At 40.7% G+C, this 144179-nt stretch overlaps 1 protein-coding gene across 1 annotated transcript; it reads left to right on the top strand.

The window, feature by feature from the left end:
• Positions 1–61719: 61719 nt before the first annotated feature.
• On the top strand, positions 61720–128026 carry LOC126175255 (eukaryotic translation initiation factor 3 subunit L). Its single transcript, XM_049921897.1, is given in 13 exon segments — positions 61720–61861; positions 70568–70749; positions 73734–73818; positions 73931–74060; positions 94355–94380; positions 94382–94430; positions 94433–94581; positions 94686–94856; positions 100187–100357; positions 100465–100611; positions 112792–112952; positions 126870–127074; positions 127837–128026. Coding segments are annotated over 13 exon segments (1641 nt in total). The 5' UTR covers positions 61720–61831; the 3' UTR covers positions 127972–128026.
• Positions 128027–144179: the final 16153 nt, after the last annotated feature.

The raw sequence follows: 144179 nt of genomic DNA, 5'->3' as shown, positions 1-144179 counted from the left end.
CACAGTATTACAGAATACACAGTATTACAGAATACGTCCATCACCTACCACACTTTAACTAAGATTGTATCAGACTGCGCAGAGACACAGACTGTGCCACGACAAGACCAAAGATTGTTTAACAGTAAGGTAACTTGCTCCCTCTCTGACGTCCACATCGATAACATAGAAAAATCAAAATCACATGACCACCTTACAAAGTATCTCACCAGTGAAAAGCTTGTCTGCATTCGAAACGGGAACTATAAGTCAGGTTATCAACTAACAGCATTAGTACCCTTGGTTTGGACAATATTGACTGGAATGTACCTTCCGAAATTTGAAAGGAGGCGGGGATAAAATACAAATAGCGTAAGCGTATCTACAAGTTGTACTGAAACCGACTGTAACTGACGAAGGACATGAAATAAAGGAAGCAATTGAGAAGTTAGTGGGGTTGTAGCCTATCCCAAATGATTTTCAATTTGTACAATAAGCGAGCAGTAAAGGAAACCAAGGGGTTGTTTAGAAAGGTAATTAACGTTCAGGGAGCAGAAGTAAAAGCTTTTGAGATTTGCCAGTAACATCGCAGTCCTGTCGCAGTCGGGAAAGAACTTGCAAGATCAGAAGAACTGAATGGATAGTGTCTTGACAAGAGATTATAAGATGAAAAATGAACAAAAGTACAATAACGTAATGAAATATAGGGGGAATTAAATCAGTCATTGCTGTAGGAATTAGGATATGGGGCACCAAAAGTAGCAGATAAATTTTGCTACTTACACCGCGAAATAATCGACAATTCCTGAAGTAGAATAAAACGCAGGCTCGCAACAGCAAGAAATCCGTTTCTGAAAAGGAGAAACTCGTTAACATAATGCTGAAGATTTTACGGGTGGGAGGTACTGAATAGATTAGGAGAGAAAAGAAATTTATGGCAAATTTTGAGTAAAAAAAGGGGATCGGTTGACAGGACAAGTCCTGAGGCATCAAGGAGTCGTAAGTTTGGTAATGGGAAATAAAAATTGCAGAGGTAGATCAAAGTTCGACTATAGCTACCACTAGGTAGGTTGCAGTTGTTATGCAGATTTCTGGCAAATCACTGACATAATCAGAAAAACATATTCGTATTTTTGTCGAGACTGCTCTGCGTTTAGAGGCCAGAGGAGCAGGAGTCGGTTATGCGTTCGCTGTAGGGGCGCCAGAACGCTTGTGAGGCGGGCGTCGGGTGGCGTCTGCAGCGGCGCACTTTCTCTGCTCGCCGGCGGGCGGGCGGCGCATCGGTATTCTGTCGGGCTTTGGGAAGCGTGCTGTAGCACTGGGATACACTTGTGTGTCGGTATTAGCTCACCTCAGCTGGCCCGAGCCGTCTCGGCTCACGAGCTGTAACGCGCAAGCGGCCGGAATCCGTGACCACTGATCCCTTTCAAAAGCAGCACTGCCGCTAAACTTCTAACCGACTGTGGAGTAGGGCATGATGGAACGTGTGCCACGTTTCTCACTCATTACCTTTTCGCTCGTGATCTGTAGCAACAGGAGAGCTACTATCTGAGGCAGATTTTTTTTTTTTATTGGTATTTGGTGTGCCTCACATGCAGACAGAACTGTATTACTTAAGTGGTAAATCTAGCGATTATGAATTATTGTGCAAAGAAACACAAAGCGCATACAGTTGATAAATAGTCATAATAACACAATATGATTCCTGGCAACAAATAGGTTGTTGCTAAGGTTGGTAGCGTTTTTGTTCTGCATGTTGGTGTTCCGGTTGCATTGGGTTTATTTATCGATTGTCATTTTTAATTTGCACACTACTGACCATTAAAATTGCTACACCAAGAAGAAATGCTGATGACAACCGGGTATTCGTTGGACAAATATACTATGCTAGAACTGACATGTGATTACATTTTCACGCAATTTGGGTGCATGGATCCTGAGAAATCAGTACCCAGAACAACCACCTCTGACCGTAATAACGGCCTCGATACGCCTGGGTATTGAGTCAAACAGAGGTTGGATGGCGTGAACAGGTACAGCTGCCCATGCAGCTTCAACACGATGCCACAGTTCATCAAGAGTAGTGACTGGCGTATTGTGACGAGCCAGTTGCTCGGCCACCATTGACCAGACGTTTTCAATTGGTGAGAGATCTGGAGAATGTGCTGGCCAGGGCGGCAGTCGAACATTTTCTGTATCCAGAAAGGCCCGTACGGAGCTGCAACATGGGGTCGTCACGGGTTGTAACACATCCGAAATGTAACGTCCACTGGTTACCCCATACCATCACGCCAGGTGATACGCCAGTATGGCGATGACGAATGCACGCTTCCAATGTGCGTTCACCGCGATGTCGCCATGCTGGTGCAAACGTCGTCGAACTGTTCGTGCAGATGGTTGTTGTCTTGCAAACGTCCCCATCTGTTGACTCATGGATCGAGGGACGTGGCTGCACGGGTCGTTACAGCCATGCGTATAAGTTGCCTGTCGTCTCGACTGCTAGTGATACGAGGCCGTTGGGATCCAGCACGGCGTTCCGTATTACCCTCCCGAACCCACCGATTCCATATTCATCTAACAGTCATTGGATCTCGACCAACGTGAGCAGCAATGTTGCGATACGATAAACCGCAATCGCGATAGGCTACAATCCGACCTTTATCAAAGTCGGAAACGTGATGGTACGCACTTCTCCTCCTTACACGAGGCATCACAACAACGTTTCACCAAGCAACGCCGGTCAACTGCTGTTTATGTATGAGAAATCGGTTGGAAACTTTCCTCATGTCAGCACGTTATAGGTGTCGCCACCGGCGCCAAGCTTGTGTGAATCGTCTGAAAAGCTAATCATTTGCATATCACAGCATCTTCTTCCTGTCGTTTAAATTTCGCATCTGTAGCACGTCATCTTCGTGGTATAGCAATTTTAATGGCCAGTAGTGTAGTGCACTGTTGATGTTTGTCCGTTGGAGATAGTGAGTGGAGCTGCGGACGCTCGAAAATGAAGTGCCCCGTGGAGAAATCGTAACATTTATGACACATTCTTCTGATGGAGTTCAGTAGAGGTGTGACAGCAGCGGAGGCAGCCAGAAACATTTGCACCGCGCGCGTGGATAATGCCACTAGACAGAGCGCGGCAAGAAAATGATTTTCTCGTTTGAAGTGGATCGTTTTGTCCCTAGTGACTCTCCACGTCCAGGATACCCTTCGGGTTTTGATCAAGGTCGTTTAAACCCGTTAATCCACAATCATCGACGTCAGCGTATTCGAAAACTGGCAAATGTGATCATCTCACCATAGTGTGACATTTGCATGCAAAGGGTAAGGTTCAAAAATCGAGCGTGTTGGTGCCGCATGCTCTAAACCAAAATCATAAAAGTCAGCGGGTGTCCATATGTGCATCTCTGGTTGCTCGTCATCAACCGCCTCGTGAAGAACACCGGCCATTTTTATCCCGTATCGTTACTGGTGACGAGAAACAGTTTCTTTATGCTAAAAAAAGGAAAATAAAGGAATAGTTGGGCCCAAACAAACCACCAACTTCCCGCACAAAGACCTGTACACATCCAAAAAAGATGATGTTATGTACCTGGTGGACCAGCGACGGTGTGATATACCACAAATTGCTCCCCCCGTGGCGTAATCATCACTGCTGACATTGGTTGTCGACAACTGAGACGTCTTGTAGGCGCAACCCAAGAACTACGACCAGGAAAAACTGCGTGAAGTGATGGTACTCCAGGATACCGACCGCCTGTATTCTGCTAGGCGGACCAAAAACACTGCAGAAGAGGTGAGCTGGGAAGTCATTCCGCACCCACATTACTCACCTCATATTGTGCCCTCAGATTTTCACCTTTTCCACTTTCTGTCGGACAACCTTCAAGGGACTTCCTCTTCGGATGAAAATGCGTTCCGAACATGGCTTGACAAGTTCTTCGCCTCAAGACCACGTGTCTTCTACAGTCGGTGAATCGAAATGTTACCCAAGTGTTGGCAGACTGCTGTAAAACGTGAAGAAGAAAGTATAACTGATTATTAAAGTCTATTTTATCTGTATCTGTTGTGTTAATTAAAACTTACTGAAAAGTGCTACGAACTTACGCACCAACCCAAGAGATTATTATACTGGAACATAAATGGAGAGTAATAAGAAATATACTGTTTTGAAATGAAATTCTTACATACTCTTACGATGGGTTCCGTAACGTAAATATTAAGCGTTATAAGCAGATAACCTTAGGTAACAGAAGAAGTGCTCCAATTAACCGACGAAAGGAGGAAGTACAAAAACGTAATTTAAACCCTTCAGGAACGAAATAAATAGGAAGTTTAGGCCAGCCAAGGCGAAACGGCTGTAGGAAATACATCAAGAAATCGAAAAAGAAATAGTCTTGGGGAGGACTGACTCAGCACATAGAAAAGTCAACACAACCTTAGGTAAAATTAAAATCAATGGCGGCAACATTAAGAGTGCAGTAGGAACTCCACTCTTACACCCGGTGAAGAGATCAGGTACGTGGAGAGAGTAGATTGAAAGTCTATGTGCAGGGAAGGACTTGTCCGATGCCGTGGTAGAAGAAGAAAATTTAATTTGACGGACATGAAAGACATATGGGATCCAGTATTAGAGGCAGAATTCAAGAAAGGCCGAAGGGATAAACAACATTCCATTAGAATTTCTAAAATCGTTGGAGGAATTGGCAAATAAATGACTATTCAAGCTGGTGAGTAGAATCTATGAGACTGTTGACGTACCATTGTTGTTGCTGTGGTCTTCAGTCCTGAGACTGGTTTGATGCAACTCTCCATGCTACTCTATCCTGTGCAAGCCTCTTCATCTCCCAGTACCTACTGCAGCCTACATCCTTCTGAATCTGCTTAGTGTATTCATCTCTTGGTTTCCCTCTACGATTTTTACCCTCCACGCTGCCTTCCAATACTAAATTGGTGATCCCTCGATGTCTCAGAACATGTCCTACCAACCGATCCCTTCTTCTAGTCAAGTTGTGACACAAGCTCCTCTTCACCCCAATTCTATTCAATACCTACTGCAGCCTACATACCTAATACCAATTCTATTCAATACCCCCCCATGAACCATGGAACTTGCCGTTGGTGGGGAGGCTTGCGTGCCTCAGCGATACAGATGGCCGTACCGTAGGTGCAACCACAACGGAGGGGTATCTGTTGAGAGGCCAGACAAACATGTGGTTCCTGAAGAGGGGCAGCAGCCTTTTCAGTAGTTGCAGGGGCAACAGTCTGGATGATTGACTGATCTGGCCTTGTAACATTAACCAAAACGGCCTTGCTGTGCTGGTACTGCGAACGGCTGAAAGCAAGGGGAAACTACAGCCGTAATTTTTCCCGAGGACATGCAGCTCTACTGTATGATTAAATGATGATGGCGTCCTCTTGGGTAAAATATTCCGGAGGTAAAATAGTCCCCCATTCGGATCTCCGGGCGGGGACTACTCAAGAGGACGTCGTTATCAGGAGAAAGAAAACTGGCGTTCTACGGATCGGAGCGTGGAATGTCAGATCACTTAATCGGGCAGGTAGGTTAGAAAATTTAAAAAGGGAGATGGATAGGTTAAAGTTAGATATAGTGGGAATTAGTGAAGTTCGGTGGCAGGAGGAACAAGACTTTTGGTCAGGTGATTACAGGGTTATAAATACAAAATCAAATAGGGGTAATGCAGGAGTAGGTTTAATAATGAATAAAAAAATAGGAGTGCGGGTTAGCTACTACAAACAGCATAGTGAACGCATTATTGTGGCCAAGATAGACACAAAGCCCATGCCTACTACAGTAGTACAAGTTTATATGCCAACTAGCTCTGCAGATGATGAAGAAATAGATGAAATGTATGACGAGATAAAAGAAATTATTCAGGTAGTGAAGGGAGACGAAAATTTAATAGTGATGGGTGACTGGAATTCGTCAGTAGGAAAAGGGAGAGAAGGAAACATAGTAGGTGAATATGGATTGGGGGGAAGGAATGAAAGAGGAAGCCGCCTTGTAGAATTTTGCACAGAGCATAACTTAATCATAGCTAACACTTGGTTCAAGAATCATGAAAGGAGGCTGTATACATGGAAGAAGCCTGGAGATACTGACAGGTTTCAGATAGATTATATAATGGTAAGACAGAGATTTAGGAACCAAGTATTAAATTGTAAGACATTTCCTGGGGCAGATGTAGATTCTGACCACAATCTATTGGTTATGAACTGCAGATTGAAACTGAAGAAACTGCAAAAAGGTGGGAATTTAAGGAGATGGGACCTGGATAAAGTGAAAGAACCAGAGGTTGTACAGAGTTTCAGGGAGAGCATTAGGGAACAATTGACAGGAATGGGGGAAAGAAATACAGTAGAAGAAGAATGAGTAGCTCTGAGGGATGTAGTGGTGAAGGCAGCAGACGATCAAGTAGGTAAAAAGACGCGGGCTAATAGAAATCCTTGGGTAACAGAAGAAATATTGAATTTAATTGATGAAAGGAGAAAATATAAAAATGCAGTAAATGAAGCAGGCAAAAAGGAATATAAACGTCTCAAAAATGAAATCGACAGGAAGTGCAAAATGGCTAAGCAGGGATGGCTAGAGGACAAATGTAAGGATGTAGAGGCTTGTCTCACTAGGGGTAAGATAGATACTGCCTACAGGAAAATTAAAGAGACCTTTGGAGAGAAGAGAACCACTTGTATGAATATCAAGAGCTCAGACGGCAACCCAGTTCTAAGCAAAGAAGGGAAAGCAGAAAGGTGGAAGGAGTATATAGAGGGTTTATACAAGGGCGATGTACTTGAGGACAATATTATGGAAATGGAAGAGGATGTAGATGAAGATGAAATGGGAGATAAGATACTGCGTGAAGAGTTTGACAGAGCACTAAAAGACCTGAGTCAAAACAAGGCCCCGGGAGTAGACAACATTCCATTAGAACTACTGATGGCCTCAGGAGAGCCAGTCATGACAAAACTCTACCATCTGGTGAGCAAGATGTATGAGACAGTCGAAATACCCTCAGACTTTAAGAAGAATATAATAATTCCAATCCCAAAGAAAGCAGGTGTTGACAGATGTGAAAGTTACCGAACTATCAGTTTAATAAGCCACAGCTGCAAAATACTAACGCGAATTCTTTACAGACGAATGGAAAAACTGGTAGAAGTCGACCTCGGGGAGGATCAGTTTGGATTCCGTAGAAATGTTGGAACACGTGAGGCAATACTGACCTTACGACTTATCTTGGAAGAAAGATTAAGAAAAGGCAAACCTACGTTCCTAGCATTTGTAGACTTAGAGAAAGCTTTTGACAATGTTGAGTGGAATACTCTCTTTCAAATTCTGAAGGTGTCAGGGGTAAAATACAGGGAGCGAAAGGCTATTTACAATTTGTACAGAAACCAGATGGCAGTTATAAGAGTCGAGGGGCATGAAAGGGAAGCAGTGGTTGGGAAAGGAGTGAGACAGGGTTGTAGCCTCTCCCCGATGTTATTCAATCTGTATATTGAGCAAGCAGTAAAGGAAACAAAAGAAAAATTCGGAGTAGGTATTAAAATTCATGGAGAAGAAGTAAAAACTTTGAGGTTCGCCGATGACATTGTAATTCTGTCAGAGAAAGCAAAGGACTTGGAAGAGCAGTTGAACGGAATGGACAGTGTCTTGAAAGGAGGATATAAGATGAACATCAACAAAAGCAAAACGAGGATAATGGAATGTAGTCAAATTAAGTCGGGTGATGCTGAGGGAATTAGATTAGGAAATGAGACACTTAAAGTAGTAAAGGAGTTTTGCTATTTAGGGAGTAAAATAACCGATGATGGTCGAAGTAGAGAGGATATAAAATGTAGACTGGCAATGGCAAGGAAAGCGTTTCTCAAGAAGAGAAATTTGTTAACATCGAATATAGATTTAGGTGTCAGGAAGTCGTTTCTGAAAGTATTTGTATGGAGTGTAGCCATGTATGGAAGTGAGACATGGACGATAACTAGTTTGGACAAGAAGAGAATAGAAGCTTTCGAAATGTGGTGCTACAGAAGAATGCTGAAGATAAGGTGGGTAGATCACGTAACTAATGAGGAGGTATTGAATAGGACTGGGGAGAAGAGAAGTTTGTGGCACAACTTGACTAGAAGAAGGGATCGGTTGGTAGGACATGTTCTGAGGCATCGAGGGATCACAAATTTAGCATTGGAGGGCAGCGTGGAGGGTAAAAATCGTAGAGGGAGACCAAGAGATCAATACACTAAGCAGGTTCAGAAGGATGTAGGTTGCAGTAGGTACTGGGAGATGAAGAAGCTTGCACAGGATAGAGTGGCATGGAGAGCTGCATCAGACCAGTCTCAGGACTGAAGACCACAACATCAACAACACCTACTCATTAGTTATGTGATCTACCCATCTAATCTTCAGCATTCTTGTGTAGCACCACATTTCGAAAGCTTCTATTCTCTTCTTGTCCAAACTATTTATAGTCCACGTTTCACTTCCATACATGGCTACAGTCCATACAAATACTTTCAGAAACGACTTCCTGACATTTAAGTGTTAGCTATGATTAAGTTATGCTCTGCGCAAAATTCTACCAGGTAGCTTCCTCTTTCATTTCTTAGCCCCACTCTATATTCACCTACTATGTTTCCTTCTCTACCTTTTCCTACTCTTGAATTCCAGTCACCTATGACTATTAAATTGTCGTCTCCCTTCACTACCTGAATAATTTCTTTTATCTCATCATACATTTCATCAATTTCTTCGGTATCTGCAGAGCTAGTTGTCATATAAACTTGTACTACTATAGTAGTACCATTAGACTTTTGTAAAAATATCATTCACACATTTCTGATGGGAGAAAGGGCAGATAAATGAGAGAACTATCGCACGATAGCAACCAGTCTGCTGCCAGGGATAATAAACCGAAAAATGGAAAAAAAGAAAACTCAGAATCTGTTAGACAACGATCATTCTGGCTATAGGAAAGCGAAAGGCACTAGAGAAGCAGTCCTTACGTTGCGATCTATAATCAAAGCAAGAATGAATAAAAATTAGGCACTTTCGTGGGATATGTCGACCTAGAAAAAGCGCTCGACAACGTAAAATGGTGAAGGATATTCGAAATTCTAAGAAAAATAGGAGTAATCTATAGGGTAAGACCGGTACTATACAATATGTACAACAAGCAACAGGGAACGATAATATCTGAAGACAAAGGACGAAGTGCTCGGATTAGAACGGACATAAACAGTGATGCAGTCTTTCACGCCTACTGTTCAATCTGTACATCGAAGAAACAATGGCGGACATAAAAGAAAAGTTTAAGAGTGGGATTAAAATTCAGGGTGAAAGGATATCAATGATAAGATTCGCTGATGACATTGCTATCCTCAGAGAAAGTACGGAAGAATTACGGGATCTTTTGAATGGCATGAACAGTCTCATGAGCACAGAATACGGAATGAGGATAAACCTGAAAAAAAAAAAAAAAAAGCAATGAGAAATAGCAGATATGTGAATAGCGAGAAGCTAAATGTCCAAATTGGTGATTACGAAGTAGATGAATTCAATCATGGACACTGCGGAAGTTGGAACAGAAAAGAATGGGAGAAAAAAAATGGTTCAAATGGCTCTGAGCACTATGCGACTTAACTTCTGAGGTCATCAGTCGCCTAGAACTTAGAACTAATTAAACCTAACTAACCTAAGGACATCACACACATCCATTCCCGAGGCAGGATTGGAACCTGCGACCGTAGCGGTCGCTCTGCTCCAGACTACAGCGACTAGAACCGCACGGCCACTCCGGCTGGCAAAGAATGGGAGAGTTTGAGATATGGTGCTACAGAAGAATGTTGAAAATTGGGTGGACTGAAAAGATAATGAATGACATTCTCCACAGAATCGGTGAAAACAGGAACGTATGGAAAATACTGAAAAGAAGGGACAGGATGATAACAGGAAATAACCTCCATGGTACTAGAGGGAGCGGTGGAGGAAAAAAAGAGTACGACAGAACAGAGGTTGAAATATACCCAACAAATAAAGTTAAGTAAAATGAGCCCTCGGTCACAAATTTTAAGTCTTTTTACCAGGTTTCAACACTTCTATGAGTGCCTTCATCAGAAATTAAGTATTCAAACTGGCATATAACATAATTACAAATTTATGGTAAAAATTGTTATGTAAAAGTGTAAGTTCTGACTAACAGTACAAGTAAGAAACGGTACTTACGTGCCGGCCGGTGTGGCCGAGCGGTTCTAGGCGCTACAGTCTGGAACCGCGCGACCGCTACGGTCGCAGGTTCGAATCCTGCCTCGGGCATGGATGTGTGTGATATCCTTAGGTTAGTTAGGTTTAAGTAGTTCTAAGGTCTGGGGGACTGATGACCTCAGAAGTTAAGTCCCATAGTGCTCAAAGCCATTTGAGTACTTACATGTCACATATAAGGTAAATATCGAGCCAGAAAGGCTTTAGTCACAAACTTTTTTAAAAAATAATACTTGAAAGGCGAGCCACTATGGGCTGCTCATGCCTATAAAGCCACAGGTAGCAATAGACTGAGGCGCCCGCGTTAGCAAGCGCGGGTAATTGAACTTTACATCAAGAGTGCCATCTAGTAGCCGTAAATATGAGTAGGCTACTTAAAATTTAAAATATAGACATCTGAATGTTAAAATGAACAGTATTTAGTACATTAACTAACAGGCAAAGTTTTGTTTGACAACAGCAGACTTTTTGCTTATGTAAATGCATAGAAATACAGTTTTAAGACTGAAGACTGATTAACAGTAGAAAAAGAAGCAGTACTTACACGACACGTAGAAAATAAATATATTAATATTATATATAATTATTTTAAACGTGACATGTAAGTACCGTTCTTTCTTGTAGCCGACGTCTTTGACCGAGTGGTTCTGGGCGCTACAGTCTGGAACCGCTCGACTGCTACGGTCTAAGGTTCGAATCCTGCCTCGGGCATGGATGTGTGTGCTGTCCTTAGGTTAGTTAGGTTTAAGCATTTCTAACTTCTAGGGGAATGATGACCTCAGATGTTAAGTCCCATAGCGCTCAGAGCCATTTGAACCACCTTTCTTGTACTGTTAGTCAGTACCGTCACTTTTATATAACAATTTTACCATAAATTTGTACTTATGTCATAGACCAATTTGAATTTCTGATGAAGGCACTCATAGAAGTGTTGAAACCTGTAAAAAATACTTAAAATTTGTGACCTGGGGTTTATTTTACTTAACTTTAATTTATAAATGGTCACTGAACTAAACAGTCATGTTTAAAACTGCAACAAATAAAGAATTGAGGACGTACAAAACGTTGTGTTTGGTGCGCAGGCATGTGGGGTACCTCTGATGAACTTCTGCATTTGAATCTCTGTAAGACTAAATTAAACTACTGTAAGATTTATGTGCAGTGGAAATTAAATGCGAATGAGAAGATATTTGGCTCTGTGTAGTGAAACTGAAGACGACATGCTGTATTTTATTTCTACGACTATTCTTCTTACTCTTCACATAGAAAAATAAATTACTAAAGGTGATCAAGGAGTGTTGTCCACGTAACAAAGAAAATTCAGTTTCACGACAGATTTATTTCCAAAAGACATGAATGACAATGAAGATAGCTCAACATAACACTTCAACTATATTTATGCTCATGTTTATAAAATGAAGTATACTGATGTACAGTTGACAAAGCTGAAGAGAGGGTAACAAATCTACTGTAATTCTGATTTTAAAAAAGGATAATACGCTGTGATTATAATTATACGATTGACAGTAATTGTGAATTGTTGACTAGAGCAAACTATCACAATGAATTTAAATCGGACAGCTATTGCTGTTGCTGTGAGCACACAGTGCAGTGATTGAAATTGTGCTGGTGCTGCAAAATGCTCACCAAACGCATGTAGATATCTCGAATGCAGTGGACAACACTCGTTTGCGTCGGGTTGAACAGTGGAACTTCGTCTCCTCCTCTCATTCGAATCGATCTTCGCTCTCAGACTCCACGGCTCAAGCTCAAACCGAGTACTCTCCTCCACGGGAAAAGACCGAATCCACTTCTCTGCTCCATGGTGCCCGATCGAATACCGGCTCCTCACAATCATAGAAGCCCACGAAACGCGTGGAATACGCACCAAAAAGCTAAAAACCACCAGTCGAAAAATGGTAATGTTCTCCCGTGCCAATCGCATATCATCCCTAGTACAGTACAGCCTCCATCCATAAGACGGGGAAAAAAACTCCTCCAATTCTAACACATCTCGAGGCATCGAACAGGCGCCCACTTTTACAGTTTCTGACGTTGGTTGGTTGGTTGATTCGAGGGCATGGACCAAACAGCAAGGTCATCGGTCCCATCGGATTGAGGAAGGATGGGGAAGAAAGTCGGCCGTGTCCTTTCAGAGGAACCATTCAGGCATTTGCCTGAAGCGATTTAGGCAAATCACAGAAATGTAAATCAGGATGGCCGTACGCGGATTTGAACCGTCGTTGTCCCGAATGCGAATTCAGTGTGCTAACCAATGTGCCACCTCGTTCGGTACCTACATGAGGACCCTTTCAAAAAAGAACGAATGCACTTCTCGCCCGAGAATAGTTCTCAAAACCTCCGTCTGTCGCAACTCAACAAATCAGTGATAAAAAGCTGTGCATGTCGCCTGCTCCAGGCTCGTTGCTTCCCATGTCCCCTGGACCCCCTATGGCTTAGGCCGTGTCCTCTGAATCGGCTTTCGTTGTGCGAAAGCTCCGGCCATAGTCTCCCACTGTCGATATCTGCTTTCGCAACCCGCCTACTCCTCTGGAATGGCGCCAATAAACCTTTCCTGCCACAGCTGTGGGTATCCAATAAAACAAACGCTCAACTCCACCACTTCTAATAATTTCATGCAGCTATTCAGCATTATACTCATTGTCAATCCTCTTTAATAGTGTCATTGCCCATAGAGCCTTTCTAACCTGATGAAAGAACCCCAGTTGAGTGTGTCTGCTTTACTGAATAAATAATGTGGAAGAATAGTGGATCCAAAGGACTTACCGTATTTTCATCGTAGGGTGCAAGTGCTACTCTGAGATGAAGAGTTTAGCGGAGGAGACGAGTTCGTGGTGAACTGCAGCCGATCAGTTAGAAGACTGATAACTCAAAAAAATACAAAAAAAAAAGATGGGGATAGCACTATTGGCGAACACTCCACGGTATGGTGCAGAAGCTCTCCTTGGGAACAGACTATTATATCTGCGGATTAGAATCTCTTAAAAAGTTCGTTGCGATTCTTCTAAAAGCTTTATTTTTTATATGAGAAAAGTACTGGTACTATTCATAAATGGTTCAAATGGCTCTGAGCACCATGGGACTCAACTTCTAAGGTCATCAGTCCCCTAGAACTTAGAACTACTTAAACCTAACTAACCTAAGGACATCACACACATCCATGCCCGAGGCAGGATTCGAACCTACGACCGTAGCGGTCGCGCGATTCCAGACTGTAGCGCCTAGAACCTCTCGGCCACCCAGGCCGGCTGGTACTATTCATAAAAACGTTTTCATTTTCCTTAGACACTTGTTTAAAGTAACTTGCTGGTTGCAATACGGTTCACACGAAAAGAACAGAAAATTTAAATCACTTGGTTATGTAAAGCTGCTTGTACAAGTTAGGAAGTTCTATCGCCTATCTTGTGGAGGTGACTGGAGAAGTTGGCGTGATGAAAATACAGCCTTAGGATGGACATTGGGTGCCGTCTATCTCCATGTTCACTCAAGCCCGTAAATGATGCTCTTCTGGGTAAGAGAATAGGATGCAGAGTATAGTACTGGTGTCGTCTGTGCAAAAGGTTGGCAAGTTCAGTCAGCGAGTAAATAAGCCAGTATAGATGGACAGGTCCCAGGTTCAGTGAAAATTATACCCAAAAATTTCACTTGCTCTACATACATTGACGAACCAAAATATTATAAGCGCCTGATTAACAGCGTGTTGGTCCACTTTCGCAACGCAATACAGCAGTGATTCTGCGTGGTTTGCATTCGACAAGTCTCTGGTACGTTTCCGAATTTATGTGGCACCAACATCTACGCACAGGTCACGTAATTCCTGTAAATTACGAGGCTGTGTTCTGTGCGCGCATAGCTAGCTGCAGATGTGTTCCATCGGATCAGATCAGACGAATATGGTGGCCAAGACATCAACGTGACTTCACTGCCGTGCTACTCAAACCACTGAGCCACGATTCTGGCCTTGTGACACGAACAGTTATCCTGCTGGAAGATGCCAGTGCCGTTTGGGACTACATCAAACACGAATGGATGCAGATTGTCCGCAATAACGTTCACATAGTCCACAGCTGTAGTGGTGCCTTCGTTCTACCACAGGTCCCATCGAAGTCCAGGTGAATATCCCCATTACCACCACTGGCCAGAGCCCGTGGCGCGGTGCATGTTTTGAGCAGCCTTTCTCCTGAATGTTGACATATCTGGAAATGACCTTCGACTTGGTAGAACAAAAAACGTACTTCATCCAACTAGGCGACACGTTTCCATAAAACCACGCCCTGTCTGGAAGAAGCCGGCCGGAGTGGCCGAGCAGTTCTAGGCGCTACAGTCTGAAACCGCGCGACCGCTACGGTCGCAGGTTCGAATCCTGCCTCGGGCATGGATGTGTGTGATGTCCTTAGGTTAGTTAGGTTTAAGTAGTTCTAAGTTCTAGGGGACTGATGACCTCAGCAGTTAAATCCCATAGTGCTCAGAGCCATTTGAACCATTTGTCTCGAAGATTCAATGACCGTTGTAATCGTGACGACGATGTCGTTTGAACAACATGGGAACATGCAGTGGTCGTCTGCTGCGCTGCCCCATGATCAACAATATGCGCTGAACGGTGTGCTAATTCCAGTATTTTTACTCTGTCATCAGATCTGCCACAGATCGCCATCTAGTCTGCTTTAAAGTGTGTGAAAGCCGCCAAGTGTCACGTTTTGTGATGAGGCGTGGACGCCCAACACCTTATTGCCTTCTAACGGTTTTACCATCCTTCAGTCATTCTCGATAAATGCTCACGAAGTAGCACGCAATCTGCCGTTCCGCCGTTTCCGAGATGCTCGTTCCCATGCCATAATATCCTGTCCTTTAACATTAAATAGCAAACACTGTCTTAATGTTCCGCAAAATTATATTTATTTGCTTGCAAACTGGTTTTCGCCTTCTTTCGACATCGCCAGATGACCAAACGTCGTATCAATTGATGGTGTCGTAAGAAGCGTAAATCCTGTCCGGAACCAAATAAAGACAATTTTGTATAACATTAGGAAAATGTTTCGAAGTTAAGCGTTGTCGCCGGCCGGAGTGGCCGAGCGGTTCTATGCGCTACAGTCTGGAACCGCGCGACCGCTATGGTCGCAGACTCGAATCCTGCCTCGGGCATGGATGTGTGTGGTGTCCTTAGGTTAGTTGGGTTTCAGTAGTTTTAAGTTCTAGGGGACTGATGACCTCAGCAGTTAAGTCTCATAGTGCTCAGAGCCATTTGAACCATTTTTGAACCAACACATTTTGACCGCTGCCCACTACCAGGCTGGACGTCGCCTGGTGGTGTTGTGGGCACGTAATGTGACAGGGTGAACTAAAACCTGCGCACTCTGATGCCATAGCGTGATTTCTTGCATACTAACAGTACAAAAATGTGTGACAACGAAATTTTTACCTCATGCATAATTCGGCAGAAAATAGATGTTAAAGAAAGCAGTTTGGCGGTACTGCCTGGTATCTGTACTGCCACAAGTGCAATGGGAAGAAGTTTGCGTTAGATTACTGGAGTCAGACAGTTCGATACCTGGCCTAGGTACGAATTTCTTAAATTTTCTAGTTTTTGGGTGTGTAGTGTGGTATGTGGCTCCTTAATCGTTATACTGCAATTACAGCAAGTCTAATACAAAATACACGCCTTTCTTTAATATAACAGAAATGAGAGTACAATTATTTTTTATTATTTCCACCTTTAGCCTTTTAATATGTACTCTGTTCTCCTCAACTCACTACACTACATGTGTTCCTCTCTGTTAACAGTATTTTCCTCGTTATACTACCTCCCCTGCCCCCTTCCACCCATAAATACAACTCCACCTCACATCCTTCTTGGTTTGTCCTGCTTATTTTATCTTATGCACCTCCCTTGTAACTATGCAGAGCACATAGCCACATCGTTTATATTGTTTCACGCTACTTCATCAACTACATTCTGACTCCGTTTCCTGCCATTGCTCTTGTCAATTAGTACCAACAATCAAAGTGACTACTTCTATTTTCGTTTCATTTCTTTAGGACATTACGTCATCAGTAGGTCTAGCAACGTCTTTCACGGTTAATTACCAGCATGTTACGTTAATGTACTCCATCGATGAGTGGTAGCGCCCTTCCACGCTGCTCTTGAGACTGTGGATGCAACTATGCCGTGAAGAGTTTAGGGAAGCATGATTCAGCGAGCCCTAAAAGTTTGGAGATCAGGAATTTCACTTTGAGCGTCTACTCTGAGAACTATGTAATTTTAGTGACAGTCATGCTATCTCTGACAATACGCTCTACGGCAAAAGAAAAGACGCACCACAGGGCTTCAAAATAGCATATAAGCCTGGGCAAACCCTTCTATCACACCTAAGCCAGCCAGCTACCAAGAGAGACAAATTCCAACAATCAGGAATAGACAAACTTGAATGTCAAAGTTGTGATGCAGTATACATAGGCATGACACGCAGGAATTTTCAAACAAGATACAAAGAACATATCAGATGTTGGAAGTATGAAACAAACCATTCCACATTTTCAGAGCATTTAAAACACTACAACCATCATCCTACAAACATGGAACAAGAAATGAAAATAATGAGAATAAGCAACCATGACAAACATCTTATACAAATGCAAGAAAACTTCCACATCCAGAAAGCCATAGCAGAAAACAAACATGTGATAAATGAACAAACACACATCAGCACAGGCTCCCTACTACACTTAGTAAAGAAAATGATAACATAAAACAAAAAATAATAATAAAAAAAAGAAAGAAAAAGGAAAGAGAACTCTTCCCCACATCATCTGGAGACACACACACACACACACACACACACACACACACACACACACAGGGGGAAAAAAAGAAAAATACACACACACACACACACAGCACAAAACAATATATATCACACCAAAAAACACTCACTCACACACACACACACACACACATACACAAACGCACACACAAATGCATGCACGAACAGACCACAGATACTTCAATAGTTACACTCATAAGTTTCGCAATAACATTCGATCTTTGGCAAAAACATTTGACAGTCGTCAACAGAAACCAAAACATTGCTTTAAAACAAGCGTTCTGTGCTTAGTGTTGTGGAATGGCGAAAAAAACCGCAAATTGGCGTTCATAAGAAGAAGAACAACACCAAAAATGCAACAGGAGCGTAATATGTAGGAAATTGTCGACGCAACCTGTAAGTACAGTTCAAAACATTACTACTTAATAGGAAATACCAACCACAAGAACTGTTTATAACCTATAGGCACAATGACAAAAATGTAAATAAAATAGCTAACATATGTACATATTCCAGGCCACTGATGATGCCTTGCAGAAAATAAAGGCGAAACGCGTATGGCACTAAAATTGTGTTTTATTCAGTTGCTGTCAGACGGTCCATAAGTAAAAATTATTAATATACCGTTCAAAAAATTGTTCAAATGGCTCTGAGCACTATGGGACTTAACTTCTAAGGTCATCAGTCCCCTAGAACTTAGAACTACTTAAATCTAACTAACCTAAGGATATCACACACATCCATGCCCGAGGCAGGATTCGAAACTGCGACCGCTGCGGTCGCGCAGTTCCAGACTGTAGCGCCTTGAACCGCTTGGCCACCCCGGCCGGCATCAACGGTTCTCTGCACATGTTGGGCACCGGTTCTCTTTTTTAATACACTAGGTTTATGCTAAAACTAAGATCCTTTCTTCCAAATATTCCTATTGTAATTCCCTGAGACTCGCTGTTACACACAAGTGTGGGTTGTACTGCTCCGTAAAGAACAAAGCAGCGCATCTCTGAATTTGTTCAATGCCTGGAATCATACCTACATCAAAATGGGTACAACTGTTGGAGCAATAACCTAGAATTTATCGCTCTAGCGTCTTATACACGATTTCCTACACAGATGAACGACACTGTCCTAGAGCCTCAATCTAAATTCTTCGCTTTCGCTGGTACTGTTCTCACACATTTTCCGCATTTAACATTTGTCTATAGTATTACTCAAAGATATTAAAACTATTCGACATGTTCTATCACTTTACTGCTGATCTTGTAATTAGATTATTTATCTTTGTTGTGGTCATTTGTCTGCATTTCCTCGCAATTGAAATGAGTTTCTATTCAGTACATCAAATGAAATCTCTGTTTTCGTATATCGTATAGCGTAGAGCCAGTACACAAGGAATGGAGATAAGCAAAACGTGGATCTCGCGCTGGTGGTGTAAGCGACATTCCTTCGCTTCCTTTGAGGCAAAGCTCATCTACTAAGACGTCTCACTTGTAAATGAGTAATAGGAATAAGAAAGAAGTTATTAAAGGGTTCTGGATGATACGCGACTCTCTGAACCAGTTGGTCGATTTGCTTGTCTTCCACCCTCTCTGTTCGTAAGTTTTAGGTTAAACTGTTTTTAATTTTTTTCCTACGTAGGGTGAGTCAGCTAACACAGGACACCCCAAATAAGTCCAGAATGAATACAGTATAAAATAAGTCGTTTTCATCCACTTCTTTCAATCAGTGGATCTTCTGACTGTTCTGATGCAGCCCGCCACGAATTCCTCTACTGCGCCAATCTTTTCATCTCAGAGTAGCAGTTGCAACCTACACCCTCAGTTGCTTCCTGGATGTATTCCAATCTCTGTCTCACTCCATAGATTTTATCCTCTACAGCTCCCTCTAGTACCATGGAAGTTATTCCCTGATTTCTTAACAGATGTCCTATCGTCCTGTCCCTTCTTCTTGTTGCCAAGTTACACAGATCAACCTGAACATTATGATAGCAGCGTCTCAAGGCCAGGAATGAATGCTTGTCAGACACACTCACGCTGCAGTTAGTATCAGCGGGCGTGCTGTCCGTGTTTAGAATGGGGAAGGTGCGCGATCTACTTAAGTTCGACCAATGCAGATTGTGATGGTCCAGAGACTTGGCACCAGCATTTTGGAAACTGCACGACTTTTCGGGTGTTCGAGGAGTGCTTGGAGAGTGTCTTCAACATGTGGCGAAACCAAGGCGAAACCGCGTCCAGACGTTGTGGATTTGGGCAGCCACCACTCATTACAGATGTCGGACGTCGTAGGCTGGGCAGACTGGAACACAGGACAGCCAGCGAACTGTGGAGGAGCGAACGTCAGATTTTAATGTTGGGCAGAGTACAAGTGTGCCTGAACTTATTGTCCACCAAATACTCTTAACGATAGGCCTCCATAGCCGGCAACCCATGCATGTGTCAATGTTAGCTCCACGACATCGGCAACTACGTCTGAAATGGGCAGGTGACCATCGACACTGGACGTTGGTGCAAGGGCAGGGCGCTGCATGATCTGATGAATCCCGATACCTTCTTTATCACGCGAATGGAAGGGCTCGAATCAGCCAGCTTCCAGAGGAACAGCTCCTTGACACCTGCACTGCGGGAGGGAGACAAACTGGCGGTGGCTCAATTACAAATGGTTCAAATGGCTCTGAGCACTATGCGACTTAACGTCTGAGGTCATCAGTCGCCTAGAACTTAGAATTAATTAAACCTAACTAACCTAAAGACATCACACACATCCATGGCCGAGGCAGGATTCGAACCTGCGACCATAGCGGTCGCTCGGTTCCAGACTGCAGCGCCTAGAACCACACTGCCACTCCGGCCGGCAGACTCAATTACAATCTGAGAAACATTCACGTGGGCATCCAAGGGTCCAATGGAGCTCGTGCAAGGCACCATGACAGTCAAGGTGTATCGTACATTGGTTGCAGACCCATTCATGACGAACATGTTTGCCGACGGCAGTGGCATTTTTCAACAAGATAATGCGCCATCTCACATGGCTGGGAGTGTGATGAGTGGTTCGAGAAACACAGTGGGGAGTTCCAGTTGATGTGCTGTCCTCCAACTCACCAGATCTGAACCCAGTCGAACACAACTGAGATGTAGTTGATAGTGGCGTCTGAAGTCACCACCCCCCTCCCCGTAATTTACTTGTATGTGCAGATGTGGTGCCAACTTCCTCCCGTGACCTACCAGAGCCACATGTAATCCCCGTTATCCGCGCCGAAGGTCGGCATACGTCTATTACATAGGTTGTCACAATGTTCTGGCTGATCAATGTATAGCGGACAATATGGCCAATTTCCTGACTTTCGCAAGTAATTTTTATCGTTCGTAGTCGTCGAATTACGACATCGAATTTACTTTTTTCTAATGGAACTATATACATTTTCTGTGGCGTTTGAGAGATGCTTCTAAGAGAACTTTAGCGACATAACGTGTATGGGACTTGATCAAATAGTATCAAGATAACAGCGATATAAACCAATGTTCATCAAGAGGTTCCTCAAACGTCTGACCTGTAATACCAAATGTAAACAAACCCGTAACTCATGTACGATTCGTATGTTTATTATCGCGGCTGTGATATCAAGTGCTAGAAACGTTGACATCGGCCATTACTGCAGGCTATAAAGTGATTCTGGAGAAACAACACTGCACATTGAATGCCATCTGGAGCTAACGGCAGCATAGGCCATGTCATAAGGCACTTCACACTTCCGGGAATACAGACCATGAGTGCTTGGCAAGATCTGGACACTCTACAGCATTCAAACGCACCGCTGCTCTAACAGTTTGCCGACATTCGCCATAAACAATATTCACATTTTGACTCTCGTTAACACTGTGAATGCCTTAACAGCTGTAGGAGCAAGTTATCTAATTGCTACAACAGCAGGACACACTGACGGGCTTGAAGCGCACAGGTAAACACAAGAACCATACCTGTATTATGTGCTTACTTACACTTGGTATAACAGGGCGGACGTTTTTGGAACCTGTACTGCTGACGGCGAGACAATGGCTTGCTGCAATGTTATCTTCATACTATTTGCCTACGTTCCATACATATGACGTCGATGAAGTTCTCTTAGAAGCTTCTTTCAAATGTTCCATTAAAAAAGAAGTCGGTGTCACAATTCGGTGAGTATAAATGATAAAAATTACTTGCGAACGTCAGGAATTTCACCATGTTGTTCGCTATAACTCAGAGAAAACAGCACAATAGTTACCCAGGAATTAAAATAACGACGCAGTGTGTTTCATGTGCAAATGAAACAAGAAACTGACGCAAATTTCATGTGGAGAAAGTATCGGATCAGGGACTGATCTTCCACATTCGGGAACGCATACGGCAGCTATCACAGGATATGAAGTCGTCCAGATAATCTTCATAGTCCGAAACACAAGTCACGAAAGCCGCAAGAAATTGTACGTCTCTGAGGACGGCCCTGTCGTCATTTGAGTGGTTGAAAATGATATGCGACGAAGATGACACTTTTCTGTGCTTCAAGTGACAATATTTACTCTGAAATGTAGTAGTGAACAGACACAACAGTGTTCGAGGAGCAAACGCTTATTCCCTTAAGATGTTGCAGAAAAGAGGTCGACTCACTCGGACTTCCTGTGAGGATGTTATAAAATCTGCTGTGTTATTTGGTCCTTTCCTCACTCCAAATTCTATTCAAAAATGGCTCTGAGCACCATGGGACTTAACTTCTGACGTCATCAGTCCCCTAGAACGTAGAATTACTTAAACCTAACTAACCTAAGAACATCACACACATCCATGCACGAGGCAGGATTCGAACCTGCGACCGGAACGGTCGCTCGTTTCCAGACTGCAGCGCCTAGAACCGCTCGGCCACACTGGCAACTTATACGTGCAGCACACTGAACACGGCTGTTGTCATCCTGCAAGATGGAGTGTGCACGACATACTCATAATAGCGATGTAGAAGACACGGTAACACTTGGTCCCCGATAATTTAGAAGTAAATGTCCTAGATTATGTTCACGGCGACTTGAGTGAGTGAGGCTCAAGTAAAGACATGAAAATACATCCCCGAAACATCACAGATCTAATGCTGATCTGAACTACACCCTCCACACACTGTGAGTTAAACACGTCATTGGGCCGAGGATGCACTTGACACCTTGCAGCTACTGTCAACTTCCTATGTTTGACCCACTGAAGACATGCAACCTGAGATATTCTTACAGTGGTTTATGTCGCAGTCTCTTCATAGAGATACTATGGAACAGAGGCTTACGTAGTCGTCTGGCACGCATATCACACATAGGGGAGGAAATCACCACGGTAAGTGGAACTAAATGTTTAACAGTACTTCACCAAAATATACTATCCATAAAGAATAAAATTCAGCAACTAGAATAAGAATTGCAAATACAAGACAGTACCATTGTATGTATCATTGAACATTGGTGTAAGGAAAATGAAATAGTATATTTTCTATTAACATCATATGACCTGGCCTGTTCCTATAGAAGAAATTTTATGAAAGGTGGGGGTTCACGTATTTATGTGAAAAATGGTATTTCATTTAAAATCAGAAAGAACCTTGTAGCACTAAGTGAAGACAAACATTTTGAATTATCAGCTGTTTAAATAACAAAAAAGAGCTTGTCAAAAAGTTAATTGTATTTTGTTTGTATAGATTCTCTAGTGGTAATATGGACTTTTTTTTTTCAAAACTCAGTCAGACCTTGGACAAGGTACCTAGTCCAAAAATGAACATTGGCATATGTGAGATTTAGATATCTACACAATGAAATCAGATGATGTTTAGTACATACTAGAATATCTTCTTCAGCTATGACATAACGCCACTTGCAAACTATCCATTTAGAGTGACTAAACAATCTTCCTCAGTAATAGACCATGCAGCAACAGACAGAGAAAGAAATCAATGCAGGTTACTTGTTCAAAATCTAGGCCTATCAGACTATCTCCATCAGATATAAAAAGTTAATAATTATGTAGAGAAGTCAGCTAAATTGAAAACATACAAAAAGGTATTCTCAGAATCAAACCTATGTCAATTCTCATTCCAGCTAAAACATGAAAGGTGGTAGAAGTGTATGCAGAAACAAATGTAAACAAAATGTTTAAAAGATCCATGATAATATTTAAACTAAAATTTGAGGAAGAATTTCCCAAAACATTGCATTCCATTGGGAATTCAAAAAAAGTATATGGGTAAACAGAGGTATCAAAAAATTGTCTGAAACTCTAAAGTATCTTAAGTCCATCAAAAATAACCAGATTGACCAAGCTTTTTCTAAATTTTACAAAAATTACAGGAGAACTTATAGAAAATCGAAGAACTTATAGAAAAGCTGGTAGCTGCAAAAAGACTTGCAAACAGTACAACATTACTGAAGACAGATAACAAAAGCAAGGCAATTTTGAACATAATCAGAGCGAAGACAGCAAATATTGGACCAAAATACCTAGAAATACAGATTAAAAGCAAATATGTTCAAATCAGCAACCCAAAGGAACTAGAAAACTTTGCGAACGAATATTTCGCCGACATTGCTAAGGAACTGCAAGAGAATTTTCTGGACATATACATTCTACGCCACCAGAACTAGCCACCACACTTAATGGTGCTCTTTCCAACAACAGATAAAGAGTTGTCACAGGTAATACACAGGTTAAACAATAAAAAATCCGCAGGGTTAGATGAGATACTAAGCAGTGTCTTTAAGAAACATATAAACAAAATAAAAACACATTAACAGTAGTAATTAATGAATCTTTCAGATCTGGCTGCTTTCCTGAATACCTGAAACAAGCAAAAGTAATACCAACAGTAAAAAATGGTGACCCAGAAAATGTAGAAAAATACAGACCAGTTTCTTTATTATCTTGCATTTCCAAAACAATAGAGACAATAAGGAAAAATAGACTAATGAAGTACATAAATAAGTAGAACTTTCTACACAATGAACAATTTGGTTTCAAGCCCAAACGAAGTACACATTAAGCTGCAGCACAGTTTACTAAAGTTGTACTTAAAGCACTAGACAAGGGTGAAAATGTAACAGGCATTTTTTTGGGTCTATCAAAGGCATTCGACACAGCTGACCTCAGAATTTTACTACACAAATCAGAAATATTAGGAATAAGGGGTATGGCACAGAGTTGGTTTAAGTCATACTAGGAAAACCGCTTGCAAAGAGTTGAAATCTCACATAATTCTAAAAGACTAGTAGTAAAACACTTATCAGATATAACATATTAACAACAGGCATCCCCCAGGGAAGTGTATTGCGCACTGTCCTCTTCCTTATACATATAAATGATTTCCCACAGAGTGTCAGGTATGGAGAAAAAATACTATTTGACGATGGCAGCACCATAGTGATTACAGACAAAAATCGAACTCAGCAGAAAAATCCAATGAAGCTCTCAGAGACATCTTCAACTGGTCATTAAAGAACAGAGTAACTTCAAATGTGGAAAAGACAAACTGTATACACTTCTGACTAAATTAAAAAAAACCAAGAACACTATATCGAAAGTAAACAATGACGTACTAGATTGTGTAACTAATACCAAATTCTTGGGGATGAATGTAGACTGTCAGTTTAAATGGACAGAACATGTGAGAATTTTGGCAAAGAAGCTATCCTCAGCATGTTATGACCTGTGCAGCGTGCAGTGTGCAGCGCTTCATGCCTCAGGGTAGCATACTTTGAATATATCCAGTCAATCCTCAGGTATGGAATAATGTTTTGGGGAATAAGTGCTGGGAACATATAGACTATCCTCAAGATACAGAAAAGAGTTGTACAAATAGTAACAAACAGTTCTAACAGGGTACATAGTAAAGAATTATTCAAAAAGTTAGAAACTCTGACAGTTCCTTGTGACAAATACATATATCATAACATGATGTACATAAGAAAAAAATTTAATCTTTATGGCACAAAAAGCACAATACGTGACCATGGATCCAAATCCAAACAGTGTTTACGTCTAAACAGAAGAAACCAGTCAAAAACTCAAAACAGTGTATTATGCTATGGAACAAAATTGTACAATAGACTGCCACAAGAAATTAATGGTGTGAATGATCCCCACACCTTTAGCCAAAACTTGAAAAGATATTTACTAAATACTAGCTGTTACACTGAATGGATATTTAAAATAATTATAGATAGTAAATTAATATTCATAAATATTGTACAATGCAACAATGTATGATTGTTGTTGTTGTGGTCTTCAGTCCTGAGACTGGTTTGATGCAGCTCTCCATGCTACTCTATCCTGTGCAAGCTACTTCATCTCCCAGTACCTACTGCACCCTACATCCTTCTGAATCTGCTTAGTGTATTCATCTCTTGGTCTCCCCCTACGATTTTTACCCTCCACGCTGCCCTCCAATACTAAATTGGTGATCCCTTGATGCCTCAGAACGTGTCCTACCAACCGATCCCTTCTTCTGGTCAAGTTGTGCCACAAACTTCTCTTCGCCCCAATCCTATTCAATACTTCCTCATTAGTTATGTGATCTACCCATCTAATCTTCAGCATTCTTCTGTAGCACCACATTTCGAAAGCTTCCATTCTCTTCTTGTCCAAACTATTTACCGTCCAGGTTTCACTTCCATACATGGCTACACTCCATACAAATACTTTCAGAAATGACTTCCTGACACTTAAATCTATACTTGATGTTAACAAATTTCTCTTCTTCAGAAACGCTTTCCTTGCCATTGCCAGTCTACATTTTATATCCTCTCTACTTCGACCATCATCAGTTATTTTGCTCCCCAAATAGCAAAACTCCTTTACTACTTTAAGTGTTTCATTTCCTAATCTAATACCCACAACATCACCCGACTTAATTCGACTACATTCCATTATCCTCGTTTTGCTTTTGTTGATGTTCATCTTATATCCTGCCTTCAAGACACCATCCATTCCGTTCAACTGCTCTTCCAAGTCCTTTGCTGTCTCTGACAGAATTACAATGTCATCGCCGGACCTCAAAGTTTTTATTTCTTCTCCATGGATTTTAATACCTACTCCGAATTTTTCTTTTGTTTCCTTTACTGCTTGCTCAATATACAGATTGAATAACATCGGGGAGAGGCTACAACCCTGTCTTACTCCCTTCCCAACCACTGCTTCCCTTTCATGTCCCTCGACTCTTATAACTGCCATCTGGTTTCTGTACAAATTGTAAAAAGCCTTTCGCTCCCTGTATTTTACCCCTGCCACCTTTAGAATTTGAAAGAGAGTATTCCACTCAACATTGTCAAAAGCTTTCTCTAAGTCTACAAATGCTAGGAACGTAGGTTTGCCTTTCCTTAATCTTTCTTCTAAGATAAGTCGTAAGGTCAGTATTGCCTCACGTGTTCCAGTATTTCTACGCAATCCAAACTGATCTTCCCCGAGGTCGGCTTCTACTAGTTTTTCCATTCGTCTGTAAAGAATTCGTGTTAGTATTTTGCAGCTGTGGCTTATTAAACTGATTGTTCGGTAATTTTCACATCTGTCAACACCTGCTTTCTTTGGGATTGGAATTATTATATTCTTCTTGAAGTCTGAGGGTATTTCGCCTGTTTCATACATCTTGCTCACCAGATGGTAGAGTTTTGTCAGGACTGGCTCTCGCAAGGCCGTCAGTAGTTCTAATGGAATGTTGTCTACTCCGGGGCCCTTGTTTCGACTCAGGTCTTTCAGTGCTCCGTCAAACTCTTCACGCAGTATCGTGTCTCCCATTTCATCTTCACCTACATCCTCTTCCATTTCCATAATATTGTCCTTAAGAACATCGCCCTTGTATAGACCCTCTATATACTCCTTCCACCTTTCTGCTTTCCCTTCTTTGCTTAGAACTGGGTTTTCATCTGAGCTCTTGATGTTCATACAAGTGGTTCTCTTATCTCCAAAGGTCTCTTTAATTTTCCTGTAGGCAGTATCTATCTTACCCCTAGTGAGATAAGCCTCTACATCCTTACATTTGTCCTCCAGCCATCCCTGCTTAGCCATTTTGCACTTCCTGTCGATCTCATTTTTGAGACGTTTGTATTCCTTTTTGCCTGCTTCATTTACTGCATTTTTATATTTTCTCCTTTCATCAATTAAATTCAATATTTCTTCTGTTACCCAAGGATTTCTACTAGCCCTCGTCTTTTTACCTACTTGATCCTCTGCTGCCTTCACTACTTCATCCCTCAAAGCTACCCATTCTTCTTCTACTGTATTTCTTTCCCCCATTCCAGTCAATTGTTCCCTTATGCTCTCCCTGAAACTCTGTACAACCTCTGGTTCTTTCAGTTTATCCAGGTCCCATCTCCTTAAATTCCCACCTTTTTGCAGTTTCTTCAGTTTTAGTCTACAGGTCATAACCAACAGATTGTGGTCAGAGTCCACATCTGCCCCCGGAAATGTCTTACAATTTAAAACCTGGTTCCTAAATCCCTGTCTTACCATTACATAATCTATCTGATACCTTTTAGTATCTCCAGGGTTCTTCCATGTATACAACCTTCTATCATGATTCTTAAACCAAGTGTTAGCTATGATTAAGTTGTGCTCTGTGCAAAATTCTACCAGGCGGCTTCCTCTTTCATTTCTTAGCCCCAATCCATATTCACCTACTACGTTTCCTTCTCTCCCTTTTCCTACACTCGAATTCCAGTCACCCATGACTATTAAATTTTCGTCACCCTTCACTATCTGAATAATTTCTTTTATCTCATCATACATTTCTTCAATTTCTTCGTCATCTGCAGAGCTAGTTGGCATATAAACTTGTACTACTGTAGTAGGTGTGGGCTTTGTATCTATCTTGGCCACAATAATGCGTTCACTACGCTGTTTGTAGTAGCTTACCCGGACTCCTTTTTTTATTCATTATTAAACCTACTCCTGCATTATCCCTATTTGATTTTGTATTTAGAACCCTGTATTCACCTGACCAAAAGTCTTGTTCCTCCTGCCACCGAACTTCACTAATCCCCACTATATCTAACTTTAACCTATCCATTTCCCTTTTTAAATTTTCTAACCTACCTGTCCGATTAAGGGATCTGACATTCCACGCTCCGATCCGTAGAACGCCAGTTTTCCTTCTCCTGATAACGACGTCCTCCTGAGTAGTCCCCGCCCGGAGATCCGAATGGGGGACTATTTTACCTCCGGAATATTTTACCCAAGAGGACGCCATCATAATTTAATCATACAGTAAAGCTGCATGTCCTCGGGAAAAATTGGCTGTAGTTTCTCCTTGTTTTCAGCCGTTCGCAGTACCACAACAGCAAGGCCGTTTTGGTTAGTGTTACAGGGCCAGATCAGTCAATCATCCAGACTGTTGCCCCTGCAACTACTGAAAAGGCCGCTGCCCCTCTTCAGGAACCACACGTTTGTCTGGCCTCTCAACAGGTACCCCTCCGTTGTGCTTGCACCTACGGTACGGCTATTTATGTCGTTGAGGCAAGCCTCCCCAACGGGGCAGGTCCATGCTTCATAGGGGGGTCTCAAGTGATCACGAATTACGTGATATAAATCTAGTAAATTATATCACGTAATTCGTGATCACTTGAGACAGCCCTGAATAATAAAACTTATCATATTTCATTGATTTCATTGACATACCGTAAAAGTCGCTATGCTTTCCAAATATTTTATTATTCAGAGTTTATAACATGTTTTCGTGACCTGTCTAAGTCAGAGATTAAATACCACTTTCCTTTGATTTCGTAATAGATTTTAAACTTTCATTCGGAAAAATTCACTCATGTTCATGTTCTTAAACACAACAGTGGGAAAATAAATTGGATTCCGTATATTCTAAAATAATTAATTCCATAAACACTTTTAACTTCCCTTCTGAGGACGAAAAAGTTTTATATCGGAAAGCTAGGTACAGACTACTGCCACGTAAGTAATTTAGCATACATACGTCAGCAAGCGTAGCTGTCACTTAATAGCTGTCGCAGAACTGAACATACATCGTTTGATTTTTTCCTTTATAAACAGTTTTACGTTATTTTATTAACATAAACCATAGCATCTATGAGAAATTCGGCGCTCGTCGTCTCGAGGTAGCGTTCTCGCTTCCCGAGCACGGGGTCCCGGGTTCGATTCTCGGCCGGGTCAGAGATTTTCACCTGCCCATAGATGACTGGGTGCTGTTGTGTCGTCTTCATCATCATCATCCATCCCCATCACGGTCGGAGGAAGACAACGGCAAACCACCTCCATTAAGACCTTGCCTAGTTAGGCGGCGTGTCTCCCGCATCGCTCCTCTACGATCTGTCAAGAAGCATGGAACTTCATTTCCATTCCATTTAAGGGAAGCTTCCAGCACCTTCGTGAGCGCGGCCATCTGCTCTTCGAAGTCTGTATCTGCAGACGTGAACATTTTGTACGATGTTGAAGATCACTTCGGCTGCCGCTTAGCTGCTGTGGCCTTTCTGAAACATAAAAAACAAACAAATACACACATTAGTAGTTCTCAAAAAATTAACAACATAATGTAAATATTGCACTTGTTGCGTAATACTAAAGATTTTTAAACTCGGGTGGACACTTAACATATGTCGTCGCTGCCATGAAGAAAAAAGCCTCTGTATCATCAAAGTTCATGTTCCACTGTGAGCAATGGCTCTTCGCGGGATGCCTGAATCTAAGTGTCCATTGTGTATAATTCTTTTGGCGACGTTCGACAAGTAACTGATTGAAATGGACCTGCATTCATTTACAGCAGTAATTCCTGTCGGGTTGAAACCGATTGTCCATGAGAAGCTGTGACATTGTATTGTATTGTACTGTATGTTAACCGGGGGCCTAGAAACGACGGAGAGGCTCCGTCCCCGCCGCAGCAGCAGTGGTCCACAACCCCACGACGTCTACCGCAGTCCACTTCACCCCTTCACCGCCCCACACCGAACCCAGGACTATTGTGCGGTTCGGCCCCCGGTGGACCCCCCCAGGGAACGTCTCACACCACACGAGTGTAACCCCTATGTTTGCGTGGTAGAGTAATGGTGGTGTACGCGTACGTGGAGAACTCGTCTGCGCAGCAATCGCCGACATAGTGTAACTGAGGCGGAATAAGGGGAACCAGCCCGCATTCGCCGAGGCAGATGGAAAACCGCCTAAAAACCATCAACAGACTGGCCGGTTCATCGGATCTCGACACAAATCCGCCGGGCGGATTCGTGCCGGTGACCGGGCGCTCCTTCCCGCCCGGAAAGCCGTGAGCTGTCACATTAATATCCCGTTTGTGTCGGTTGGGCTCTTTTTACGACCACTGTTCTTCCGCTGTGTTACGTGGCTGCGAGCAGGACACCAATCGTCATAGGTACCTCCGCCTTGATACACCAACAATTTGGCAATCTTCATCCGTAACGTGGTCAGGAACACGTTTAAACCCGCTGGGTCATTTCAGCCATTCTGTAATGTAACCAAGTCAACCCATCTCACTCGGCTGAAGATACAACTGACTGACACATACACACCACTCGAACACCGCCATTACTTGCGTCAGCGGCGCAGGGCCCGCATCGTAACAGTTCTACACTATCTACAGCTCTCCACAGCGGCCACTGTGTTCTTTTAAGGGGGTGAGAAATATTTTGCCCGGTGTGCTTACGTTACCAGTTCAACGAAGGCGTCAACCAACATTTTATGTAGATTGAAAGAAGAGAGAGGAAGAAAGGAAAGGAAAGGGGAGGGATCACTGCTGTCAGCTCATCAGCTGCATTGGGACATTACGCGGAATCGGTGGCGACGAGTGAAAATGTGTACTGAAACGTGATTCGAACCCATGATCTCCTGCTTACGAGACAGGTGCACTAACCACTGCGCCTTCCGGGCCACAGTGTTACCGCAACTGCACGTGCTATCTCGATTCGCCTCACATCAGATCCACACTCCCAACGAGCGCCACCTATCCGCAGTCCATTTCCTCCTATTCGCTCTTCCGAGATTCCCACAGTAGGTCGGACGTTTGTGTGCATCCGCACCGGAGACGGTGGATACATTGCTCACCTAGGCCGACAAATTATATGAATGTGTGATGTCTGTTCTTTCGGACATGTCTGAAAGAACACCTTACAATAAAATTTCATTTGACTGTGTAACTAAGAGTGCTTATCAGTTTGCAACAGTGATGCCAGAAGTTATTTAAAAACAAAAATCTCCATGGTACCCAATTCACAACAAACAAGCAACTTTTAAACTTTTCCTTTTTTTAAGCGCAAAGCTGACCATTGTTAAGAAAACTCCAATGGGAATCGAGATATTTAGAAATGCTGCATTATCTAGGACTGAGCAAGAGATTGTCCTGTTTGTCTGAAGTGATTTGTGGAAACTGTAAAAAACTTAAACCAGGATTGCCGAAGGGGGGGTTCAACACCAGTCTCCTCCAACAGAGAGTTCAGTGCTGCATTGAGAACACCACCAGCTCGGTACAAGCTATTGTTAACTTGTTCTTCCCTCTATCTTCGTATATATCGTTTGTATGAAGACAGATAAATCGTTGTAATGCCTTCAGTATGGAAAATCGAACCAAATGATATGACGCTGACTGCCAGCAAGACATTCAGACAAGGCCAGACTCATGTATAGTCCGCAAGACAGATTACCGAGCGTTGGTCACGTACACAGGCTTGTCTGACGAGTGTTGATTTAGGGGGCTTCCCACCCCAGTATCAACAAATATTGGGCCAATAATCCATCTCTTGTCTCAGAAGCACAGCATACGAACGAGAGAGGGAATTAATGGGATTTATAAACAAACACAACTCTTTCTCTTTGATGACGGTAGCGTTGTTGCCTCAAAAAGGACGTCCGATCAAAAAGAAGGTCCATTCACGATAAACACTCATTATAGTTGGACACTGAACGAACGTCGAATAAAGCCACCAAGAAGAACGCATCAAAAACTGGATTTCCTGTTAATAATTTAAATCATTTACTTAAACACTTCCGAAATCAGTATAGCCCCCAAGTCTTCTAGAAATCTACTCTTTGGAAGATGTGGCTGGTGATCTGATTATCTCTTTAGAAGTAAAATGATTTGAATTTCATTTCAAATACTTAAATAACAAGTTGAAAATTTTTCGCAGCCTATAGCCCTAACCTGGCCTTCTTCAGGTTTGTCTGTTAGTTGAAAAGTGACTGAAATGGTATATCTGATTTAGTAGTCTAACTTTCGGGATGAGGAGTAATAATTTAAATGCCATCACATATCTTTCACGTTGATGAGCTTGTGCAAGCAGACTGAAGAAATTGCTGGAAGTTGGAGTGCAAATCTTACTTCAGTTCATTTCATTACTTGTACTCAAAGAACTCTTCCAAAATTTGTAATGCAGCTTTTCAAAATGAGTACTGATTTACGATAATGTCTGGATATATTACTACCAACCCGATTTTGAAAGAGAAATAATTTTATTATGAAAGATAATGCAGTCTTCAATTAACAGAAAGTTCATGATTCAAACATTAAAGCGCGCAGCCATTGTTCGAGTTGGTAGTAGTTTTAGTCACTATTACAGAGAGATACTCGAAAATAAAGCCTGGGACTGAGTAACATAACTTACGGAGAAGCTCCTTCTTTTAAACTAACTAAAAATTTCTTTCAGGCACATTCACTGTGTTGCCCCGGTATTTCTGTACGCCCGGAGAAGACCTTCGACTGATGCTGGAATATCTGCAGGAGAGCGTCCGATGATATTATGCCCTGACGATCGTATATCAAATGTGGCCGCAAGAGGAAGGGACAGCAGATGGCAGTTGCCCCCTCCTGGTATCTGGGGGAGACTTTTTATTAATTTCAGAATCCTCACGTACTTCCTGAAATGATTGTCTCTGAATCTACTCAACTGCCGAATGCAAGAGAAAACAGTTAGGCTTTAGCAAACACTATAAATTATTTCTTTTACAATTTACAATGACAGAACGCGGAACTAAACTTTGTTTACGTGCAGACAGGGCTTAAAGAGTCCGACAATTTTCGGCAATAGACGATTGACGCACGTGGCTCGGCACTGTATAGTGCCGTTGTAGCCGTACTGCGTCACTACTGCTGCGTATTCTTAGCGTCTGGTAAAATGGATAGTCATCGCGGAAATATACGTTATCGAAGAGTACACTCAGATGGAAAAGTTTCGATAAATAACTTAGTTCAGCTCTGTTGAGAAGAAAAACGGAATGGTTTGCTGACACCCTTAGACAGAGCCATGGACAGAGCAGCTGTCGCAGTAGGACAGATAAGGACACTGCGGAATGTGAACGATGTTAAGAAAGCCAGACGGAGTGGTCAGAAAACTATAGCGCCAAGGAAAAAGAGACTGAGGAAGAAAACGAAGTGTCTCGACGACTTTGATAAGTGTTTAATGGAAGAAAGTTCTTAGAGTAATACGACGTTAACCCTTAAGTATATTGGTGGGTTAATTTATAACCCCAATTATTCCGTTACCATTGCAACATTGCCATCCCGCTTATATGTAGTCTTAGTGCCGGCTGTGTAGGTGCGTGGTAACCTGCGACCATTATTTCCGTAGGTATGTACCAATTGAGGTCGAAGTCTAATGTGTTCTTATTTATCATCACAAATCGTTTCGAACTGTTTTAAACAGAATGGAGTGACATTTGAACGATGATCAAATTTCGGAGTTATTGTTAGCTAGTGAAGACTGCTTACATTGGATGCACTAGGTATTTTCCAAGATGCAGCCGAGTTTAGTGATAACGAAACAGAAATATCTGATGCTGGCAGAAGAAGAGAATTTTCGCGAAGAAAAGCATAAATAGTAAGACAGTCTGGTTATTTTTATGGGAAAACCCGTTACAAATAATAATAACGAGTTGGTGCATCGAGATTTTATAAAACAACTCGGCATGGCATTGATTAAAGCAAATATCAAGGAGAGCAAAATGAATTCCAGAAATTTTTCTGCAGACTTGCAGACTGCAGTGGACAAATTTCTTTAAAAAAATTTCGAAAATGATAGCAAGGTTGACGAATGTGCAGTGCAGGTCCAAATGGGACCGAGTCAGAAAAAGGCAAATATGTCACTATGCCATATATGTCATTGCCTTAACGACACAGGAAGTATCAAAACATGATCTAAATGTGAAACATACGTTCGTGCGCATGATGCATTCCATTGACAAAAAGGTATTTTGTGGCTGTGATGAACGAAATACAATAAAACTTCGTTAACACGAATCCGAAGGGACCGAAAAATCAGGAGTGAGTTCGTGTTAAAATAATTCGTGTTAAGTGAAAAACACAGATTTTAATAAGTATGCATGTACAGCAGTACACTAATGTGTAATACACTACACTATCAATCACGTTATTGCAGACTAATAACACTATGAAGTGATTGTAAAATTACAAGTACTCTCAAATTATGTATGTCACTTTCTTGGAAGAAATTCGGTCATGGTTCGCTGACGTTCATGGTAACGATAATATTTTGTAATTTCACAACCAATTGTAATGATAGCGTCCATAAACCCAGCAGTGACGTCGGATGTTGAAGCGAACCGTTCTAAAGAGTCCAAGGCTGTAAACATCTCTTGGCGGGTAGATGGAATGGTATCTCTATTCTCTTCCTCTTCACTTTCTTCTGAAGGCCCTTCTTGCACCTCGTTCACAGCTTTTGGCACATCCGATTTCACAGAAGCACATACGGCAACATCGTCGTCTACACTAATGAATTCTTCGAAACTAATCCCTGGGTTCGCAACGACCTGCAGAGCTGTCCATTCATCAGGTGAAGTCTAACTCGTAGACATCTTCAGTGTTGCTATGTCTCCAAGTTCTGTTAAAGCACTTCCCTATATGATGTGGCGATACTGAGTTCCAGGCTGCTGCGATGGCTTTTTTTGCTTCAAGCAGATTCCAATTTAGGGTTGCACTAGTGTTTTCAGCAGCACGAATTGCATCTCTTACAACTTACTTACGATAAGCTCTCTTTATGAGAGAGACTATGCTCTAGTCCAAAGGCTGAAGGCGGCTTGTGGCGTTGGGTGGAAAAAACTGAACCTTTATGTTGGATAGGTTCAGACCATGAACGTTATGGACAGTACAGCTGAGCAATGTAAGAAGAACATGTCTATTTTGAGCAACCATTCGACTGTTGAAATGGAGAAGCCACTTGCGAAATGATGTGCCATCGATCCAAGCTTTCTTGTGGCGAGAGTAGATGCAAGGTAAAGTGGTTTCTCGGATTTACAGATAACCCAGGGACGAAACTTCTCACTGCCGTCAGCATTACGGCACAGTACAACAGTGACACGTTGTTTGATTCGTGCTCCACCGTGGCACTTTATCACCTTTTATCCCCAGGGTGTGATTTGGAAAAAGATTGTAGAAAAATCCAGTTTCATCTATGTTAAACACATCACACGAGGCATACCTTTCCCTCACTCGGTTGAATTCATGCAACCAGCTATCCACACTTTCTTCATCAACTTTATTTGCTTCACCTCAGATTTGTACAGATGAAATTGAATGTCTCTTTTGGAACCGATACAACCAACCAGCAGAACAACGGAAGTCTTCGATGCCCATATCTTTAGCAATATCATTTGCTTTTGACTGAATCACAGGGCCGGTTAAAGGTTATGTTAGATGCATGCATATGATTGAACCATTCTAGCAGTAACGTCTCGATGTCTTCATACTTGGCGGTACGTAGTCGTTTAGATTTGTTTCCAGAACCTGATGTGGCAGCATTAATAATTTTTTCTCGATTCTTAATAATCGTAGATGAAGTAGATTTAGGTATTCCAAACTGCTCTGCAACTGCTTTTTTCTTGGTACCATGGTCCACTTCATCTAGAATCTTAAGCTTTAACTGTAAATTTAGAGCTGTCTATTTCCTCTTTGCCATTTTCGTGTGCTACGGTACCAGTTGTAACTGTAGTTTTTATTCAATATTCCAACTCGATACGGCTACGACTAACAGAACACTTGTCAAATCTGGCACTGAGTACATTCCTAAATGCTGCTGCACACATTATTGAATGTCTTACAATGTACAGCATACGCTGATTGTTGAGGTGATAATCGCGGCTACCGACCTACAATACGTTAAAAACGAGTCAACAGTAAGTATAATTAGCTCTGTAGCTACATTTCCTACATTCACTTCGGAAAAAAATTACGCTTTAGAATAATCTAAGGTAGGAAGTTTGTGTTACAATGAAATTTAATTATGCTAGGAACTGAAACAGAGTTCGTAATTCGCCTTAACTGAAATTCGTGTTAACCGATAAAACATACCATAAGAACTTATGTATTCCTGGTGGGACCAATATTTTTTTCGCGTTAACTGCGAGTTCGTCTTATGCGAGTTCGCGCTAACGAGGTTGTACTGTATGTGGTTCATGCACCTATCATCATTTTTTCAATTTAAAGTCAAGATTTATTTTTGCTTTATAGTTTACTTAATTGATTATTATTTGATCTCAAAACACTTTGCCAAACATTGTTGAAGTAGATTTTCTTTGTTTATTCAGTTATTCCCAAAAACTTTTTAAAGAGGCCAATCTTAATGCAAGAGCTTCAGTTGTTGGTAAGATCACGTTCTCTTTTTCAAACAAGATTGATTTTTTATAAATGGAAGCCTTTCTTTTACTGATTATTCAACAACAGTTTAGAGGAAAGTGGAAGTACATAAGTTTTAGATTGTTTTTGTTTGTGATGTCGACAACTACCCCACGAATTTACTAAAGCCAGTCTAAATAAGGAGCGTAATTAACGGCGAAACAGAAATTCCCACACTTCGGAAGCCTTGCAATTGAGTGAAGGAGGATACAAACATTAATTTCACAGGGAGACGAACCACTTTCTGGAAACGTTTGGAGGATATGGTGTATTGTTTTAAAAAATATAAAAATAGAACATTTCTGGTTGAGAGAGAGGACATTGTAGTAGCACTGCGTTCACACTTAGAACTATGAGAGAAAAACGAGAAAGGTGAGAAGAAACCCGTCGTGTGTACTGATGAAACATTGGCGCTTCGGTCGCCTGTTAGTTGAGTCTTTGGTTGTAGTCCCCTGGAGTGGGTTGTTGACCACATGGGCAGGCAGTCGGTCGCAGTGAGGGCGAGAGAGAGACAAGACGCACACGTGACGTACGATGAGCTGTTCACAGGGCTTACGGGCGCACGATTGTCTAAGCGACCGACGGTCGGTAGAGTTGTGTCGGTCTGCAAATCTTGGACCTAATGTCGACTCAGCCGGGTTACAATGGATTACGGAGGCGTAGTTGCTGAGTGGGTGTTGGAGTGTTGTTCATTTTTTGGTGCCGTCTGTTCTTCCCGTTGGAGGTAAGGTACTCCTTACTTGATTGACACATGTGCTCCTGTGTTGAAGTTGCTCCCACTATGCAGGATTGCCTGTGTTCTCCATCATTCTGTCTCTAGCTTTAAATTTACTTTGTGGTGCCTCTGTCTGAAATTACCTGCCACATTTGTGTGTTTCAAAATTTCTTTTAATTGTAACTAGTTCAGTGTCTGCTTACCTTGTCATTCGGGCCTGAAATTAATTGTGTCGTATGTTCTAGGCCGCCACGTGTATCAGTGGCCACTAACGTCGAGATGTGTGTTATTTGTACTGGAACTTATTGCTTCCCTGACTGATGTAGCGACTACAAGATTACCTATGGCAGTAGTAAGCAAACGCTAGCGGCCCAATGAATCTTGGCTCATTTGGGTAATTAAGTTCCATTAACTCTGGTGAGATTTTGTCCCTTTCAAGAAAATTAATATTTGTTGTTTTAAGTATAATTACTATTGTTGTAAGAGTGTTACCCCTCAAGCATTGCCTGTTACCTTTTAAGTCACTTAAGCTAATGTGTTTGAATAATCTGTGACTTCTTGTTTATTACATTAACTTGTTGTTATATTTTCTTGTAAGATTAACCGGTTAGTCCTTTTAGTGACTTTTATTGTAATATTCTTGTTGTAATGTGTAAGGTTTGGTTGGGGCTTGGGACCACGCTCAAATTGAGTCTCTTGTCTTGGTCTGGGCATTTTCATATCTTCTATGATTATTATTCATGAATTATATGTTTGCTTGTTTGCTCTCGGCTTTCCGAGGTATTCGCAGCGTTTGGAGACGCTGCCCCGGGTGTTATCTGTTATCCGCCGGTTCATCGGGCTTTGCCTATCCGCGTCGACTGTATATATCTGTGCGCGCGGGTGGCGTGCCTCTTCCCGTCTCACCGTAGCCTCTTGAGACGTTGCGGCCTCCGGGCTTGCTACGGTATCCCTCATAAGTTGAGTTTCTGTCCAATAGCAATTGGGCGTTAATTTAACCAGTAGTGCCCGTTACTCTAAACCATCTTACGGAAACTAGTTCTGCCGTCTCTGCCCCTCCCATGTTTTCCCTGTTTGAAGTTTGGTTTTACCGTAATAATTTTAATATCGGTGTAATACGCAATTGGTAAATGGTATTTTATTATTTTCCACGTCAGTATCTTGACTATGCCCAAGGGGGTTCTCTGATCAAATATTGCATATTTGTGTAGATACGAGAATTGTGTAATTTTATGTCAGTACACTTCTTGTAAGTTATATTCACTAAAGTCAAGCACCTCCTTTGGCCAGCCAAATGCTGGAATTGTAATCTTTGGAATAACTGCTGTCATTGTTTGTCCAGCGCTAAGCGTGTGTCTGAGTTCTATCTGATTGTGCTACTTGCTTGTTAGTCCTTCCTAAACTGGTGCATTTTATTCGTTTAAATTAACAAATTAATCATCTATTGCTCAACTGAAGAAATTTGGAATAATTGCATAAATAATATGTATATTATTAGTATTTTTGGTACCTGTGCAATAAAAGATGGTTGGACTTTCGTGAAGTAATAAATGACTTGCGATAAATGGCCTGCACCTTTGCCATGCCTGTTTAGTTGTTTGCTTAGCCTTGAGCGTCCACTGACATTTCACTATAATTCTATAAGCGTATCGGAAAATTATCACAACGATATGAACAGTGAAAATTATAATGAAATGGGGGCAAAGCGCCTAGTACCAAATATCCCAGCTGGAAGTATTGTGATGCCAGACAAAGCACCCTGCCATTGTATACACGAAAATAAAGCGCCTAAAGCACTTTCTAGTAACGCAGATATAAAATCATGGCTGACTGAGCATAAAATACCGTTCGGTGCAAATGTAACGTGGAACGAGCATTTGGAAGTTGTGAAACATTACAAGCCCGAGCCACAATATACAGTAAAAGAGCACTGAAAGAATCCAAGAAAGACGACAGGAAGAAGGCGTGGGATAAAGTGAACACGATTATGGATGAATATTAGCGTCGAGTAGCACTGATGAACAAGGCTATTGAGAGCGTGATTATTCAACTTGAGTCAGATAGTGACAGTGAAATTTTCTCGAGTGGTTCTGAGGATTTATCTGACGAGGCAGATTCGGACTCGGCAGAGACATCAGCAACAGCCCTTCCGAATCAGCAGACGCGGCAGAATTGTCTGCTGACCAGCTACGTGTTCATTACTTTACACATGGATTAAAAGTATTCCGCAAGCTTATTATATAGCATCTCGTCACGTAACGCAGTACGTATTAACTATTTCATTATAAAACAGACTCTATATATCTCAGACATGTCTGTAAAATGATTAATGGCAAAGGCAGTTTTATATTTTTTCGTCTCTCGTACATAAAAATTACTACAGAAAAGTATATTAATGGTGAATTTACTGTTGTCTCCTACACGCACAGCTACATTGTTCGACTGCAAAACAAGTGTTTTATTTCCGAACTGATCGTGTCGATTGTTTTTCTGTGCAAGAACGTAACAGAATGTACATTTGTTTTATCTGTTGTGCGTATCATAACTACATTTCAAAAACCGTGTTCCATTTTGACTGAGCGCAGTTATACCGCTGATGATTCATTCAAAACAACCAATAGCAGAACGCAACAGTTCCCAGCACGGTCAGCTAAATCGGCATATTTAAATCGAATACTTTGTAGACTGTTTGGTTGTCAGGTTATTCGCGGGAAATTATAGCTTTTCTAGTGTTGGTAGTTTCGGCGTTGTTTTTCAATCTTGGCAATTGTGAACCTTTACAGATCATTGCTGAAAAAGAGTGCATTAACCCATTTTTAATCTGTCGCTTACCTGTACAGCCATTAACGAACTCCAGTAAGGGACACTTATAATACCCAGCACAGTACTATTTGTCCACGGATGTTGTCAGGAACGGCAGGAAGCTTGCAATGTCCCTGCATCAGGACTGCCGAAGAGAGAGAAGCTGTGGCGGAAAGGCAGCGTCGATTGCTTCTCACGGGAGGCGTGCAAGGGATATGTCCCTGCAGTTACGCTGCTCATCTGTGTCCTCGGTGGCTCAGATGGATAGAGCGTCTGCCATGTAAGCAAGAGATCCTGAGTTTGAGTCCCGGTCGGGGCACACATTTTCAGCTGTCCCCATCGCGGTATAACAACAACACCTGTCGGCAGCTGAGGGTTTCAATTAATTAACAGTTATTCTAGAGAAGCTGCACAGTCATCAATGGTATCTGTTCTTTCGAGAACAGTTACTACTTTCATATATAGTTAAAGGAAACCCGCCATTGACCTTCGTCTATGCGAATGCGCACAGTTTGCCCGAACTGTTACGGGAATCATCGCCTTAGTTCGCACGAGTAATGAGTGGATGGGCAGATATCAATAGGAACATTACATATGTAGAATGTGGACAGTTGGGAATGTGGGTCTCACGGGAGTCGTGCAAGGGGTAAGTCCCTGCAGTCGCGCTGTTCATTTGTGTCCTCGGTGGCTCAGATGGATAGAGCGTCTGTAATGTAAGCAGGAGATCCCGGGTTCGAGGCCTGGTCTGGGCACACATTTTCAGCTGTCCCCATCGAGGTATATCAACAACTCCTGTCGGCAGCTGAGGATTACAATTAATTATCATTTATTGCTTCCAAAGGCATTGCCGCTATTACTCTTAACAATGCATACAGTAATACTTCGCGTCTAGGAGCAGCCTAACATTGGCAGCAGTCAGAGGAATGAATTTCTCTCAGCTAACGTCGATTTTCTCCGCTTCTGTCAGCATTACTGAAATCGTCAAGTTATCGTGAACACACATGGCTGCAATATACCTTCCCAGCACTTGCCCAGATTCCCACAAGAACAGTTTCTTTGCCTGCTGCATATCTTAAAATCTCAACTGTACGTTTACATTTTACCTGTACAGGCTTGCTGAGGTTGAATTAAGTTTTACATGGTAGAACGATTGTAGCAGAGCTTGAGGAATACAGTCAGTAAGATGTTTGGACCTTATTTAACTATATGGGCCGTAATCCAGCACGAGATCCAACCACAGAGTTAGGAGTTCTGCACTCCGGTTACCATGGCTACACAACAACGTGCCAAACCAATGAGACGAACACCATTTTGATTCAGTCCTAGACCTTTAAGAATTGGCTCAACCGGCCCATATTAATAATACAAAATGAGTACCTTAGATACACTAATAAAAAACGCCTACCTTCAGGGTAAAACAGACACCTATCATCAAAAAATATTAACTGGAAATATTAAACTTTAAGACACAGTAAGCTCTGTGCACTTCCTTTAAATACATTTCATTGGGCACAAAACGTTCTCAAATTCAACTACTCAGTTGCAACAAAAATGGCACTGTTGGGATCTTGGATAACTTTATGCAGGCGCCCATGTGTGTGAGAATACTCCAGTTTCAGCAAATAAGATTTACAAATGTACCAATTTCGCATCCATAAATGCTATTTACTGTCTTACTTACTTTACTTATTTTTGTGCTATCAGGCCCAACAAACTGCATGCTGCTACAAGTTTCTCCATTGCCTTCCATCCACCGCTGTCATGTACCATCTGTCCACATTTATAGCTGACTGTTGCAGGTCTTCCTTGGCCTTCTGGTGTCTTCTCCCTGTGAAGATGAAAGCCAGGGACTTCCAGTGCCACCTGTCATCTTCCATCCGAGTCCGTCCAGCCCACTGTGGTCGGTTGATTCTTAGCCTGGTACAGCTCATCTAGTGCATGGTTGTCTTGTCTTTTGTCCCTCGAATCTGCCATCTGAACAGCCTTTTCCAGACGCCAACACTTGGTTGCCGATTCTTTTGATCTACGAAAAGCGTATGACACAACCTGGCGATAACATAACCTTGCCACATTATACAAGTGGGGTCTTTGAGACCCGCTCCCAATTTTTATCCAAAATTTCCTGTCGCTTCGTACTTTCCGTGTCCAAATTGGTGCTACCCATAGTTCCCCCCATATCCAGGAGAATTGGGTCCCACAGCGCTCTGTATTGAATGCATCTCAATTTTTAGTGGCCATTAATGGTCCAGCAGCAGCTGTAGGGCCTTCTGTCTCACCTTCTCTGTATGCATTTCGTACTGCTCCACCAGTACTGGTGTTACTGAGAGGCGCCTAAAGGGAGCCATCCACAAGGCGCAGTCATGGGCTCTACCCCACGGTTTCCAGTTTTTGGCCGCAAAGTCGTGTGTTATGCACTTCTGTCGGCGTCGTATCGTTCATCCGGAACCATAACTTTACCTTAATGATGATCCACTCACTGTAGTGGAGACATACTGATTCTTAGAACTGATTTTCGACGCCCGATTGACTTGGCTTCCTCACCTTCGTCAGCTTAAGTGGAAGTTCTGGCAGCACTTCAATGCCCTCCGCTGCCTGAGTAACACCAAGTGGGGTGCAGATCGCTCTACGCTGCTGCAGCTCTACGGAGCCCTTGTTCAATCCTGCCTTAACTATGGGAGACCGGTTTATGGTTCGGCGGCGCCCTCAGCGTTGCGTTTACTCGACCCAGAACACCACTGTGGCGTTCGCCTAGCGACAGGAACTTTTCGGACGAGCCCGGTGACCAGCGTATTGGTGGAGGCCAGAGTCCCTCCATTTGCAGGTTATGCATGCACAACTGCTGGCCAGTTACATTGCACACGTTCGTAGTTCTCCTGCGCATCCGAATTACCGTCTCCTTTTTTCACCCACGGCGGTTCATCTCCCGCATCGGCGGCCCAGGTCAGGGCTTCCAATTGCAGTTCGTGTGCGATCCCTTCTTTCTGAACTGGAGTCCTTGCCTTTACCGCCTATACTTGAGGTCCAGTCACGTGCACCTCCATGGTGTACACCTAGGCCGCGGTTTCGCCTGGACCTTTCACATGGCCCTAAGGACTCAGTTAACCCCGCAGCTCTCCGCTGCCACTTCCTCTCGATTCTTGACATGTACTGAGGCCATGAAGTGGTTTACACCGACGGCTCGATGTCAGGTGATCACGTCGGCTTTACATATGTCCATGGAGGACATATTGACATCATTTCTTGCCCAATGGCTGCAGTGTTTTCATTGCCAAGCTGGTGGATATATCTTGTACTCTTGAGCACATCCGTTCATGCCCTGGGGAGTCGTTTCTTCTGTATACTAACTCCTTGAGCAGCCGACAAGCTACCCTTGTCATCCTTTGGTACCGACCATCCAGGAGTCCATCTATGCCCTGGAACGGTCCAGTCGTTCAGTGGTGTTTGTCTGTATCCCAGGCAACATCGGAATCCCAAGCAACGAACTTACTAACATGCTGGCCGAACAGGCTATATGGAAACTACTTATAGAGATCAGCTTCTCAGCGAAAAACCTGCATTCAGTACTACACTGCAAGGTTTTGCGGCTTTGGGAGGCGGAATGGCTTAACCTCAGTACGCACAACAAACTGTGTGCCATCAAAGAAACTATGAATGTGTGGAAGACATCCACGCGGGCCTCTCGTAGAGACTCTGTGGTTCTCTATCAGCTCTGCATTGGCCACACTTGGGTGACACGCGGCTACCTCCTGCGCCGTGGTGACTCACCTCAGTTTCGGTGTTGCACCCCACTGACAGTGGCCCATATCTTGATGAGCCATCCTTCTTTGGCTGCCCTGCGACGGACTCTTCGGTTAATGGACTCGTTGCCATTAATTTTAGCTGACAATGCCTCATCAGCTAATTTAAGTTTACGTTTTATATGTGGCGGTGGGTTTTATCATTCTATATATGTTTTCGCGCATGTCCTTTGTCACTTTGTGTTCTCCACTGTAACACTTTTAGGCTGGATGCTTTAATGTGTAGCAGGGTGACTGGCTTTTCCTTTTTATTCTCGTGGTTGGCCAACCACAGTCATCTCCTCTCTTGTTTTTATCCCTTGTAAGTGTTTCTTGCTTCTCTCTGTGGCTTTCTTTTCAGTTTTATCCATAGTAGTGTTGGTTGTCCTTCTGTCGTTCTTCTGGTTCTTCCATTCTCCTGTTATTGTGCTGTACATCTCCTTTCTCTTCTTCTTTCCCTTGTGTAATTATTTTACCAGGAACAAGGGACAGATGACCTCGTGGTTTGGTCCCTTTCCCCCCTTCTTCAAATAAACCAGCCAACCATCTCAATTTGGTCCTAGGAGTCATACTGGCAAGGAGACAGTCAATGCCTTCCTGACCATGGGCCATACTTGCTGCATGACCTCTACAGCTCAATATGAACTCTAAAAAATTCAAATTTGCTCGTTGGGCACTGTCTGAAGGTGCCTTGTTCATCACAGCACATCGTCTCGTCCCAAAACATCTCCATTGGTAGGAATTTCCTGGATGGAGGAACTCAGAGAAACAATATTAGTTCTGCCTCTCAGTGGCTGAATTACAGATAAGACATTGCTCAAGTAAACTGTCTGGAGGACATCTCTTTTCCTGTAATCTTGACTGCAATTAGGGAACAAGGAAGAAGGTTAATAAAAATAGCAACACATAGAGAGAGACAATGAAGAGCTTGTGTAACTAATATTCCATCTTTAAAAATATAAAATTTAACACACATTAAAATCCACAATCCATATTTTTACATAAATCAGAAGCAGTTCAGCTGTGCACAACAATTTTAATAATAAGGTTACCAACAATTTTTTGTTCATATAGGCTTACAATTAATATAATTTATTACTTAGTTTCACTTTCCATATTAATACATGGTTTAATTTCGGATAGATGAATACAAAAAATTCTTCTGCTCTGTGGGATTTTGAGTAAAGTGGCTACAATCACAAACCAGAGAATTTGGACCAGTCCCATAAATCTGGGCAGTAAATTCCCCAGTATTTTGCCTTTTACCTTATTCACTGACTGGAAGTTATGCATCTGGATCCTGTCACCCAGTATGAGGTCAGCCAACCATCCATCCTTGCTATATGTCTGGACCTCTACATCATGACTACACTTCATATTATCCCTTGCCCGCTTCCACTTATCGTGAATTTGCACTGCATCAAACTTTTTGGACAACAATTGGTTGAGCAACCATAAAGTCACTAGCAGCAAGTTGGGCTTATACATAAAAGTAAGTCTAGTGGGAGTTTGTTTGTAAGACTAATGTACCATAGGATTGAAAGCAAAGGCCAGCTGATGAAGCTACTGCTTCCATCTAGAATGATCTTGATGTTGGTAGGCTATAAAGGCAGACTGCAAATTGTAGTTACCTACTCCATGAATCAAGGGTTGTGATAATAGGGTGTAGTACTGGTAGGTGAAATTCCCCTTTCGGAACAGAAGCCCCAGAACAGCCTTGAAGTTAATGCTGTGGTGTTACCATAGACTAGATTCTGACAATGATCAAAGGTGCCAAATAAGGATTGCAAACAGTTAATGGTCTCTTAAGGTGAATGCTGTGGTGTTATCAGGAGGAGGAGGAAGAGATTAATATTTAACATCCTGACGACTAAGAGGTAATTAGAGTTGGAACACAAGCTCGGATTAGGGAAGCATGGGAAAGAAATCGGCCATGACCTTTCAAAGGAACGATCACAGCATTTGCCTGAAGCGATTTAAGAAAATTGCAGAAAACCTAAATCAGGATGGCTGTGTGTGGGTTTGAACTGACATCCTCCCACATGCGAGTCCAGTGTGATAACCAATGTGTCACTGCAATTGGTGTGATGTTATCAGAAACTAGATACTGACAGTGACCAAAGGTACCAAACAAGGATTGCAAACAGTTAATGATCTTTTGCTGCAGTAGTATTACACAGCTGAAATAACCTGCAAAAGAGGGAAAATGCATCTACACAAATCAGTACAAACCTATTCACAGTTGAAAACCACAGAAAGGGTTAATATAATCTACGTACAGCCTCTCCATGGGTGATGTCACAACAGCAGAAGCTAACAATCCCTGTCGGGTACTCGTTGTTGGTTTACTTATTGTGCAGACCTTACAAGACTGGGCGCACTCTTTGATCTCTCTGTCTATGCTATAGCAGATAAAATTCTCAAAAATATAGATATCGGATTTAAATGTCCCCAGATGACCTCCAACTTGTGGCTCCTGGTAGTCTTTACACATGAAGGGTAATAGTTCAAAGGGTAAAACTATTTTGCTTCATTTAATTCCTCTGGCCGAACAAGACAGAAAATTACGACTTAAATGATAGGACTTCACTGTTCGTCCCACTTTTATCATCTCCTTAATCCCCTCTGATGTAACATCAGAGTACTGGTGTTCTGCAATATCCTTAAACAATTCCAGGAGACTGGTGAGAACAGCACTGATGAACTCTGTTTCCCACTGACTACTTCCTCATGATGGTGAATAGCCTCAGTGCAGCTCTGATCAACACTAATGCCCTGGGAGAAACTATATGTTCCAAAAATGACATCTGCAGGTGTGAAAATTTTGCCTTAGAAGGCTTTACAATAAGACCTGATTCCCTTAATCAGCACAAAACCTCCTTGACATACTGAACATATTCAGAGAAATTCTTGCTGAAGATAACCAAGCCATCTAGATTGTGAAAGACAAATCTAAGTTTGGCATCTGAAAAAATACTATCTAGCAGATGACAGTGCAGCTGAGAGCCCAAATGAAACACAGTTAAATTATGTAGTTTCCAGTCGGCCACAATGGGTGTGATCGATTTGAAACCTTCATAAAACAGAGTCTGGTAAAAGCCTGGTTGAGATCGAGTGTAGCGAGGAATTTAGCCTTACAAAACGAGAAGAAACAGGAATGTGTATCAAGCAATGGCATAGACCATAAAATTAGCTTTTTGTTCAATGCACAATAATCTGCTATAGGCCAAATGCCTCCATATCCTTTCGGAACTAAAAATATGGATGAATAATATGGAGAGCAGCAGGGTCTAAAGATTTCATCGATGACCAACTTGAATCATTTCATAGGGGTTGTCTGATTGAAATGTTATCAGTTAGTTCAAACTTCTACTCGCCAAATTTCACAACCCCCAATAAATCGTTAAGAACACCTGGATATGACTGACATACATGGCGCAACTGTATGGTGTGCTATGGAGCTAGATTGCTAAAATTACCAGGCTTTTGTTTAACCATATCAGACTGCACCAGTACTTCACAAGAATAGTTGCAAAATTTATAAGTTTGCTCCTTATCAAAAAGGGACGAAAATTTCTAGTCCTCCCAATTAACAAAGAGGCCCATGTGTTCGACAAAGTCAGACCCAAGAATGACAGAAATAGCTAATTGATCCACTACCTTCACCTTAACTTTCCAAGTGAAACCCTGCATCTACAATTTAATGGTGACTTACCCCAACATGTACAGCTTACCAGAATTGGCCACCCTTCCAGTCCAGTACTCAGTGGGGGAAAACATAGTAACTGGCACCCTTGGTAGCATTCTTCAGTAATTACCAGTAGTGGGCTTCCTTGTCAAGTGGGCACAAACTGGTTCTTCATTCACACTAAGGAAAATAAGTGGAATGGGAGCCACAGACGAAGCCACTACGTTACTGCAGACTAGGGATGTAATCACACTAACATTCCCTGTTCCTCACCTGTAGTCAGTCGTAATTCTCCCTGCTCTATGGCTGGCTGTCTGGACAATCACATTTAAAATGGTCAGGCCTCCCACATCTTAAACACCTATATGACGCTGTATTATCTGTAAGGAAGCTTTTTCAGCCATCCTTCAGCACCTTCGAATCCCACATCCCAGTTTCTACCTTTCACTTCACGCTAGCAAAATGGATGACTTCAACATGCCATTACACAGTTTGTAAATACTTGATTCATTGGTGGTCTTGACACAAAGAGCAACCTATACCTACCCTCCGGACTTACCCCTTTCAGAACAGTTCTTATAACCTCTGCTTCACTCTACAATAAACATACTGGCTTTACTGTCAGCCTGATATGTGACACATACTCTGGCTGACAGCTTTCTGATTTGTTGGTCTGCACTAATTCCTTTAGTGCCTGTGGGAATATCAATTCCTTACAAAAATACTATCAGTATTCGTTGAGCTTATACTGCATTATCATTCCTGTATTTAACTTGCCCTGTACACTTTGGATTTAGCAGCTTATAAAACTGTTGTCTTCCCAAGCTGCAATTCAACTAGGAAAGAGAAAAAGTACTGCATCTGTGTTAACTACTTCCTTATTACAAGCCAAGTACAGGATTTGGTAACTTAGCAAACATATCACTGCCCTCTTGATCTGTTGTACCCCCTTCCTGTCCACTTTCCTATCCATATGATCACCATATTCAGTTTCCTCTCCAACAGCTTCCGAGGACCATTTCGAATTTGTCCCCTAAGTTCACAGCAGACATATCCTCAATATGTTCCAAGAGATGGATGCTTTCTCCTGTAAGTGATCTATTTGTTTACCCATTTGTCCACGCCCTTTTATACAATGCAAATGTTGTGACCTGTCAAATTAATACACGATTTGGGCCTTCAAACATCTTACTTGCATGGGCAATGATATTTCAGCTAAAGCTTATTGAACAGTGGAAAGAGTCTCACTCACCTCGTTCAGATGCATTACTGTTATGACAAAATGCGAGTGCAATTCTTCCTTCAGCATCTTCACTTGGTCGACTTCACTCCCAAGAGGCTCACAACCTCCAATCATAAGCTCATATTTTAACAAACAAAATCCCAACCAGTATATACATCCAGAATTATCTACATAAAATAACCTATTAATCAACAGCATTTCACATAATGAGAAGCAACCACAGTATTCTACCATTGTGAAACAGAGTGACAGAAGAATGGAAGGGCTAGTTGATTATGTGGGTTATTCTTAACAACTTTTGTTAAAGCAAATAAGTTAGTACTAAATTTAATTGCTTCAGATAGGCACGATTAAGAAACACAGTTAAGGTAGTTAGGCACAGCAGCTACTTTAAAAAAAAAAACAACAACAAGCACAGTGGTTGTTCCCGTTTACCAAAATTTTAACAAATGAAATTTTACAGATCAGGTGCAGTAGTATAAAATTTGAAATTTACACTCAAACTGCCATAGTCTCCAATGTTTACTATCTCAGCTTCTCCCCAGGAGTCGTACAGCTCACAAAATTTTCTCAGCAGGCATCATCTGAACAGTGCTGTGCCATGTGGGATTAGCCGAATGGTCTAAGGCTCTGCAGTCATGGACTGTGCAGCTGGTCCCGGTGAAGGTTCGAGCCCTCCCTCAGGCATAGATGTGTGTGTTTGTCCTTAGGATAATTTTGGGTATGTAGTGTGTTAAGTCCCATAAGATTTCACACATATTTGAACATTTGAACAGTGTGGTGTCCATCAAGGCACAATAACATTCCAGTGGCTTCTTTGGACTTTTGACTAGTACATCTCATTGACAGCATTAGTAACCCATTACTAAGCAGTGAACTGATCTATCTGTTGGAGAGGTCCCTATAATGTCATGGTCAATCTTACTAAGAATGCTGCTATGATCAACCATGTTAAAATCTTCTGAAATATCTAAAAATATAACTTTTGTTGTGTGTTTATTGTCCACAGATTTAGTGCACTATTGGATCATTCATCTATTGCTGTCTAAGTTGATTTTGGCGTTATACATCCATGTTGTAACCCTGATAGTTTATCATTCTACTGTAAATATATTTGTTTTATACATAATTTTCTCTGTAATTTTATATTTGATAGAGGAGATATTGAATCATCTATGGTTATTTGTGTAATCTTCCCTACATTCTTCAAAAACTGTAATGACTCACGATATTTTCCAGTGTCAGTTTATAAAGGAATGCTATTACGTTCCACACACCCTTCTTTAAACTTACTACAGAAATCCTGTCAATTGCTATAGAAGAAAAGTAGCACAACTTTGTAGAGGTGAAGCAGTTACCAAAGTACATTAAACTGTTTCCTTTGAAGAAGACTACTCCAAAAGTGTTGATCAGTAAAATCCAAAAGATCTCTTTTGATAGGCTTGGAAAGTCAAGTACTTCTATTAGAATGAATACTTTACTCTACAACTGAGTTTGCACTTTGCACTCTTTTAAACTTCTTGAGAAATTAAAGCTATGTGTTGGACTGGGGCTTGATGGTGGAACCTTCCTTTCACAGGCAAAGCTCATAATAACTTTTGTTCTGTGTTTGAGTGCCATTCTAACACACAGTTTTAATCTGCCAGGAAGTTTAGTAATGCTTTCTCGTTTGATAAAGGATTGCAGTTTATGTCAAAATTGTGGATGAAGAATGTCACATATATTTCTACACTCCATTTGCATTATAATCCACTAGGGAGGGACCTAAAATATTTTGGGGAGAATGACACATGAAATGCTTGAAGTATCTACATGCATTTGAAGATCTCAATGAAGAAGCAGAGGACTAGATAGTTCCAAACGCTAACTGAATGAAATGACAAATACAGAAAATCACGGAATAATCAGACAAAATATGATAAAAAGCTCCATAGCGAAAAAATGTACCATGACAGTCATTTACAAACTCTAGATTTTAACTTGGAGCAAAAGGAATAGCAAAAACCAATGAAAAAGGTAAAGGTATAAGTTCAAAGTTTAAAAATTACGATAATTTACACAGTGCATCTCAGCTATGCTGTTTGCATATCTATACATGTATGTAGTAACCTTGGGTCTAAGGGAAGTAGGGACTGAAATAATAATTTTTGGAACTAAAAAATATTTTCGTTCTGAAATAAAAATGAAAGCAATAACCTAAATGAAAGTAGTTTGCCTAAAAGTGCACACCTATGACATCAAAATTTGCTGCTTCTTCAACCCATATACTGTCACACTTGCGGATTCTCCTTAGAATCCTACTCACAAGTTTATCAAGATGATGCTACTCAAGCCTGTCCTGCACTTTCTGCATTGTGAAGGAGGCTTGAGAATACACACTCGTTGAAACGAAGGTAGAAAAAAACTCACATGTTTATATTAAAAGGCAAATATAACCATCTTATTTGCCAATTTACTGATGCTCCTAGTTTTTATAATTTTAACATTTGTTTGACAGAGTGTAAACCGAATTTATGCTGAGGTGATGTCAGTCATAGGATAGCGATATGCACAATTACATATGGCGGTAGTATAGCGCACACAAGGCATAAAAGGGCGGTGCACTGGCGGACCTGTTATTTGTACTCAAGTGATTCATGTCAAAAGGTTCCTGACAGGATTATGGCTGCGCTATCGAAATTAACAGACTTTGGAACCGGAATGGTAGATGGAGATAGATGCATGTGCCATTCCATTCCGGAAAACGTTAGGGAATTGAGTTTGGAAATCCACAGTGTCCAGAGTGTGCTGAGAATACCAGATTTCAGCCCTCTCACCACAGACAATGCAGTGGCCAACCACCTTCACTTAATGACTGAGAGCAGTAGTGTTTGTATTGAGTTGTCAGAGCCAACAGATAAGCAACATTACTTGAAATAACCACAGGAATGACATTTGGCGAACAAATCGGTTAGGACAGTACGCCAAAATCTGATATTAATGGGCTAAGGTAGCAGACAACTGATGCGAGTACCTTTACTAACAAAACGATATCCCCTGCAGCGCCTTTTCTGAGCTCCTGATCATATTGGTTGAGCTCTAGATGACTGTAAAACTCTGGTCTGGTAATGTGAGTCCCTATTCCTGTTGGTAAGAGCTGATGGTAGGGTTCCACTGTGGTGGAGACCTCACAAAGCCATGCACCAAAGTTGTCGACAAGGCACTGTGCTAACTGGTGGTGATTCCATAATGGTGTGAGCTGTATTTAAATGGAATGGACTGGATCTTCTAGTTCAACTGAACCAATCATTGACTGGAAACGGTTATGTTTGGCTACTTGGAGACCATTTGCAGCCATTCATGGATTTCATGTTCCCAAATACGATGCAGTTTTTATGCATATCAATGCGCCATGTCACTGGGTCACAGCTGTTCACTACTGCTTCAAAGAACATTCTGGACAGTTAGAGTGAATGATTTGGCCACTCAGATCGCCCGACATGAATTCCCACCAGACATTTATAGGACATAATCGAGAGGTCAGTTTGTGCACAAAATACGGCACCGGCAACACCTTCCAATTATGGACACCTATAGAGGCAGAGTAGCTCAGTGTTCCAGCAGAGTACTTCCAACAACTTGTTGAGTCCATGCCACGCCGAGGTGCTGCACTGTGCCAGACAAAAGGAGGTCCGACATGATGTTAGTAGATATTCCATAACTTTTATCATCTCAAGGAATACGTTTCGTGCAAAAATTTTTACTGTACCATTCATAAATAAATACTTATAGTGGAAGCAAGTTTTGGAGTTTTATTCAATTGTATATGATGTATGTATTATCTGCCCTTGTCAATAAAGATTAGTACAATTTGCTAAATATACTGTTACATGCCTAATGTAGTGGACATATTTCTCATTGTTTAAGGGGAGACATAGGCAAAATTGGACAAAAATGATAAAATTTGCCACCAGATAGTTCTGTAGCATGTTAGAAATACTATCTCCAATTTTCACAGATTGATTTGAACTACAAATGTTAAAAAGGCTGTCTTGTTTCACTCACTGCGCAGCACCACGCCCACTTTTCTAGCGACACTCTTCTTGTTTGCAATGTTTTATTACTTCCTGCTGTCAAAAAAGCATCAGAAGATATAGAACACTATGGAACCGTTTACGTCGTCTTATCTTTGCCTTCCGCTAGCTACCTTTGGCAGCTGTTATTGTCTGTGGTGCAGAAATATAAACATTTCAGCTCTGCTGTTAGTGTGAGAATTACGACTGTGTTCAAGCTTTCTTGTATGATTTACCATTTAAAATGCCAAGATATAGTGGTAAAGTGTTTAAGAAAGTGGCTAAAGCTCGCCATTTATTTGGGAATAAACAGTTTCTGCAAGTGAATCAACATAATTCCGTGGAAGATAATTGTGACGCTCAGACAACGAGCAGTTCACAGGAGAAGCTTGGAAGTGGTATAGAGTTTCAGTCCACTAAAGACGAAGTGAATAGTGGTTTTAGGATAATTGATTTAGAAATTATGTGTTCTAAGATTAGAAATTCGTGTGCATGTTGTAACTGTGGCAATAAATCTTCAAAATTATATGACAGTAAAGACAGAGAGGGTATTATGTGTCATATGCACTTGTTTTATGACAGCTGTCATACTGACATTCAATTTAAAACATCAACTGCTAAGAATTGGGTTTATGAAGCCAACATAATATTCTGCTATGGGATGAGATGTGTTGGTGTTGGAAGGGAAGGTAACAATTTGTTTTGTGCAATAATTAAAATGCCAATAATGAATATGCCATTAATATCTCACCAGAGCGAAATGAGGCATGGAGTTAGATATGTGAAATATCTTGGCGATGGAGATTCTAGTGCTTTAAAATCTGTTGTAGAAATCAAGCCATATGGAAATGGAGCCAACATTGAAAAGCTAGAGTGTGTGGGGCACATTCAGAAGAGGATGGTCAGGAGACTTCTGGAACTGAAGCGAGAACAAAAAGTTGTACAGCTCGAAGATGGGAAGCCACTGGGTGGGCCACAGCGCCTGACTGACAAAGAGATCCACAAATTGCAAATATATTATGACAAAGCTATAAAGCAAAACACTGGAGATTTGAAAGCAATGCAGAAGGGAGTGTGGGCAATATTTTTTTCACAAGTTTTCAATTGAGGAGGAGCCAGTACATTAATTGCGTGATATATCCTGGTGCAAATATAAGTAGACAAAAGCAGAAAACAACACCTATTCACATAAACACAGTCTTCCTAAAAGCAGTCTTGAACAGTCCAGTTTCTGGCTCATCCAGATTTGTTAAAGAAATGTACCCACGGTGGAACACAAAACCCAAATGAGAGCTTCAACAGTCTCATTTGGAAGAGATGTCCAGAAACAACATTTAGCTCATCTACAGTTGTTAAAATTGCCACATATGATGCATGTCTTGTACTTAATGATGGTAACATTGGAAGAATAAGGACCCTTGCTGGACTAGGATTTGTTGCAGGTTGCTTCACCGAGGAGTTATTGTAGGAGATAGAGACTGTGTGTGTTCCACGTTCTGAATTATCTGTGAAGGGTATAGCCAAAAGGGCATGCCTGAAACGTCAGATAAAAAGAAAACAGGTACACAAAGAGCAAGAAGACAAAATTTAGGGTTATGGTCAACATTAAGGTAATAGTTTATGGTGTCTTGTAAGCACATTTCCTTGAACTTTCATTTCTGAGTGTATAAGGAACATTTTCCCCTGAACCAATGGAGATAGAAAAGTGAAATTTTCTGCGGACTTTTTCATAGTATAACACAACTTCCTGTGATACAATTTATTTCTAAGTGTATTTCTGTCAAAATTATTTACTTTTCTGTGAAATTGAAGTTGCTTTGTTTCATGCACGTAAATTTTTAAAATAAATTGCAAGAGATCGAAATCTGATATTAAAAAACTGTGCCACAAGTTTGTTTATCTGATGACTAAGAATTACCTCCCATAATATGAAAGTTGTTAAGTGAAGTAATTTTTGTGAAAATGTTCCTTGTGTGACAGCATGCGTTGTGAAAATTTCCAACAATACCATGATCAAATTTTTGAGGAAAAAATTTGAAAAATTCCAGAATGTAGCCAATAACATGATTACCTCACCTGCAAAATTTGGTTTTATTACCTTTCAAGCACCAAAATCTGTATTAGATTATGTAAACATATCCATTTTCTCCTATGTCCTCTCTTAATGTTTCTGTAAGAAGTAGAAATATTTATAATCCTTTTGTAGCATAGTACATGTATGATGTATACACAAAACTTGTGTGTTTGTTCAAAGACAAATGAACATAAAAATTTTATACAAAAAACTATAACTGTATAAAATGTGTGACTGCATCAAAACATTTGGAACTTTGCCCTTCTCACTATCATATTTGCCAATTAGTCAATTACATTGCCCCTTTTCTACTGTCAGCTGCATTTAAATATGTTTTCATAAATTCCATTCACCCAATTCTTCAGTTGCTAATAACATATGGAGAAGTCTCATACAATAATCAGATGTGAAAATGATGCCATCAAGCTATTTTTGTGGTAAATGTTTTGGGGGTATGACCCATTTGCTACTCATCCCAACAGCATGAACATCAGTGGTCAGTTCAAGTTACTGATTTCCTGGCTGCCAGCGATCCCAGTCCAACAAGTTGCATGTGTCCCATACAGCAGCTCCATATGACCCTGGTTCAACAGTATGTACAAGTAGACAAAGAGAACTGCAGTGTGGCATCAGCATCTCGCTGCAGGAAGACACTATCTCTTAATAGAAGCTGTCGAATCACTCTTGCATTCCAGTCTTTACCCAGAGCAGCACAGGCGACTGCCTTCTGTTCAAACACACCTCCATATGAATCTATATTTTGAACTGTTAGTTGGGATTGAAGAATGCGACATTGGTCGTCACCTGACAACCAAAATAAGATGGTGCATAGGAAAAAGCATTCCCTGAGTCTAGCAGCTATTCATCCTAAAAAGGACGGCAGCAAAGATGGCCGAAACATTGGTGGCACATTTATTTTAGCGTTTTATAATGATGCAGCAAAAGACTTAGAATGATTATATTCACATTGACAGTGGCATTGGAAGTTATTGGAAGACATATTCTGGAGAAAGTCTCTAGCAGCACTCAGTGCATTTAAAATTTGAAAGAAGGCTATGAGAATAATAGATGGAAACCAAATAAGAGAACTGTGCAAACATACTTTGCAGCACTTACCATACCTGCACTACCTTGCATATAAATAAAAGAAACCGTTTTATTTTTCAAGACAAATGTAACAGATCATGACAAAAAGTTTGTAGAGGATCTGTGATGTCGATGACAACACCAGACTTAGGAGAACTTTCATACAATCCATGCAAAAACCATAAAGGATCGAAACTTTTTAACAAATTCGCTGTGAGAATAAAAGCTATTCAGGACATAAAACCCTTTAAACAACCATTACAGTTATTTCAACAATTCCCTTGTTTCCACTCAGTGACAGAATACATTGGTATATACATTACTGTGTTCAATGTGATGCACTTAATTGTATTATATACAGGGTGTCCCATTTATCTTGACCACCCTAAATAACTGTTTGTCCAGATGCAAATTACAGAATGTTTCAAGCAAATGTTCTTTAGCCATCAGGGGGACATCAATCAGCGTGATTGCCTTCGTTGTAGCTTTGTTTTAGCTTTGTTTTTTACAAAGATATGAACAGCGGTATGACGTTTTTAAATGGCACCCTGTATTTTTTATTTGGTTACTCATTTCTCTCCTAAAGACCTATTCAAAAAGGTATCACAGTGTACCATTCACTGAAACACAATGTTATTAATTACATAACACAACATTGACATTGACACCCCCAGCACTTAGTGCAGGTACTCGGGGTAATGGAACACATCCATGTCCTGATGTTGACAGAGGACAAACGTAAACATAAGTAGAATGCACACCCGTCATTCCATCAACCATTGTCTGTTGATGAGTTGTGTGAGTAGAATGTACACCAACAAAGAGAAGGTAGAAATGCTACTCATCTATGGAGAATTTAAGTTAGCAGAAAAGTAATTGCAATACTGTTTTATTATGTATGGGTACATTTAGTACAGTAGTTTAGTCCTTTTAAATAGTGTTGTGTAGAGTAGGCATACAGTAAGGGTGTCCTTCCTACAAACTGCATCGACATAAGGTTTCTTTTATTGTTGTTGTTTTAGGTAGGCGAAATGCTATGTAGGCAGCGAAACTGTACAGAGAGCGATATCCTGAAAAGAACCCAACTTTCCGACGGATGTTTTCTCGTCTTGTTACGACGTTTCAGGAAACGGGAAGTTTCAACCCACAACAATGCAATCGCCGTAGCACTCGCACAGCCGAAGCTGCTGAAGTTGCTGTTTTCACTTCCATTGCTATGAATCCACATGTGAGCACACGACAGCTTGAACACGAGATTGGTGTTCCTAAAACCTGTATAAATCGTATTCTTACATGCCATCTGTTCCATCGTTACCATGTGTACCTACATCAAGAATTGCATGGGAATGATTTCCAGAACTGTGTACAGTTCTGTCAGTAGCTACAGCAGCAAATACTTGCCAACACGAACTTCTTCTCCAATGTTCTATTTACCGATGAGTGTTCCTTCTCAAACAAAGGACAGGTAAATACAAGGAACATGCATTATTGGTGCAGCAACAACCCAGGATGGCTTAGACATTTGGAATATCAGCATCAATGGAGAGTTAACGTCCAGTGTGGGATGCTTGGTACTGCCATTATTGGCCTTTATTTCATTAATGGTAGTCCAAACAGCACAGTGTATGCCAACTTCCTTAGATAAATTCTTCCTCCTCTTCTGGATGAAGTCCCGCTAAGAACCAGAATGCTTATGTGGTAACAACATAATGGATTTCCGGAACATAATGCCTTGCTTGCACCTGAATCAAAGGTATCCGTCCAGGTGGATTGTTCGAGGAGGAACAGTTACTTGGCCTGCTAGGTCTCCTGATTTAAATCCTCTGGACTCTTTTCTTTGAGGATGCATCAAAGATGTTGTCTATCGCGATATTCCAACAACTCCAGAGGACATACAGGAACGTATCATGCTTGCTTGTAATTCTCTTCAGCAGGCAACACTGGAAGCAGTAAATAATAATTTCATCCCACGAGTGAACCTGTGTATGGGTGTCCAGGGTCACCACTTTGAGCACCTTTGAATGTTATACGCCTGGGCATTGGTACAGCAGAGTAAAAGTCAATTTTGTGTTATGTTTTTACTTTGTTTTCATTTGTTTTCTGACAACTCCAGCAAGTGGACGAGTTTGTGATCATGGCTCAAGGTCAATGTTGTGGTACATAATTAATAATGTTGTGTTTCACTGAATGTTACACTCTGATACATTTTTGAATAGATCTTTAAGAGAGGAAATGAATTACTGAATAAAAAATACAGGGTGCCATTTAAAAAAAGTCATACTTCTGTTCATATCTTTGTAAAAAACAAAGCTACAATGAAGTCAATGATGCTGATTGATAACCCCCTGATGGCTAAAGAACATTTGCTTGAATCATTTTGTAATTTGCATCTGAACGAACAGTTATTTAGGGTGGTCAAGATAAATGGGGTACCCAGTATATGCTTACTAAGTTTCTATATTATGTTTTATTTATTTATTTACATTTTCTTCGTATCAGACTACCAGAATGACAGCTTTGGGAACATCATAAAGTATAGTACAAAAATAATTACACTTACAAAATATACTGAATACTTCAACTGCTGCATTTTATATTTTTTATACTATTTACTTTTATTACTCTCCAGCTGATATGCTGCTGGTTCATGTCACAAGTAGCGTCTTAAAATTCATTGAATGAATATAAAAAATTTTCTATAAGAAAAGATTTTAATTTTATGTTAAAATCATTCCCCTTACACATTCTTAAAGAGTTTGGTAATCTGGTAAATCAAATCAAACCAGTGATATGTTGGCCTCAACTTGTCATTTTTAATATTGCTATTTTCGAGAAGTAATTATATTTTGGCCTTGTGTTATGGTCATGTACTTCATTGCACTTGATAACATCTGTTGGTTGAGTCATGAAAATTGTAACTAATTTAAAAATGTATAAACAACATACAAACTGGATCTATGTTCTTTTCAGTATTTCTACAACCTGGAGTTTCCATTGTTTAAAAATGTATAAAGAATATATGTTAGGTATTTACACTGCAAAAAAAATTTCGTGATGTGATTCTCTATGTTCTATCCCATATAGAAGTATTATTGCTCTTTTCTGTAACAGCAATATCCTTTTTCAGTTGACATCAGCTGCATAGCCCCACAATTCATTTTCATAATGAAGAAAGGGATAAATCGTTCCAAAGGATACTATTTTTGGTGCTAAGCTCAGAACTATCTTTACAAACTGGCTAAGAGCATATAAGACACAAGTGACTTTAACACATACAGAATTAATTTGGTTTATCCACTGCAAATTTTCATGAGTGCAGACACTGAGAATCTTACAGCACCCAGTTTCAGTTACCAATATTTTACATGCATTAGTTACATCATTGTAGTAACAACAGCTCATCATAAATGTCAGTAATTAAAATTGGTGACATTAACTTTGAAGCCTTGAGTACTGAAATTTCATTGCATGTGTTACACTACTAGTAGCAAAAGATTACAGCTCCTTACATTCTCTTCCTTAGAATAACATTCAGACATCATTGGCATAGCTTTTTATAAGGGAGTTAACGGATTGTACAATTTCGTTACTATGTATGAGGTAAAGCAAGGGACCAAGGTTTGAGCCCTGAGGTACGCCTTATATTGCTGTTTCCCTGGTGGACCTAAAAGTTTATAATTTTATCCTTTAATTTGTATGTATGTTTAGTGCACTGTGTACAGTTCAACTAGTATGTGACTAGAAGATGCATTCTAGTGGTCTACATTATGTGCTATTCTAATTGTGCATAAAAATAATGTGCGTGAGTTGTCCAGCATCTGTAGCACAATATGCCATCATGGAAAAAAGTGTCAATAACCTAATAAATGACTTAGCAGTTTCAGTGCATACCCCGCTGTAAAGCGAAATATACATTCTGGGAATTACCTCTTAAGCCGTGTCTTAGCAATTGCTTCGTAATATCCTTTCTTCCAAGAGCATCAATCGTGCAAGTTATGCAGGAGAAGTTCTGTGAAGTTGTGAAAGTATGAGGAAGGTTTTGGTGGAAGTAATGCTGTGAGAGTGGACAGTGGGTCGTGTGGCTGTATAACTTAGTCTGTGGAGCGTTGGTCGTGAAAGATACGGTATTGCGTTCGTGTCTGCATCAGGCACACAGTTTTAATCTGCCAAGAGACCTTCACTTCACGGTGACGTTGACTTCCGTTCCGTCGACGTCCATTGCGACCACTTCTTTCGTGATCCTACAAAACAGTACCATATATTATATCTTACCACTAAGTTCGTTCAGCTTATATCTCATCGGTTATGTGAGATAATCAAATAACTCCAAAATTTTCGAGGCAGCGTCCCATGCTAGATCTTTGGCCATTTGTCAACTTAAGCCCGGTCCACACGCAACGATCTGTCTGCGCAGACAATGGCGCAGATGTCTGTACATGCAAAAGATCGCTGCAAATGTGGTGTGTCCACACGACACAAACCCCAATCTACTACTCGCCCGCCATCTGTCGGTGTAGAAAAGAAATATCAGTGGCAAGCGACTACGCTCTCCGTAAACGTCAAAAATTTAATTCAGTTATTTTGAAATATAGAAATGGAGGAAGTTCTGTTGTGGTCTGTGTTCGCAATTTGTGTTGCAATAAACAGTCAAACCAACCGCAGGAAACAGAGAAAGCGGTGAAAATGGTGTAGACAGTGGTTGCGAAAGCAGTTTTCTCACGTAAATTTACTGCCAGACTTTCAGGGCGAACCTAAAATATGGACAAGTATATTCATGTTTCTTTTTATAACAACAGTTAATTTTCTATTATGTTTGCACATAAATATATTCTTTTGAATAAACTTTTGATAAACGTATGTGAAATATATTGTTTTACATCACGTCGTGTTCCATTTCCTCGCACATTGACACTCCAATTTCATCTTCAGTTGTACTCCTACTTGGTCTTGGCGTTTCTTGATCACTAAGAAAGCCAAGCAGATCAAAATACCATAACGTATTAGTATACTTGATCTACTCTGAACTTTGGATAACTCTTTTCGGTAAACAGTTCGCAACGATTTTTTTAAAATTTTTATTACTGTTTCTCTGTTTGCCGAGGCGTCAACTGCCCGCAATTTTTCAATTAGAGCATTGTATGCTGCTGTCTTTTTGTCTCGGTCACTATATTCTTTACTTTTAATCTTCCACAAACCTGGGTGGTTTCTATATATTTCAATGAATTCACTTACAAACTTTCGGTAACGCTGACGAGTATCAGCCATTTTAATGCCCTGTGCGCACAAATACAAACACTAGACTGGGCAAACAACTGTTTCGCGCCAGATTTGCGGTGATCTCCTGTCCACACGCTCCAACTTGTCTGCGCAGATGTGGTTTGAACCCACAGATTTGAGAGGTTTCGCTCAAACCTCCAACTCCAACTTCCAGGTTTGCACACACCTCAGGTTGGTGCAAATCTTCTGTCCACACGCGACGATCTGTCTGCGCAAATGTGATGTGCGCAGCTATTGGCGCAGATATATCCTTGCGTGTGGACGGGCCTTTAGCCATCGTGGTAGTCCCACAGACATATCTGCGGGTAGCCCTCTTGCACAACCTCTTAGATAGGTTTCAGTTTTGGTTTGTATTTGTGTAAGTGTGCAGTAACAACACGTGAACATGTACGGCAACGAAAAATACGTAGATCCGGTTAGTAAATTTCTATCTTTTGACGAAGTGAAATTTGAGATGTTTTATTTTTTGAAGCAAGACAAAATAAAAATCACGTGTTTACGTGAGTTATGCACATATGGATGTATGCCCTTGGTTGTTTCTGTATGTTATTGAATGTTTAGTTTCATTCATTATCTGCACATTGGTAGTTTGTAATGAATTATACACGGCTTCAATTAATCATTATTATGTTGTTTATCATATTTATTGCCGCTGTTGTTGTATTTAGATCAATCATTTGATGTTGCTGTGACAGTGTGCACAGAAAGATTTTCAGTATTTATGTGGATACTGTAATAATTTTACCGTTCGATTCTGAGAATAGTAAAAATATGAGTACATTCACTTTTCAAACTATGGAAGCATTACTATAAATCTTCAACTTTTGTTGCCCAGTCACCCTCAGTTGGATGTAATGTTATGTTGATGATTGAAGTACAAACCTAATACTACTGTGTAATATTAGAATAATAGTGACCTGATAGACACGATCTCAGCTAGTTACTGTGAAAATATGACACACAGCGATTTCGTGTTAACCTGTCGCCGCTTATTAGAATGCTCGGTGTTTACGTTTGGCACTGTAATTGCGCACAAAGGTATTAAAAGCCTCCTTCAAATAATGTAAGTTACGAAACTGATGCTTTAATCCTGCGAGGAATGTTTATTGTGTATTGTGTACGTAAATAATACTGTGAAATAGTCATTCAACTATTTTGAATGTAAAACTGTCCGAATCCTTAAATAGGTTGTAGATGTGAAACTGACCAGAGTTGGGTATACATATGGCACTGTCCGTATTTCACTACCATTTATGAACAAAGAGAGAACCAAAAATTTTACAAAGTAATGGCTCTTCATGGCATTTCATCATATGAGTGAATGTTGCCCGCCTGTAAACCGAATTTTAGAAAAAATGTGGAGCTTAGAAGTGATTTTTTTTTCGAAAATAATTAATGTTTACACGAGCATTTAAGAAGGGAAACAATAAAACCAGAGCTTGAGGCAGGTTTGATTGAACATCAAGTAACTTAATTTCAACAATACATGGAGCAAACACAAAAGAGGATGGATGACACATGACATTCCAAATAGTTTTAGCTTGGAAAGACAGGAACAGACCACACCTTGTGTATAATTGAAGACATAAAGAAGAATGGGATTCTTTCCCACTGGTCTTCATGAAAAACTAGTGTGAATTTTTGTGGAAGCTACCAATAAAATTTTAATTCTATTAACATTGCATGATCATGGCTTCCTAAATAACATATTTGTCTAACAGCTGTTTATGGTTGCCAATTCAGAATTTGGAGATTAACTATGCGCTGATAATCAGGGGTGAAACAATTTACAGATGGTGCTGTCAAAATGTAAAATAAGTCCATAAAAGTATCAATTATATGAATGCTGGTGCTTTAATTTTGACTGTCGGGTCATTCCATATCAAATCACCCAATTAAAAATAAATTTTACACCCACCTCCTTAGATTTTCATGAAATTTGGCTCAAATGGTATTAATACCATCCTGACAACACCTGCAGTTTCTTTTTTGCTGTATCTCTTACAGTTTTTTTTATAAATTTTTAAAGTTTTTATGTTTTGCGTTTTCTGAACCTTCGGAAATGGTCAGTTTAATTTGTATTCAAAACTTTAAGTTTGCTTATCTTAAAAACTCTTTTAGATAACATCATGAATTTTTGCAGCAAGTTTATTTATTATACATATTTGAAGATAAAAATGATGCTATTAAAATATATTAATATTTTCTATGGAAAAAAAATATATATGTATTTTTTTCTTTTTTTTTTAACGGATGTTTTGTTTTATAAGAATTGCAATATCTCGAGTCTCAGACCTGATAGAATGCTCAAATTTGTTTTAATTTACTCTTAAACATATAGGCTACTTGATAAAACAAAAATAATGGTGGCTTTAACATGTTTATTAATGATAGTAGATTACATTAGAATTATGTACAAAGGTAGTTTACTTACGACACTTATGCATAACCCAACTGATTGCTTGAAACATTGAATTTTTTGAGTAATTTTGTCTTTTTAATAAACATTAATGCTGATTCAAACTGTTTTTCCACTTCATCCAAGAGCTTTCAGTTCTTTTGATACAGTCTTTTTTGAAGTAATACATTCTCCCAGTGCCGCTTGATTGAGGTGCGTCTACTACACAGACTATGTGCTCCAAAGGAACTATGCAGGAATCTTCTCTTTCAGGCCAATAAAATGATGCAGTGGGTCCTGAAGGATGTAGAAATAGAATTTCTGCATCTTCTTCATCATTGAATATTTTTTTACCAGTCCAAAGTACCAGTTACCATCATAATTTGCAGCCACATAGCAATTTATGGAAGGTTGAACACGAACCCAATCAGAAGAAGAATGGAAAGAAAAGACTAAGGAGGGTTTTACACTATCTGTAGTCCTTCTAATTTCAAGGTTGTTTGTTGGAAGTGGTTAGAAGTTATGAAAACTTCTAGTTCCAGGAATGGTTCGGGTTGCTGAAAAACGTTTTTCTAGTTTTAACCGTAGCAAATCAGCTTCTTTTTTGTCAATAAAGTGAAAATGAATGTTTTCAATATTTTTTTCACAAAACTTATACACATCGATTGCTGTCATTATTTGTTCTTTGTCTGAAAGCTGTAGACTGGCTTTCCTTAAAATTCTTTTAATAGTTCCTCCTAGGCCATCACAAATTGACTTCCCATGACTTGTTGCAAAAAAAGAGTGTTGGGCCTTCAAATTAAAGTCTCTCAAGTGTTCAGTCAAATTTTTAAAACTGTTTCTATTTTTGTACTGCCCAGCACAACCATCTGTAAAGTAGTGAACTGAGTCAATGTCAGTATGATGTAATGACAGCCACTTTGTAATTTCTTTTTGTACAAAGTTAACAAAACCAGTGTCATCTTCTTGGTCATCACTAATAAAACAGTGGTTGGAAACAAAAACATTGTTTTCCTCATTTCTTAGAAAAACTCCAACTGGGTGTAGAGTACAACCACCTCTATTCCAGTGGTAACTTTGGATCTCATTTTGTATAACAAAGGAATAATTTTCACTGAAATCCATCACAATAATTGCTGTTTTGGGTGGTAGGTCTTCTTTCAATCTTTTAAAGGCTGCTGATTGGGATTTTGCTATAAACGAGTGTGGGGTGAGCTTTTCCAATGACCTAACCAATAAAGAAATGTACGTCTTCAACACTGATAGATTGTTTGATCATTTCTGCCCTGTCTGTGTTAACCCACTGACTGATTACAATTTCTTCTTCTAAATCATAATCTTCACTTAGTTTTTCAGTTAAGCACTCTGTTAGTGCAGTATTTGCAGGACAGCTGTTGCAATGATGTAGCATGCAGTTTTGGTTTTCTGTGTTGCACACAAGCATCTTAATAAGGTCTTTATAAGTTTCTTCAATTTTCACAGCATCCAGTAATAGTTTAACATTCTGGTGGATACTGCATACACATACAGTGTGTGTGCCTGCAGCACCAGCAAGGATACACCATTTAGATCTCAAGAAACAAAATTTTGAAAATCCTACTTCTACCTCGGGATTCTCCCATTTGAAAGAATAATAGAGTTCTCTCAAGTTACACAAAATGAGTCTTTTTTGCATGTACACATTTTTTTGAACACTTACTTTGTCTTTTGTTCCAGGTAGCACTCTGGAACTTTCATCCTTTTCATAAAAATCTGTTACAAGTCTTACTGTATTTTCAGAAAGAGTTTTACCTTTTTTTGGACCAGGAGTTTCCAAAATACCCTTTTCAGATTTTAGCTTTCTATCTTGTCGCACCATGTACTCACTTACATTAAATTCTTTCATCACTTTATTTCGAGTCCAAGAATCTGGAGCCAAGGTCAGAATCTGGATTTTTCTAGACCTCCCAACAGATGAAATCTTCTCTTTCATAAGAGAAATCATTACATCAAAATCCTTTGCTTTCTCAACCACACTTTTATCTGCTTCGTCATCATCAGAACTTGGTGCATCATATTTTAATGCTTTTGAAACTGCCTTTTTTGCAGTCTTTTCAATACTGCTAACCTTCCTTTTAAAATAAGACCCTTTACTTTGTTCTGACAAGCCATGAAGCTTTATCGGTGTTAAACCTAAATAATCAAGAGCAATGTTTGTTTGTACGAGGGATTCATTTCTGGATTCCAATTATTCTAATTCAACCATGACTTCATCATCTGTTTCACTTTCATTGACTTCAACTCTTAATTTTTCCTCACAAAAGTTATGGCATGTTGAGCAAAGCTTTTGTCCAGGTTTTATGCTAATATTTTTTGTCAGTAATTGTTTAAAAAGATCCAAGCCTACACTTCTCAACGATTTTTTGATGGGCTTTTTGTGTTTTTTTAGTAGGTCTACACATGTTGTTTGATACTTTTTAAAAACATTTAAAAAGTAGTAGCTGTGGTGTGAACATATATTCTTAAATTCACACAGATTAATTCCAGATCGTAAGTAGATCAAATCTTTTTCTTCCTCACTCAATTCTGATACCGGTTGTAACTTTTTTGAAGGTGTGTAGGTTGTTTGAAAACAGTCAGATTTTTTAAATAACCCTACACTACAGGTTTGAATATCTGACATACTGATTTCACTTTTGGTCTGATTACTGTTCTGGTTACTTTTATAGGATATTGGAAAAGAATCTCTGTAAACTAAGCAACCGTAATTACTGAGAGTTCGAATAAACTTAATAAAATACTATCCAAGCACTATTTAACACTGTAATAATTTTTTGCTTCAAAACACAGGAGTAACAATACAAAATCCAAGTGTACATTATTACTCCAAAAAGACAAAAACTTATTTTCGGTGTCTAAGTCACTTGGCATTTTTTATTTTTAAAATATAATTAATATTATTTTAAAAATTAGATAACTATTAAACAGGTTAAAAAGCCAACATAATTTTTCTTTTATCTAATAGCCTATACAATTAAGAGTATTTTAAAACAAATTTGAGCTTTCTATCAGGTCTGAGACTCTAGATATTGCAGTTTTTGTATAACTAAACATCCGTTAGCTAAAAAAATAAAATAAAAAACTTATAAATTTTTTTTCATTTGGAAGAATTTGATATATCTTATTGGTAATTTTTTTTAACATTTAGATATAATACACAAACTTTTTCCAAAATTTCATACTGATATCTTGAGTATTCTTTAATATACAAATTTTTTTAGTTGTGAGGACAAGTTACAACTTCCGACTGCTGAAACAAAGCCAAATCTAAAAACTTTAAAAATTTATAAAAAAAACTATAAGAGATAGAGCAAAAAAATTTTACAAGTGCTTTCACGATGATAAAATAAGTAATTGTACCAAGTTTCATCAAAATCTGACATGGTTGGTGTCAAGGCCTGGGTGACTTGACATGGAATGACCCTGTTGTAATCCTCTAAACGACAATAACATGCACAAAAAAAAACTCATTGTTCGTCCAGTTATCTGCCAGAACACTTAAATCTTATAGTAAACAGCAAAGACCCTATAACCCTCCTTGACATACTCCCAAAATTCATTTTACATCTGTTGATTGTGTTCTGTTAATGACGACGTGTTAAGCTTTGTCTTCTACACTGAAGAGCCAAAGAAACTGGTACACCTGCCTAATATCGTGTAGGGCCCCCGGAAGCACATAGAAGTGCCGCAGCATGACGTGGCATGGACTCGACTAATGTCTGAAGTAGTGCCGGAGGGAATTGACACCGTGAATCCTGCAGGGCAGTCCATAAATCTGTAAGAGTATGAGGGGATGGAGATCTCTTACAAACAGCACGTTTCAAGGCAGCCCAGATATGCTCAATAATGTTCATGTCTGGGGAGTTTGGTGGCCATTGGAAGTGTTTGAACTCTGAAGAGTGTTTCTGGAGCCACTCTGTAGCAATTCTGGACATGTTGGATGTTGCTTTGTCCTGCTGGAATTGCCCAGTCCATCAGAATGCACAAATGACATGAATGGATGCAGATGATCAGACAGGATGCTTACATACGTGTCACCTGTCAGAGTAATTTCTAGACATATCAGGGATCCCAAATCACTCCAACTGCACACGCCTCATACGATTACAGAGCCTTCATTCTGCTGACGTGCAGGGTCCATGGATTCATAATGTTGTTTCCATACCCACAAATTTCCATCCGCTCCATACAGTTTGAAATGAGACTCGTCCGATCAGGCAACATGTTTCCAATAATCAACAGTCCAACGTCGGTGTTGACGTGCCAGGCTAGGTGTAAAGTTTTGTGCCGTGCTGTCATCAGGGATACACGAGTGGGCCTTAGCCTCCGAAAGCCCATATCAATGATGTTTCGTTGAATGGTTTGTATGCTGACACTTTGGATGACCCAGCATTGAAATCTGCAGCAATTGGCGGAAGGATTGCACTTCTGTCATGTTTAACGATTCACTTCAGTCATTTTTGGTCCTTTTCTTGCACGATCTTTTTCCGCTCACAGCAGGATCAGAGATTTCGAGTTTTACCAGATTCCTTATATTCACGGTACACTCTTGAAATGGCCGTACAGGAAAATCCATACTTCATCACTACCTCAGAGATGCTGTGTCCCATCGCTTATGCACCGACTGTAACACCATGTTCAGACTCACTTGAATCTTGATTACCTGCTGTTGTAGCAACAGTGGCTGATCCAATAACTGTGCCAGACACTTGTTGTCTTATATAGACTTTGCTGACAGCAGCAATGTATTTTGCCTGTCTATATATGTCTGTATTTGAATACGCATGCCTATACCAGTTTATGTGGCACTTTAGTGTAGTAAGTCCTAAATATAACCATAAACCTGGTCCTATACTAAATAATGTATTTCATTCACAAAATGACAATGCGGACTGGTATAGAATGACTTACAAAAAGTCAAGAAACAATGCATTAAACTGGGTGTCATTCTCTATTGATACTAAATAACAAAGGCAAATGGTGTGTACTTAGCTGCTGAAGCTCTCTGCTTGTAATCTCCATGCTGATTTTTAAAATGGTGATTTTCATTCTCTAAAAAGGTCATAATTCTGCAAGAGGTATTTGTATATGATACTGACCTATAATTATGTGCATCTGTCTTGAACTTGAGAATGACCTATACTTTTTCCCCAATCGTTTGGTACACTGCTTCTAAAAGGGGAGCAAGTTCTTTTACATAATATCATCTTGTCCAGATGCCTTTCCATTGCTGAAAGACTTTGATTCCTATTCTGTGATCACATATCACACTGTCTGCCATTTCACTATTTCAGTGACAGTTATTATCTTTCACCATGAAACAATCTTAAGAGACCGAATTCCCTCTCAGTGTCAGCTTTCAACTTTTGTGCCTGTATTGTGACTGAGTGACTGAAAAGATAATTTCGAGCTGCCTTCTGACTTAAAACAAGACCCAAAACTATGTAGCCATTCTGGTCAAGTCAGGTGGCAATCTCATAATTTTGCTCAGCACTTCAAGAATTAAGATTTCGCACAGTTCTTTTGAATTTTATCCTTTGGTGCTCCATATCTTTGTACCAAGAGCTGAATACTTGATGATGTCTGCTCGTATAGTACAGACTCATTTATTACATGCATTGTACACTGGTTACATAGAATAGGGGTGCCATACTCAGAACCAGGCCTAGGCCTGGTTAATTATGAGCTGTAGGTGAGAACCTGAGAAAGTCAAAGTCCATCACAGTGCTTGTTATATATGTATAACAGCTGGACTGTTGAGTCTGAGTATTGAAGAGAGCAACATGTAAGTGAACCTCTGCTATGCATGTTGTTACATTTATTCTGAGTGGGAAGAAGTTGGTTGGTGCAGAGTGATCCTATTTGTGCTGAGGATTGTGTTCCTGGCGAGCAGTGCTGCACACTGTGTAAACACTGTGATTCACCTGCCACTGGTGGTAAGAGCGTGCAAACCTTACCACCATTATTGATATCAGATTCATGGGATCCAACACTCTTGTTATTATATTATTAAGCAAAATAGATTTCCTACTGTTCTCGACATTCCCTATAACACCTATAGTCAGTGATGCTATGTTCAGCTTATAGCTACTGATTCCCTCCTCTGTGTCAGCTGAGTCAGAAAGGTAGAATCTGTTTGTTTACAAGGAGGTTAAGATGTAGCATACTGAGTTGGTTCTCTGATTGACTGCTCAGTCTTTTTAACCTGCCCAATCTCTGCTACAAGTTTAAATCCACGGACTCTCCCAACCTATAGCTGGAAAATGGAAGTGTCCTCCTATTACAATGGTGTAACTATATATACATACAGTGTAGTTGTAGCAGTTACTCAGTCAAATGTGGCATCAAGCCAAAAAGCCATAAATTCAAAGTGGAATGAGCTTGCAATTATCATCATTGACTACTTGGTCACTGAATCTACTATGTGAGTGTCAGTTGCATGTTGGAACATTGTTCTAATTATATTTCTTATTTTTTCTCTACTCATTAGAGGCAAATGCTTAATGGCCTGTGACTCCCTTTTTCCCCACATCAGTCATTATAACTGAGTGAATGTTTAACCTGTGTAGTGTTATCACTGTTAAAGGGACGAGTGATGCAGATATTATTTATACTATAAAATAATGGGTTTCGCTGATACTTTTTCACCAGTGGTTTAATATGAATTCTTTGCCTTCTTTTCAGGCGTATGAGTCTTATCAATATGGAGGACTGGATTATGATCCTCACACTTCAGAGGCTCCTGCTGAGTATGACTATGAACAGTATTCACAAATAGATAAAACCGTCAGGGACTTTCTTCTGTATTTTGCAGAATGTGTCAATGAGAGAATGTTGTTTGAATTGCAGTCTCTGTATGAAACTCAGTAAGTAAACAGAATGAAATAGAGCAAATTGATAGCTTATATCATATTATGACTGTTGAAGGGATTAGGAAATACATAAATGAGTAAAAATGTAAAACAATGAAAATTAAAATGTAATGATTGTTTTGTTTATTGTGCAACAAGTTAAAAATGTGTAGCATTTTAATGTGTCATGTGGCATTTGATACGTATTTGGCCTTGTAATTGAATTCAGCAGATGCAGAAAGAAATGGCAACATGTTCTTAAGGAATTCTAACCACCTCTCCTTTCTTGAAAGTAAAGAACAGATATTGTAAGTTTTGTAAACCTCCATTGCCAGGTTTATAAAGGCCTTGTCGCTACTGCTTTGGAGCCTGAGTTGCCACTGTTGCCGAGTTCATGAAATGGCTTCTGGTGCAGTACTTCGCTAAGACAATTTCTCCCTGCCACTATTACACAACTATGCCCATGGCTCAGGTAACAGGATAGGAGAACGAAGGTTCTACAACACTCCAACAAATTAGTAACAAAGACACACAAATGAATTACAAAGGTTTCCTTATCTTTGTGACTTTTCAAATAATGAAGTCTGCAACACTGCTTGTGATATGCTATAACACAAAAAAAGGTCCTCAATGGCTAAGTGCAAATAAATGTAGGTAAACTTCACAGTATATAGCAAATGCAATTTACAGCAAATGTCTGTTCACTTCTAAGAGTTCAGAGTTCACTAAATGACATTTCTTGTCTCAGACAGTCCTGGATGATTTTGTGTGTGTGTGTGTGTGTGTGTGTGTGTGTGTGTTTTCTGTTTGAAAATGCTGGACTAAGCCAGTGGCGTAAGAGGGCAGAGTACATACCTTTTCAAAAATGTCACACGGCACTGTATATTTAGTGGCTTTTCTAGACCAGTTTGAGGATGTTTCCCAGCTTGATAAGGCCACAAGTTTCTTATATCAGATGGTTCCTGTAGACTTCCCCTACATCACTGTGGTATGTTGTAAACAGTTATCATTTACACACTGTGTATAGTGGGGATGATAAAATACAGACATTCACGAATATCATCTATAAATATCATCTATAAATTAATGTGATGAATAAAATTACATTATGTAATGTGTTGTGAAATTACTTTATGTAAATCCAATATTGTAAAATAATTTCTTCAAGAAATTTTTGTGTGTCTTGCAAATACATAAGGTACATTAATTTCATAAAACTAGATGATGCTAGTGAATGTCTTTTTCTCAGATGTACTACAGAAAGATTACTGGAATACTATAATTTAGTTACAATTCTTGGCCTGCTGTGTATTGGTATGAGAATTCTGTGTTGAAAGAATACTAAATATACTTCATATGTTGTACATAAAATCCTAGAGTAGCTTTTCCTTAAGTTTCCTTTTAGATCTGATTATGGCCATTAATGTTTCAAAAGAATTCTACTGGCAAATATAGCTATCACTTATATCTCCAAATACTGTGTTGTTCATAAAATAACAGGATTATATGTAATCCAACAAAATCAAAGTTCCATTCTCGACATTTTACCTGTTTCATAATATGTGTTAACTGACTTCTGAGGTTTAGTGTCCAGCAACTCATTGCCAAAAAGAAAAGCTGGAGCACCATGGAAGACAATGTTCATTTTGATCTGATGACAGAACATGCCTCCTGTGAGATGGTAGATGTGCTGATAATGTTTTTATCATAATATGCCAGCAGATGGCATAAAGCAATAGCTACCAGAGTGCTATATGTTCATACTGCTAGTAGGTTATTCCAGTGTCCATAAGGCTCAGTGTGGTGGTGCACCGCCAAATAAGCAACGTTCAGAGGGATTGTATTATGGTCATTCCAGTGGCGGGATCAATTTGGAGTATTGCTGCCAATTTCGAGGTGTCACATCAGCCGTGGAGTGATGCTTCAGTAATGGACGTGTGAGCATTCTCACAGTGACAGGTGAGGTTCTGGATACCCACACAGCATAGATTCCTGTCAATACAGTTGTATTGTAAGAGCAGTAGTGACAGATCATACTGCTTCCTCAACTCAGTTAAGAGCAAATGTGAGCGCACAAGTGTCAACTATAAGCAGTGGGACTGCGTTCATACACACATCTAGCCTGTTTTCCACCCACACCACACCACAGCATGGACTGCTGCTGTTAGACAATCAACTGGAGGATGGAACGGTGCACTATAGTCTTTATTGATGGAAGCAAATACTGTGTGCATGCAAGTGATGGTCATTCACACATACAACATAGACTTGGTGAGCACTGTGTTAACCAATGCATTCATCCAAGAGATACTGGTCTCACCCCAGACATGTGGGTGCTATAAGTTACAACTCTTATTCACTTTTGCTGTTTGTGGAGGGAATGCTGACCATTGCTCAATATGTGCAGAATGTTGTTTGATCAGTTCTTCGGCTACCCTTGCAGCAAGAAGGTATTGTACTGTTCCAACAGGGTAATGCTCACCCCATATAACTCGGTGTGCTCCGCAAGACATGCATCAGCGCACCTGGGCAGCATATGACCAGACTTGTCTCCAATCGAGCACATGTCGGTCGTGATAAGGTGACATGGGATTTGTCCACCTACAGCCCTTGCAGAGCTACATAAACATATCTAGCAGGTGTGTGATAAAGTATTCCGAGGCAGTATTCCTCACCTTTACGTTCAACTGCATGCTAGAGTCTGTGCCTGCATTTCTACCTGTGAAGGCCACATTGCATACGAATATACACAGCTGTTACCTCAGACGAGCTCAAGCTATTGTTCTGTTAATGTAATCTTTCCTTGTACTTGATATGCATTGTTTCTACAATAAATTGTAAATAAATTTGAAAACTCCCAATGGATGTGTTCGGACTTTTTGTTTTCCGGCAATGTTTCACATGTTTTATAAACACAATAGCAAATTCAGCCCCACATGTAGGACATGGCTAATATTATTTCTGGTCTTTCACGGCATTAAGATTATATGATGTTACAGTTTCCCAAAAACAATGGAAGACTCTTATGGGAAAGCTGCTTGGCCTTCAGAAGAAATGGTGGTTCGTGTAGTTGGACAAGATCCTGTGAGTATATATTAAATTGTTATGTGCATGAGGAATATTTTAATAATGTGTTATTTCACCACAAGTGTCGCTAATAATTAATGGCTTTTCTCTTTTCCTCAATTTATTACAGGTATTTCTAACTCTCTACAAAGAGTTATATTATAGGCATATTTATAAAATCACTGAGAAGCCTGGCCCAAGTTTGGAAATTCGAGTTAGGTCATTCTATAATTACTGTGATCTGTTCACATTTATCCTTGGTAAGTATGTGATAGCTTAATGATGCACAAATACAGTTTCATTTCAAAAAGAGATGCAGCTGTGCTCAACAGCACTATTAGTTAAGGTGTTTAAGATTAAAACTGACATGTTTTAGGAGAACATACAACTATTTTCAGATAAACAGCTTTAAAAGAATTAGAGGACATTATTCAGATTTAAAAACCAAAAGGTAAAAAATAAAAGAGGTTCACTTGTTACAGCAATCAGACTTAGTTATCATCATTTTACTACATTCATCTGTCACTCGCATTGTCATAACCACAAATTCACTCTTATCAGTGTGATGACCACCACTATTGGTGTACGTACTTACACCAGTTACTGTGGGTCTCTAACTATCATCTATACTTTGGGCACTTGCAATATGGCATCAAGCAAGTGGTTTCAGAAATGTGCACTTACAGGTCACTGAAGCCACCATTTGTGGACACTTGAACACCACACTTGTGTATGGGATCGAAACAGTATGCACTAATGACTGCAAAGTCATTCACTTTCACTTACACATTCAATCTTACATTAATATTGATTTTCACTCTGTCAGATGTAATGCAATATAGTCTTTTCCATAAAATACTTAAGTTCATGTACAGGGTGGTCCATTGATAGTGACCGGGCCAAATATCTCACGAAATAAGCGCAAAATGAAAAAACTACAAAGAACAAAACTCGTCTAGCTTGAAGGCAGAAACCGATGGCGCTATGGTTGGCCCACTAGATGGCGCTGCCTTAGGTCAAACGGATATCAACTGCGTTTTTTTTTTTTTTTTTTTTTAAATAGGAAACCCCATTTTTTATTACACTTTCATGTAGTACGTAAAGAAATATGAATGTTTTAGTTGGACCACTTTATCCGCTTTGTGATAGATGGCATTGTAATAGTCACAAACGTATAAGTACGTGGTATCACGTAACATTCCGTCAGTGCGGACGGTATTTGCTTCGTGATACATTACCTGTGTTAAAATGGACCGTTTACCAATTCCAGAAAAGGTTGATATCACTTTATGTCCGGCTATTGTGATCAAAATGCCCACCGGGCATGTGCTATGTATGCTGCTCGGTATCCTTGACGACATCATCCAAGTGTCCGGACCATTCGCTGGATAGTTACGTTATTTAGGGAAACAGGAAGTGTTCAGCCACATGTGAAACGTCAACCACGACCTGCAGCAAATGATGATGCCCAAGTAGGTGTTTTAGCTGCTGTCATGGCTAATCCGCACATCAGTAACAGAAAAATTGCACGAGGATAGAGAATCTTAGAAATGTCACTGTTGAGAATGCTACATCAACATTGATTGCACCAGTACCATATTTCTATGCACCAGGAATTGCATGGCGACAATTTTGAACATCATGTACAGTTCTGCCACTGGGCACAAGAGAAATTACGGGACGATGACAGATTTTTTGCACGCATTCTATTTAGCGACGAAACATCATTCACCAACAGTGGTAATGTAAACCGGCATAATATGCACTATTGGGCAACGGAAAATCCACGATGGCTGCAACAAGTTGAACATCAGCGTCCTTGGCGGGTTAATGTATGGTGCGGCATTATGGGAGGAAGAATAATTGGCCCCCATTTTATCAATGGCAATCTAAATGATGTAATGTATGCTGATTTCGTACGTAATGTTGTACTGATGTTACTACAAGATGTTTCATTGCATGATAGAATGGCAGTGTACTTCCAACATGATGGACGTCCGGCACATAGTTCGCGTACGGTTGAAGCGGTATTGAATAGCATATTTCATGACAGGTGGATTGGTCGTCGAAGCACGTTCACCGGATCTGACATCCCTGGATTTCTTCTGTGGGGAAAGTTGAAGGATATTTGCTATCGTGATCCACCAATAATGCATTACAACATGCGTCAGTGCATTGTCAATGCATGTGTGAACATTACGGAAGGTGAACTACTCACTGTTGAGAGGAATGTCGTTACACATATTGCCAAATGTGTTGAGGTTGACAGACATTATTTTGAGATTTATTGCATTTATGTGGTATTTACAGGTAATCACGCTGTAACAGCATGATTTCTCAGAAATGATAAGTTCACAAGGGTACATGTATCACATTGGAATAACCGAAATAAAATGTTCAAACTTACCTATATTCTGTATTTTAATTTAAAAAATACTACCTGTTACCAACTGTTCGTCTAAAATTGTGAGCCATATGTTTGTGACTCTTACAGCACCATCTATCACAAAGCGAAAAAAGTGGTTCAACTAAAACATTCATATTTCTTTACATACTACACGAATATGTAATAAAAAATGGGGGTTCCTGTTTTAAAAAATGCAGTTGATATCTGTTTGACCTACGGCAGCGCCATCTAGCGGGCCAACAATAGTGCCATTTGGTTTCCCCCTTCAAGCTAAACAAGCTTCGTTCTTTGTAATTTTTTCGTCTGATGCTTATTTCGTGAGATATTTGGCCCGGTCACGATCAATGGACCACCTTGTATACCAGGAGAAATCATACAGTTAATTAGTCAGTGCCTAAATGCACTCACTGAGATATCAACAATCTTTCTCACATTTATCTTAAATTGCCAAAGGAAAATATACCTAAAAACAAAGATTATGTGACTTACCAAATGAAAGTGCTGGCAGGTCGACAGACACACAAACGAACACAAACATACACACAAAATTCAAGCTTTCGCAACAAACTGTTGCCTCATCAGGAAAGAGGGAAGGAGAGGGAAAGACAAAAGGATGTGGGTTTTAAGGGAGAGGGTAAGGAGTCATTCCAGTCCCGGGAGCGGAAAGACTTACCTTAGGGGGAAAAAGGACGGGTATACACTCGCGCACACACACACATATCCATCCACACATATACAGACACAAGCAGGCATATTTAAAGACAAAGAGTTTGGGCAGAGATGTCAGTTGAGGCAGAAGTGCAGAGGCAAAGATGTTGTTGAATGACAGGTGAGGTATGAGTGGCGGCAACTTAAATTAGCGGAGATTGAGGCCTGGTGGATAACGGGAAGAGAGGATATATTGAAGAGCAAGTTCCCATCTCCGGAGTTCGGATGGGTTGGTGTTAGTGGGAAGTATCCAGATAACCCGGACGGTGTAACACTGCGCCAAGATGTGCTGGCCGTGCACCAAGGCATGTTTAGCCACAGGGTGATCCTCATTACCAACAAACACTGTCTGCCTGTGTCCATTCATGCGAATGGACAGTTTGTTGCTGGTCATTCCCACATAGAATGCATCACAGTGTAGGCAGGTCAGTTGGTAGATCACGTGGGTGCTTTCACACGTGGCTCTGCCTTTGATTGTGTACACCTTCCGGGTTACAGGACTGGAGTAGGTGGTGGTGGGAGGGTGCATGGGACAGGTTTTACACCGGGGGTGGTTACAAGGGTAGGAGCCAGAGGGTAGAGAAGGTGGTTTGGGGATTTCATAGGGATGAACTAAGAGGTTACGAAGGTTAGGTGGACGGCGGAAAGACACTCTTGGTGGAGTGGGGAGGATTTCATGAAGGATGGATCTCATTTCAGGGCAGGATTTGAGGAAGTCGTATCCCTGCTGGAGAGCCACATTCAGAATCTGATCCAGTCCCGGAAAGTATCCTGTCACAAGTGGGGCACTTTTGTGGTTCTTCTGTGGGAGGTTCTGGGTTTGAGAGGATGAGGAAGTGGCTCTGGTTATTTGCTTCTGTACCAGGTCAGGAGGGTAGTTGCGGGATGCGAAAGCTGTTGTCAAGTTGTTGGTGTAATGCTTCAGGGATTCCGGACTGGAGCAGATTCGTTTGCCACGAAGACCTAGGCTGTAGGGAAGGGACCGTTTGATCTGGAATGGGTGGCAGCTGTCGTAATGGAGGTACTGTTGCTTGTTGGTGGGTTTGATGTGGACGGACGTGTGAAGCTGGCCATTGGACAGGTGAAGGTCAACATAAAAAAAATGGCATGGGATTTGGAGTAGGACCAGGTGAATCTGATGGAACCAAAGGAGTTGAGGTTGGAGAGGAAATTCTGGAGTTCTTCTTCACTGTGAGTCCAGATCATGAAGATGTCATCAATAAATCTGTACCAAACTTTGGGTTGGCAGGCCTGGGTAACCAAGAAGGCTTCCTCTAAGCGGCCCATGAATAGGTTGGCGTACGAGGGGGCCATCCTGGTACCCATGGTTGTTCCCTTTAATTGTTGGTATGTCTGGTCTTCAAAAGTGAAGAAGTTGTGGGTCAGGATGAAGCTGGCTAAGGTAATGAGGAAAGAGGTTTTAGGTAGGGTGGCAGGTGATCGACGCGAAAGGAAGTGCTCCATCGCAGCGAGGCCCTGGACATGCGGGATATTTGTGTATAAGGAAGTGGCATCAATGGTTACAAGGATGGTTTCTGGGGGTAATGGATTGGGTAAGGATTCCAGGCGTTCGAGAAAGTGGTTGGTGTCTTTGATGAAGGATGGGAGACTGCGTGTAATGGGTTGAAGGTGTTGATCTACATAGGCAGAGATACGTTCTGTGGGGGCTTGGTAGCCAGCTACAATGGTGCGGCCGGGATGATTGGGTTTGTGAATTTTAGGAAGAAGGTAGAAGGTAGGGGTGCGGGGTGTCGGTGGGGTCAGGAGGTTGATGGAGTCAGGTGAAAGGTTTTGTAGGGGGCCTAAGGTTCTGAGGATTCCTTGAAGCTCTGCCTGCACATCAGGAATGGGATTACCTTGGCAAACTTTGTGTGTGGTGTCGTCTGAAAGCTGACGCAGTCCCTCAGCCACATACTCCCGACGATCAAGTACTCTTTCTGTTTTTACCAGTAGTCCACTTTGTATTCACCTTCCCCTTTTACCGTAATCTACTATACAATTTTATCCCGCCTATATATGCTCAATAATACGTAACCCACTTCCAAACCATAACCAAAAAAACTTTATTTTCCGCTTTCAACACTACCGCTGCTACAAAATCCACCGTTTCTAGTTCAATAACAGCTGCTTTCACGTATTAAACAACCATTTCGGCTAGTTCTAATAACTTTCACTTTATTTCCACTTCCGTTTTTCACACATCACTGATCATTTTAGCCGCTCCCCAAAGGTGTTAACGTCATTATTTCTACAATTGTTAGCCCCATTTTCGTAATCTTTCACCACAACACTACTCCTTTTAATACGTTTTTTCGAAATTTTCCCGAATTTCTCCGTCCTTTAACGTGATTTAGCGGCAACACAACCACCTAACCTTTATGCACATCGCTGTCTACCAACCCAAGTTCACCACAGGATCAACTTAACCAACACTTTTTCGCCTTTTTTCATACCAGATTTCCAGTTGCTTTCTAGTTCACCATTATCTCTCCTCATATATTTCTATCTTTCTTTTTCATTTCAACCTCATGTTAAACTTTCCACCTAATACCATATCACCCTCACAACACCCCGACAACGACCCCATTAAGTTTTATTTACATTCCCTCCGCAAACATGCCTTCACCCTAGCCAGATTACGCTCACATATTTTATTTTCTCAGGCTTGTCTGACATTTGGCATAACCCCCAAAGGCCTCACACTTAAAGTTCCCATCTCTGGCTGCAACCCTTCTTTCCATCAGTCCCTATACCAGTTCCAAACTGAACAATCCATTGCCCTCACCCACCTAATCCTTCACCTACACATCAACTCAGTCAATGAACACACCCGTCAAATCCTATCCTTAATAAAAGTCCTCAATCTTTCCTCTCCCACATCCACACCGGCTATTCAGAGCATCCTCCTACAGGCCAACCGCTAATTAGAACAGCATGCCACCCTTCACCTCAAAAAACTATCCAATCTCCTGGTTTCCCACCTCCAGAAAGGCAACTCACTCACCCTTCACAACCTTTCCAGCAAACATCAACCACCTCTCATTGCACACAAACCCAGTCTCTCCCACTTCCAGCTCCATTCCCTCCAAAACCTCAAAATTCCAATTAACACAATCTGGTACCACAACACCCTAATTCAGTAGTTAACCTTTCCTCCAAACCTCTCTCCCAATCCGAAACCTCTGTCCTATCCAAAGGCCTCACCTTCAGCCCCACTCCCAGATTCAACCAAACAGCCCTCGTCAAAGATTTACTGTCCTACACTCGTACCCTCTGCTGGAAGTATCACTTTGCCACGAAGAAAAATGATCCTAATCCTACCCCTAATGATCCAACTCCCCAAGACACTATCCAAATTGAACCCTGCCTGGAACAGTTCCGTCCTCCGTCACAGCGGGACCCACCTCCTCTTCCTCAAAATCACCCTCTCCAAACCTTCCAGGAATTTCTGACTTCCAGCCTTGCCTCTCAATCCTTCTTAAAAAAACCTTAATCCTACTCCCAACATCACCACTGCTGAAGCCTAGGCTATCCGTGATCTGAAGGCTGACCGGTCCATCGTCATTCTTCCGGCGGACAGGGGTTCCACGACCGTGGTACTTGATCGTCGGGAGTATGTGGCTGAGGGACTGCGTCAGCTTTCAGACAACACCACATACAAAGTTTGCCAAGGTAATCCCATTCCTGATGTGCAGGCAGAGCTTCAAGGAATCCTCAGAACCTTAGGCCCCCTACAAAACCTTTCACCTGACTCCATCAACCTCCTGACCCCACCGGCACCCCGCACCCCTACCTTCTACCTTCTTCCTAAAATTCACAAACCCAATCATCCCGGCCGCCCCATTGTAGCTGGCTACCAAGCCCCCACAGAACGTATCTCTGCCTACGTAGATCAACACCTTCAACCCATTACATGCAGTCTCCCATCCTTCATCAAAAGACACCAACCACTTTCTCGAACGCCTGGAATCCTTACCCAATCCATTACCCCCAGAAACCATCCTTGTAACCATTGATGCCACTTCCTTATACACAAATATCCCGCATGTCCAGGGCCTCGCTGCGATGGAGCACTTCCTTTCGCGTCGATCACCTGCCACCCTACCTAAAACCTCTTTCCTCATTACCTTAGCCAGCTTCATCCTGACCCACAACTTCTTCACTTTTGAAGACCAGACATACCAACAATTAAAGGGAACAGCCATGGGTACCAGGATGGCCCCCTCGTACGCCAACCTATTCACGGGTCGCTTAGAGGAAGCCTTCTTGGTTACCCAGGCCTGCCAACCCAAAGTTTGGTACAGATTTATTGATGACATCTTCATGATCTGGACTCACAGTGAAGAAGAACTCCAGAATTTCCTCTCCAACCTCAACTCCTTTGGTTCCATCAGATTCACCTGGTCCTACTCCAAATCCCATGCCATTTTTTTTTATGTTGACCTTCACCTGTCCAATGGCCAGCTTCACACATCCGTCCACATCAAACCCACCAACAAGCAACAGTACCTCCATTACGACAGCTGCCACCCATTCCAGATCAAACGGTCCCTTCCCTACAGCCTAGGTCTTCGTGGCAAACGAATCTGCTCCAGTCCGGAATCCCTGAAGCATTATACCAACAACCTGACAACAGCTTTCGCATCCCGCAACTACCCTCCTGACCTGGTACAGAAGCAAATAACCAGAGCCACTTCCTCATCCTCTCAAACCCAGAACCTCCCACAGAAGAACCACAAAAGTGCCCCACTTGTGACAGGATACTTTCCGGGACTGGATCAGATTCTGAATGTGGCTCTCCAGCAGGGATACGACTTCCTCAAATCCTGCCCTGAAATGAGATCCATCCTTCATGAAATCCTCCCCACTCCACCAAGAGTGTCTTTCCGCCGTCCACCTAACCTTCGTAACCTCTTAGTTCATCCCTATGAAATCCCCAAACCACCTTCTCTACCCTCTGGCTCCTACCCTTGTAACCGCCCCCGGTGTAAAACGTGTCCCATGCACCCTCCCACCACCACCTACTCCAGTCCTGTAACCCGGAAGGTGTACACAATCAAAGGCAGAGCCACGTGTGAAAGCACCCACGTGATCTACCAACTGACCTGCCTACACTGTGATGCATTCTATGTGGGAATGACCAGCAACAAACTGTCTATTCGCATGAATGGACACAGGCAGACAGTGTTTGTTGGTAATGAGGATCACCCTGTGGCTAAACATGCCTTGGTGCACGGCCAGCACATCTTGGCGCAGTGTTACACCGTCCGGGTTATCTGGATACTTCCCACTAACACCAACCTATCTGAACTCCGGAGATGGGAACTTGCTCTTCAATATATCCTCTCTTCCCGTTATCCACCAGGCCTCAATCTCCGCTAATTTAAGTTGCCGCCACTCATACCTCACCTGTCATTCAACAACATCTTTGCCTCTGCACTTCTGCCTCAACTGACATCTCTGCCCAAACTCTTTGTCTTTAAATATGCCTGCTTGTGTCTGTATATGTGTGGATGGATATGTGTGTGTGTGCGAGTGTATACCCGTCCTTTTTCCCCCTAAGGTAAGTCTTTCCGCTCCCGGGACTGGAATGATTCCTTACCCTCTCCCTTAAAACCCACATCCTTTCGTCTTTCCCTCTCCTTCCCTCTTTCCTGATGAGGCAACAGTTTGTTGCGAAAGCTTGAATTTTGTGTGTATGTTTGTGTTCGTTTGTGTGTCTGTCGACCTGCCAGCACTTTCATTTGGTAAGTCACATCATCTTTGTTTTTAGGTATATTTTTCCTACGTGGAATGTTTCCTTCTATTATAACCATATCATTAAATTGCCAATGGATCAACACATACAAAATTAGACAGTATTTTCTGGTCTGTGGTTCTAGTACTCAGAGCAGCAACTTTGTTTGGAAAACTTGTACAAAATTGCTTTGATCTTTATGGTCTATACAGGAATCTTCTTCTTAAAAAGTATCATTGATGGATTTTCTGTAAATAGTCCCGCCGTCAATTATAAAAAAGCTACATATTCCATTCTGCACATACGGGTGTACTACACCAGTGATAAGGGTAACACACGGGCAGGAATTAATAAATAGGGTGCAAACTTCAAAAGTTCTTAGGTGTCCATATTAATGAGAATTTAAACTGGAAAAAATGTTTCAGAACTCCTAAAAGAACTTAGTTCAGCCACATTTTCACTTGAATCGTTGCATATCATGAGGAGAGATAAATCAGTAAGTTGACATATTTTCCTTCAGTAATGTCACAGGGAATAATATTCTGGGGTAATTATTAAGAAAGAAAGTCTTCTTTCCTCAAAAATGTGCTGTAAGAATAATATGTGGTGCTTACCCACAGTCATCTTATGGACATCTGTGTAAGAAGTTTGCTATTAATCCACTGCAGCTCAAAAGGAACAGTGATGCACATCAGTACAATACCAGAAAGAAAAATGGCATTCATTGCTCCACATTACTGTTATCTTTAGCACAAAAAGGGGTGCGCAATGCTGCAACTAAAATTTTTGATTATTTACCAAGTGATATAAAATGTTTGATAGACAGCAAAGTAAAATTTGAAAACGAACTTAAAAGGTTTGTTCTTGACAACTCCTTCTAACCCATAGAATAATTCTCTTATTGTAAAGTGTAAAAGGTAGAGGGTGGGAATTTCTAACTCGCATATGTACGTTAAGAAGCCAGCAAATAAATAAAATGTTCAGGATGTAGCCACATTTACAAACTAATTTTTGATGTGAATGTAAAACGACTAATTAAGATTTGTCATAAAAGCAAAATGATCCATGGAACATGAAACTAACTAACTAATGCCCTTGTACTTTTTCAACAAGCAGGGTTTCATACTGTCCCTCTTATGGTGAAATCACAACTGCACAAAAATCTTTAATCTGACTTATATGCATTGATAAGTCTTGCTTTTCATATTGTTTCATAAAGGAAAACCTTGAGTATGTTGCTGCAGTAGTGTAGAAGATAATAGATGTAGAAAATACATGACTTTGGCACTTCGTTGAATCATAAAGTGTAATGCCACAATAACATATGTGTGTGTAGCCTGTGAAGCAGTAATTGAAGTGAAGCACCTAGTGTTGAGCAGCATGTTCAGAAACTAGGTGATACAGCTGTGTCTTGGCTGCAGTTTGCCAGTGGCCATTCATGTGAACAGACAGCTTGTTGGTTGCCATGCCCATATAGAAAGCAGTACAGTGGTTGCAGCTTAGTTTGTAGATAACATGACTGCTTTTACAGGCAGTGCTGCCTTTGATAGGATAGAGTGGGAGTATGTATGAGACAGGTCTTATATCTAAGTCTATTGCAAGTATATGAGCTCTGACGAAGGGGTTGGAAGCAGGGATGGAGTAGTGATAAACGAGGGTATTGCATAGGTATGATGGGTGGTGGAATACCACTGTGGATAGGTTGGCGAGAGGTAGTTGAAACCCTGTTGGAGAATGTGATTCAATGGTTCCTGTCCTGGGTGGTAATGAGTCTTGTGGGAAGTGTTCCCTCAACGTGGAAGCTAACCTAAGAGCCACAGAAAGAACAGCAATCCACCACCTAAAAACTGATCCTGACCTTATGATGATACCTGCTGACAATGCTGCCACCAGCTTAGTTTTGAATCACAGGGATTACGTGGTGTTAGGACTCTGCCAGCAGTCTGATGCATCCACCTACAAACCCTGTCACAGTGACCCCATAGTAAAAATTCAACAGGATCTCCAGTCTCTCCTTAAATCCCTAGGCCCATCCCAGACCCCCCCCCCCCTCTCTCTCTCTCTCTCTCTCTCTCTCTCTCTCTCTCTCTCTCTCTCTCTATCTCTCTCTCCTACCGTCCTCTCATCCATACCACTCCCTGAACTCCTACCTTTTATGTGCTTACTACTGTTCATAAACCCAACCACCCAGGACACTGTTGTGGCCAGTTACTGTGCTCCCACTGAGAGAATCTATTCTCTTGTAGACCAACACATGCAGCCTAATACCCTCCTATATAAAAGGCACCAACTGTCTCCTCCACTAAATATCCACAGTTCCTGTTTGTTTACCTCACAGCACCCTGTTTGTCACTGTAGATCTGTAGATGCCATCTCTCTCCACACTAACATCCCTAATGCTCATTTCCTTGCTGCGAATGAACACTACCTTTCCCAATGCCCGACTAACTCCAAACCTACAACCTCCTTCCTGGTCTCCTTGTCCATCTATACTCTCACCCACAATTAGTTCACATTTGAAGGCATCACCTACAAACTAATCTGTGGTAGAGGAATTGGCACCCACAAGACACAGTCATGTGCCGACCTATTCATGGGCAATCTAGATCAATCCTGTCTTACCACATGGAGCCCCAAACACCTTGCCTGATTTGGATTCATTGATGACATCTTTCATCTTTCTGATATGGACTGCTTTCGAGGACACACTATACACATTCCTCCAGAACTTTGAAAATCTTCTCCCCTGTTTTCGTCACTTGGTCCACTTCAATCCAACAGGCCATCTTTCTCAATATTGACTGTCACCTCAAAAATGGGTACCTCGGTACCTCCATCTGCATCAAACCTATCAACCACAAGAAGTAACTCCATTTCAAGAGCTGCTGTTCATTCCATGTTAAGAAGTCCCTTCTATACAGCCTCAACCACCCACCGCTGTCACATCTGTACTTCCAAGCAGTCCCTTTCCAAATATGCTAGGGGTCTAACTGTGGCCTTCACAGACTGAAATTACCCTCCCAACCTCATAAAAAAAACATATCTCCCATGCCTTGTCTTTCCAGTCACTTACTACCTCTCACATTCCCACTGTCTGGCCGCAAAGGAGCACTCCCCTCTTGACTGGGGCAATTGAATCACGTATTCTGCAAGGATTGTGACTACCTCTTGCCTTGCCCTGAAATGAAGACTATCCTAATCACTACACTTCCCACCCCTGGCACAGCAGTATTCTGCCGCCCACTGAAGCTACATAATAACCTTGTCTGTTCCTACTCCAGCCCTGCTCATATTCCTGCAATAGACCTAGATGCAAGACCTGTCCGATACAGCATTCCACTACCACTACTTCAGTCTCGTCACAGGCATTATCTATCCCATCAATATCAGGGCTACCTGTGAAAGCGAACTAAACAGCAACCACAGTGCTGTTTTCTACATGGGCTTGACTACCAACAAGGTGCTGTCCACATGAATGACCACTGATAAACTGTAGCTAAGAGAGAGCCACATCACCAAGTTGCTGAACATGCTGCTCAGCACAGTGTGCTTCACTTCAATGACTTGTTCACTTCAGTGAACTGCAGAGGTGTGAAATCTCCCTGCAATAACCCACTCATCCCCTACCCTGCTCTCAATCCAGCACTACACAGCATTCTATTCCACCAATGCACCCACTACTCTTTTTTTCTCTCCTCTAATTCTTTATTTTTATGCTCCTCCCCTCCCCCCCTTAACTTGCTGATTGCACCTAGCAGCCCTATACTGTCCCCACCACATCTCTGCATGCTCCCCCAAGCAGCACTACAACCTCCCACTCCTACACTGCTATCCCTCCCCCTCACTGCTCCAGCCTTCTCCTTACCCCCGCCACACGCAGATTGCTTCTCCCATCGGGTGCAGTTGCTCGCAGTCCAGCCTCAGTGCCCAAAAAACAGTGGTCATGTGGTGTGAGTGAGTTGTGAATGTGTGTGTGTGTGTGTGTGTGTGTGTGTGTGTGTGTGTGTGTGTGTGTTCTACTTTAGAAAAAGACCTTTTGGCTGAAAACTCAAATGTACAGCAATCATTTCATTGTCCCTGTCTGCGACTCACCAGCTCTTATATTTGGTGAGTAACAATCTATCCTTCTCATAATATTGTAATTTACATGATCAGTACATTACAGAATTGAGGAAACAAAAGATCCTGAATGATGAACCATACATTAAAAACATAGGCACACAATTCCCGGAATGACTCTTGTAACCTGATCAGTAGTAGAATGAAGGTCCACACAAAAATGTTACACAATACAGACCATACAATCAAGATACATATGCTTTCAGGAATGTGAGAAGTTCAAATAAACACATTTTTATTGCAAGGAAAATCCAAAGGACGATGAAAGGTTAAAAACCAAGGAATACAGAAAATAGCAAAGGGGATTTCACTTCTAGTCCTTTACAGTAAAATAGACATGTTTGCTGCAGTTTTTCTACTCTGTCTGAAATGTAACAAGAACTACTGTGAAAAGTGCTTTTTCAAAATTATGTGATGGTATTGTTGCACAAGACAGTTATGTAGCAGGCACACACAACATATAAAATTCACAAGGCTTGGTGGTGGTCTGCCAAGGTAGCGTGACTCAAATTATCCTTGTGTTAAACCACACTACAGTAGACAGAAGTTGTCGTCGGGAAGGTATCTTGATTTAGCTTTGCATGTTTTAGTACTGCGAGAGTAAAGCTAAATATGAAGAGGGCAACTACAAGTCAGCAACTCCTCCAAACTACATACCATTATTCCCCCAATACAATTTAGGATCTTTAAATTTTAAGATCAGTGTCTTAAATGTTCTAGTGCTACAGAAACAACAGGATTACACATTTAATATTCAGACACAGTAGGAGAACCTGGTGAAGTAAGATCCACATGTAGATATTTACAGTGAAGAGATCTGGCTTGAAAGAAGCACAGTAAATGCAAATTGCAAGCACACAAAAAAGTGCTTTGAATGTAAACTTCAATCTACAAGCTGTGTTGAATACACTCTAAAAAAAAAGTGACTTATGTGGCAGTGTAATATTTGACAATATACAACCTGGGAAATCAAGAAGAACTTGTTACCTCTAGATTCAGGCAGATACATAGTAAAATTGAGTCAGTTGCAATTGCCCTATGTGTTTATGGTTACGTAATGGTGCTGTCGGACATAACTAAGTATGATGTGAGATAAATATGTGATTCAGCAGAAGAACTGTACAAGGGTTAGTTTTGATGTTATAATTACTAAATCAAAAAGATAAAGCTAACAGTCCCCCCCCCCCCCCCACCCCCACCCAACCTGGTACATGTCTAAAGTCTTAGCATGCTGCTAGAGAAGCCAAAACTATAGTACTGGCCATTAAAATTGCTACACCAAGAAGAAATGCAGATGATAAACGGGTATTCATTGGACAAATGTAATGTACTAGAACTGACATGTGATTATATTTTCACGCAATTTGGGTGCATAGATCCTGAGAAATCAGTACCCAGAACAACCACCTCTGGCCGTAATAATGGCCTTGATACGCCTGGGCATTGAGTCAAACAGAGCTCGGATGGCGTGTACAGGTACAGCTGCTCATGCAGCTTCAACACGATACCACAGTTCATCAAGAGTAATGACTGGTGTATTGTGACGAGCCAGTTGCTCACCCTCCATTGACCAGATGTTTTCAATTGCTGAGAGATCTGGAGAATGTGCTGGCCGGGGCAGCAGTCAAACATTTTCTGTATCCAGAAAAGCCCGTACAGGACCAGCAACATGCGGTCGTGCATTATCCTGCTGAAATGTAGGGTTTTTAAGGGATCGAATGAAGGGTAGAGCCATGGGTCGTAACACATCTGAAATGTAACGTCCACTGTTCAAAGTGCCGTCAATGCGAAAAAGACATGACCTAGACGTGTAACCAATGGCACCCATACCATCATGCCGGGTGATACAACAGTATGGCGATGACGAATACACGCTTCCAATGTGTGTTCACCGCGATGTCACCAAACACGTATGCGACCATCATGATGCTGTAAACAGAACCTGGATTCATCCGAAAAAATGACGTTCTGCCATTCGTGCACCCAGGTTTGTCGTTGAGTACATCGTCGCAGGCGCTCCTGTCTGTGATGCTGTGTCGATGGTAACCGCAGCCATGGTTTCTGAGCTGATAGTCCATGCTGCTGCAGACGTCGTTGAACTGTTTAAGCAGATGGTTGTTGTCTTGCAAACGTCCCCATCTGTTGACTCAGGGATCGAGACGTGGCTGCACGAGCCGCTACAGCCATACGGATAAGATGCCTGTCATCTTGACTGCTAGTGATAAACAAGGCCGTTGGGATCCAGCACGGAGTTCCGTATTATGCTCCTGAAGCCACCGATTCCATTTTCTGCTAACAGTCATTGGATCTCGACCAACGCGAGCAGCAGTGTCGCGATACAATAAACCGCAATCTTGATAGGCTACAATCCGACCTTTATCAAAATCAGAAACGTGATAGTACACATTTCTTCTCCTTACACGAGGCATCACAACAATGTTTCACCAGGCAATGCCGGTCAACTGGTGTTTGTGTATGAGAAATCGGTTGGAAACTTTCCTCATGTCAGCATGTTGTAGGTATCGCCACTGGCGCCAACCTTGTGTGAATGCTCTCTGAAAAGCTAATCATTTGCATATCACAGCATCTTATTCCTGTTGGTTAAATTTTGCGTCTGTAGCACGTCATCTTCATGGTGTAGCAGTTTTAATGGCCAGTAGTGTAGATGATGCAGTCCATTGATAAAGTAATACACATTTGGTTATGCCTCTTCCAGCAGCATACTATAGTACTGTGCCCTGGGGATCTTGTAACAGGACTGCGGATGTGTACCTGCAAATACAGTGAAGCCCTGCTTTTAAGCTTTTCAAAGGACTTTTAAAAAAATGGTGTAAAATGCACGAAAATGTGAAATGTGGGAAATAACATTTTGAGCTGTAAAAGTTACATATAGGATACCCCCTGAAACTTTATGTACAGGGTTATTACAGATGATTGAAGCGATTTCACAGCTCTACAATAACTTTATTATTTGAGATATTTTCACAATGCTTTGCACACACATACAAAAACTCAAAAAGTTTTTTTAGGCATTCACAAATGTTCGATATGTGCCCCTTTAGTGATTCGGCAGACATCAAGCCGATAATAAAGTTCCTCCCACACTCGGCGCAGCATGCCCCATCAATGAGTTCAAAAGCATTGTTGATGCGAGCTCGCAGTTCTGGCACGTTTCTTGGTAGAGGAGGTTTAAATACTGAATCTTTCACATAACCCCACAGAAAGAAATCGCATGGGGTTAAGTCGGGAGAGCGTGGAGGCCATGACATGAATTTCTGATCATGATCTCCACCACGACCGATCCATCGGTTTTCCAATCTCCTGTTTAAGAAATGCCGAACATCATGATGGAAGTGCGGTGGAGCACCATCCTGTTGAAAGATGAAGTCGGCGCTGTCGGTCTCCAGTTGTGGCATGAGCCAATTTTCCAGCATGTCCAGATACACGTGTCCTGTAACGTTTTTTTCGCAGAAGAAAAAGGGGCCGTAAAGTATAAACAGTGAAATTGCACAAAACACGTTAACTTTTGGTGAATTGCAAATTTGCTGCATGAATGCATGAGGATTCTCTGCCGACCAGATTCGCACATTGTGTCTGTTCACTTCACCATTAAGAAAAAATGTTGCTTCATCACTGAAAACAAGTATCGCACTGAACGCATCCTCTTCCATGAGCTGTTGCAACCGCGCCGAAAATTCAAAGCGTTTGACTTTGTCATCGGGTGTCAGGGCTTGTAGCAGTTGTAAACAGTAAGACTTCTGCTTTAGCCTTTTCCATAAGATTTTCCAAACCGTCGGCTGTGGTATGTTTAGCTCCCTGCTTGCTTTATTCGTCGACTTCGCGGGCTACGCGTGAAACTTGCCCGCACACGTTCAACCGTTTCTTCGCTCACTGCAGGCCGACCTGTTGATTTCCCCTTACAAAGGCATCCAGAAGCTTTAAACTGCGCATACCATCGCCGAATGGAGTTAGCAGTTGGTGGATCTTTGTTGAACTTCGTCCTGAAGTGTCGTTGCACTGTTATGACTGACTGATGTGAGTGCATTTCAAGCACGACATACGCTTTCTCGGCTCCTGTCGCCATTTTGTCTCACTGTGCTCTCGAGCGCCCTGGCGGCAGAAACCTTAAGTGCGGCTTCAGCCGAACAAAACTTTGATTTTTTCTACGTATCTGTAGTGTGTCGTGACCATATGTCAATGAATGGAGCTACAGCAAATTTATGAAATAGCTTCAATCATTTGTAATAGCCCTGTATGATGTAAATACATAACAGGTATCAAAAGACTTGTCAGGGACTTGTTTATTATCTAATAAAAACCGCTGATGTAACAGGAACTGATAACTGTCCGGGAAGTAGGGGTGTTTGACTCAATTTCATACGTCATAATTGATGTTTTTGAATGCCTGCAGCTGTCATTTATTATTAAAATAATGAAATGCTGCACTAGTTACGTACTTTTCACGATTAGCACTACGTGTTTCAAGAATTTTTTCTTGCTGTCAAGTGCAAATATGTACATAAGTATTTTGTGTGGTATTTGAAAATGCGTAATTCTACACCTTTTGCACCATAGTCATCTTCTTGAGGTTATCAGGTTCTATGCTTCATCAGTTATGTAGAAAATGACACACACGTGCAAACTATCACTTGCATTGTTTGTTTGTGTAACATCACAAAAAATACGTACATACATAAATACTGCACTTGCCAATGAGAAAAAATTCTCAAAATAAATTTTGCTCAGCATGAATAAAATATTTAACCTGTGCTGTGTTTACACTAAAAACATTTGAGCTACTCAAAGTGAATGACGATGTCAACTAGCACACACCGAAATACGCTAAATATGGTTTGAAAAAGTTGTCACAATGAGCACAACAATCACGAAACTGCCTTAATGCAGTAGAGACAGTTTGGACATTGTTGTGATTGGTCATGATATCTTCATTCGAACGAAACTAGTTACTTCCATCAGCTACTGCACCAAGTAAGAGCTTGGCAGCGGTGGGAGATACAGCACGAATTGTTCCAACTTTTACACGTTTACCAGTTTAAATCCGTTGAGTATAGTGCCCTGGTGTCAAGAAACTTAACCATGTAATATATATAAACACTACTGGATGGCCAATATCATCAAAATTATAAATATGTTGACGCAAAATTGGTTGCATATAAACATTGTGGGCATAGGAAATTTGACGGGGCCGAAAAAAAATGTAGTAAATGGTGGGAAAACATTAATTCCAGGAACATAAAAGTGGGGTTATACTGTAAAGAGAAAAATAACATAACATTATTTTTTCGAAGTGATAATTAAAACATTGTCTCCTCCTCATTTTACAGACAACTTGATACTCTTTGCATCTGCAGCTGTAGTAACACATCATGCAAAAAGAACACCACTTACAGCCTTATAATAAATAATCTTCATTGGCACACAACTGGTTTAGTATCCTATAGCCACACCCTTAGCTGCACATCTAAATAGAAACAGTCCGAATGACTATTCATGTGATCCAGATGACCCACATCATAACATGAGTCACAAAACCCTAATAATGACCACCACTAAACATGCACACAGTACTTCATCATTAAAGACATTGATGTATGAAAAAAGAAAAACGGGGTGGGGGGGGGGGGGGGGGATGTGTCCGGGCTTCTTTCTGTGTTCTTGCTCCTGGAACTGTATATGTTTTATTGTGTGTGCAATACATAATGTGTATTGGGGGGCGGAGACCTTTTCTGGTAGTGTATAGGTGATGTGCTTAATCGACTGCTTGTCCCACCCCATGATGGTAGCACTCTCAGCGACGCAAGTGCTATACTCTATGTACTAGTACTTCGCCATTCGCTTGGTGTGGCTGGTGGGTTGTTGCTATTCACAGGGACTGCCACTAGAATGTGCTTGATAATCTGGAACTATTAACACTGTGGTTTGGTACTGGGTATTATCCAGGGTCCGTATATTCCATATTTTTTATTATTATTATTGATTGTAGGTTCTTCTTTGCTTTTACGGAGGGTGGTGTACATTTCATTTTATCCCATTTCTGACTACCTGCATTTGACAGGTAATGCCATTTTACTGGTGTAGGTTTTTTTTAATGGACTTGGTGTTATATGTTTAGTGATTTTCAGTATTAGGGTTTTGTAATTGTGATGTTGAAGAAGCACAGAAATGGAGTGTGACTATTCTTCCAAGCTAGAGACAAAAAGTAAGTATGCAGCAGTGAATAAATACCATATCTTGACATTTGCAAGAGTCGTAACAATAAATCAGATGTAAAATAATTCCTTAAACTTGTATTATTGACTTTGAAGGCTGTGTAAAACATTCAATCCCCTTTGTGTCAATACTACAATTCAGATTCATTGTTTTGACATAAGACATGCATGCACGCAGCTACATTGCACAGATATTGCAGCTCGATTAGTCTGCATCAGCTGGGTTGGAGGGGGGGGGGGGGGGGGGGTTGATAGTGGCACTACCACAAATGCCTCTGTGCTTGCTGTAATTATTCTAATCTTGTCCTCGCGCTCATTATGTGAGTGATAAATGTTGTTGTATATTCCTAGAGTCATAATTTAAAGCTGGTTTTTGAAACACCATTAGTAGACTTTACTGGGATAGTACACATCCGTCTGCAAGAGTTTGCTAGTTCAGTACCATTGTTTCTGTAATAAGTTATTTATATTTTAATCATGTTCTCTTGAATCAAATTTTCAGTCTGCTGCCTACAATGGTACCAGTTTTATCCAATATTTGATGGCAGCCTATATAGTAACTAGTTACATGAATGGTAAAGCTGAGCCTGAGTAGCACCTCTTCATGTGTTCTATTTCAGGTTATGGCATAAGCCAGTACAAATTATGTATACCCACCAGTCAGAACCATTTTTACATCTTGAATGAGAGACCACCATATAGTTGAGCAATACCTTGCAGAAACAGTTGCAAGGGAAAATTCGACGTCAATGCTTATACTTAGTAGTTCTTCAGGATCTCTGTGACATTCTCCCATGCGTCATACAAACCTGTGATAATTTGTTCTGCTGTTCTCTGTATATGTTCCGTATCCACTGATAGTCCTATTAGGTATGGGTCCCACACATTTGAGCAATATTCTAGACTAGTTCACACGACTGATTTTTACGTGATCTCCTTTGTAGAATTATTGCACATCCCCAGTATTCTACCAATAAACCGAAATTAGTCACATGCTTTACCCACAACAGAGCCTACGTGATCATTCCATTTTGTATCCCTACAAAGTGTGACATCCAGGTTATTGTATGAGTTGGCCAATTCCAGTTGTGACTCATTAATATTCTAATCATAGGATGCTACATTTCTTTGTTTTATGAAGTGCACAGTTATACATTTCTGAACATTGTATCTGGCCTTGACTAAAAATTACATTGAAAAGAAGTGCTGGAGAGATTCTAGACCGCCGCCCCCCCCCCCCCCCCCCCCCAAAAAAAAAAAAAAAAAAAAAAAAAAATGTATGTGCTGTGCGAACACATAGACCATTAACTTTAGTTCTGCAGAGTCAAAAAAGTGTTGTCTCTGATGTTGCAGGTGCTGAACATCCTGTGCCACTTGAAACTGCCCGATCAATGGCTCTGGGATATAATTGATGAGTTTGTGTACCAGTTCAGTCATTCGCTAGATATCAAGCATCGAAAGCAATTGGTCCAGAAGAAATTGCTTTTCTACAGTCCGACAAAAGTGTGTGGAATGTTATAAATGTACTGAATGTTCTGCATTCTCTGATTGAGAAATCAAACATAAAACGCCAACTTGAGGTAATTTTTGTCTGCCTTATAAAGTTATTTCCTTTAAAGATGGTAATAGGTGTGTATGTGTAAATTTGTACTGTACAAGATTTTGATTATGTGATAATCCTCAGGTTTATGCTAGTGGTGGTGATCCAAATTCAGTAGCTGGAGAATTTGGCCGTCACTCGCTGTACAAAATGCTGGGCTACTTCAGTCTAGTTGGACTATTAAGGCTTCATTCCTTGCTTGGTGACTATTACCAAGCCATCAAAGTGCTGAAGAACATTGAGCTCCACAAAAAGGTACTGTTGAATTAATAAGACATACATTTATGAATTAGAATATACACCCTGAAGGGAAAAAAAGGCACCGCAAAGGAGTTATGTAAATTGGTCAAAAATTGTTATTCATACAGATATTGACGGAAAATGCAAAATTGCAAACTTTGGCAGCCAGTGGATGAACATGTGATGCAGGTGTGCAGTTTCACCATGCAGCTTGCAAGGATAGTAAACAGGGGACAAGTTGATATCACAGTGTAAAATCTTTGTAAATTTAATTTCTATGTACTCAGTTGGACAATAACTATGCCATGCAGACATGCATGTTAACAATACATGCAGATGTCTGCTCTTGAGAGCAGATGTGTAGTTGGACTCACAGAATCCAATTACAGAAAACAATGAACTGCTCAACATTTGAAAGTAGCAATGCCACTATTTGATGATGTTGGCAGGAATGGGTGAACCGTAACCAAACACATTATCAAGAAGAAAGTGTCTGACCTAGAGAGAGGACAGAACGAGAGGACCGACCAATCTCCAGAGAGGCACTCAGAGCACCAGATTCATCAGTATCGTTGATCTGACGTGCGACTGGTGCTTCAGTGATCACAAGGGACCATTAATAGGCCACTCACAAAAAGGGGCTGAGCTCATGGTGCCCCTTGTGCCAGCTACCATTAACCTCTGTCAAGCCTGTCTGCAGTAGTGTCAGGCACATTCAGACTGGAATTTCACTGACTTGAACAGAATTGTCTTCAGTGATGAGTCTTGCTTCAGACTGAGCTCTGATGACCAGCAGAGATGCCTCTGGAGGTTCCTCAGACAGTGGTGACAGAACAACCTGACTGTTGCCCATCATATGGTCTGACAACCAGGCGTGATGAGCTGGGGTGCAACATCAATTATATTCTAGCCCCATTTTTTTTGCCTTTCATGGCAAGCCATTCTAGGCCTACATTTCAGCAGGATAATGCCCGTATCCCCATCTGACAACATTTTGAGCATTATGGGCAGTGCTCTCCAACCAGCTCAGGATTTTGACTTGTAAACATGCCAGTTGGTCGGATTTTGGCACAACCAACAACTCTATCAACAAGTGCTGAGCCAAATAATTGCTTACATAAGGGCCGGAGGTGGATCAACACCTGTTTATTTGCTCAGTTTTTAGTCGTTCTCTTGAATAAATCGTCCAGCTTTTCTGAAATTGTGGTCATTTGTCTGTACATGTACGTCACATTTACCGATTTCTGTCCCGTTTGGATGATTCCATCATTGTGCGTTGTTGTTGTTGTTGTTGTTATACAGGGATAATATTTACCAAAAGAAAATTGTGTAAGTGGCTACAAAGATAATAATCCTGTGCTATTTTCAATTTGATTTGGCAAGTTTAATATGTGGCCTAAGAATTAAATTTGACAGATGGTACTGTTGGTTGGTACCCATTCTGTATTCTTTAAAAGATAGATTATTTTGACAAAAATGTGAGCATTTTTCATTGGGGTACAAAAAATACATCTTCTATCATTATTAATATTAGTACTGATGCAACTTTTTTTATTTACAGTCTAAAATTACATCATCATACACAGTGTTTCAAAAAGAATAATCTGATTTTGAACAGTACTAATTACGAAACATGGGGTGTGCCAGTAAGAAAATGTGTGTTGTTTGAATGGGTGTGGCCAAGAGTTTCAGAAAATTGCTGTTCGATATCAGTCAGTGTCTTCTTAGTTTGCAGTCAGTCAAAAGAAAGAAGGCGTTTCGTATGCTGCAGTTAGCAAAGAGTCAGTGATTTCGATCCAACATGCTTTTCATCAGCTTTTTGGCATTGATCTGCATGCACCCAAATATATTCATCATTGGTATCACCAATTTGAAGAGACAGGATGCTTGCTCAAAGGTAAGAGTCCAGGTCGACTTCGCACTTATGATGACATGGTGGGAAGAATTCAGCAAACGTTTTAACAGAGACCACGAAAATGTATTCGCTGCACAAGCAGAGAACTGGCAATGCATCATATGACTGTCTGGCAGGTGTTAAGGCTTTGTTTGGTCTATAAAGCAAACAAACTAAAATTACTGCAAGCTCTTCAGGTGGATGATAAAAGCAAACATGTTGACTTCAGCAACGCTCTGCTAGAGGTTATGGAAGATGGTACTTTTTTACCATGTTTAATTTTCAGGGAGTATGTAAAGGAAAGGGTATTCATCTCCCCTTTACCTTGTGACAGAGAAGTAGTGAAAAAATAACAGCTGCCATAACTTCTGTAAAAGCAGATACGTTGTGTACAGTTCGTGATGAATTTGTCTGTTGTCTAGATGTTGTTCATGCTTCTGTTGGTGGACAGAGGGCATTGTAATAGCATAGCTAAAACTAAAAGATTTTTTAGTATTTTCAAATTTATCCCATGTTTGTAGTACTATTTTATTAATAAATGTGGAGTTTTGAAATCAGGCCACTGTTTTTGAAACACTGTGTGTAATGAAATAAAATGTATTTGAATTAGGTAAGTTTTTGTAATAAAAAGAGAGAGAGAGAGAGACGGAGGGGGGAGAAGAAGAAGGAGGATGGATTGGTTGATAGGATTCATCTTGAAGTATCAGGGGAATAGTCAGTTTGGTAGTTGAGAGATATGGAAGGTAAAAATTGTTGAGGAAGATCAGGGATTGACTACAGTAAGCAGTTTCAAGTGGATGAGCTGCACAGAGATGAAAAGACTTGGAGCAGACAGTCTAATGTGGAGAACTGCTTCAAACCACTGCTTCAAACCAATTTCTTTGCATGAAAATCTCAACAGCATCCATATACCAGTACTGCTAACACTGACAAGGAAAAATCTAATATAGAAACAGAAATACTAACTGTTGTTGGCTTGCTTCTTCAACAACACAGGCACATATTGTGTTCAAATAAATCACAGTTCCTCACTTTTCTAGAAATGCACAAAACAAGAAAACACTGGAGATGTATACCTCTTAGCCAACATATTACTATGGAAGTACAAAGCTCAGATCTTTGTACAGGAGAACACTGTTTGTAGGTTTGACTGGGGGAAACAGTCCAACGTGAACCACACTTTTGGTGCAGCCTAATGCCATCAGTTTGTTCACTAAAGACACAACTATCCATTGATTAATGTGCAAATACAGTACTGCATTAGGTAGACAGGCAAGTCCAGGAGAAAACCACACAGTGCAGGGTCTTCGTCAATGGGTAAAGATAGCTGTAAACATCACCTGGTTGTGACAGATGAGTCCCTGGCAGTCAACACCGCCCTTAAATCTGCCACAGGTGTTTTACCACATAACTTGGCACTGGCGGATGCGTACTTTACAGCTGTGCCTGTCAACCCCGCCAATCATATGCGTGATTATATTGACTGACCCAGCAGAATTACAAGGAGAACTTTTGGGAAAAATCCTCGTGGACATCAACAAAATAACCTAGAATGCTAATTATTAATAATCCTCAAAATAGGGTAACTGTACATAAATTTTGAAATATGTTTATTCAACTTTGATGTTGTAACTAGGTTACAAATCTCAACACTGATCATGTTAGTTAATTTAATGCATTATTTTCATGGCTATAGTCTTTTAACATTGAAAGTTGTCATTAAAGTGGAATAAAATGTGTGTTGATTGCATTTTTGAAAATTTAGCCCAAAGCCAGCATTCAATGACATGAATGTGGGGAGCCTTTCCAAAATAACGTACAAATTAGCTGTTATGTTGTTCTGTGTTGCAATCCTTAGTTCTTGAGAAGCGTTATAATTTCTGGAACAGATCAGTAAATTTCACTGTTTTTGCCCTCTGTTGTAGCACTCGAAATTGTATTTTCTCAATTTGACTGATTCATTTGCGCACATAGATGCAGCTCAGATGTGCGCATGTACTCCCATACACACGTGCATACATACACCCACAGTATGGCATGGCTGAGTTCCTTGGAGTCTGTTGCAATCTTTCCGCTGTGGAAAGCTGAAGATAGTCACAGAAAGTTGCAACCAGTCTTCATTGTCCACAGACAACTGATAAACTACTTTGTGGATAAGTTGTGCTTAGGTAGGAGAGGGATATCCTCATGGGAATTCAAACCCAGTGTCGTGCAAGCATACTGCAACCTTTTTTATGTTGTGTTGGGAATTGGCTGGAAGTGACAGGAAAGATTATAAAGGTTCATATCCACCTTCACAGCATTGAGAATTCTAAAGTGAAAAAAATCCATACTCCATACTCCATATTCCAGGAAGGGACAGGTGCCTCCTCTTGCAGATGCCTGTTGTGCATTTTTAACTGATTATCATGTTACAGTTTTAAGCTCTGTTTCTTTGCTGGCAGAAAAAATATTGAATTAAAGGGGATCTGCATTTTTGCAAGATCGTAATATTTGCTTTGTTTTACCCAAATATGTTTCACCACAGTTGTGGCATCCTTAGTGGGATTTTTCCTTATAGAGACACACACATTGTGTGACTACCAAGAGAAATCAATCACAAGTCTGTATTAATACACCATGTCACCATTTCTGTATTTGTCTTGCCCTGAGCTGTACTTGGTTTATATTTGCCTGCTAAATGCGTTTTTGTGTAGAAATGACATTTTCTCCTGATCAATGGTGAATCTTGTTGTGAATTGTGTATCTACCATAGCAATATAATAAGCCCTAGAATTCACCAGTGATCAGGAGATCTGAATATATATATATTTTAAAAAAAAAAACACACACACACACATTTAGCAGGCAAATAAAAACAAAGTACAAAAAATGGTTCAAATGGCTCTGAGCACTATGGAACTTAACATCTATGGTCATCAGTCTCCTAGAATTTAGAACCACTTAAACCTAACTAACCTAAGGACATCACACACATCCATGCCCGAGGCTGGATTCGAACCTGCGACCGTAGCAGTCGCGCGGCTCTGGACTGAGCGCCTAGAACCGCTAGACCACCGCGGCCGGCAACAAAGTACATTTCAGGACAAATGAGATACAGTGATGATCACATGTATTAATTTAGACTTGTGCCTGATTTCTGTTGTAACCACAAAGCACACCTAATGTAAAAGATCAAGACAATACAAGGAAAACCCACTGGGTATGCCACAACTGGGGTGAAGCATGTTTGGGTGGAACAAAACAAAAATTGTGTTCTTGGAAAAAGGCAGACACTCTTCAGTTCATTATTCATTGCTTAGTTGGACAAGAATGTTAATCAGAATTTATTTAAACTTGTGAAAGTGTATATATTACATCTATACGTTAGTACTATGTTACTTTTTATAACTATTACATAGATATACTTCAAGGAAATTTGTATCAAACACAGCATTAATCTATTCTGCAGAGTCAATATGCACATGTCCCAGCATGCCAGATCTCAACATCATATTACGTTGGATTCTCATACATGATGATGAGACGATATTCAGATGCTATACGCACTTTCAGTTCAAGCTTATTGTATATTCAAAGGACAAAACAGATGTATCAGTCTACCAGTTACCAACATGATCAGGTAGGCAGTAATAGTCTATGAGTACTGACTGACACTTATATTATGCTACTCCACTTTTGTATGAACTTCCAGCTATAACTAAAATAATGTGTTACTTCATTTTTCAGATCAAGAAACAGACAGATCAGATGTATCACCTGTTGGCTATTTGCCTTGTTTTGCACCCACAGTATATAGATGAGTCTCTTCAACATGCATTAAGAGAGAAGAATTTCATCGAAACAATGAACAAAATGCAGCGTGGTGAGCTTGAGGTACATGAAATAGTAGCACCTTGCTTTATCTTCATCTCTCTTTTTTTCATACAGTATTTACATTTGTTCTGTTGAGTTGTAGCATTTCTGGGTTAATAGATTATAGTTGCTTTTAACTGAGTAAACCATTATTATGTATGCCTGCAGAGATGATGATGATTATACCGTATTTACTCGAATCTAAGCCGCACTTTTTTTCCGGTTTTTGTAATCCAAAAAACCGCCTGTGGCTTAGAATAGAGTGCAAAGCAAGCTGAAGTTCTGAAAAATGTTGATAGGTGCCGCCACAACTAACTTCTGCCGTCGAATATATGTAGCGCTACACAGGCATCCTTTGTAGGCACAAAGATAAATACTGGCGCCAAAACCTCTGCGTCAGTAAATAAAATAAAATAAAAAAAATTGGAAGACGAGCTTTTTTTCTCCGCCCGAGTTTCGACCACTGCATTTTCATACATTATCCAACGTAGTAAATACAAATTCCGTATTGTTCATCTTCGAATTTCAATGTACTACAAAAATCCGACTGGTAATACTGGGATTTTTGTCAATATGGCCAACTCTACGTTCTGAATTTTTTCCTACCTGTGAGAAGAGATGGTTGCTAATAGGAACCTGATGAAATGTGAATCACATGCAGTATTCTCTTCACCATAAGAATAATACGAATATAAACATTTTGCCATGTATTCTTTCGTGTTTGCTTCTATCTCGTTTAAATCCTGTCTGCCAAATAAACTACGAAACTAGAGTGAGACAACAGCAAACGCGGAAGAATATACGTATCGTGTCATGTTTATATTCGTATTATTCTTATGCCTAATAGTGATACAGTCAGAAATGAAGCACGGCAACTGACTAGATTTTTAAATCTAAGATGACTAATTTCTGTGCAGAATTTTATGTACTAAAGAAGCGGCCGCAAAGATTTTCAAACGGAGAAAAATTTTCGCCAAACTCTCCTTCAGAACATGTTCTATCATACGCAGTCTATTATTTGGTTCTTGTTGATCATTATCAAAGAAAGCAGCAGTGTAAGTAACAACAAATAGCAGTCTCTTGCCATTGTTTCGCTGATGAGACGATTCCTCTCTTTTTTTTAATTGTAGGCGGCGGTAGCGCGCGCAAAAGCAAGCCATGCCGCGAGCAGCGACAGGCTGTAAACACGCACTATCAGAATGCGACAAACAATGCATGACACAGTATAGTAATGCATTTTCAGCTTGGAGTGACTGACGTAAACACCTATAACATAGAAAACTGCACTTATCAGATCAAAGCAAAATAAGCAATCAATTCAAACCAGACGTAGCACGTGAAAAAGGAAGGTATCCGTATAAATACGGACGGAGCGCCTGACGCATAGCAATGGCTACCTGGTAAAGATTAATTGCTAAGCTTTCGACTCGAACCAAACTGCTGTAGCTGTTTCGTCATTCATTCGACCTAAATTGTGTCTCATATTACAATGGACCAACTTTGTTTCGATTTGGAGGTGCGGCGTAAAACTTTTCTCTCCCCTTGAATTTCGAGTCTCAAATTTCAGGTGCGGCTTAGATTTGGGAATTTTTTTTTTTTTTTTTTTTTTTTTTTTTCCTTTATTTCGAGTCTCATTTTTCAGGTGCGGCTTAGATTTGAGTGCGGCTTACATTCGAGTAAATACGGTAATAATAATAAAAATAAGACACTAATAGTGATAATAGTGAAGGGCATTAGGAGTGATGTAGATTGGTTTAGCATGTTTCAATACTTGTTTAGTATTATAGAAACAAAAAGGATCAAGAAAGAGAAAATTGAAATGACAGTGACAGTAGCTGTTATGACAGAATCAAATTAAGTGAAGAACTCTGCCAGCGTGGAGGAGGGAAAGGTTGTGAGGAAGAGGGGATTGACGAGAGTGAGCTGCAAACTTAGTATATGGGAGAGATGGTTATTGTGGTAGAAATTGGGCAATTAACTGTCCTTTTTGAAGTTTGGAAGGAATTTAAATTCTTGGGCTTTTTTAAGGAGATTGTTCCAAAGTCAGGCTCCTGATACAGAAAATTATTTAGAGAACATGTCGGTGTTATGTGATGATACAGAGAGGACATTACAGGAAGGAGTGTTTCTGTTGTGCTGTTCAAGAAGTATCCTGATTATGAAGATGCTAGAGCAAACTTAAGAATACGTATGATAGTCTCTAGGCTTACTGGCACATAGCCATGATAATTGTTCGTAGGTAGAAGTGATATGGCAGTGGATGACTGCTACCTAAGGATTATGTCTTGGAGGAACCCTGACAGCAATGCCACCATGTTGAATAATTTTTTTCATGCAGCCACAGGACGTCGTGTTAAGACTCAAACTGTGCGCAACAGGCTGCATGATGTGCAATTTCACTCCTGACGTCCATAGCCAGGTCCATCGATGCAACCATGACATCATGTAGTGTAGTACTGATGGGCCCAACAACATGCCAAATGGACTGCTCAGGGTTGGCAACATGTTCTCTTCACCAATGAGTGTCGCATATGCCTTAAACCAGACAATCATCAGAGATGTGTTTGGAGGCAAGTTAGTCAGGCTGAATGCCTTAAACACACTGTTCTGCAAGTGCAGCAAGGTGGAGGTTCCCTGCTGTTTTGGGATGGCATTATGTGTGGCCGACGTATGCCGCTGGCGGTCATGGGAGTTGCCGTAACGGCTGTACAATATGTGAATGCTGTCCTCATACTGCTAGTGCAACCATATTGGCAGCATATTGGCGTGGCATTCCTCTTCGTGGACGACAATTCACGCCCCCATCGTGCACATTGTTGTGGTTGGCAGGAGAGCCAACACCGTGTTACTAGAGGAAGCCGAAAGGCACACGTTTTAGCTCATGCAGGCTGGCGTGAGGTCTGGAACAGGACAAGGAAATTAGGATTTAGAAAAACGGACGTAGCTGGTGGAATACTTAACTTTAATCCATAAATGGTGAACGTCGCTCTTGACTGTGCATTATTCACAGTATTAATAGTAACTGGTAATGGCGCCTTGCTAGGTCGTAGCAATTGACGTAGCTGAAGGCTATGCTAACTATCGTCTCGGCAAATGAGAGCGTATTTTGTCAGTCAACCATCGCTAGCAAAGTCGGTTGTACAACTGGGGTGAGTGCTAGGAAGTCTCTCTAGACCTGCCGTGTGGCGGCGCTCGGTCTGCAATCACTGATAGTGGCGACACGCGGGTCTGACGTATACTAACGGACCGCGGCCGATTTAAAGGCTACCACCTAGCAAGTTCGGTGTCTGGTGATGACACCACATTCCTCCCCCGCAAATCGGCGTATGGTTGTGGCATAAAGGCTTCCTCCCGCCATGGGGAGGACCCCATGTTGACGTATGCGACGAGGTGGGGAGCCTAACAACAGGCGAGGCTGTACCACCCGCACCCTGCCGTTCGGACCGCAGGGAGCTAGGAAATGCCTGAAAACCTGCTCCAGGGTGCACGCCAACATGCGGTGTATGCACCCGCACAGAGACAGGAGGGGCCGAAGGGTCGACCTCCATCGGGCCGGGGCACCCGACGGGCGAAGACGACATACAGTCCGGAGCGGGCAAGATTTCCATGTCTGAGGACTACTGGTCACGGGAAGCGATCGGCGGCGGGAGAACAGGCGGCGGCACGTCGCCATAGGGCAAAATGGAAGGCAGCGTCAGTAACACCTGGGGCCAAGGCGAGCCAGTAGATGGGTCCCCAGGGCGCTGGCCGGACGGCACTGTCGCTGAAAGCAGACGGGGAACAGCAGATCCCGTGCGACGACAGAGGCGCAGCTGATTGAGATGCCGATGCACCTCACCAGAGGCCCCCAAAACCAGATACATAGCGCGGCCGAGGCAGCGAAGAATGCGCCCTTTGAGCCAACGCCGTGAACCTCGATAGTGGCGGTAGTAGACAACGTCGCCTGGGGCAAAAGCAGGTGTCTGCTGCTGCACAGGAACCTGATGCGGCGGATGTAGCAAAGACATCAAGGTTCGATGAGGGCGACCGTGGAGCAACTCAGCCGGCGAGCGACCATCTCGGGGCTGAGAGCAATACGAGAACAAAAAGAGCAATAACGCGTCCTCCTGAGAATGCGACTCTTTCAACTTCAACATCTGTGACTTGAAAGTCCTGACCAATCGTTCAGCGGCACCGTTTGACTGTGGCGAAAACGTTGCGGACGTCAGATGTTGAATGCCATTGGCCTTGCAGAATGACTGAAATTCTGAGGACATGAATTGTGGGCCATTGTCAGAAACAATAGTCTGTGGAAGACCTTCAAAGCAAAAGATAGCAGATAACGCTTGGATGGTGGCAGATGACGTCGTGGACGACATCCGGACAACAAAGGGAAACTTACTGAATGAATCTACCACAACCAACCATCGAGCATTCCAGAATGGACCAGCAAAATCGATGTGTAAGCGTTGCCAAGGGGAAGTGGCTTTTGGCCATGCAAAGAATTTCTGCAGTGGTGCTGATTGTTGTTCAGCACACACCATGCAAGAAGAGCACATATTTGTAACCGTGGCATCGATTCCGAACCAAGTACAGTGCTGACGAGCAAGTTGTTTCGTTCTCCCTATACCCCAATGTCCTTGGTGGAGAAGCTGTAAGACAGAGGACTGTAACGAACGTGGGACCACGACCCTGGACTGATCATTATCAGAACGCAACAGCAAAACACCACGTCGTACAAAAAGTTTCTCCTGGTGAGCAAAAAATCGGCGAACCAACGGATCCCCGATCCGTGACTTTGACAAAGGCCATTGCGTAGCAACAAAACGCAGAACGGTAGCAAGGACAGGGTCGGCAGCTGTGGCTGTAGCTACACGACGAAAATCAATCGGAAACGATTCGACCACGTCATCAGTTTCCGAATCAATGAACATGCAAGCAAGTTTGGAGGAATCGAATGCTCTATCCTCAGCAACAGGCAAACGGGACAACACATTGGCGTTTCCGTGCTTAGCAGTGGACCGATACAAGATATCGTAGCGGTACTGCGAGAGGAAAATAGACCAGTGAATGAATTTCTGCGCTGTACGTGGAGGTACAGGCTTGGTCGGATGAAAAAGCGAAGTCAAAGGTTTGTGGTCTGTGATGATGGTAAAGTGACGACCATACAAGAAATCATGAAACTTTGTAACACCAAATATGAGAGCCATTGCTTCTTTCTCGATCTGTGAATAATTTCTTTGCGCAGACGAGAGCAATTTGGATGCAAAGGCAATAGGGCGATCGTGCGAACCATCTTTGTGCGCAAGCACAGCACTGATCCTGAAATCCGATGCACCCACCATCAACAAAAGGGGCTTCCGGGGATCGAATGGCGTAAGGCAAGTATTGGAAAGCAACGCCGATTTCAACTGGCAAAAGGCGCATTCGTATGCCGTCGTCCAGACGAACGGAACACCATTACGGCGTAAGCGTAAGCGATGAAGCGGAGCTGAAATGGAAGAGGCATGCGGCATGTATCTGTGATAATAGTTAAATTTTCCCAGCACACTCTGTAGGGGGAGACCAAGAGATGAATACACTAAGCAGATTCAGAAGGATGTAGGTTGCAGTAGGTACTGGGAGATGAAGAAGCTTGCATAGGATAGAGTAGCATGGAGAGCTGCATCAAACCAGTCTCAGGACTGAAGACGACAACAACAACTACTCTGTAGCTGCTTCAAATTCTGCGGCGAAGGCAAGTCTTGTATGGCACGGAGGTGCTCAGGACTGGGATGTATGCCTTGGGCATTGAGTACATGTCCCAGGTAGGGCAAGTCACGAGCAAAAAAGCACATTTGTCCTTCCGCAAGCGAAGACCATTTTGTCGCAAGACCTGAAATAATGTTCTGAGATTGGCTAAATGTTCTTCTTCCGTCTTTCCGGAGATCACAATATCGTCCAGATAGTTTGCTGCAGTAGGGACCGACGCACAAACAGTTTGTAGATATGGCTGAAACAATGCAGGGGCGGATGCACACCCTAATGGCAGTCATTTGAATTGATACAAACCAAGATGTGTATTAACCACCAAAACGCGTTGGGATTCTTCGTCCACCGGTATTTGCAAGTACGCATCTGCTAGGTCCAACTTCGAAAAATATTTACCCAGGCACAGTTTGTCAAAAAGATCTTCCAGGCGGGGTAAAGGAGAAGTTGCAATCACTAGTTGTGGATTCACTGTTGCCTTGAAGTCCACACAAAGTCTCAATTTTCCGGAAGGTTTTGGCAAAATTACTAAGGGTGATGCCCAGAGAGAAGCCTGCACACTTTCAATTACACCTTGTGATTCCAAATCGTGTAATGTTTTTGCGACCTCATCACGCAATGCGTGGGGAACATTGCGCGCTCTGAAAATTTCGGTTGCGCGTTTACTTTCAGTTCCAAATGTGCTTTATAGTTCTTAGCGCAACCGAGGCCCGGTGCAAAAATGTCTGTAAATTCTTCACATAGATGAGAAACACTGTCGGAAGGCACAGTCTGGTTCACTGATAGGACCTGATTGACTATAGACAAGTTAAACAACTGAAATAAATCGAAACCAAACAAGTTCACTGCAAAAGAAGAACAAAGGACGTAAAATGACACAAGGTTTGTTTGTCCCTTGTATGTTGCAAGAAGGCTGCACTGTCCTAACACAGGGATCTCTTGACCTGAATAGCTAGTTAACTTAACATTTGCAGCACGCAACGGAGGTGTGCCCAGCAGTTTGTAAGTGTCTTGATTGATCAGTGAATCTGCAGCTCCGGTATCGAGCTGGAATGGTATCACTTTGCCGTTAATGTCCAAGTCCACAAAAAGTTTATTGCCCTGCTGACAACAAGAGCGACTGTCTCGTGCAACGTGAACTGACACTGGTACAAAATCACTTGCGACTTGACGGGAGTTCCGGCGATGTCGACGCTCACTATTTGTGGTACGAACACAGTCACTGTGGGAGAGAGTGGCACTGGGCGGAGTGGAATGAACTACATGAATTTCGATGGGCGAAGTTTCGCGAGCCTGAGTATCCTTGGTTCGATTCCGATTCCGGCGCGAAGCAAAGGGCCTGGAATGATTTTGAGTTTCCGATCTGAGCTTTTTCTGGCAAACACTTTGAACATGTCCTTTTTTATTACAGTAAAAGCAAATAGCATGGCGTGATGGGCAATTCTCACGTGAATGTCTAGTAGCACACCGCGGGCATGATTTTAGCACTGCATTTGCTTGCCGGTGCGGTACACAGGGCTGAGTGCCTGGCGGCAGCGGCGCGGCCAGGCGCGAGGGCTGTTTACTGCTCCGTGCAACTCGCCCGGCGGGCCGGTTAACCTGACACACGGGTGGCGAAGTTTCAAATGAGTCCTGAGCAAAGTCAAGTGTGTCCTGCCGATCCAATATGTCCATCACTTGTTGAAGGGAGGGATTGACTAGTTTCAAAATCTGTTCCCTTATACGAACATCAGAAACGTTCTGTGCAATTGCATCATGTACCATAGTATCTGAATAAGGGAGTTCACATTGACACTCAAAAGCACAATCGCTAGTAAGGCCTTGCAAGGTTGCAACCCACTCCTGATTAGTCTGACCTGCTGTATGTTTTGTACGAAAGAAGGTATACCGTTTGGCTACTACATTGACTGATTCTTTGAAATAAGCATCTAATGTAGACAAAATTTCTTCGTAGGACAGAGTTGCTACGTCGCGTCGGGGAAATAATTTGACTATCACACGGTACGTTTGTACGCCGACCGAAGACAACAGAATCGGCTGCCGCTCGTTAACCTTGAATTCTGTAGGCGGCGAGATGGAATCCAAATTGGCGTGACCACTCCGTCCAGCTTTCCAGTGCAGCATCAAAAGGACAAAAAGTTGGTGCAACTGCGTGTTGTGGCTGCGTTAGCGGTGGAGCGGCGGCTGCCGCATCGTTTTGCATTGCACGTTGACCCTGGACGAGCTGTCAAAGGGCATCCAGTAAGGCCTGCGTTTGCTGATTCTGTAAGCGATAAAATTCGGACAGTACATCTGGAGATGGTGGCGAAGCCATTACACAAGTAAATCAGGGCAGTATAGTTAAGAACGCGGTTTTGCCTCGTCGCCAATGTTGTGGTTGGCAGGAGAGCCAACACCGTGTTACTAGAGGAAGCCGAAAGGCACACGTTTTAGCTCATGCAGGCTGGCGTGAGGTCTGGAACAGGACAAGGAAATTAGGATTTAGAAAAACGGACGTAGCTGGTGGAATACTTAACTTTAATCCATAAATGGTGAACGTCGCTCTTGACTGTACATTATTCACAATATCAATAGTAACTGAACATGGCGCCTTGCTAGGTCGTAGCAAATGACGTAACTGAAGGCTATGCTAACTATCGTCTCGGCAAATGAGAGCGTATTTTGTCAGTGAACCATCGCTACAAAGTCGGTTGTACAACTGGGGCGAGTGCTAGGAAGTCTCTCTAGACCTGCCGTGTGGCGGCCCTCGGTCTGCAATCACTGATAGTGGCGACACGCAGGTCCGACGTATACTAACTGACCGCGGCCGATTTAAAGGCTACCACCTAGCAAGTGTTGTGTCTGGCGGTGACACCACAGTTTTAATGTAATTAATTACATTAAGTGTATAATTATAATTAATTATGCATCCTGGAATAGGAGACACTTCAGTATTTTGTAGCAGAAGTGAATTGATTAAGACTTAATATAGATGTTTGACAAGACTATCTGTGAACTCATATTTTCTAGAAAAAAATAAATTTGGGGGTTTTATATGTAATTCCTTCATTCCATATTTATTTACATATTTTATAGTTTCATAGTTACATAAAATCCACTCCACTTACTACATAACGATTATAACCGAATGAACGTAAAAATTTTGATAAATGATGATAGGATCATCACTTTTCTAGTCTCATCAGTCTTTCAATTGATTGTAAGATGTCTTCTGCTTCTTCTTACACTGTGAAAACTCCTTCATCTCTTTACATCCATTCTATCAAAAATTATTAGTTCTCTGTCATAAGTATTATAGTCTTTGACTAGACATTTCTTATCATGAACGATGGGTAATGATGGTTTGTAGTGGGAGGCGGTGGATCATTAGTTAATAAATTGATTATAATGTTCGATGTAAACGGTTCGGCAGATCCACGTAAACACCATGCAGCAATTATATAGAGAAACAAGATTAAATAAAAGAAAATTTTACATAAGTGTAAACTATTTACAGTTTAACAAAATGAATCTGGAAGAACACTGACAGTTATCAATATCTATTTAGAAACTCTCAGAACATTATTGTACATCATAATCAACTTCATATTCATTTCTGGTTTAGGCAGCCTTTCCTGTTCCAGTTTCAAGGACACTAAAAGTGATCTTTCCAGCTCTTCTTAGGACGGCCAATATTTTTTTCGGTCTAGTTGTTTACTTGCATATTAATTTAGTTAGTCTTCATTTAATGTCTTTGAATGTGTTCAACCATTTTTTTCTGTATTCCTCTATGTTCTGAAATAACGTTTTGACCCCAGTTCATATATAATTTCACTGTCTATGAGTCTGCAACCAGTTAGTGGTCTTAGTAGTCTCATCTCTGCTGCTTCAATCCTCCTCCGTTGATTGGCAGTTAGGGTGTAAGCCTCTACCCCACAGATTAGAACTGGTACTTCCATCACATTATAAAATTTTAGTGCTATCTTCTTTTTTGAGGAGAGTGTACATCACATTTTTTCTTATACGTTATTGCTAACGCCTAAACCATTATGTGAAACAAAAATGAAATAAAAGAATGTGAAGAGGAAATATCAGTTGCAATTATGAGTAAAACATTTTATCCATAAGTAAACAAGTCATAACAGCAAAGGGATAGAATTTTCAGGCTATCGCAATGGAACAGTATTGCCATCACTGGCTTGTACCTGTTTCCAGGAGAATGTGTCGACCAGATATTCTCCTGAAAGATCTTGCATCCAAGTGTGGTGTCTGGCGGTGACACCACACATATCTTGTGAATAACTTCCTTCAAGATTACAACATCGTTCGACTAGAGTGGCCAGCATGTTCTCCAAACATAAACCCTATCGAACAGGCCTGGGATGGATTGAAAAGGGCTGTTTATGGATGATGTGACCCACCAACCACTCTGAGGGATCTATGCCAAATCGCCGTTGAGGAGTGGGACAATGTGGACCTACAGTGCCTAGGTGAACTTGTGTATAGTATGCCACAACAAATACAGGCATGCATCAATGCAAGACGACGTGCTACTGGGTATTAGAGGTACTGGTGTGTACAGCAATCTGGACCATCACCTCTGAAGATCTCCCTGTATGGTGGTACAAGATGCAATGTGCGGTTTTCATTAGCAATAAAAATGGTGGAAATGATGTTTACGTTGATCTCTAGTCCAATTTTCTGTACAGGTTCTGGAGCTCTCAGAACCGAGGTGATGCAAAACTTTTTTTGATATGTGTAAGTGAAAACTTAGCTTTTCTTGTAGCCATACTATATGCATACTAATTTAAACTATTAACTTTTCTTATTTGTGTGTTCACACTACTTAACAGTGATGTAGCACTTGGCTGACTTCATCAAATGTCCTATGCTCTGAATATCTGCTCTCTTTGGCTGAATAGATCATGTGACAAGAGCTATGATTGACAAACGAAAGCACATCGTGATCTTGATTGCAGTGCTTTGGAAGCTACCATGTTGTATTTGGTGGAATTCGTGTTTACACTTTCAGAATGTGAAAGTATGTGGTGTACATGTTGCTGTGCATCAAGGATCTTTCCAAAATGCCTTGTTTTTTACTGGGTTTTGTTTCCCAGAGTGCTGGGAAATTCTCTGGTGGTGGATAAAACCTTTACCAATCAAAGAATTGGTGAATTTTACAGCTCTGAGGGAAAGTATATTGTCACTTAACATGAAAAAAAATGAACTTTCACCTGTGATATAGCGTCTTTCACCATGAAAAAAGTATGTTTTCATTTGGGAAAAAGCATATTTTTAACTGGGAATCTGGGAAAAATCTGGGAGGTTTTTATTTCTTTAAAGTCAGTATTGCCATTAGACTTGTTTGTTTACAATATTACATTTACACTTACACAATCATGATTTCGGCTTCAAAGTGCCATTGTCAAGTGTTTTAAGTGTTATAAATTGCCTAAATGGGCAACACTTGATAATGGCACTTTGAAGCCGAAATCATAATTGTGTAAGTGTAAATGTAACACTGTAAATAAACAACAGTCTAATGGTGATACTGACTTTAAAGAAATATATTATGACTGTGGCCCCACATTATGAAAAAATTATTAAGGGTTTTTATATATTTTTTAAAATCCCCCCTATGTATGCACTGTGCAGTGTCTTATTTTAAGAGGATGGCATGCAGTTAATGTGATGAGCTTAATGTATTTATGTTTACATAAAAACCTGATACTACAGCGTTTGGCTCTATTGCACTAGTGATGCTGGATTGGCTGTACAGCATACTGTCTTAGGCCAAGAAATGATGTGACTTACCTGCACTTGAGACAATAATAATAAACAATGATCAGTTAGATTTATCCTGGAGTTTCCTTAGATCAAAGGATTAAATGCAGATGTCGCTTACAAATTTTTGTAGTAATATTAAACTGAAATGCAAAATATAGTTTGTTGGCTACTGTAGCTCAGTATGAATAACTATTGAAACTGTCCTCTACATTTGCATGGTGGAGGAAGAGTTTTGTATAATATTTATTCGTGCATTCGAGGAAACTCAACTGATAAGCAAATGACTATATCTTGTGCAGTCATGTAATGCAACCAGTAGTAGTTCAACACTTAGAAAGGTGACACTGTGCGAAATTTTACACTCGTACTTGAGAGGGGAATGCCATTAGAACCTGATGGATACATTTCTTGCACCTTCATGTAATTTTGCTTGATCTAAATTAGTATTGTTGTTACTGTTTGTATTCAAAGTTAATATTTTGGATAGAGCATTTTTACATAGCAGTACTCCTCACATAACCCCCAATAGTTTCATCATTCATTATAATGTAAAACATGCATGACGAAATGAACATGTTATTGCAGTGTTTTGCCTATGGTGTATACAGAGGGAATGAATATATTGTTACCATTATTTGTCTGATTTCTATATCTATGAAAAACATAGTTGTGCATAATAGTAAATGTGTCATTTATTCTCATTTTTAGGAATTTCAACAGTGTTTCCTCTACGCCTGTCCCGAGTTTGTACCTGCTACTCCTCCATTGTCTGACAGTGACACTGATCTTGTGGAGGAAGTTGTCAAACACCAGAAAGATGTATTCATGGATGAAGTGCGACAACAGAAGAATCTCCCCACAATACGAAGGTTTATGAATATTGCAAATATTGTGATGATAATTGTCATAAGCATATTTTATTAGTGCTATGGAACTAAAAAAGGATGTTGAAAACAATGCAGTATGTTGAAGTAGTTGTATTCTTATAAATTTGTCAGTTTAAAGTTGAAAGAACTATTACTGAAACTTGATCTTTCTATTGCACCAATAACATTCTGCTAAGCAGCATATCACTAAGGTGCCTTAATGAAAGTGCTGTGATTGAAAATTGCAAAGTTAATGTGTGTAGTGCATGGTGATAAACACCTTGCAGTAGTTTCTATCGGTGCATACAAATTGGCAGAATCATGTTGCTCTGAAGCAGTAATTGATTATGATTGTGGAGCATAGGATATTTGTCAGGGAGTGGAGATCTTGGCTTTGCTATGTAGCCCTTTCTGCTTCATTGTGGACAAGGAGATAGTAAGTACATGGTAGCATCTACATTTTAGAAATAAGAGTTGCAAGCAGCTTTGGGATAACGTGCAGCTTACTGATCTCTTCTGTTGCTGGAAAACATAAAAATATTTTGGAATTACTGGCCCACAAATTTTAAATAAGCAAAAAAACTGAAGTTCATTAGCTGTTAACTCCAAAATACTTTGATGTTTTCTAGCAAAACAAGAGATCAGTAAGTTGCTTGCCATCCAAAAGCTGCTTGCAGCTGGTATTTTACTGTCACCTTTGAGAGTTTGAGAATGAGTCTCTAACTACCCTTATAATAACATCAAACAAAATATTAGTCGTTGGACACAATTGTTTCAAATTTGCCAGTGCTATATTGCTCTGAGGTGTGCTGCATGCAGTGTGGAATAGTGATTGTCTTTGAGACATGACAACGTAACGATTCCAACTTCTGGTAACTGCACAACACACTTGGGCATAGTAAGTGTTTGAGAACGTGATGTATTATCATCGATTTGGTGTTGGAATTGTAGGAAGAAGGCATGGAATTGTGTAACACAGGAAAAAAGGAAACTTGTGGTGTAGTATAAAAATCAATATTTTTATTAACATTGCAAATGTCAGTTCTTAAAGCATTGGCTGTAAGGTAGATCTTGTAGAAAATTCTGTCAGGTGCTTAAAGTGATAGATGTTTGAGTTGTACAACCTATGCACTTAGACATACCTGCTGCTGTAGAGACAGTCCTACTCAAAGAGGGAGGATTAGCTCCAACATGTGCAATTGATGCATTAACTGCTGCGCTAACTAACCAGTATGCAGGGAGAGCCCTGTGTGTTAGAAATGAGAAATTTAGAAAAAACTAGCGTCACTTCAGTTTCAACTATGGCTGGATGACTTGTCTGGTGTAGTAGTAATAAATTATGTACTCAAACATTCCTCGTGAATCAGTATGTCTGTCAGTGAAAACCATATAAAAATCCCTGCAATACTTCCTGAGATTAGCCTTCGTATGCAGACAGAAAAATGCAGCTTTAGACTTCAGTGGTGAAATTTCAAAGGCCTTAAATCCAATGTAGCTTCCAATCTTAAGAGCACCAAATATGCCATCCTGTCATCAAAACATTATAAGATGAAATGTGTCTGTAAGGTGAATACCTGTTGGCTGCATATACTCCCAAACATTTAAGAGTCAGAACTCATATAAAAAGTACAAGATGTTTTTGAAAAGTAAGAGCCAGTTGGCCAGAAGATTCAACTGTCTATGGTGTTCAACTTGACATTAACAATGATAGGTACCAAGTGATGGGATTGACTTTTTGAAACCAAGTATATGGTGATGTAGGTTAGGATCGCAGGTATCACACCCTGCAGACATTAACCCTAGTGGATCCTCATTTATGAATAACAGATGAAAAAAAAATCAGAATTTTGCGTGGTGCTCAGTAGCAGTACAAAAGTTGTATTACATATACTGATTGTGTGTTGTAATGGGTAGGGAAAGGGCTTCACATGTAGGAGGTTGTGGGTCAAATCTTGTCAGGTGCATTAAATATTTTTTATTTTAAAATCTTTATTGAGGTAGATTTGATCATTATTTTTATTCAGTTAGTGTAAATGTATTTTTTTTCTTTTAATTTCTGTTCCTTTGTCACATTTTAATCATCGCATGAACATTTTCATTTTTTCTTTGTCATTCTTTTTTCCAATCGTAATTTATGTGAATTTAATTATATATATTTATTATAATAATAAATTACTTGAAAATTCAGATCTGTCGGTAAAAGAGAGAGAGTGTGAGAGAGAGAGAGAGAGAGAGAGAGAGAGAGAGAGAGAGAGAGAGGATAATCAAACAATGGAAAATCCAGGATGGAATGTACAATATTAATGAAAAGGAAAGTTGCCACTCACCATATAGTGGAGTCGCAGATAGGCACAACAAAAAGACTGTCACAAACAAAGCTTTCGGCCAGTAAGAACACACACACACACACACACACACACACACACACACACTGCAGTCTCAGGCTACACACATGTACTCTTGTCTCTCCATTGAGGCAGGTTGAGCTGCTTAATGTTTTTGGCGGAGGTAGCGGCAGGTAGGCTGGAAGCAGAATTTTTACACCTCTGGTATAAGAAATATTAGAAATTGCCAGTGTGTAATATGAGGAAGTTTGTAACAGCTTCACAAATGTGAATATCATTGAAGAACATGCATTTGCTCAGACCTGTTACACAAACCACAGGCTTCATCTTAAAGGTCACAAAAAAACATTTACTCAAAGTAATTTTTAATATTATTAAAATAATGGGAAATAGGGTGCAATAAAAACAATAGCCTCATACAGTTGGCTCCCAGAACATGAACAGAACTTGTACATTGCTGTCTTTAAGAACTGTGCCAAATCTAATGCAGAACTGACGTATGCAATGTTTATTTAAAACAATATTTTGAAGCATGTGCCATTGAATTGCCTGTAAATTATTGTATCTTGTTGATTGTAGAAATATGGAGGGCACCCCCATGGAAGCTTGGTCTCTTTTTGTAGCAGCTAGACTCTTGTACTGCACATTGTTTACAATATACATAAATGACTTAGTTGACAACATCGGTAGCTCCGTGAGGCTATTTGCAGATGACACGGTTGTCTACAAGAAAGTAGCAACATCAGAAGACTCGTACGTACTCCAGGAAGACCTGCAGAGGATTAATGCATGGTGCGACAGCTGGCAGCTTTCCCTAAACGTAGATAAATGTAATATAATGCGCATACATAGGGGCAGAAATCCATTCCAGTACGATTATGCCATAGGTGGTAAATCATTGGAAGCGGTAACGACCGTAAAATACTTAGGAGTTACTATCCGGAGCGATCTGAAGTGGAATGATCACATAAAACAAATAGTGGGAAAAGCAGGCGCCAGGTTGAGATTCATAGGAAGAATTCTAAGAAAATGTGACTCATCGACGAAAGAAGTAGCTTACAAAACGCTTGTTCGTCCGATTCTTGAGTATTGCTCATCAGTATGGGACCCTTACCAGGTTGGATTAATAGAAGAGATAGACATGATCCAGCGAAAAGCAGCGCGATTCGTCATGGGGACATTTAGTCAGCGCGAGAGCGTTACGGAGATGCTGAACAAGCTCCAGTGGCGGACACTTCAAGAAAGGCGTTACGCAATACGGAGAGGTTTATTATCGAAATTACGAGAGAGCACATTCCGGGAAGAGATGGACAACATATTACTACCGCCCACATATATCTCGCGTAATGATCACAACGAAAAGATCCGAGAAATTAGAGCAAATACGGAGACTTACAAGCAGTCGTTCTTCCCACGCACAATTCGTGAATGGAACAGGGAAGGGGGGATCAGATAGTGGTACAATAAGTACCCTCCGCCACACACCGTAAGGTGGCTTGCGGAGTATAGATGTAGATGTAGATGTAGATGCTTAAATGTAAAACAGATGTCACCATACTTGGTGATTTCAATATAAATTTCCTAACTTAGCAGGGAAGACAGACCTGGAAAAATTGATTTACACCTACAACCTTATACCAGCAGAGCAACATCATATTCAAGCACCCTAATAATTTGCAACAGTTTTATAGACCAAGGAAAAATAGGCAGTATTATTATTTGTAAAAATATTGAATGGTATCTCTGACCATGTTGGTCAAAGACGTTTTATTAATTATGTAAGTATTTGGCAACATGTCGGTTGTGAAAGAGATGTCATTTCAAAGTACTGTCTGTTAAGCAATGGAATTTCAACAATATTTGAAGATTCTTTTCTAAAAGTATTTTATAGAAATCAGTCCAAAAAATATGAAAAAAACGATGCATCAGAGGGGGGGGATAAAAGATGCCTTGTAACTATACCAAAAAAAAGGCATTGTTTTGAATATTTATGATAAACATTTAAGCAACCAAGAAATGATTGCAGAAGTCTTCAGTGACAATTTTGAGTGCTGCTGACTAGTGGCTCTTTAAAATATGCTATGGAAGTGCTGAAACACTATTTTCATAATCATGTAAGGTTGAGTATTTTCTATGACTGGAAACAAAATAAAGAAAACCATAGACTCTTTAAAAAGCAAAGGATCGTCAGCTGTAGCTAATATTTCCAGTAAACCTCTATGAATCGGGGCATCTTCCGAGTAAGAATGAAGCTTGCTTTAATGAAGACCCCACCCTCCTCCCAGAAACAGTGATACAGCACAAGTCACAAACTATCACCCCATCTCTCTCTTGATGACATTTGCCAGACTCCTCAAGAAAGTACGGTATTCCAGAATTTTGAAGCATCTTGAAAACTTTGAGATTATCAGTGAAAGACAGTTTACATTCCAAAACAGCACACACAAATGAAGCTATATTTTCCATTACAGATGGTGTACTGGCAATTTTCTTTCTACAGAAAACGCTATCCGAATTATGTGTAAGTTCCCCGAGAACCTCCTGTCTTAATCTTTTTAAGAAGCTTAGGCTACTTAACACGATTTTCCAACATATTTATTCCCTCAAAATCTTCACAGGTGCACTAAGCTTCCTGTGCTTTTCACCAAATAAAGGTGTTGAATGACACATGGGCATATTTAAAAGGTAAGAAGGCAAAGAAAAAGTATGGAGTGGGGATTAGGAGGGAAAGCAGGATAGGGGTGGGGGAAGATGTTACAGTGCAGCCTGTCTGTGTAGATATTTGGTGGGGACAGGATGATCTACTGCATGGTGCATAATTGGGAGACCGTGTTGGGGGCAGGGAGGGGAAGGAGAGAAACAGAAAAGGGGAAGGACTGTGCAGATGCAGAAGGGGGTGGGGGAAGAAGGTGTGTGTGCAACTGAAGTAGGAGCAGGGATGGACATAATTTGAGGCCAGGAGGGTTATGAGGACAAAGGGTATGTTGCAGGGAGAGTTCCCACCCGTGCAATTCAAGGAAGCTGGTGTTGCCTGAAGAATCCAGTTGGCACTGACAGTGAAACGAATTATAGAAATCATGTGCACTGCACAGCATGCTTGGCAACTGGGTGATCCAGCTATCTCTAGGTTACAGTCTGGCAGTGGCTATGCCCATATAAAATGCTGCAAGCAGTTTCAACTAAGTTAGTAGACCATATAGCTGCTTTCACGGGTGCCCTGACTTTGATGGTGTAGGAAATGATTGAGACAGGACTGGGATAGGAGCTAGTGCGGAGATCTATGCTACTGGTCTTGGCGTCTGGGTCTTCTCCAGGGATGTAAGCCATGGTTCGAAGGGTTGGTAGCAGAATTGGTATATGGACAGACAAAGGACATTGCATATGTTGGGTGGGTGTTGGAATGTCATTGTGGGAAAAGGGGTAGAGAAGATATTTCTCTTTTCAGAACACAATGAGAGGCAGTCAAACCCTGCCAGTGAACGTGATCCAGTGATACTGAGTCGTGAGGATGGCACTGTTTTGTGGTCCATCAGTGGGTATCTAAAGGTTCGTAGGTGACTACGGAGACAGGGCATTGTATATCTGTCTCTGGACTAGGTGTGGAGGGTAGTTTTGATGTGGAAAAACTTCAGCCAATCTCTTGGCATATTTGGAGAGGGACCGCTCGTCACTGCAGATAAGATGACCACAAGTGGCTTGGCTGTGTGGAAAGGATATCCTGGTGTGGAATGGATGACAGCTGTCAAAATTGAGGTATTGCTGGTAGTTCGTAGATTTGATGTGAATGGGGAGGTACTGATGATGTCATCCAAAAGGTGACATTGAGGAAAGCAGCTTGTTGGGCTGAGGAGGACCAGGTGAAGTTGTGGTGGTAGGAGTGGGGGGAGGGGGGTCTGGAGAAACATTTCTTTCCCTCTTGGTCCATATCACGAAGACGTCATTGGTGAATCTGAACTAGGTATGGTATTAGGGATTCTGGGCAGCTAGGAAGGATTCGTCTAGATGGGTCATGAGTAGGCTGGTGAAGTGTGATGCTATGCAGGTGCCTATGGTGTACTGTGGATTTGTGGATTTATTTGTATGCAGTGCTTTCAGAGGAGAAGTAATTGTGGGTGACAATACAGTTGATCATGGTAATCAGGAAGGGTGTTGTAGGTCTGGTACTTGGAAAGGTATTGTTCGTTGGTGACAAGGCCATGGGAATATTCATGTAAAGGGACAGGGCATCGACAGTAACAAGCGAGGTACCAGGTGGTAGATTTACAGGAACTCTAAATTGTCGGTTGAGGAAATGGTTAGTGTCTCGAATAGGGAGGTAGGTTATGAGTAACAGGACAAAGGTGTTGGTCCACAGCAGCAGAGATTCTTCTGAAGCACAATTATCAGCCACAATGGGGCATCTTGCTTGGTTGAGTTTGTGTATTTTAGGAAGTACATAGGAGTGTGAGGATGGAGATACATTCCGGAGAGAGGTTCTGGGAAGGACCAAGGGATTTGAGGAGGGTTTGGAGATTATGTTGGATTTCTGAAATGGGTCCACAGTAAGAAGGCAGGTGAATGTGTCTGACAACTGGTGGAGTCTATTAGCAAGGTCATTCCTGCAGTTCATAACCACAGTGGTGGAGCCTGAGTCGGCAGTTGGAGTTATATGGCTGAGATTAGTTTTAAGGTGGTAGACTGTGATTCTGTCTGTGAGGTTGGTTTTCACGTTGAAGAATTTGGGGAATGATGGTGAGCAGGGTGTATACGACCCGGGACAACCGGGAGATCCGGGAAAAACCCAGGAATTTTTTCATCTGGGAGAAAACCGAGAAAAACCCGGGAACTTTTTGGAATTCTGGGAATTTTTCATTGTTTTTGTTTTCAGTTAAATTTTTGTAATTTTGACTGGTAAGAACCGATAATCTAACAAAAGATATTATTGTGTCCTGTCACTGCAGAATAATACTGAAGCAATAAAACATGAACGAGAGAAAAAATGAAAATAAAATTTAAATTGCAAAGGAAATGCGTCATATACAGCAACAAAACACAGTGCCCATACGAGCGTCTGCCAACAGCAAAATGATTCAAAGGCTTTATGAAGACTATGCAATGCTTTGTAACAACAAATTGCCTCCGATGAGTGTAACGTCACAACTGTTTACATTAGATTCATTTTAGCAGTTACGAGTGGGATCGTGTGCATGCGCAGTTGAGTAGTACCTTCCCCCGCATCTGGCTACAGATGCTTGTCTCATGTCTGTTTTTATGTGTGGGTTTATGTATCCTATATTTAATCTTATGTCACACAAAGCAGCAAGTTGTTAGCTGATAGGGAATAAAGAGTGCAAATTTTCGGAAGAGTTCTTTAAAAAAAATTTAAAAAAAGAGGGACAGGATGTCAAACCGGCAGAATGTAAGGAAGAGAGGCACCACAGTACATTTTAATTTCCACTGTCTTCAATATGGTTTGATGACATCCATTACAAAATATATACGTTTGAATTCCACAGAGCGAAATAGTGACGAGCGATAGGAGAATGCTGTGTGGTGTGGCACTGATCTTTGGCACACTTATCTACATCTACATCTACATCTATACTCCGCAAGCCACCTTACGGTGTGTGGCGGAGGGTACTTATTGTACCACTATCTGATCCCCCCTTCCCTGTTCCATTCACGAATTGTGCGTGGGAAGAACGACTGCTTGTAAGTCTCCGTATTTGCTCTAATTTCTCGGATCTTTTCGTTGTGATCATTACGCGAGATATATGTGGGCGGTAGTAATATGTTGCCCATCTCTTCCCGGAATGTGCTCTCTCGTAATTTCGATAATAAACCTCTCCGTATTGCGTAACACCTTTCTTGAAGTGTCCGCCACTGGAGCTTGTTCAGCATCTCCGTAACGCTCTCGCGCTGACTAAATGTCCCCATGACGAATCGCGCTGCTTTTCGCTGGATCATGTCTATCTCTTCTATTAATCCAACCTGGTAAGGGTCCCATACTGATGAGCAATACTCAAGAATCGGACGAACAAGCGTTTTGTAAGCTACTTCTTTCGTCGATGAGTCACATTTTCTTAGAATTCTTCCTATGAATCTCAACCTGGCGCCTGCTTTTCCCACTATTTGTTTTATGTGATCATTCCACTTCAGATCGCTCCGGATAGTAACTCCTAAGTATTTTACGGTCGTTACCGCTTCCAATGATTTACCACCTATGGCATAATCGTACTGGAATGGATTTCTGCCCCTATGTATGCGCATTATATTACATTTATCTACGTTTAGGGAAAGCTGCCAGCTGTCGCACCATGCATTAATCCTCTGCAGGTCTTCCTGGAGTACGTACGAGTCTTCTGATGTTGCTACTTTCTTGTAGACAACCGTGTCATCTGCAAATAGCCTCACGGAGCTACCGATGTTGTCAACTAAGTCATTTATGTATATTGTAAACAATAAAGGTCCTATCACGCTTCCTTGCGGTACTCCCGAAATTACCTCTACATCTGCAGATTTTGAACCGTTAAGAATGACATGTTGTGTTCTTTCTTCTAGGAAATCCTGAATCCAATCACAAACCTGGTCCGATATTCCGTAAGCTCGTATTTTTTTCACTAAACGTAAGTGCGGAACCGTATCAAATGCCTTCCTGAAGTCCAGGAATACGGCATCAATCTGCTCGCCAGTGTCTACGGTACTGTGAATTTCTTGGGCAAATAGGGCGAGCTGAGTTTCACATGATCTCTGTTTGCGGAATCCATGTTGGTTATGATGAAGGAGATTTGTATTATCTAAGAACGTCATAATACGAGAACACAAAACATGTTCCATTATTCTACAACAGATTGACGTAAGCGAAATAGGCCTATAATTATTCGCATCTGATTTATGACCCTTCTTGAAAATGGGAACGACCTGCGCTTTCTTCCAGTCGCTAGGTACTTTACGTTCTTCCAGCGATCTACGATAAATTGCTGATAGAAAGGGGGCAAGTTCTTTAGCATAATCACTGTAGAATCTTAAGGGTATCTCGTCTGGTCCGGATGCTTTTCCGCTACTAAGTGATAGCAGTTGTTTTTCAATTCCGATATCGTTTATTTCAATATTTTCCATTTTGGCGTCCGTGCGACGGCTGAAGTCAGGGACCGTGTTACGATTTTCCGCAGTGAAACAGTTTCGGAACACTGAATTCAGTATTTCTGCCTTTCTTCGGTCGTCCTCTGTTTCGGTGCCATCGTGGTCAACGAGTGACTGAATAGGGGATTTAGATCCGCTTACCGATTTTACATATGACCAAAACTTTTTAGGGTTCTTGTTTAGATTGTTTGCCAATGTTTTATGTTCGAATTCGTTGAATGCTTCTCTCATTGCTCTCTTTACGCTCTTTTTCGCTTCGTTCAGCTTTTCCTTATCAGCTATGATTCGACTACTCTTAAACCTATGATGAAGCTTTCTTTGTTTCTGTAGTACCTTTCTTACATTTCCTCAAACACATATGTTTTATACATCAAACTCTTTAGAAAGATGTGTGCTACAAAGTGAACATATTTTTGAAAATACTATTTTTTTTAAATTTTTGGCGTCCTATCTCCAACGCTCGAGGTAGTGGCGGGGTATTGCCCCGGTTCGGAAATATCATAGATCCGGGGCTGATACGCAGAGCAGTCTTGAGTTGTAGTGAGGAAGTGGGTAGTCTCGACGTGACCCGTGTTTACATTTAGTGATGTTGTTGTTTCCTCTTCGTTTACTGCTCTCACGTCAAATGAAAACAAAAAAAAATTTATGTTGCTGGGAACTATCAAGTGAATCAAAATACATTCACATAATTACGGAAGGCAAAAATGTGTTGTTAGTTGCAGATTTTATTTTATTTCCACCTTTCTGACAGTCAAGCATTAATTGCCTTGCAGAACAATGAAGTTATTTTTGTCGGTTTGCTAAAGAAATTTTCTTTTATTAATCTTTTCCGCTGAGGCAGACAATATATTCTAAACGAAATGTTTAATTCCACACACTGTTCGCTGCATTTCAAGTGCACATTTTCAACTTCTGGCGTGTATGGCATTGTGCCATAATTTAGATCTAATTATGAGATAACACAGTACTGGTACTCCAAGAAAATTTACATCCCGAAAACCACATTGAAAAGCGTAATATCAGGTCGTGGCCTACTTCATTGGGAATCTGGACGTACGAAAGTGCACTTTAAATGTGCACGTTTTAGTATGGGTCACGAAATTCCAATGACATAATGTAAGATTGTTTAATGTTTTACACGTACGAACATACGGTCTCCCTACGACATCGTAGCTGCGCCAAGTGCGGTGACGCCTGTTATCTACGCTTTGTGGCAACTGCAGAAACGAACATATTTCTAACAGGTCGCGGGAAAATATTCCGAATGGTGGTTTGAAAAGCGTTGCCATCAAAGTAAATTTCCTTTTACATAAGTTTAACTATGTGCGAGAATGTACAATGAATTTCTTAAATCACAGAGCGTTTGACTCTCATTTAAAACTCAACTCTTTCATGACAAGCCATTTAGATGAATTTCGAGCCCAGAAGATCAGTCATTTATGTCGTTATTAAAAATTTTACTGGCACATTTGTGTGGTATATCTTAAATTGTGATATGCGCATAAAAGACAACATTATATGTGAAAGCTTTGCTTTTTGTGTAGCAACACTATGTATATTAATTTAAACCATTAACTTTTTCTGTTTGTGTGTTCATTCTACTTAACAGTGATGTTGCTGTTGGCTGAGTACATCACATGTTCTAAGCTCTGAATATCCGCTGTTATCGGCTGGCGAGATCACGTGACATGAGCTATGTCTGGCTTACGAAAGTGCTTCGCAATCTCGATTTCAATGCTTCGGAAAGTAACATGCGGTGTTCGGTGGAATTCGAATTTATACTTTCGTAATATGAAAATATGCCGTGGACATGTTACTGCACATTAAAGATCTTTCCAAAACATGTTTTTTTCCCCCTGTATTTATTTTTCTAAAGTGCCGGGAAATTCTACACCCATGTATAAAACCATAATTCAAAGGACTGATAAGTTATACAGTGCTGAGAGAAAATATACTGTCAGTTAACAAGGAAAAATGTATGTTTCCACCCGGGAGAAAGTGTATTTTTAACTGGGAAATCCGGGAATTTTTTTTCATTGGCCGCTTATACACCCTGGTGAGGCAAACTATGAGCTTTCGAATTTCTGAGAAGTTCTCAGAAACCCAAGCACCTAGGACACCCTGGCTGGATAGTGCACCTCCACAGAAAGAATATTTGCCATTGGGGACCAACACCTTCAGCCTATTGACCATAGCCTACCTTCATATTTAAAAAATACCAACTATTTCCTCTTTCAACTGTCCACAGTTCCTTTATTACCTAGAACTCCTGTTTGTCACTATCGATGCCACATTCCTCTACACTATCATCCCCAATGCCTGTGGCCTTGTTGTCATTGTACCTTTGCCAACACTTGAATATTCCAAACCTACAACCTCCTTCCTGCTCACTATGACCAACTGTGTCCTCATCCACATCTACTTTTCCTTCGAAGGTATTGTACCCAAACAAATCCATGGTTCAACCACATGGCACCATCCTCTTGCCAAGCTGTTCCTGGATCATTTAGAGGAATCCTTTGTAGCCACACACAATCCCTAACCCATCATCTAGAACAGATTCATTGATAACAGCTATATGATCTGGGTTGAGGGTGAGGATAACCTATACACATTCATCAAGAATAGTACTACCTTCTCCCTCATTTGCCTCACTTGTTCTTCCTCAGCCCAACAAGCCACCTTCTTCATTGTTGACCACCACCTCAAGGATGGCTTGATATGTACTTCCATCCATATCAGACTGACCAAGAGTACTACTATTTTGACAGCTGACACTCATTACACCAGGAAATTCCTTCCATGCAGGCAGCCACCTGTGGTCATCTCATCTGCAGTGATGAGCAGTCCACCATAAAGTATGCTTAGGGTCTCACTGAGGTCAATTACCCACCACACCATACCTTGTCTCCCCAGTCATCTATCATTTCTCATGTACCCACTAATCAGCCATAAAGGAGCACACACCTTTGAGATTCGTACCACCCAACACTGGAACAACTGAGTCATGTTCCAGACTTTTTTTTTTTTTTTCTCCCCTCTAGCTCTCATTAGACAGCTGGATCACCCAGTTGCCGAGCATGCCGCACAACACGTTGTGCTTGACTTCGACTGCGTCATAGACCAAGCCATTTGGATTCTTCACAACACCAGTTTTCCTGAATTCCACAGGTGGGAACTCTGTACACCATATCTTTTGTTCCTGTAACCCTTCAGGCCTCAACCTTTGCCATCCACCTGCCTTCTTGCCCTTTGCTGCTTCCACTCCAGCTTCACAATGCATTCTGCCCCCCCCCCCCCCCCCCGCTCTCATGGATAGTCCTTTTGTGTCCTCTGCTTATCTCCCCCCTCCTCTCCCCCAACCCCAAAGGAAAACAATAGCGGCCCATCATCGTGTACCCATCACGTCCCTGCACATTCCTAGAGGCAGTACAACAGCATCTTCCCCCACTCCAATCTTGTCATTCCCCCACCTCCACCCCACTCCCAGCCATACAACTTTTTCATACCGCCGTATCTACTCCAGCCACCAACTCACTGCATTTTCTAAATCTGAGGAAGGATTTGGCCGAATAGCTTACTGTACTTTTAAATAATACCTTTAAGTGTGCCTGTCTGCCACCCAGTGCCTCCTATGTGGTGCATAACAATCTGTTTCACTCATATTGTTGTTCTGTTCAGAATGTTCCATTGTCAGATTTTGCCAAGGACTTGCTGTGTCATTTAACTTGAAAGAAATCTTGTGCAAGTTCTAAATTTCTGTGCAGAATGTGGTCCTCCTCTGGCTATTAGATTTTAATTTGTTTCAACAATGGCTATCACAATTTATTACATCCAATTGCTCAAACATCAATGTTTATTTGATTTTGTGGTATTCTTGTTTTATGCTATCTAGTAATTTACAAATTTAAATGACTTACGTTTCAACAGAAGGCATTAATGACAAACTTGTTATGAAAACTGCTTACGCATAGTCAATTATTTGTTTCTTAACTAGGAAATTTGCTTTTCTGTGTGTGTGAAATCACATATATCATAGTATTTGTTCTAGTATGTGTGTGTGATGCTGTAACTTACTAAATGAAAGCATTGGTATGTTGACACACACACACACACACACACACACACACATTACAAGCTTTCACAACCCACGGTTGCTTCATCAGGAAAGAGGGAAGGAGAGGGAAAGATGAAAGGATGTGGGTTTTAAGGGAGAGGGTAAGGAGTCATTCCAATCCTAGGAGCGGAAAGACTTGCCTTAGGGGGAAAAAAGAACAGGTATACACTCGCTCGCTCGCACGCGCGCGCGTACACACACACACACACACACACACACACACACACACACACACACACACACAGCTGTGTCTGTATATGTGCGGATGGATATGTGTGTGTGTATATTATCACAATACAGACTTTAATTTTTTATTTATTTTTTAATTTTTTACAGCTATTTGAAACTGTACACAACTCTTCCTTTGTCCAAACTGGCAACTTTCATGAGCCAAGGTCAGAGAGAAAGTACAGAATGGGATTTAAATAAAAAAATGCAAGACCTCATTATAAATCTGCTTTGCTTCAAGCACAAGATGAAGAATGTTGTTTGGACTAAGGGTACTTCTGGCCTGGAGGGCAAATTCCAGTCTGGTTCTGAGGTTTGTATTGTAAACACCCTTCCTTCTCTTTAAAACATAAGCAAATAATTTATTATTTAATGCATATGTTTGCATTGCAATGTGCATAGACAAGTCCCATTGCTATTCACAAGAATTTTCAGGCTCAGGTAATGACTTTACCTCTTTTACATTGAATTTAGTAAAAACATTGAACATTTTGTCACCCCCTCCCCCTCCTTGGTCTCTCTTACCTTTTGCACGTGCACACACACTTTCACTTGTTAATATCCAACGAGTGCAAAACATTTTGTCACTTTTATCCATTATTCTTTTTTATAGTTGACGAAACTTTATTTAGAATATAGATACCCACCACTGTTTTGGGATATTTTAGCTTATTTTTCAAAGTTGGTAAACTTCAAATAATAAAATTGTAACACTTTGAGCAACAGTTACCCACTGAAATGGACTTTCCCAAACATGATAGAAATGTGTTAATGTAATTATATTTCTTTGGAAATGTGATTTGAACAGCTGTTTGAGTGCACCGTTCAATGGTAAATTGCCAGACTACAAATCCAAAGGTAATGGGTTCAATCCATCCCTTACCACTTCTTGGCAATGTTTGTTAGTGTGAAAAATGCTGTGCTCCATGGTGGTTTGGGGTCAGTGTTAAACTGTAGGCGCCCCTGTAACTGACTTGGTAAACCAGTTCAAAAGTTGGATGATGGCAATAGCTTACCACCTGGTAAGCTATTGATAATGGTGTCTTATTTTCATGTAATTATTTACTTTTTCTAGCTGGACTTCTACATTGATCGTGACATGATACATATAGCAGATACAAAAGTATCCCACCGTTACGGAGATTTCTTCATCAGAAAAATCTTGAAGTTTGAAGAGCTGAACAGGAAGTTACATTCATTGAGAGTATAATTATGAAACTGTGGAAACATTTGTACACTCAGTTGAAATATAATTTGTAAATGAATTGTGTGAATGTCACTATGGTTTTTTCCCCTCAAAATAAGCTTCCTTCACTTACTTATCCATCCTAAATAGTGTCTTTTTTTATATTAGTTTCAGTGATGTTTGGGTGGAGTGAATTGCTGGTAAATTTTTTACAGAAAAATGTCAATGCTGTCTTGCTGTAAGGAATAAAGTTTTTGCATCACTACTCGATCTGCTCATTATTTTCATTGAGGAATCCAGTGTAAAATAAATGATTCTTTTGTATGTTTGTTGTTGTTATTATGTAGCATGAACCTAAACACTTTATTGTCTATAGTTTACATCCTTATTTCTCCCTCCCAACTTCCCTGAATCATTGCAGCCACTTGCTGGGGTTACAATCCCTTCCCCTCTTGCCAAGTTCTGTCTGTCTGCCTGCTAGTAACACCAGCATCTTCCTTCCGTTTGCTGTCTTTATTCAGATAGGGAAGGCCATTTTTCAAGGAAGAAACTTGAATTTTTTCCTTATTTTTATTCATAACCAATAATTTAATACTGTTTATGGAGAGGTAAAATTGTTATTGAGTAGGACCACTATCACTGCTAGTGTGGTGTATTGTTAGTAAAGTGGGAAGTGTGTAACAGTTCAGAGTCTTCGAGGCGGGAACAAGATTTGTTAAAATGTCCATGATTGATTTTGGTTATAAAAAATTGTGTGCCATTCCTGTCATGTCTCACTGATTTCTTACAACAGTGGAAATTACAGATTGATTTCGTACAACAGGATAATAAGAACTGTTTTATCTGTTGTTCATGAGTTTGTGTTGGTACTGTGCACCATGAATTCATAGTCTTCATTGATGGTGGACAGAAGGTAATGTCTAGCCTTCATTAAAGTGGGGCAGATTTTTCAAAATATTACCTTTGCTGCATCAAAAAGAACATCATTTGTGAATTGTTTGATGATGCTGCCTCCTCCTGGAGGGGGAATGAAGTTAAGTCTTTCGCACAGTCACAATACTGCGATTCCATTCATTAGTCAGTCCACAAAATTTATGACCTTCCAATTAGTTGTTTTCTCGTGTTGCTTATTGGAGATATGCTGAAACTTCTGTTTTGTGGCAACAGCCTTCGACCACATAACTCTGTCAGTCCATGCCCCAATGACAACTACAAGCTCCAGTTACATAATGATCAGTTTTCTTGCATTGGTGTCCAGCATCTCATTTTAATATATCATCTCCCTGGCTATATGAAGTTAACATGTCATTACCCTCTGCTGATTATAGTGCTTCAGAAACACTAGAATGGTGTATCAACAGGAAAAATCACCTGAGAAAAGTATAAGGAGACAGAGTGGCTAGCCAGGTCTTACCTTCATGAGCCAATTTCCAAGTGCTGTTGATGCAGATGTAAAAGTAGAAAAACTATTGTAGCTCTCGGTACTGTTACTTCCTTCCTCAGATAGTGACAGGTTGGGTCAAGTCAGAAAGGTCACTCAGACCCCAACTTGAGACAGACCACATGTGTTATGAGGACAAGGAGAGACAGAGATGAAAGGTTAAGTGTCAAAGAGTAGGAGGCCAGAATAGTATGTTTGTAAACACTGTGCCAGCTTCAGTCTGGAGCGAAAGGTAAAGTTGGAGTAAAAATAAAGAGGAATGTATAGTGCAATTAATAATTAGAATGAAATGGGGAAAAGAGATTGATAAACGGGGAGAAACCAGGGAGAGGGTGGAGAAGAGAGAAAAGGGGAAACATGAAGATAAAAAGTAAGAGTGCATACAGAAATACTGCAGCGAGCATTCAGCTCCCTTGAATCATACTGTAAAGCTTGCTGCCCCCCGCCCCCTTTTCTCAGTGCACTGTGAGATGACATGCAGTGATTTACTCTAACAGCAGACCTTCAGTACCAACTGTTTTTAATATTACACAGAAGAATCTGACTTCTTGCCTATTATGATTATGACGCAAAATATTTAATGTGCTATAAAATACTAAACCATTTCGAGATGGTCATTTACAGTGGTTTTATGCCATAAATCACATCTCAGAATACGAAAAATACTTTTATAATGAGAATAAGGTGGTAACCCCTGACTAAATGCTTGTGAAAGGGATAACATTGCCACTTAATTTTAAGGTAGATCCGTACAGTGACAACAATAGAATGAAATATATTGATAGTGTTGAACTGACTTACTGGATTTATCTGCACAACTGAACTTTTATTAAGTCAGGGAGTGAAATACAGGAAAATGGGAATGAGGTGTTGGAACTCATGCTACTGAAGGAAAGAAGAAGGCAAGATATATTTGGTGCCCTTGGAGAAGTTTGATCTGCCTTGACAATTATAGTCTAAATAGTATAAGCTTAAATGTGAAAATTGCTAATGCTATTCAGATTTAATCATCGGCATTTCTGGACAATATCAGTTGTTAACGTAGAGATTTTCCATATCAGTAGGGAGATCGCTGGCTCAGTCATATCAGTGTGGTGAAGTACTTCATCAAACTTCACCAAGAAATATCTTTATTCCTGTAAATGAACGTGGAAGACTGTTACTGAACTCTAAGATGACAGATGGATTTATGATTTAGCTCTTTTAACTAACGTTAAAGGACACCTTCGTGACTTTTAGTGTGTCACTCCAGGGTAAATGCGTTTATCTCCTCGCAAAAGCATTCAGGCTCGGACTCTCACTCTGTGAAAGGCAAATGGAGGCTAGAATTTTCTAAATCAGTCACCATTAACCAGATTTGCGGGAGGGAGGAAAGGGGGAGGGGGGTATAGGCATTCAAGGAAGGTTTCATTTGAATTTGAAACAATGGTTGGTGAAATATCAGTCTGAAAACAGATTTAGGAATGTTTGCCATATCATACATTGTAGATTTTTAGTCTGTGATTCGAGGACTACAGATGGAAATCTTTGAAATGCCATAAGATACTGAATTAAGACATACCTGAGATCATAAAAACTCTTAGGTGACTTCTGAAAACATGTATCAGAAAAACATTTCCTGAAACTTAATAGGCATCCAGCACAGGTGATAAGCTCATTGGGATCAACATACAAGGGGACTTAAAAAAGGATGTTACACATTATTATGGCAGATTAAATACTATTACTGAAAGCTGCATTACACTTCAAAGTGACACAGATACACGACACTACTGAAAATATAGTCACAAAGTCTCTGTAAACAACAGTTAAAACATTCTACCAATCATTCAGTTATCTGATGATCGAAATTCACTGCTTGGTCATGGTTGAGAACTGCTGTGTGAAAGTCATGATCAGAATCCGTAACTGCTGTGAATCAGTTTCTTGATTGCCGGGAGACTGTTGTCTTTCCTGATCTCACCACCTACATCCATGTGGCCAGGTCAAGTAGTTGGCATAATTTTACTGCGGCTGGATGTGACATTGTCTTTGGTCCATATACTGCCAGAATTTCATGGTGACTGCGTGCAATTTAGATATTTTGCATAAAAGAATTATACTGTCCCATGTTTTTGGACTCTGGAGAATGTTTCCGATCGCCATGCCTTTTCACTCTCAAACTGTCATCCTGCCTTTCCACTCTCAAACTGTCACTGTACTGCAATTCTGCAGCAGGGGTCTGTGACAAAAAAGTAGTTGGTTGGAAAGGGTTCCCCCCCCCCCCCCCCCCCCCCCCCCCAAGTAACTAATAACGAAATTGGCCTGAATAACATTATCACGGATTGGAACGGAATTGAAGGTCAAGGCTATGAAACATGTCAAATAACATTATTGCTAAAACGAAATAGTAACCAAATAGAAATAATGTTATTTGGCCTGAATAACGTTACTGGACTGTGGTATGGAAGTAACATAATCATTGGTAAGATTACGTCTTTACCTTTTCATTGTAACTTGATAGAAAGACGTTTCAGAACTTAACGCAATAAGGTAACAAAAAGAAATAATATTATTTGACCTAAATAATGTTACTGGTCTGTAAAACAGAAATAATGTCATTGTTGGTAATGTTATGCCATGTACTGTTCTTGTAACTAAATGGAATTACGTTCCGTAAACACAGGAAGATAACTAAGCAAGTGGTGGAGGAACATTGCACATACTTTCTCATCCTTAAAGTAGCAAAATTCATAGTGGCAAAATGATTGGTGTTGGGGACTGCCTGTATAACTAAGTTAGCGTCTGGGCTGCTGACTAGAATTGTGCAACAATTGGCTCTGAGTGTGACTAGCACTTCCACGATGAGTTCAACCCATTTGAAAAGAAAAACTTGAGCTAGCTCATATTCTGCTGATCAGCTCACCGCACTGAACCAGGAGTGTATCACTGGAAACCAAATCCTCATTCTTGTGCTTCGTTGTGAGTAGGATTACCATTTGATTTAACCTATTATTTTAGTGATTATTTAATTTATTTATTATTAAGAGTTTATTTATGTTAATAAGATTGAAGTGGAGACTAAATATTTGGCAAGTTTATTGGCAATTTTAATTTCACAACATACTAAAGAAATTCTGTAGTAGTAATGTTTGTTTTTCACAAATTTGAACCCTATTTGTATATGCATCTGAATGCATTTGTGTGTATTATGTATTTATATGCAATATATCAACACAGTTTCCTGTAAGTTGTAAAAAATATGAATGGGGAGTACGTATTGGACAGGGTATATGCAATTGTCTGGTTGGAAGAGACCAAATGAAAGATAAACAAAGCGGGACAGATAGAAAATGGAAGAGAGGGAAAGAAACTGGGAGAGGGCAGCACACAAAAATGTGCTAGAGCAGAACATCCTGATCCATTCATTTTACTACTGCGAATTTTGCTACACATGATTCATATGTAGCAAAGTGAAAGTACGTGAATTGTTCCTGTACATGTTTCAAAAATTATTTACTATTTCCAAAATACAGAATGAACTTTGGCAATAAGATCATCCCATGCAAAGGACAAGTCGGAGTGATTCCATCATTAACAGCCAACTGCAGGGTATGTGCCATGCATCTGACACACTCTAGATGATTCCCTTCAAATATTTGCTCACTCTCAGGCAATGAATAATCTTCATCCCAGTCTTCCAACATAGGAATGTCTTCACACAAAAGTTGAATGACCTTCAGCATATTAGCCCCGTTGTCTGTTGTGAAACTCACTACATTTTCAAGAAGCACTTTGAAGCAGTTCAGCAACAGAAAAATTTCATCCTGAGGTTAGCCCCCACCCCCCTCCGAGTGTTTTTCAAATAGTTTGATGACTCCCAGTGTCCTACTGTAATCTGTCCTTGACGTACTGAACATTTACTCCTAGAAACGTCGATGGTTTCTTGATCATGTGTTGACTTTTAGAGAGACCAATCTGCACAAGTTTCCTGGATTAGTTTTGCTCATACTGCACCAGCAAACTCGGGAATGAGTGGAGGAATGGTTGCAGAATTCATGACAACCCTGAAAAGTCACAGAATATCATTGTTTTCTTTTTCAAAAACTATTACCATAGAAACCAAAAATAAGAATTCTAGATAGTTAAAGAACACTTTGCATTTTTTCCTTCGCAAAGCCTACCAAAAACAACAGAGCTGACATTACCTACAGTACAGACGGTTGCAAAGATGTATGAAATTAAAAAAATGTGTGTAACATTTTCTGTTTAAAAAAACTTTGGACATATACTAGGTTAAATAAAAATAATTGGCACAATAAATCAAATTATTATACAAGAATCAGTCTTTTTAGACATTTATCTAAAGCTTCTGTTGTGATATTTAGAAGCTATACTGTAAATAAATAGTGTAGCAACAAAAGTTGTTCCTCATTCAAGAATATGCAACTTTTATTCTTATACTTTCCCATCTAGGATGAATATTTAACCAGGCATTAAACGTTTTCACATTTTATACTTTTTCTGCAATGACATTGGGCATGGTATATTTTCAACCATGGAAAATGTCGGCCTTTGCTATTTTTAACCAACATGTGATGATGTGGCTAGAGGGTCATGTATTGCATCAATTGGTACAATTTATATACAACACAACAATTACCTCCTGATACTATGTACAATCATACATAAAAAAACATTAATACAATGCTAAGACACCCCCGTTACTTGTGAGGACCTACAAAAGTACAATACCCCGCTCAGTAACTGCTGCACCGTTGCCTTAGTCAATACCTACCTCCCGGCAGATGGCACACCCTTGCAAGTGAATGTGCCCTGCCGCACCCAGGACCACCTCGTGATAACCAGCCTTGCAAGTGAAAGCTCCCCATGAATACCACAGTTGCTCCTAATGATCAGGCACGAGCATTTCCCCAACAGGGAGACCTTCAATGCATGGTGAAGGCGCAATAATATTATAGTATAAACTCTGGCTTCACCTCCCACCACGCCACTGCCTGCTAGTCACTCCTGTACCTTCACATGCCAACCCTTTGTGCTCCAACATTCCTGGCACATTAAAACTGTGTGCCGGACTGAGACTCAAACTCGGGAGCTTTGCCTTTTGTGGGTGTCAGTGAAGTGAAATGGAAAAAAGATAAGGATTTCTGGTCAGACAAACATTGTGTAATATCAATAGCTGCAGAAAATGATATAATGGGGATAGCATTTGGTATAAACAGGAAGTTAGGGCAGAGAGAGAGCTACTGTGAACAGTTCAGTGATAGGGTTGTTGTAATTATATTTGACAGCAAACCAATGCTGACAACGATAGTTCGGGTATATAACCAACATCGCCAGCAGCAGATGATGAGATAGAGAAAGTATGTGAGGATATCGAATGGGTAATTCAATGTGTAAAGCGAGATGAAAATCTAATAGTCATGAGGGATTGGTATACATTTGTAGGGAAAGGAATAGAAGAAAGGATTACAGAAGAATATGGGCTTTGCAGTAGGAATGAGAGAGGGGAAAGACTAATTGAGTTCTGCAGTAAATTTCAGATGGTAATAACAAATACTCTACAGCATTCAAGAATCACAAGAGAAGGCTGAAGTTCTAGCTGGATTACATCGAGGACAGACAGAGATTCCGAAGTCAGATATATCCACACCCAGGTGTGGATATAGACTCAGATTACAATTTAGTATTGCTGAAGAGAAGGCTGAAGCTTAAGTGAGTCATCCAAAAGAATCAATATGGAAGGAAGTCGGGTACTGAAGTATTGAGGAATGATCAGATATGTTTGAAGTTCACTAAGGATTTGAATAATCCAATAAGGAACACCAGAGTAGGAAGCTCAGTTAAACAGTGGACGACTGTAAAAATGGCAGTCACAGATGTTGAACAGAAAAACATAGGGACAAAGAAGGTAATTGCGAAGAAATCTTGGGTAACAAATGAAATACTTTGATTGATCGATGAAAGAAGGTAGTTCAAGTAAAGATAGAAATACAGTAATATAAGTGCCATAGGAATGAAATAAATGGCAAATGCAGCCAAGGCGAAATGGCTCCACAAAAGATGTGAAGAAATTGAAAAAGAAATGGTCATAGGAGGACTGACTCGGCATGTAGAAAAGTAAAAACAACCTTCAGTAAAATTTAAAGCATAGGTAGTATCTCAGTTAGTGCAATGGAATGCCACTGTTAAATGTAGAAGAGTGAGCAGATACGTGGAATGAGTGCATTGAAGGTCTCTGTAAGGGGATGACTTGTCTGACAACGTGTAAGAAGAAAAATAAGAGTCGATAGAGATGAGCTATGGGATCCAGTAGAGCTCTGGGAGAATAAGGCAGAAGGGATAGATGACATTCCATTGGAATTTCAAAAACTGTTGTTGGAAGTGGTAACCAAATGACTATTCATGTTGGTGTGTAGAATCTATGAGACTTGGCAATGTGCCATCACACTTTTGGAAAACTATCCACATAATTCCAAAGATAGCATGAGCAGATAAGTGTGAAAGCTATCACATAATCAGTTTAACAGCTCATGCATTCAATCTACCAACAAGAATGATATGCAGAAGAAAGGAAAAGAAATCTGAGGCTCTGTTAGGTGGTGATCAGTTTGGCTCTGGAAACAGGAAGGGCACCAGAGAAGCAGTTATTACATTGTGCTTAATAATGGAAGCAAGGTTTAAGAAAAATAAAGACATGCTCATACCATTGGTTAACCTAGTAAAAGTAATTACAAGACATGAAATTCTGAGAAGAATAGGCTTAAGCTTTGGAGAAAGACAAGTAATATCCAATACATATAAGAAACAAGAGGGAACAATAATACTGGAAGACAAAGAATGAAGTACTCAGATTAAAAAGGGTGTAAGACAGGAATGCAGTCTTTCACCCCAACTGTTCAATCTGTACATCAAAGAAGCAATGACAGAAATAAATGAGAGATTCAAGAGTACGATTAAAATTCAGTGTGATATGATTAGCTAATGACAATGCTATCCTCAGTGAATGTGAAGGTGAATTACAGGATTTGTTAGATGGAATGAACATTCTAATGAGTACAGAATATGCACTGAGAGTAAAGTGGAAAAAGACAAAGGTAATGAGATCTGGCAGAAATGTGAATAATGAAAAACTTGGCATCAAAGTTGGGGATAATCAAGTAGACGAAGCTGAAAATCTGCTGCCTTTGAAGGAAAATTACCCATGATGGACAAAGCAAGAATGACATAAAAAGCAGACAAGCACAAGCAAAGAGGGCATTCCTGGCCAAGAGAAGGCTTCTTGTATCAAACATTGGCATTAATTTGAGGAAGAAATGTATATTTGGAGCACAGTATTCTTTGGTAGTGAATCATGGGCAGTGGGAAGAAGAGAACTGAAGTGTCTGAGATGTGATGCTACAGAATAATGTTGAAAATCTGAGGGACTGATAATGAATCAGGAGGTTCTTCACAATATTGGCGAGGGAAGGAAAACGTATGAAAGTGCTGGTGAGAAGAAGAGACAGGATGATAGGACAAGTGTTAAGGCATCAGGAATTGATCTCCGTGGTACTAGAGGGAAATGTAGAGAATAAAAACCACAGGGGAAAACAGATATTTGAAAACATCCAACAAAAATTGAGGAAGTAGGGTGCAAGTGCCACTTGGAGATGAAGAAGTTAGCACAGGAGAGGATTTGTGGTAGGCAGTGTCAAACCAGTCAGAAGACTGATGACTCAAAAACAAGGATAGCACTATTGTCAGACACTCCTCTTCTTGGGAACAGACACTCAATTACATCTGCAGGTTACAACTTTTGAGAAGTTCATGGCGATTCTATATGTTGTATTTTTTATACGTGGAAAGTGGTGATACTTGTCATAAAAGGGTATTTAATTTTCCCTAGACAAGTGTATATAGTAATTTGCTGGTTGCGATGCAACTCACATGAAAAAAAAAAGGAAATTTAAATCACTTTTTGATGTAAAGTTACTCATTCAAGTTAGGGAGCCTCTAATGCCTATCTTGTGAAGGTGACTTGGAAAGTTGGCATGATGGAAACATAACCTTACTATGGACATTAAGTGCCACCTGTCATGTGCTCAACACAGTCCATAAACTATTTTGTTATAGGTAAGAGAATAGGTTGTGGATATATTACTGGTGTCTTCTGCACAAAACATTAGTAAGTTCAGTCAGTATGTAAATAAGCTGCTACAGGTGGACAGGGTCCAGGTTCAATGACAAGTATACCCAAAGATTTCCCTTGCTCTACATACTCTGATGAGCTAACATATGAGGATCATTTCAAAAGTTCTGCCACATTGTAAGGCATGGTGGAATAAAATAATTTATTTTACAAAATACCTTTTCAGGGCTTCAGAATAATTTCCACAACAGCTCTCCCCTACCTCCCCCCCCCCCCCACACCCACACACATACACTCTCTCAAAAAAATAGAGAGAGATTTCGTTACCACTTATGAAAGCACCCCCCCCCCCCCCAAAAAAAAAAAAAGAAAGAAACAGAGAGAGAGAGAATGAGAAAATAATGAGTTGGCTCGCACATATATGTGTGTGTGTTTAATTACAATGAGGCCCTTTTTGGCCAGAAGCTTACTTGTTTGACAGTATTTTATTGTGCCTATCTGCAACTCAGTGTCTCCACTATGAAGTAGCAGTTTATCCCTTTTATAATATTCTGACAATTACAAGGACTTAATACTTAACATTCACAAAGCACACATACTTCATGACAAAAAAGAGAGATTTGATTTCAGATGATGTTTGTTATTATCTGTTAAGGATTCCTACAAAATTACTTTGTCTTTTACCCCCTGTTTTGTCATAAACGGTTACCATTCTGAATTTTACTCCCAATTAGGTATTTTCTGCAAAGGGGCTGTGTTTTGTTTCTGTAGGCAGACCTAATAACTAATTTTTCAAATCTTCCTCTGGGACAAAATGTTCTGAGCATATCTCTGCATTGAACACTGATTTGAATCACTTTTTTGCACTGACATATTTACACATGCTGAAGAAAACATTCTTTGGGGAACAAAGATGCATAACAGTGCTAGTTTTACAGCCAATGCTGCTGCAATGAGCAATAGCACAATTATGCCTCATCATATTGTTTAATTGCCAGTTCATTATTATCTCTCTCTCTCTCTCTCTCTCTCTCTCTCTCTCTCTCTCTCTCTCTCTTTGGGGGGAGGGGGAGGGGGAAGGGGAAGCTGTTATAAGCAAGAACAGAAATTATACTGAAGCCCTGAAAAGTTAAAACACACACACACACACACACACACACACACACACACACGGTCACAATCTCTGGCTGCCAAGGCCAGACTGTGAGCAGCAGTGCATGATGGGAGAAGCAATCTGGTACGGGGGGAGAATGGTAGGGTTGGGGACAGTAAAGTGCTGCTTGTGGCAGGATACAGGGATAAGATGGAGAGAGGGTAAGACAGCTAAGTGAGGGACATGTTTAGTCAAGGAGGGTTCTGGGAATGTAGGATATACTTCAGGGAGAGTTCCCAATTGTGCAATTCAGAAAAGCTGCCTTTGGTAGGAAGGATCCAGATGGCACAGGCTGTCATGAATGTTGTGTTGGGCAACATGACCACCAGCTGGGTACTCCAGCAGTTTCCTGGCCACAGTTTGTCGGAGGCCATTCTTTCCCATAGACAACTTGTTGGTTGTCATGGCCACATGTAGAAAGCAGCACAGTGGTTGCAGTGCAGTTTCTAGATCACATGACTGGTTTCACTTGTAGCCCTGCCTCTGATGGAGTAGAAGATGCTTGTGACCAGACTGGAGTAGGTAGTGGTGGTGGGAGGATGTAAGATACAGCACAGGAACAGTATGTGGGACTGTGTTCTGGGTAGGATAAGGAAATTTTTCTGTACTAACACAGATTGAGGGAGCAGAGACCCAGGGTTGAGGATAAAAAACGCCTAAAACTACATAAGTAACTTAGAAATAAATGTGAAAAATTCGTGAAAGTACACCAAAATACATGGGAAAAATCATAAAAGTGTGAAATGAATCAAGTATGGGGAAACAAGATGAAACCTGAGGGAGTAGGTCAATAGTGAAAGGCAAAAACCAACTGAAATCGATGTGGAAACACAATGAGATCAAAGAAAAAATAAATAAAAAGATTCTAATGTGATCTGCCTTGCCATCAAATTACCTATCTCCAGCTGCAACCCTTCCTTCCACAGTGGGCACCATTTGTTCAGATTCTGCCAGTCCTTAACTCTCGCCAACATAGTCCTGCCCAAACCGCCTTGGAATATCTCCTCTTTATCCATAAAATTATTCTGCTATGCAATCCCAAATTCCTGGATGCTGCATCACGCACTGAAACTCTTGCCCTCCAATAACTAGAGCCGAATGCACTACACCACCCCCGAAAAACTCTCCAACCTGTTCACGCCCTACTCCCACTTCCAACTTGTTCAGTTCCTACTCACACTTTGGACTATTGCTATCCACCACATCTACAACAACTTGCAAACATCCCCCACATCCCTCATAGCTGACAAACCCTGCCTTGCAGACCTACTACATTTACCCACACTCAAAAACTCCCTCCCACCACCATGCAGAACCTAAACAGACCTGAGACACAGTCATAAAAATGCCTTAGCCCCACAGAAGTATCAGTCCTTTCCAAAGGTCTCACCTTTTGCCCCTCTCTGAAATTCAATATTGTAGGACTTAAAGACATCCTCTCCTTCTCCCAGTCCCTACAGTGGAAACCCTTTTTTGTCACCAATCCTACCAATCAGACTCAACCAGAGACCAACCTTTGAACCCTTCCTGAGTCAGTTTACTCCTCCATCCAACTGTGATCTACCCCCACTGCACCGAAAGCACCCCCTTGTTAACTTTCCAGAATTTATTAACCTTGAACCTTGCCTCATTATCATTCCCCAAATCCCTCAACATAAAAGGTAACCTCACATCTGCAGAAAGAACTGCAATCCACCACCTAAAAACTGATCCTGACATGCTGACAAAGGCTCACCATTGTTGTTTTGAACAGCAAGGATTACCTAGCAAAAGAACTCCACCAGCTGTCACATTCATCCACTTACAAACCCTGCCAGTCTCTCTTCTAGTCCCTAGGTCCATCCTAGAACTTCTCCCTGGAATGCATCCATCTCCTCACCCCTACCAACCCCACACTCCTACTTTCTACATGCTTCCTAAAGTCCATAAATCCAACCACGCAGGACGCCCCATTGCGGCCAGTTACTGTGCACCCACTAGGAGAATCCCTGCTCTCATAGACCACACCTACAGCGAGAGACTGTGTGTGTGTGTGTGTGTGTGTGTGTGTGTGTGTGTGTGTGTGTGTTTTGAGTAATTCCAATGAATGCCACTTTGACTGAAAGCTTACTGGTCTGACAGTCTTTTTGTTGTGCCTATTTCCTACTTGGCGCCTCTGCTATATGGTGAGTAGCAATCTATTCTATTCATAATATTGTAATTATTCCATCCTGAATTGTCCCTTTAATTGTAGTGTTTATGATTTACCTTCACCTGTAGGGCATCACAGAAATAGATCATTTCTTAGATAGGATATATGTCCAAAAAATGCCTTCATGGCTTTACAGTCATTACCTAGAAAGAAGAAAAAGCTTTTTCACATATTTAGTACTGAATTTATTCAGTATTCGGCCATATTAGTAAGAGAAATAAGAGGATGTCCCCAGGAAACAATTGGTAATAGTAAAATTAAAACTATTGATATTGTCACATCTTACAAAAGTCTGCAAAATAAAACCTAAAACCACTTGTAAAGACATGCGGGCTATTTTTTTAGTATGTTCACATCAGCGTAAATTCGATGTTTATTATGAAAGGGAAATCCAGATACGTGGAACATAGTCTTTTGCCATAGTTAAAACTCAATGGAAGTGAAGATAGTTCGCTGACTTGTGTTCTCAGCAATTAAACTGCCATCAGACAAGTGCTTTGTGGAATGTACCAAGACCACTAACTCTGGAAAAATAAATCTTTATTCAGTCTTAGTTCACCGTAGCAATATTTAAGATGCTCCCACATTCCTTATATCACTCAAGCAACCAATGACTTGTACTTGGCATCATGGCATGCAAAGTTATCAGAGGCAGCAAAGAATGTTCTGTATGAACCACAGTGTCAAGGAATACCAAAGACCAGAAGATTATAGCAATAATGTAAATACTGATGGAGTGATATGCTTGTGTTTTTTTTGGAAACTTTGATTTCTTCAAAACAAGTTGTGCTTAGATGATTAATGCCTGATCACATTTTGTAATTAAAGGCACAATAAAAGCCTTCCTATAAATTAGTGTTGATGTGTCCTTGGTTTGGTAGGAATTCATCTGTTCTACACACAGAAGAAAAAATATCGACAAGTCAGGTTTCACAGACTTCTTGGAGCTGAAGACTAGTCATGAGATAAGTCATAAATTAACTTAGTCCTCACATTTGGTGACCCTGCCAACATATAGTGTTGAATGCATGAACTGTGAATAGAACAACAGAGCCAGAGAGGGATAGGCCCCCTTCAACAGAGGAACTGCTAGCAAAGGTTGAAGGTGTGATGTATATGAGCACAACAAATCTGACACAAGTTTACTGGCAGATTGCCTTACATGAAGATTTGTGGAAGTAAGAGCTTTGTATAAAGCAATAGACAACACATTATGATGTAAAGTGTTGTTATATGTCAATGACTTTGTAGTAATATGCACAATATGGGAAAAAACCTGCAAACATTAGATAAATTCTTCACAAGATTAGGCTCCCAAGGTGTCATGATTAAATTATCAAAATCATAATTTGGGAGAAATGATATTAAGTTCTTGAGACATATTGTCAATACTTGGGGTATTCAGCCTGTTCCACACAGATGGTATGCAATCACAATGTGCCCATAACCTACTAATACAAAAAAGCCCTCAACTCATCTCTCGAGATGGTGGGATTCTACAGAAAATTCCTTTCCAATTCAGTGCTTAATGCACCAAGTTTGATAAGCTTATTAAATTGGAATGAAGAACTTTTCAAAAAGAAAAGAAGTATTGGCAGCATGCCAACTGCTGTTTCATCTGAATTTTCCTATTCCTTTTCATATAGCAGTGGAGGCATCGGATTATTGGTTAGACTGTCACACATTCCAGGAGTGTAGAATTGATCACACATTAGAGAGAGAAAACCAATAGCTTTCACTAGTAGAATGCTGTCGCAGCTTGAATAAAATTATAGCATTACAGAAAAGGAAACATTATCAGTAGTGTTGGTGTTCAGTAAATTTATATACCTACTAGCAAGACATAAGAAGGGAATACATACTGACCATAGTGCATATAACATTTCAGTTAAAGTGCAAACTTTAATACAGTAGGCTAACGTGAAGGGATCTCTTTCTACACGAATTCTGTTTTAATATTAATTATATAAAGGGGCAAGATAATATAATACCCCATGCACTGCCTCAAGTACCTGTAAGTGCAAAGGAAAGAGGCAAATTTGCTGTTTATCTTCTGAAGATATACACACATGAAAAAGCCATAAAGACTTTTGTAGAAACTTACAAAGTGAACAGAACAAAGACAGCCACATTTACAAGTTGATGCCTTGCACCAAAGTTGTATTAATCCTACCAACAATTGGAAATTATACAAAGGAATGTGTTTCATACAAAACATAAGTCACAGAGATGGTTACTATGCAGTCCACAAATTAGCATGAATTTAATAACTTGGTATGTACTATCAGGACCTGATGTGTTTTGCCTGATTTCAGTGCAGCCCACATAACATAGCTGTCTTGCACGTCCTCAAATCTCTTTGAGGTACAGTTGTTCTACTATACAAAATGGATACCACAAGAGATTACTAGAGAACATTGTTCTTTAAGTTAATCAGTTCCGATATAAATCAACATCACAATATTACAAATACTAGGAAACACTTCATTAGAAATGAGGCAGTCGTTAACTCTTGTCAACTCAATTTTATTACAGCAAGTGACATTTCAAAACCATTATCACACACATTAAAACTGGAGTTAACGAACTCTGTCACATTAGTCATTCAGCAATCTCAGACAAAATTAAATATTTTTATGAACAAGAGATTCTGAGACAATATCTGGACTCCTAAAGTTCTACAACAATTCGATACATTTTTGCTCTTAAAAATGTTTACCCTCATCTGTAAAATGACATTCCTGATATGAGTGGTTGGTCATAAACTGAATGTTGAACTAACCAGTTAAAGGCAACATATTTAACAGCGGCAAACACTCCATGGAAACCTTAAATTAACATCATACCACCAGCAGCTTCTCTCTTCTCATAAATGAGCAATTATTTGTGCACAATTTTGTATTTTAGAGGAGATGATGCAATTTTTTTGTTCTGGATCTCAATTGAAACCAAATACCAACATCAATTGCAACTAACCAAAGCTTTCTTGTCTAACTGAGACTGGATCACAGCAATGTTCATAATTGGTGACCAGGCTCAAATAATTGTAAAATATTGAAGTTTTCACTAGTATCAATTAGCAGATTTGAAATTGATAATTTTTGTGCTCTGCCTGGTGTCCTGTCAACACCCTTACCACCCTGTTAACTTATCACAAAAAATTCTTAGTACAATTTCAAATAACGAAGTATGTATGTCTTTAAAACGAAGTGCCATGATATAAAGTTTAGTGACACGGCATCAAATCAACCATGTAATCAGATTGTAAACTAAATAAAATTGGATGTTAGATAACAAATTTTGTCACCAGCAGCGA

Source organism: Schistocerca cancellata, chromosome 3 (assembly GCF_023864275.1).
Source record: "Schistocerca cancellata isolate TAMUIC-IGC-003103 chromosome 3, iqSchCanc2.1, whole genome shotgun sequence".
NCBI lineage: Eukaryota > Metazoa > Arthropoda > Insecta > Orthoptera > Acrididae > Schistocerca > Schistocerca cancellata.
The sequence above is the reverse complement of the archived record's forward strand: the minus strand, read 5'-3'. Positions and strand labels throughout refer to the sequence as shown.